The sequence below is a fragment of the Natator depressus genome, chromosome 9 (genome assembly GCF_965152275.1).
Source record: "Natator depressus isolate rNatDep1 chromosome 9, rNatDep2.hap1, whole genome shotgun sequence".
NCBI classification, from domain to species: Eukaryota; Metazoa; Chordata; order Testudines; family Cheloniidae; genus Natator; species Natator depressus.
Window position 1 is genome coordinate 61,538,805 of NC_134242.1, and position 142,771 is coordinate 61,681,575.

Here is a 142,771-nt window from a genome sequence, read left to right on the forward strand (position 1 = left end):
GGGGTATTTCTGGGGCAGACCTGGTCCTTGCGCTGTGTCAGGGTTGGGTGCAGCAGCATTGCTGAGTCCGTGTCCGGGATGGGGGGAGCTACACAGTGATCTCCCACCTCTGTGCAGCCAGTGCCCTCTGCTCCCCAATGCCATGCTGGAGCCTCCACATTTATCTGACAAATTAAATTTGCAGAATTTTAAAATATTGTGTGAAGAATTTTTAATTTTTTGGGGCAGAATGTCCTCAGGAGTAAACTCCTGTTTGAAGAGCAGATCTGGACTTTTACATTTTCAGCGCTGGAGAATCCACCACAGCCCTTTGTAAATTTTCCTATGATCAGTTCCTCTTGCTGTTAAAAGTGTACACCTCATTTCAATCTCAATGTGTCTAGCTTCAAGTTCCAACCATTGGATCTTATTATACCTTTGTCTGTTAGACTGAAGAGCCCATTATCTAATATTGGTTCCCATGGAGAACACAAGCCTCTCGTCAGAGCCCTGTCTCCTCCCAGTCCATCCAGCACGCTGTTTACCAGTTGTCCCGACAACCATGTACATAGTGTTAAGTTTCATCAGGGTAAGAAAGCAAAAGAAGAGGCAAAGAGGCTGGAAATGCTATTAAAGGGTGGGGGCAGGGAAGGGGCTAGTGCGTCTGACAAAGGAAATGCTGCTCTGGAAGCAAAAACCCCTATGACCTTGGGGAGAAAATGGCCCTGGGGGGCCACCACTGCTCAAGCCAGTTCTCTTGCAGGCCAGCAGTCCTCTAGGGGCAGTTCTGGCATGTCCTGAGCTGCTGCCATCTGACCAGCTTCCAGCACACAAAGCCTTACCTTTTTTGACCCAAGCAGTTAGCTGATTTTCAAGGTCCTGTGGTTGAGAGGAGAAGCTGGTGATGGAATCAGGTATTTCTTTGACACCATCTTGTTTATTTACAAAGAACATATAAAGTGCGCTGTTCAAGGAAACAAAAAGAATTACCATACGACTCACAGCTCCAAGCTTATTTCCAGCCAACACTCTGCCCCAAAATTCTCTTTAGTGGTACCCTGAGACAGTGCTACCAGTGTTTCTGTGGCTGTGGCCTTGGCTTTCTTCTGCTTCTTTCACATGATGCCCCAGCCTCCATGTCAGTCCCCAGGGAAACCCCTTGCGCTACTTAGTTCAATTTCTACTCAAGCCTTGCGATCTACCTGTGCTTGGTGATGCTCCTATTGTTTCAGCTCCGTGGTTCTGTAAAGAAGATCACCTGCTTTTTATGCTTACCTTGGATGAATGGGTCTTCTACACAGACCAGCTTCGGGCTCCTCTCCACTATAGGACCCTCCCCGCCACAGGAGTTAACCCTGCCACCACCAATCCCAATTGCTGAACCTTTCTTCAGGCCCTTCCCCGGAAGAGGAAACTCCTCCTAACTCCTCCCCGCAGCTGAGCTCCTTATACTGCCTAGCTCTTCCTCCTCTGGCTAGGTGGCCATTGCAGAAGGTTTTGCTTCACAGAGAGTTGTGACCAGAGCCCTGTGCTTTTTGGTATGACACCTCCACCGGTGGGCGAACTCAGATGCCACGGTGATAACTGAAGTACATAATGGGATGGGAGTTATTTATAAAAGAAATTTTCCCTCTGAACTTTTTTTTTCTTTTTTCTTTTTTTTTTTTTTTTTGACAGCGAATGCTTTTTGGATCAAAGTGAACATTTGCATAAAAGTTTCCTTCATTTTGGTAAAAAAAAAAAAAAAGAAAGAAAGAAAACCTGGACTTTCTAAAGGAAGAATTTTCAGGGAAAAAAATTATTTTGTTTCGGTGGAAGGAAAACAAATGTCACTTTTTCAAAAATTTTAATGAACACGCCTCTTTATCCCAGTGCAGGGGGGAGAAAAGTTAAAAGGCACGAGAAAGTTGGGGAACATTCATTTCAAACTTTTTCCCTCAAAAACAAGAAATAAAATTTCAAACGAAACAGAAAAAATGATTGTAATTTTTTTTCACAAAATATATTTCCCCTTTTCCCAACCAGCTCTAGCTCAGGCAGAGCTGAGAGTGGGTGCGTGTTCTGATTTAATAGCTCTATTACATTGCCACAGGAGTGTGCATTGTGCGTGCTACTGCACAGCCAGAACAGGACGATCCCTAACCCAAAGAGCTTAGTTAATGTAAAGAGCGCCATCTGCTGGTGCAGAGCGTGCAACATTGTTCATAAATTTTCTAGGCCCAATAAAGTTCTCTCAGTTTTGGCGCACTGCAAATGGTGTCCCAATCACACCCACTGAACAGATGGTAAAGCGCTTTGAGGTACATGATGGGAAAGATGGTCCAGGAGACACACCAAGGAGCTAGTCATGATCAGGGATATGTCAGGAGATTCAGCATTTGTTAGGCCTGGGCTGCTAACAGTCAGTGATTCCTGCGGCGGCCCTGTCTGCCTGGGGTGGGAGCAGATCTTGTGTCCCAGCTAGAGCGATTCTGTTCCATAATGTCATCAGGGAGCAATGCTGGACACAAAGAACCTGTTTCCAGAGGAACTGACCCCAAAAAGGAGGTCATGGACTCTACCCACTGGGAGAGAAGTCAACTCAGGCGATCTACTGGATCAACCCAATTGGGTTCCCTGCTGGTATCTCTGAGGAAAGGGTCGCCATTGTCTTCGCCAACTGGAACTGGCGTCTCCAGCAGCTCAGCGACTGCCCCAAACTGCATCCCACTGCCTGACATCACGCTGGAGTGACTGTCCTGCCAGCATGCACAGACACACATGCACGCACGGACACTCCCCCCACACTAGTTCTGGGGCCAGAGCAGCTGAGCTGAAGAAAGAGGCTGGAGGAGTTGCATTATGGCCTTAGAACAAACCAGGGGTCACCAAAGGGAAACAAATTGATGGTTATTCGAGGGAAGGGTGAAGAGTTCAGATTCTTCCTTGGAAATAATAATTGAGATGAGATATCTGTACCTTACCCCAGAGTGCAGTCTGCAGACAGAGCCAGAGCATAGAGAAACCGACCTTGCAGTTAGCAAAGTTACTGTTGGATTCAGCATCGTTCAGAGGGAAAAATGATGCAGGGCATTTTTAGGACTATAGTTATCCCTGTGTTTGGTTTGATCATTTACCCTTTGCAACTACCCATTTTGCACACACTCTTGTGGTAGCTGTGCATTTTGAATGCACTGCTGTTCACCTAAAGTGTTTGAAAACCTGGTGCTTAAAGTGTCACTGCTAAGCTTAAGAATTAGCACCCTAACCAAGCTGAAAGTATATATTTCTCTGAGCTCTTGTTTCAGGCTGTCGGCCCACATCGCTGTATCGGTTACACTTGGCTTCAGTTTGCATGGAAATGTAGCTGGGGGGTTTTAAGCAAAAGTGTGCATTCTGCAGATGCTGGATGTGTCTTGGGGCTAGATCAAGACCTTAAGCTGGCCAGTCCCAGTCAATGGGGAGGGGCCTCAACACCATGCCTCAAGCAAATGTGGTTCCTGGCTAGAGGGCTTGTGGAAACAGCCCGTTTTAAGCAGCTCTTGGTGAATAGTCAGAGAAAGCAAATTTCAAATGTGTAATTGTGAGCATTCACAGTGGAAACCTGATCCTAATGGGTACCTACAGCCAGTCAGGGAGTAGAAACTTACCGAGGGAGCTGTGTGTCCAATCAAAGCAGCTCAGATTTGAAATACTGAATACTCGCTCATGGGCAAGCTACAGGCCAAGAGCTATTTGGCAAGCGCGTTCGGATAGCCAGCACATCAGAGGAAGTGGCTCTCTGCTGAGGAACAAGCCAAGGAGTTGCTCACAGGTGAAATTCATCACCACCATGCTTTGTTGGGCATTCTCCGCTTAGCTTTTCTGGGTTCATCGCCGGCGGGGAATGCTGTGCTCCCAAGCCCAGGCCAATAACCACACCACCCACCCACAACAAATGGCTCTATTTCGCTAGTTTTGTGTAGGAATCCTAAAATATACACATGCACACACATTCCTGCAAATAGATGTGGCCACAGAGAAATAGGAGCCATTGGCCAAAGGGTCCGATATTTAAGACGCCATAGGCAGGTACAATGTAGTTTGGGTGGAGGTGCTAGAGAGCTTACAAAACACAAGGATTCAACAAGTCTGTTGTGCTGTGATTCCCCCTGGTACCTGGCAGTGGGTTGGGAGCGTAAGAGAGCAATTCATAGATGCCAAGTGGGAAACAAATCCCAAGCTCTCCGTAAAAGCTGATTTTTAAAATTCCCTTTGCCTTTAGCTCCAACACACACAGCCGGTGGGGGCTTTGTGCCTGGCTGGTCCTGGGCTGCTGTATCAGCCTTTTGCAACCACTGGCAGCTGGAGCAAGGGTCTGACACAGCCAGCCAGCCAGCTCAACAGCAAGGCCTCTCCTGCCACTTTGCATCCCCTGCCAAGCTTCTGCCTTCAGCCACAGCAATAGCCGTGTGTCTGTGCTGCACTTGGCTGGCTGCTGGAACAACCCTTTTCTCTTATCTGTAAGGGCTTTCAAGGACTTCTTTGGAATCTTGAATATTTAGTTTGTTTCTGGGTCCAGGCCTGACTCCAGCCCCAGCTCCTCGCATCACCGGGCTGAAGCGGTTTCAAGGGAGGCCCATGGCAGTGTCCCCAGTGGGTACTGGACCCCTTGCTATGAAACACACACAAAGGAGCTCCACTGTATAAACAAGTACAGACATTCCTAACCGAGCAGCCCAGCACAAACACCCCCAATCCTCTGGGGCGGAGGAGCTTTTCCTAGAATCACTGAGGATCTGCCAGACACTTCTCGCTGGTCGCATACCCTCTCCCGCTGCTACCGCCATCAGTCACACCTTAAAGCCAGCACGGTTACCTGTGGCCAGAGGTTTGGAAGCAATGCTACAAGCCACCTTGAGCTGGATTTTAAAAGGCATGGAGAAACCCTGGATCCAGTTGTAGTCACTGGGCATGGGGGTTGTATGGTACTTCTGAAAGTCACCCTCCCTTCCCCCTCCGGAATTGATGCACCCACAAATCACTGGCCATGACTGAGACTTTGGGTGTAAACCTCTTGCAGCTGGAGCTAGGCCTGCCCTGCCACCATTAGCCTCATTTCAGTTGGGTCTCAGGCTGGACAGTTTGCCTAGTGGTAAGTGCTCTGCCTTCAGTTCCCCCACCTGGCCCCCTCCCACCCACTTGTGCCAAGGCAGCTGGCTCTGCCCTTGCAGGGATGGGGTCTTTCCAGTCACCCTAGCATCAGCCACCAGCAACTTCAGCCTCATAAGCACTCAGCTGGCAGGTTCCTGGGGAAGGGGCTGGGAGTGGGATGCTGAAGCCAACCCAGCACCTGAGCGGCCAGAGTGCTGCACAGAAATGTTGTCTAGTGGGCTATAAGTAGGCCCCGTGTTCTAATCCCAGCTGTAACACTGATTCCCTCTAGGTCCTGGGGAAAGTGGCTTGAGCTCCCCCTGCCTCGGCTTCCCTCTCCATAAAATAGGGATAACATTGCATCCCCAGTAGCCAGTGCTGCATGTGAGGTTAAAGATCTGCCATAGTCCGCAATAGTGGACTACTGAATGCTGAAGTTATTGTTTAATCTGGGAAGTGTTTTGAGATCCACTGATGAAAAGCCCTTAGAGATGGGCAAAGAATGATCATTAATTATTCCAGTGTTGGGCACAGAGATCAAAAGCGTTTAAAAGAAGCTACCCATTTCATAGGATATTTATGGCAAAAACTTCTGCAACATTCAGACCGTTTGGTCCCTTCTGCGCTGAGACAGAGCCGCAGGAACAGGCCTGGGGTTATATTTCCTCTCCCATTGCCAGAGCACGTGGGACTGAATTGTTTAGAATCTCATAGACTTTGTCAGAAGGGACCATCATGAGCATCTAATCTGACCTCCTGCACATCGCAGGCACAGAATCTCCCACTCCTGAAATAGACCCCTAACATCTGGCTGAGTTACCGAAATCCTCAAATCATGGTTTAAAGACTTCAAGTTACAGAGAATCCACCATTTACTCTAGTTCAAACTTGCAAGTGACCCGTGCCCCCATGCTACAGAGGAAGGCGAACCCCTCCCCCACTCCCTGGTCTCTGCCAAGCTGACCCAAGGGAAAATTCCAAATATGGTGATCAGTTAGACCCCGAGCATGTGGGCAAGACCCACCAGGCAGCTCCCTGGGAACAAATTCTCTATAGTAAGACAAAGTCCTCCCATCTCGTGTCCCAGCACCAGCTGTTGGAGATATTTGCTGCTGGCAGTCGCAGATGGGCTACATGCCATTGTAGGCAGTCTAGTCCTACCATCCCCTCCATAAACTTATCACACACAGTCCTGAAGCCAGTTAGGGTTTTTGCCCTCCTTTGGAAGGCTGTTCCAGTCCTTCACTCCTCTGATGCTTTGTCTAGCCTGTGCTCGACAGGCACAGGCCAAAGCCTGGTTTGATGGGGGTTGGCCTAACCCACGTTTAAATACAGATGGGCTCTTGAATTCAAAGTTTACCACATTCAGATCCAGGCTTTGAGGGTTCGGGTCTATCTCAGCTTTTAAGCTAATTCTGCCAAACTGGGTTTCATCCCCAGGGCATGTGGGATGGGACGTGCCTAGTGAAAACAGATGCCCTGGACTCAGGGCTCGGCTGGAAGGAAGGGAGAGAGATCTGCAGAGAGTGGGACTAGCCTTATTAATCATTTTTAAGGCTGCATATTTCCTCTCCATCTGGCTTGGTTCATGGGAGAGGACAGTGGAAAACAACTGGCTCCATCTCTGTGACAGTCAGTGACGTCCCCTGCCCCCTTTCATAGCACAGAGGGATGGCCTGTCTGAAGTTCAAGGACACTTTGGCCTTGCCTACTCTTAGATTCCCCCCACCCCGCAAGTTTACCGGTGTGGCTCCCGGCAGCTCAGCACCAGCCATAGCTGGAAGGGTGGAAAGTCCCTGTGCCTCCCAGGTACCACCGTACCATCTAAGCCTGCTCTGCATAAGCAGGGCCGGCTCTCGGCACCAGCAAAACAAGCAGGTGCTTGGGGCGGCACATTTCTAGGGACGGCCTTTTGGCGCCGGCCATGCCGCCCCCTAGAAATGTGCCCCCAGCTCGCCTCCGCTCCGCCTCCACCCGCTCCCCTGAGCACGCCACCGCCGCCGCTCGCCTTCTCCCCCGTCCCTCCCTTCCAGGCTTGCCACTGTTCGGCGCGGCAAGCCTGGGAGGGAGGAGAAGCCGAGCGGCGGCGCGCTCGGGGGAGGGGGCGGTGGTGGAGTGGAGGCAAGCTAGGGCGGGTCGGGGGGTTGCGGTGGGGGAGCCGCAGGAAGCAATGGGGGAGGGGGGAAATGCGGCACGCCCAGGGGAGGAGGCGGGGCCGGGGATTTGGGGAAGGGGCGGAGTCAGGGCAGAGCCGGGGGGGCACGAAAAAAAAGCGGGGGCAGCCAAAATTTTTTTTGCTTGGGGCGGCAAAAATCCTAGAGCCGGCCCTGGGCATAAGATCAGACAGCACGGTGAGCAAACAGCCCCTAGCCCCCTACACCACGCCCACTGGCAGGAGCACTGCTGAAACTGCCCCAGCAGTAGCAGCGGGGAGACTGTTTTTCAAAATCTTGGTGGAGGCCCAGCCTGTACACTCCAGCCTTGCTAGAGGACAGGGCAGTGTTGGAATCGGGACAGCAGACAACCGTGCTGCGAGCCGGTCTCCAGCCCTGGCTGTAGCTGTGGTGCTGACAGACCCTCAGAGCAGACACTAGTGGTGTCCCGGAGTCCCCAGCAGCCGAGTGTCTCTCAGCCCTGCAAAGAGCCGGAAGGTGCTGTAAATGCTACTTCGCCTTGACTTCCTGCAGGAATGAAGACGTTGCCAGAGTCGGTCCCCAGCCGTGAAGAGCAGCAAGCCCTGCGTTAGGCTGGATTGCCCTGCCATGGCGCAGCCTGCCTTATGGGGCGGGAGGGGACAGGGAAAGGCAGCTAGAGCGAATGGGGCTCCTGACACTACAGGATGGGGAGGCTCAGTCTCCACCCCAATCACCGCTAGAATACCCCAGCGGGAGCAGAGGAGGGGGAATTATAGGCAGTCATGTGGGGGACGGGGGTTCAGACACCGGGTAGGTCTCTGTAAAGGGATGGAGGTTGGGCTTGGCCTAGATCATCCCCAAAGGGGAAGCAGCCAAATCCCCACGTCTCTGCTCAGGCTGCACTATCATGGACATCCAGGGGAGTTGCAGGTGCTCAGTCCTGGGGGCTCCTCTGAATGAGCTGATATCCTAGCGTCGGCAACAGCAGGCCCAAGCCCGACCCAGCGTGGAGTGCCCTCAGCTTCCACTGACGTTACTGGGAGAAGCAGCATGAGCCGCTTGGTAGAGTCCTGGCCTGGGACTCAGGAGAGCTCTGCCGCTGACCTACTGTGTGACCTTCCCTACTCTGTGCCTTAGTTTCCCTTCCTAGCCTGCACCTGTCTTGCCTAGTTAGCCTGTAAGCCCTTTGGAGCAGGGACTTGCTCGCCATGTGTATGTTCAGCACCTACAGCAAAGTCCTGGAGGGAGCCTCTAGAAAACTACTGTACAATAACGAACAGATGTTCAGTTCATCTCAGGATCAAGGTCTGAAGCCAGAAAGGCATTTGGAAATGAAATTCCTGCCCTCTGTGGAAAATGAAGCCATCAGCAGCCTGGCTGGGGGGTAGGGAGAAGTATTCCAACATCCTTTGAAACTATCAAAGGGGCAGCCAGCTCCCAGGGCCTCTTTCCCAGGGTTTGGGATGTGCCCACGGCATACTAGGACAGGACTTTAGGAGCTTAGTCCATGCTGGGAGGATACTCAGGCAGTGCAGCTGTGATCGATGTGCCCTTAAGTATGAAGTCCCAATATGTCTGTAGAAGTAGATCCCAGTAGCTGGGGATATAAGAGGGCTAAGATCCCATTGGAAGGAAAAATAAAACAACATTCCCAAGTTTAAAATACCATTTTATTAATTAAAAAAAAAAACAAAAAAACAGTACAACAATCAAACTGGATAAGATCACTCAATACACAGGGTCACAACAACCATCCCATCCAAACCACTTCATCTTCTCTGGGCTGTAGGAGAGCAAGGCCCCAAAAGAGGGTTGAGGGCGGGGGAAGGAGTGATTGCTTGGTCATGCAAACCTACTGCAGGCTTTTACTCTTCCAATCAGTCTTTCTGTAGGGCTAGGATCTGGCTCAGAGCCACTACTGAACTTACCGTTTGCAGGGTGGGCTTGTGTTCCATATGACACATCATTAAAATAATGGACCCAGGGAAAGGTAAGGAGCAGCAGCAGAAAGGATGCAGAGATAGAGATCGGCTAAAACAAATCCACAGCGCGCAGGGAAAGAACTAGCCATGAACAGAAAACTCAGCCAGAGTCGCGGACAACACAGAGCCAGCCAAATCTGCGTTCCCAGCATGTTTCAGTGGTGCCAGTAACTCTCTGATCACCAGTTAGTAACAACACACATTAAATGCCACACCAGCAGGGCCAAGAGGATCTCCCAGGCGGGGCTGGGAACACAACCCAATTGGAGGTGGTGGAAGAGCGGTTTTGGTTTGATCCAAAAATAAGAGCAAAACCCAAGAATTTGGGGAGCTGATTTACATACCCGCCCCCTCCCCTGATGCCAACAACTAGGGCATAAAGGGTCCTTGACAGAGAACAGTGAGGGGCCAGATTTACACGAAGCACCCCCCCGCTGAAGGCAAGCTCAGTGAGGTGCTTCTCTCAGGGCGGATGATGCCAGAGGCAGCTAGTGGGGCAGGGCTGGGGAATCAGGTCTGAGCTGCTGGGGGCGGCGGTCCCATTGCAGCTTCTCAGCTGTCTGGGAAGCACCAGACCCAGGAAGCCAGTATGATGCACAGCTGGAAAGGTGAGGGTTTCCAATGGCGTCACATGCCACTTGCACAAAGCGTCCATCATTGCAGCCTTCACATCGCCTGCAGCCCACACAAGCCCACGGCACGCGTGCACTTCGTTATAAGTTATTTAATATTAAAAATAAAATAATAATACTTTTCACTTCATAGCACCTTTCATCCAAGGATCTCAAAGCACTTTGCAAACATCGAAGGAAGCCTCACAACACCCCTGTGAGGTAGGTTAAGTATTATTATCCCCATTTGACAGATGGGGAAAACTGAGGCACAGAGAAAAAAATGACTTGCCCAAGGTCACACCGCATGTCTGCGGCAGAGCTGGGAATAGAACCCAGGAGTCCTGAGCCCTGCGTTTCTGCTCTAAGCACTAGAGAGAACGGTCTTACCAAGTGAAAGTTGGAGAAAGGCCCAGATCCTCACACATGTTTAGGCGCCTAACTTCCATTGATACTAAATGCCTGGGAGAATCTGGGCCCAAGGGGATCTGCCCCTGTTCAAGCCATTGTCCCATCGCATGCAACTCACATTTGGACCACAACATGTGAAGAGTGTGATCCCCAAAAGCTCCAGCCCTCACCCAATTTCTGTGGTGGGACAGGGGTAGGATAGGAGTGGTGGGGGCTTTGCTCAGCCTGCACCCACAACCCCATTGTGGCTGGATGTTCCTGCAGCTCAAGTAACCAGCACTGACATTGTTCACTGATGCTTACACTGAATGTCATCACTTCAGACTTACAGGTTTCAGAGTAACAGCCGTGTTAGTCTGTATTCGCAAAAAGAAAAGGAGTACTTGTGGCACCTTAGAGACTAACCAATTAATTTAGCTGTAGCTCACAAAAGCTTATGCTCAAATAAATTGGTTAGTCTCTAAGGTGCCACAAGTACTCCTTTTCTTTTTACTTCAGAGTTAATGGCCCATGGATGGGCGAGGCAGTTCACACCTCTGCAAGCTCTAATTTCCCGGTCATATATCCACTGAGTCAGGGACGCAATACTGGATCAGAAGATGCAGGAGACCTGCTCAACCCCAGCTCACTCAGCCACTGAGAAAGCGCCAGGTTTGCCTCATCCCCCTCCATTGCATTTTCCCTTCTGAGCCATGTGCAAGCGGAAGCAGAAGTTAAGTACCCCACCTAGCTTCAAATTGGGAGAAAGCACGGTCTGATTGTTCAGGCATGCCAACAGACGATACCCGAAACAGCACACATCTACTCTGCCTTGGAGCAGACGGGGTGCAGCAAGCCCTGTCTACAGACATAACCAAGTTTCAAAACACTGCTGGGAAGTCTGATTTGGGCCCAAGTGTGTTGGAAACAGGGTGATTTGGGGGGGGCTCCAATTCAAGACAGCTTAAAGGGGCTTGGAAATGCTCAAAACCCACCCTCTGGAAATCAGGCCCCTTTAAAAGGACTCTAAAGCTGGTCAATTCTAAAAACTGAGGCACCCAAAGTGACTTTTGAAAATCTTGACTGGTATTTTCATTCCCACGTGGCACAGAAAAACCCCAGAGTTATAATCAGGGCAAGAAACTCAGTTCTAACCCTGATAAATATCTAGACAAGAACCCGGGGCCTTAACCTTCCCTCCATCCCGGTGTAAAGAGGCAAAAAACCAATCCGCACTAAAACAAATCATATTTCATAACAGTTTAAACACACCGAGTCTGTCTACACCGCAGTAAAAGGCCCACGACATGGCCGCAGCAGGCCTGGGTCAGCTGACTTAGCTCATGGAGGTCGGGCTGCAGTACTATAAAATTGCAGTGTAGACATTAGGGCTGGAGCCCAAGCTCTGAGACCCCGCGAGGGGGGTGGGCTCTGAGACTTGGTGATGCAGGTTTTTAATCACAGTGTAGACATTCCCAAGGGGCCAAATCCTCTGCTGGTGTAAGACTGTCAGCGGTCTATTGACTTCCATGGAACTATGACCATTGACACCAGCTGAGGATCTGGGCCCAGACTGTCCAAGGTATTTAGGGGCCTAACACCCATTGATTTCAATGAGAGAAAAGCATCTAAAGACTTTAGAGGATCTGGGCCCTGACCCGTAGGGCCCAATTGTCTGAGATTCTCAGCACCCACAACTCAACTGAAATCCATGGGAGCGTGGGTGGGCTTGGGGACTACTTTGAAAATCAGGCTCCTGATTATTTTATTTTTCATAGTGTAGACGGGGCAGCGAGGCCTCCAGCAGTCTGTCTTTGCATGCTCCTAGCTACTGAATCCAGCAGGCAGCGGGTTAGTAGTTTAAGGAGAGGAGGGTGGAATAGAGCAACTGAGCAAGGCTAAGAACCAACTCATCAATAACGCCATCTTTCAACGTTTGTGTATTACAGCTGGTCACAATTTGTTCTGCATCCCAAAAATTTGTGCATGTCCAAAAACTGTATGTTCTGGAAGCTTTTCATGGATGTTTTATTTGAAATGTATCATTTTTCTACTTTTACTTTTCTCCTTTTCTTTTGTCCCCCTTCTTTTCCTCACCCCCTGCCATCTTCAATGGGAACGGGAAAAAATGAGTTTGTTGAAAAAGACAAATTGAGGGGCCTGGGAGAGGAATAGTGAAAATAAATGGGTTCATTTTGAGCCTTGCAAAAAGAAAACAATTTCAAAACTTTTTCACAAAACCAGCTCTATTAATAATGTAATCTTGGCTACTAACACCGTCTCGGATCATGGTATCCGAAGGCAATTTGAAGCATCCCATTCTTTCCCATATCATCTGAGTCTGTAGGCCATCTACAGTTCTCGCTGTCTCAACATTGCCAACTCAGGAAGTCAGTTTCACTTCTGGGTTCCCAGCCCTGCAATGTTTGGGCTACAAACACTTCAAGGGAGGGATTTATTTGTTTAAAGAAATTTTCAAATGTCTACTTCCAAATTCTACTTCCAAAGTACTTCCAAATTCTAAATGTAAATGCTATTTTCTTTAGACTTATATTGTTAAACTCCATAGAAACAGATCTATTGCTCTTAAGTTTTGTAAAAGCCTTTTTTATTTATTTATTGGGGGGGCGGGGGTTGAAATCTAAATTTTGGAACCCAAAACTGTGCTTGACAACTTCTTCCCTTTATAGAGATCATGCCGAGAACCAAGAAAGGGGGATCTGTTTTTACTGGATTGAAACTACGGCCTTTTCCCTCCCACCAACCAAAAGACAAAAAAGCCTCTTTTTAAAAGCAAGACACACACCAATAAAATGCATCCACTTTCCATATTATTCCCATGTAGAAAAACGTCAAACAGTTTTGTACAAATATCTCACAGCTCAAGATTTTAAAATATTTCATGGTAAAAATCCCAAAGCAAAGCCTGCCCTGCTCAGACAGAGGGGAGCTACCGTTCCCTTTGACGTCTCTTGCCCTCCTCGTTTTCTTGTTGTGCTCTGTTGCATGTGTGCACGTGTGTGTTTTGCACGGACGCTCAGGAAACAGCAAACTGAAGAAATTAAAATCAAAACACATGGCCTGTCGGCTTCCCAGATCTCATCTCAGTATTGCCAACCCCGAGCATTCAAAAATCATGAGGTTTTTATAAAACACAATTTTGGGTGGGGCTTTTTTCGCTTGGAGCCTTTAGAGGTCACATGTTCAAAGTTTGCTCCACAACCAGGAAGGTAGGAAAAACTTTGCTCTTCAATGAAAGCTGAGATTGTCACCTGAGTCCAGGACCTGCAGCTTTAAGAAAAACACCAAATACAGCCAGAGTTGGCAACACTGAGGCCAGCCAGGTAACAGGAATGTGGGGGATGGGAAAAGTCTAGGCAGATCTGTGTTCCTGGTAGGCTGAGGATTGAAGTTCGGATGAAATAAGTTTACTTCCCCATGGAGCTAGCTGCCAGCTGCAAAGTGACCCAGATGGAATTTCAAATGCCAGCCTGTCTGGAACCTCACCCTAAACAACTGTCCTGCAGCTTCAAGCTTTGGAAAGGGCAGCAGGCCCTGTGGGATTTTCCCTCATGCAGAAAGACTTGTTCACGCCCTTGGAGGAAGGGACAATGCCTGGGGAGATCATTTCAGAGGAGGGCTGGCCTGCGTCAGAGGCAGGGCTTGGGATCTCGCTGCATAACCCGCAGTGGATAGTGGCCACACACCTCTTCCTCCCCTGCTATGGACTGGCTCCAGGTTCCACTGAGGCGCGAAGGAGCTGCAGTGGGTGGCAAGTTGATCAAAACACAGGCACTGACTTTTGGTTTTGCGGGTGGGTGCTCCTCTCCACCCCCTCCCTCCCGTGCGAGCGGCAGGCAGGGCTTCGGAGGGGGGTGGAGGGAGAGAGGCCAAGTGAGGGTGGGGCCTCAGGGTGGAGCAGGGGGTGGAGCACAGGTGGGGCCATGGTCCAGGCACCAGGGCCCACAAAAGATTAATCAGGCCCTGCAGCTGCTGGGCAACCCCTATTTTTTTAAGTGGGTGCTTCAGCCCTGGAGCACCCACAGAGTCGGCACCTATGGATCAAGAGCCTTCTTAAATGAAAGGGACGCAAGGAAGAAAGAGAATCTGCCCAGTGAAATGCAGTTGCGGGGCCTACATGAACTCAGCGCTGAGCTGGACTGGGGAGCAAAGGGGAAACAATGTGATAAGCAGAGCCACACGCAGCACCAAACATTTAACGGGACTCCCCAGTCTCTCCCCTTCAGCATATACATCATGTCAATACCAGGATTGCTGGCAGACTCTTGGCTTTAGCTGGAACACCAGATCCCTAGCCCAGGCTGGTGGTAGAACAAGGATCCAGCTTGCCTCATCTTGACGATCTTCTCCTTCCCGTCTCCCTCCCCCCACCAATTCCAGCCACTGCACTCGCCCCCTCTCCCGTGGGCAGCACAGAGGCTGTCTGGCAGGCGCACTCCATCCCTGCATTTGCCAAACTCAAATCCACCAGAGAGAAAGATGCAGACACAAAAAGGCGCATCTGGAAAAGCAGCAGGTTCTTAGCTCCGCCCCTGCAGAAGGGAAGGGGAAAAGCAATTCTTAAAAAAAAATATATATATATCAACTGTGCACGGACGTGTGTATTTCCAGCCCCGCAGCCCCCCCAAAATCAAGTCCAAAACGATCCAGTACAGAGCCCCATGAGTCCACCCACAGCACGGGGCCGGCTCAGCCTCTGTAGGCCAGACGAGCAATAGAAAAATGCAACAGTCCGTGTCCAGGCTGCCAGGTTTAAGTTAGAAACATATCTACTGTCCTATTCCTTGGCCCTGCAGCGTGGGCAGAATTCAGGGTCCCCAACCCACCCCCCCCTAAAATCAGATAAAATCATCACAGTTCCGTGTTCCGCAAAGTTTTCCCTTTTCTTTGTTCCTCGGGCCCTCCCTCCTCAGGTAACACCATGAGCCCCTTGTCCTCAAGTAATGAGGCCTCTTCGCTAACGGCCCGTTGCCCATGTGCTCATGAAAGAGAGAGATCAAGCCAAGGCCAGGTGGGCTCTCCAAGGCCAGCAGTACCTCAGGGAGTGCAAGGGATCAGCTAGGACAAGCCACGTTTGATGTGTCGTGGAACAGGAGAGGTGGCAGTGCCAGCTTCACAGGAATGGAGTCCTATTGCATCAGCCCGTTGGTAGGAGACGGCCAGCCCCTAGCCGTGAGCCAAACCCCCAGTCCAACCCCCAGCAGCAACCTTCTGCCCGCAGCGACGCCGTCCGGCCAGTCTGATTCACTCCCCAAGGCCAGGGTCGTGCTGGGGCTGTGCACACATGTGCCGGACACCCACTGTGTTTCCTGACCCAGGAGGGGAAGGCAATGTGCAAAAAAAAATCAAAGCCAGATGAAGAGCTGGGTGCCATTTCGAGGAATCCTGGGGCTTACCAGCCACTGAAGGAAGGGGAGGAGAACAGAAGAGAAGGAGCAGGGCATCTCTCCAGAGCCTCATTCTAGCTCTCATGTGTGTGGTAGGAGGTCTGCTTTCTCAGGTGTGGGCAGCCACAGGTGCCAAGCTGGCATCCAGCCTGCTGCCAGGCTGAATCAAGCTGGGGACGGTGCCTCCCGTCTCGCAGTCTCTCTGCTGTGGCTGGTGAGGCGGGGGTGGGCAGGTGGGGGGCAGTGGAGGAGCCGGAGGCCCTCCCCTTACATCATGATGTGCCGCCGGCGGTGCAGGGCCAGGTGGTCCGAGCGCGAGAAGCTGCGGTCACAGTCCGAGCAGCGGAAGGGCTTGATGCCCGTGTGCTTGCGGAAATGCCGGGTGAGCTCGTCGGAGCGGGCAAACTTCCAGGTGCAGCCTTCCCAGGTGCATTTGTACGGCTTCTCTCCTGCACAGGGAGCAGAGGGGACAGCTCAGTGCTTGGGCACACATCAAACTTCTACCTATTATGGCAGCACCCACAGGCCTCCGTCCAAATTAGGCAGTATCTATTAGGTGTATTGTGGTATCACCTATGGCTGTCAGCAGAGATCAGGCATTATTACTTACAAGGGGCATCACAGCAGTACCTACAAGCCTTAACCAAGATCAGATATTAAGGCCTGTAGGCTCTTAACAGCACTGCCCTACAGCACTTGGGTGCTGTAAAAGACTGTCAGCTGGTCAGATGCTGCGGTGATGTGGACCAGAGAAATAATAATGCCTGATCTGATAGTAATAATGCCTGATCTCAGTTATTTATTAGGTGCATTACAGTAGCATTTACCCACAGGCATTTACCCAGATCAGGGCTCCATCCTTGCTGCACAGTCACATGGTGAGGACACAGGCCCTGCCTCTTTCCCCCCGCCCCACCCAAGAAGCACTAGGAATGTCTGCTCTCTCCTGGCTCTGTTGGAAGACCTCAGGGAGGTAGAAGCAATCGGAGCATGCTGTGGCTTGGTGGAAGGTGGGAGGCTGTTGAACCTTTAACAAAAACTTCCCTTCTCCAAAATGTTATTTAGTCATTGACGCTACGCAGATGTAACAACATAAAAATCAATCCACAACAAAAACTGCTATAACCCTCTTGGAATGCCTCTGGGCTGGCATTTCCATCACCTCATGCTGTAGGTTTGCCAGCTCGAGTCTAAACCTGAAGAGCTATCTGAGACACTAGGAGGCTTTGTCAAGACCTAGGCAATCCTGGCTTGAAGGAGCCATGTACCCCTGCAGAGGGTTGTTATTATTGCTGGCGTAAGGGAGAGGGGGAGGAGCCTCCATGAGACTGGGGGCTGGAGGAGTTGCTAGGATACTGGAGGGGTGGCTAGGATACTGGCCTGGGTTGCTAGGATACCTGTGTGGGTGGGTAAGAGGATGCTGCTATGAGTGTTGTTAGGCTAGCGGGGCAGAGGTGGGAGCAATAGGACATCGGAGTTAAATGCCCCTTGGCTGCAGGGGTTATGCGCATGCCACGCAAGCATTTCAGAGCATCCGAGTGCTGTTCACAGCCCCTCTCCCATGGTATGAAATGGGGGTAGGCTGGAGAGCAGGGCGACATCCTTTGGTATAGAAATGGATGTTTTCGATTATTCTAGGAGGTTTATAACTGTATTTGTTTTCTCTCTCTCCAGCTGGGCTCACAATACTGAGACAAAGCAGCTTTCAGGCAGGGGGATATGAAAAAGAAACAGTGCCAAGGAACGCTTTCAGAATTCCCCACAAAGTTCAAAATACATTGTTTGCTAAAACACTTGGCATGATCCATAGATGTAATCGCACCCAAGTGGCTATGGCTGTGTGGACAGAGACCTAGAACTGGACTCAGTTCACTAGGAAGATAATGCACGGAGCAGAGCAACTGGGATGGCAGGTTTTGCCATTTTAGCAACTATACTGCAGAGCCATGTGCTCGTTAGGGCCAGAGAAACCCGGGACAGAAGAGGCCTGCTGATTAGCCATCCCTTGGCCAGTGCAGGAAAGTTCTCTACTCCATGTCCCCCATGGCACTGTCTATTCAGGTTAGACTCCATCCCTTCCCTCTATCCCACAGCTCTCCCTGTTGGTTGTAAGAGAGCTACACTCGCATTCTGCCTGCCTTCGCTGAAGTAGGTTCAGTCGGAGAGCAGCTGCAGAGAGTCTCATTAGAAGATGGAGAGGAAGATTGGCACTAGCCTGGGCTGTGGCCCAGCCAGCTTCAATTCCCTGCTCTGCCACTGACTTCCTGTGTGACCGTGGGCAAGTCACTTAGCCACTCTGTGCCTCAATTTCCCCAGCTGTACAATGGGGATAACAGCACTGGCCTACAGCACTTGGGTGCTGTAAAAGACTGTCAGCTGGTCAGATGCTGCGGTGATGTGGACCAGAGAAATACCAAAGACAGAAAGGATCAAGCAGTGCAATCCCTGCCTCAGTCTGACTGGGAGCGGGCCGGCTTTCTAAGTCTTGGCTCAAACGGCCTCATCAGCTTCAGGTGGATTTGTGTGGAGTAATGGCGCCATCTCGTGGTCAGACGGATTATTGGAGGAGAGGAAAATCAGGAACAGTCAACCTGGATTCACCAAGGGCAAGTCATGCCTGACCAACCTGATTGCCTTCTATGATGAGATAACTGGCTCTGTGGATATGGTGAATGCGGTGGACAATGGCTCCATGTCTAGTTGGCAGCCGGTGTCAAGTGGAGTGCCCCAGGGGTCGGTCCTGGGGCCGGTTTTGTTCAATATCTTCATAAATGATCTGGAGGATGGTGTGGATTGCACTCTCAGCAAATTTGCGGATGATACTAAACTGGGAGGAGTGGTAGATACGCTGGAGGGGAGGGATAGGATACAGAAGGACCTAGACAGATTGGAGGATTGGGCCAAAAGAAATCTGATGAGGTTCAATAAGGATAAGTGCAGGGTCCTACACTTAGGACGGAAGAATCCAATGCACCGCTACAGACTAGGGACCGAATGGCTAGGCAGCAGTTCTGCGGAAAAAGACCTAGGGGTGACAGTGGACAAGAAGCTGGATATGAGTCAGCAGTGTGCCCTTGTTGCCAAGAAGGCCAATGGCATTTTGGGATGTATAAGTAGGGGCATAGCGAGCAGATCGAGGGACGTGATCGTTCCCCTCTATTCGACACTGGTGAGGCCTCATCTGGAGTATTGTGTCCAGTTTTGGGCCCCACACTACAAGAAGGATGTGGATAAATTGGAGAGAGTCCAGCGAAGGGCAACAAAAATGATTAGGGGTCTAGAGCACATGACTTATGAGGAGAGGCTGAGGGAGCTGGGATTGTTTAGTCTGCAGAAGAGAAGAATGAGGGGGGATTTGATAGCTGCTTTCAACTACCTGAAAGGGGGTTCCAAAGAGGATGGCTCTAGACTGTTCTCAATGGTAGCAGATGACAGAACGAGGAGTAATGGTCTCAAGTTGCAATGGGGGAGGTTTAGATTGGATATTAGGAAAAACTTTTTCACTAAGAGGGTGGTGAAACACTGGAATGCGTTACCTAGGGAGGTGGTAGAATCTCCTTCCTTAGAGGTTTTTAAGGTCAGGCTTGACAAAGCCCTGGCTGGGATGATTTAACTGGGAATTGGTCCTGCTTCGAGCAGGGGGTTGGACTAGATGACCTTCTGGGGTCCCTTCCAACCCTGATATTCTATGATTCTATGATATATCTTGACTTTAGCAAAGCTTTTGATACGGTCTCCTACAGTATTCTTGCCAGCAAGTTAAAAAAGTATGGATTGGATGAATGGACTATAAGATGGATAGAAAGCTGGCTAGATTGTCGGGCTCAATAGGTAGTGATCAATGGCTCGATGTCTAGTTGGCAGCTGGTATCAAATGGAATGCCCCGGGGTCGGTCCTGGGGCCGGTTTTGTTCATCATTGTTATCAATGATCTGGATGATGGGATTAATTGCACCCTCAGCAAGTTCTCAGATGACACTAAGCTGGGGGGAGAAGTAGATATGCTGAAGGGTAGGGATAGGGTCCAGAGTGACCTCGACAAATTGGAGGATTGGGCCAAAAGAAATCTGATGAGGTTCAACAAGAACAAGTGCAGAGTCCTGCACTTAGGACGGAAGAATCCCATGCACTGCTACAGGCTGGGGACCAGCTGGCTAAGCAGCAGTTCTGCAGAAAAGGACCTAGGGGTTACAGTGGACGAGAAGCTGGATATGAGTCCGCAGTGTGCCCTGGTTGCCAAGAAGGCCAATGGCATATTGGGCTGTATTAGTAGTAGCATTGCCAGCGGATCGAGGGACGTGATCGTTCCCCTCTATTCGGCACTGGTGAGGCCACACCTGGAGTATTGCGGCCAGTTTTGGTCCCCCCACTACAGAAGGGATGTGGACAAATTGGAGAGAGTCCAGCAGAGGGCAATGAAAATGCTTAGGGGACTAGGGCACATGACTTATGACGAGAGGCTGAGCGAACTGGGGTTATTTAGTCTGCAGAAGAGAAGAGTGAGGGGGGGATTTGATAGCAGCCTTCAATTACCTGAAGGAGGGTTCCAAAGAGGATGGAGCTCGGCTGTTCTCAGTGGTGGCAGATGACAGAACAAGCAGCAATGGTCTCAAGTTGCAGTCGGGGAGGTCTAGGTTGGATATTCGGAAACACTATTCCACTAGGAGGGTGGTGAAGCACTGGAATGGGTTACCTAGGGAGGTGGTGGAATCTCCATCCTTAGAGGTTTTTAAGGCCTGGCTTGACAAAGCCCTGGCTGGGATGATTTAGTTGGGGTTGGTCCTGCTTTAAGCAGGGGATTGGACTAGATGACCTCCTGAGGTCTCTTCCAACCCTAATATTCTACGATTCTATTATTATAATGCAGTGTTCCCAATGGCTCTCTAAAGGAATGGATCTTTCATCCGTGCACCTCATGGATTACAGGATAGGGTCCCAATCCTGCCTTCAGTTACACCCATAAAACTCCCTTCAGAGTTTGGGGGACCCCTTGATCCTACTGAACAACTAATTCAGAGGGGGGGAAATCCATCCCCCCCTTCAGAGAGTATGCAGGCTTTCCTGTTTGCAGGGGTCTGCTGCTGGACTGTGGGGGGCGCTGCCCTGAGATGGGGGCAAGGCGAAGAGATGGATGGATGGCTCAACAGCCCCCTGATTTCTGCAGCCCAGGGAGAAGTGTATTTAACAGCCTCCATCCTGAGCTGATCCCCTCAAGGGGAGGGGATGGAGAGGGTGTGACTCCTCGTGCTGCACTGTACGCAGCCCTATACATTATGGCCTCGCCGGGTGGGGCCAGATGCAGCAGCCGGGAGGGACAGCACTGCATTCTCAGTCACACAGGAGGACAAAAGCCCTCCCTCATGAAGCAGAGCAGGGAACAGCCTAGGGGATCATGGTCAGCAAAAATAAATCTCCTTCTGAGTCCCAAAGGGCTAATGGTCCTGATCCTCAAAGGCATTGATTCCGATCGGAGTTAGGTGCCTAAATGCCTTAGAGGATCCAGGACAATATCCCTCCAGTATGACATGCCATATGTCCCAGTTAGCCCACTCCAGCAGCTCATCTGGAAGCCCATGGCACCCAGTCACAAAACTCCTCTTGCCCCCAGGGGATATGAATCTCCTCCCCTGGCTCCCCAGCTCTCAAGGCCACACATTCAAATCCAATTGTAAAGGCTTTCACAGACAACCCAGCACTTGGAAGCTGTGTCCAGAAGGCAGACGTCTGCCCCCTGGTGGTTATCTGAGAACTACACACCCATGCAAGCAGAGCAAGGACAGTACCATACGCAGAGAGAGTCAGGGCCTGTGCAGATTGTGGGCAAGTTGTGAGCCCGGAGCAGCATGGCTCCCTTCGCAATTAACCCTGAGGGCTGGCAGCTGGAATTTCCCTCTAATTAAAAAGCCCCCTTCAACGCAGCCTGGAGTAGGTTGCACATTGCTCACAGCTTTCCAAACTGAGAACCCTGGACTGGAGTCACTGGGCATTTGGGCTCTCCCGGCTGCAGGGCATGGCCCTGCGCCCACTGAGTTGGGCACAGAGAGGCATGAAGCCAAGGTGGAGATAAGCTCACAGGCCCTTCCTGCCGGACCACAGGATGGACAGGGTCTTGGAGATGCAGGGCATGATCACAGAGGAGTCCCAGGAATGCTGAACTAGGGCATCTCTGGTTTTGTGGGAGGACTTGGTGGGGGTCTCAGCTGTGCTGTCTCTGAGGCTGGAGAGCTCACAAAACGGTTCACTAGCCATTGGAGTTAAACCAAAGTGAACAAAAGTAAGCCAAACTGGGTTGCGTGTTCCCTGTTACCCCACAGCACTGCCCGCCCTCTGCCTCCTCTGGGGAGCTCAGCCCAAATGCACTGTGTAGGAAGGGACACACCAGCTCCCAGTGCAGCTACCTTCGTGCTGGTACCCAGAAACCCCTGCCCGGGTGGGGCAGGGAATCTCATCCATCAGGCACTGCCACTCACGGATTGTACTGGAGCCAGTTCAGCGCTTGTGCAAGGTCAGCCCTGGAGCAGCCCCTCCACAGAGCAGGGTCAGCACGGGCCCTGCTAGGGCAAGGTTCTGCCCTGCTGACCTTATCCTGTCCCTAGTGGGAAGGGGACCTCAGTGACCACGGCCCAGCCATGCCTTAGTCTCTGCTATGGTGAGCAGAAAGGCCGTGGGGGGGCGATGGGCCCGTGGGAGAGTCCCCCCCGCAGCACCGAGGTCCCCCGGCTGGGCTGGCAGCAGCATGACACAGGCTGCCCCGCCGAGCCCTACCTGTATGTATCCTCCTGTGTGCTTTGAGGTGGGAGCTTTTCGTGTACACCTTGTTGCAGCCCTCGAAGTCACACTGGTGAATCCGCCTCTTCTTCAAGTCGGGGGACTCGGCCCGCTGCATCCGGGCCACAGGCGACCGTGACCTGGGCAGGGGGAAACAGCAGTGTCACCCAGCGCTGGGTTTCTGGGGGCCCCACCCTCTCCCTCTGGGCTGGCACAGCCCCTCGTAGCAGACTATGCCTGACTCGCGGCAACCAGGGAACCACAGCCCCACCCCATGGATGGCCTTACCTACCATAGCCGGATTCCACCCCCACAATGGGTAGCACCATGCCAGTGCCCTGGGCAGTCATTTATGAAGCAGCTTTGTGCAGCCTCATCAACATGGGGGAGGGGAAGCCAATACTCCCTCCCCTGCTGGACAGACCCAATAGGCAAGCCTTGCTTCCTCCGCCCCCAGCCCCGTACTACGCAAGTGCCAATCCCAGCTCTATCACCAAGAAGTGGGCCCACCCCAGCCATAGTCCAGGGCAGTGTGTGGCTGGCACTCACTCTCTCTGCAGGTCCTGGAAGGGGGCTGAGCTGCTCTCCGTGACGCTGTCCTCGCTGTCGCTGTTCATCTCCAGAGGGTACATGGAGCTGGGGTCAATTTTCACTGAGGAGGAAAGAGACCCACTGAAACCGGAGACAGCCCCAGAGCCACATCCCCTTGCTCTGTCCCCAGCTCTGCCCAGGGATCAAAGCCACTGCACCATGGGATAACGTTCCCTCTGCTGACCTAGAACCCACAGGGTCCTTCCCCTGGGCTGCAGGGATTGGTCACCTCACCCCTGCCCAGAGCTGTCTGTAACATTGGCCGCCCCAGCACTGGAGTCCTGAGTCCCCTCTGAATCCACCTCTCCTGCACCTTGCCCAGTCACAGGGACATGAGCCAGCAGCACAAGGGAGCTGCCTGGCACAGCGGGGGGATGGCACTGGATGTGGTGCGGAGGTCTGGACAGACAGGGCAATTGGAGTGGTGGGGAAGGTTCCCAGCCTGAGCCCACAGCACTTCACCCAGCCCCAGAGCCCAGCTCCGGGGAAAAACCTGCTAATCTGTCTAGCGGGAAGCAGCGCCCCAAGCCAGCAGGGGGTTGGCAGCATCTCAGCCCCCACCAGTCACTCAGAGTGGGCTGAGACAGGCCTACCCGTGCTCTGAGGGGCAGCGGGGCCTTCGACACGCCCAGCACAGGAGTTGGTCACAAAGCTGGACAGGGACCGGCTCGCACCCCAGAGCAGGACACCTGGCACAGCTGATGGGGTTGGGGGAGGGGGTTGGCAGCCTGCGCAGGGATGGGGCCCAACAGTTCCCCGGCCCATCCCTGGGATCCAGACCCAAACCCCAAACCCCAAGACCCAGGCCCAGCCCCACCACCTCGTCCCCTCCCCACCCCCTGGGCGAGGCACTGGAGCATAGGTGCAGCCATCAGAAAGAGCTCCCCCTCCCCCCGCTCCTGGTTCATTTCAGCTACTCCCGCCCCCCAACTTCCACACGTGTCCCCGGCCAGAGGGGAACCAGCCAGGGCCTCCGACAGGAAGTGCCTGGGAGTTCTCTGCTCACCGGATGGGAGGCAGGAAGCACTGGGAGTGGGGGGAGCCAGTCTAACTGGAACCAGAGCAGCCTTGGAGCCGGCCGCAGGGGGGCCTGGGAGGGGAGGTCAAGACCTCACCCTGTGGTGAGGGAGAAGGCAGCCTGCCAAACCCCCCCTTCCCCCACTCCCCAGGATGGAGGGCAGACAGACAGCCTCCTCCCACGGCTGACTGACTCACAGCCACTCGACTGTGGAGCCAGGCAGCTCCCCAGCACTGGGGGGCCCGCCTGCCCCGGGCAGGAATCCCAGCTCTGCCATGCAGCTCCGGGCAGTGTGGGAAAGAAACAGGCGCTGAGCCCAAGGTGATGGGTGCAGCATGATAACTGGAACAGATAGGGTGGAGTGGGGCCTGCCAGGCAGTTGTGAGGGGTGGCTGATCCCCTCCCCACAGCCGGGAACCACCCAGCGCCTACCAGTGCTGATCAGCCAGCTGGGAATCAAACCCACCCCCAAACACACAGAGAGCTGGGACCCCTCCCAAGCCTCTGACAGGAATCACACCCATCCCCCAAACACAGAGCTGGGACCCCGCCCAACCCCACCCCCAGCACACACACAAAGCAGGGAAACTCCCTTCCTCCAGCTCCAGTAGGAATCATGTTCATCTCCCAACTGGGAAAACTCCCCTCCCTCCCCCTCTCCCCCAAACAGGACCACCACCCTGCCCCCAACACACTTAGCCAGGAAATAGCCCATTCAGCACCTCCCCTCCATCCTCCCCAGGTGGTCCTGAATTCTGGGTATCCGGTTTCACAGGGCCCTGTTGGACATGCTAAGGGGCCCCAAGCCAAGCTCCCACGCACTGAGGCAACTAGAGTCAGGGACCACCTGTGAAAGCGTGGCTACAAACCCACCCCTCTCCTGCAACTGGGGAGCCCCCCCTGGAGACCCCCCTTGACCAGTCCCATCAGTCCCGGGCACACTGAAGTGCCAGCGCCAGGTGCTGAGTGCCGCCCCATACCCCCAGAGAGCAGCTCCCAGGCAGCCAGGGCTCCCAAAGAACAGGGAGGAAGCCAGCTGAGCCAGGCCTTTAGGGAGAAACCCCCTCCCACCCCCACATCAGTAGGCAGGGTCTGATGTGGCTGCACCTTCTCAGGGGTGGGCTCCCGGGCACACATGCTGTGGGTGCAGGGGGATGGTGCAGAGGGTGGGGGAGATTCAGTGCAGAACCATTGGCACCCCACATTGTGCAGGGCTAGGGCATATGGAGAGGGAGCTGCGGGGCCAGTGGAGGGAATGAGGCTGGGAAAGGGGAATGGCAGGGGGAGGGGAAGAAGAGGTCCAGAATACACTGGGGGAAATCCCAACTGCCTTGGAGAGAGCAGCTGGGGGACACAGGCTCTGAGCCCGCGGCCTGCTGGCAGGGGGGATCAGCGATGGGACTCTCACAGACACCAGGGGCTCTGGTCAGAGAGGGGCCAGCAGAGCAGATCCCGACTATGCTAGTGCAGCTGGGACACCCAACAGCCTTTCCAATCGCCAGGCGGGGCCTCGCCTTCCCAAGCACATGCTGCATTTCCCGGGAAGTGACTGAGCACGCGGCAGGGCTGACACAAGCCCGGCTGGAACATGGAGTTAGACACCTACCCCTGCTCCCTCTTGCTGGGTTTGAACTCGGAGCCCGTGGAGAAGGGACCGCCCACCTACCACTACCACAACTGGCCACTAGGGGTCAGGGGAGCGTCATGCAGCATCATGCACCTACAGGCGAAGGAAGGAGGCAAGGCATTTGCCCGCTGGGCACCACGTGATGCCTGCCCATTGCAGCAGTGCCGGCACACCAGGCTTCCTCCTACACCCAGACAGATGGGCTTCATCACGCTCTGGGAGTGGAGCCAACAGGACCTTATGAAGCCCTGGCTTGGCTGCTGCCTTATGATGCTAGCCCTGGTGAAAGGTACCAGATGGACAGCTCTGCCACGGAAGTGGGTCAGCGGCAGGGCAATCTTCCCCCACGATGCCCCCAGCTGACGTGCTTCAGCCCTAACCAGGAAGGATCCCATCTCCAGGGATCCAGTCTCCATGGCCCAATCTGTCCATGGCTGGGCCAGTTCTGGGATCCCTCCACAGCTCTGCCAATATCCCTCAAATCCCAAACTGCTGCTTCACTCTGCTAGTCCAGCCCTGGGTTCCCCAAGCCTGACCCACAACCCCGCTCCCCCATCTCCCAGTGGTTCCTGTTCTGGGCTCCCCTACCCACTGATCTCTGCCGATGCTCCTCAAATCCTGCCAACACTCCTCAATCCCAACCCACAGCCCTGGGGAAGGGAAGTTAGCCCTTACCAGATCCGGCGTTCTTGCCATCACCGCCGATGAGGGGCACGGTGATGGCGGCGGTGACCCCGTCTGTGGGCATGGTGGTGTAGACCACGGGCAGGGACTGCACCACCACTGGGATGGTCTGTAGATTGCCCATCTTGCTGGGCAGGTTGACCGAGGGGATTGTGTGGATGACGTGCAGGATCTGCTGGCCCCCGCTGCCCTGCGTGGAGGCCAGGATGGAGCCAGGGGACAGCACAGCGGGGATGGCGGACGAAGAGCCCAGCCCCGTGGGTGACATGGAGACCACAGGGGCCTGGATGGGTGGTGCCACCAGCATGGGCGAGGACCTGATGGAGGAGGGCAGCAGGGTGGAGGACTGAAGAGACACCTTGGGCTTGTTGAGTGACAGGTCCACGGGCTCGGCCTGGGGCTGGTTGCAGTCGCTGGCCAGCAGCTCTTCAGGAGGCTCCGTCTTTATGTCAGTCAGCAGCACCGGGGGCTCTATGGAGCTGTCCTCCAGCAGCGATGAGGAGCTCATCTTGGGCAGCACCTTACTCTGGACTGAGCCTGCAGCCTGGGAGAGACAAGAAATCAACAATGAGGGCACCGGGGCGTGGACTGAGTGAGGCCAGCACATGGCACTTCCCAAGCCCTCCACTGGGAGGCGCTGCAGCAACTGGGAAGGGGGAAACTGCCCCACACCCTGGGAGGGAGGGAAATACCAGTGTCCCCCATTTTACTCATGGGGAAATTGAGGCACAGAAAGGGGGAAGTGACTTTCCCAAGGTCACCCAGCAGATCTAGGAACTGAACCCAAATGTCCAGATTCCCAACCTAGTTCCCCACCCACTGGGCCACACTGCCCAGCATGACATAAGCTCCATGCAGCAGGGTCAAGGGGCTCTCAAGAAACGCATCCCAGCACTATAGCTAGTCACGGATAGACACACACAGGGCACTGGCTCTGTGGTGGGGGAGGGAAGGGTGAGGTAGCTGGAGCCAACCACTTCTTCCAGGTCATTTTGCTGGCAGATTGCTAGCGTCTCCCCCTGGCACAGACTCACTACACAGGGGACAGGAGGGAGCTGGACTGCAGCCATCAGACACACAACAGAGCTCAGCCTCTCAACGCCCATCTGTCCAGGTACTGCCATGGCCATGCTCTCCACAGCATTGGAGCACCTGGGGAGGCAGGGGCCATCACTCCCGTCTTCGAGATAAGGAAATTGAAGCAAAAAGGGGGAGAGCAGGTTTCCCATTGGTCACAGTGAATCACTGGCAAAGCTGGGAGGGAGCGCCGGAGTCCTGGCTCCCAGTCCTGTGCTCAGACCATGCTGTGGGCATGGGCATCACACCACTAAGCACTACACTGGATTAGAAGGGAGAGCAGATGCCGGAGACATTCACCCTGCCGTGTTACACAACACCGCAGCCCCAGACATGCCATGGTGTGGGTGGAAGAACCATTGCATTAACCCTTGCACTTCCAGAAGGCTAGCATTACCTGCACACCCACCAACATCCTCCCTCGGGAATGCGGCATGAGAAACAGCAGCGTTCATGGGGTAAGCTTGAGAAATTCCTATTCTGGCTTTTTCTGCATTTCATTTTTAAAAAGAAAGAACCCCTGCCCCGCCAGTTCCAATGGAATGATCCTTCCAATGCACCCAGCCGGTCTGGCATCCCCTCAGCCAGGGGATGGGAGGCAAGAGTCATTCACTGCATGTGTGCCTGTGTGCATGCAGGGAAGAGAGCCCAGATTCGGTGGGAGGGGAGACAAGGAGTGAATCTGGGTCATGGGATGAGCCATTTGGAACCTAAGCATCGGGACCCGGAGCCAGCCGGGTGGAGCAGCCACACAGAGCTGGCAGAGGGCCACTAGGCTTTAGGCTCCCGATCTGAGTCAACGATTCTCTCTCGCTCCCATAGCTTCAAAGTGGGGCACTTGCTAAAACACCCGACAAACACCCCATGGATGCTGCCCCGGGGTACCACTTTACCGAGCTTCCTGGTGTGGGGAGAAAAGAGAGGGGAAGGGGGAGAGGGATGACTTCAATCCACAGCCAAACCCTCCCTCCCCTGCCACTCTAGAGCAGACGAGGGGGGGTGCGGTGGGGAGGGGAGGAAGCACAGCTCCAGGCAGCTCCGAAGCCTTGGCCTTTGAAATCAATGTGCTGGACACCCTGACCAAAGTCAATTAGAAAATGAGACTCCCCGCCCACCCACCAGTGCAGCCTGGTTCCCCGGCTAGGCCTGCTGCAGGGTGTGGGGATGGCTCCATGACTCTCTCCAGTAGGGAGACTCCCACATGCTGCAACATGCAATCAGCTCATTTTACACAATGCTTCTGTCATAATCCAGGGCAACTGCACCTGTTAGGTTCCTTAGCCGTCCCCAGTCTTGGGTGCAGACCTGCATCTTGCTCCCTCCTGGCTAGGGTTTTCCAGGCTGCACAGCTCCCTGCCTGCACTGGGATATTCTGAGCAAGCCAGACTGCCTGAACAGGCCAGCGTCTGCTCTTTGCTTGCTCTCCGAAGAGCTGGAATTGCCAGCAATCACAAGCTACCATGCAGCTCTAAGCAAGCACATTTATTCTTAAGGTAAAAGCATCACAGAGACCATGTCTTAAAAACAGTAAAAAGACTTACACACCTGCTTACCAGAGCTCACTCCCAGCTCCAAGGAGGGCTCTGGTAGGAATCAGCCCTCCAAACTCCCCACCACAAGGTCTTTCCTGTGGTTACAAGTGTACAACAGTCCTCAATCAGAATCAGAACAGTTCAGGCTGTCCTTTGATCTTGGCCTCACGTAACAGGTGATCAGCAGACAGAGGTCCACCCACTGCAAAAGACTGGGTTTGTGCATAACTGGGAGTAGGGAATTGCATTCATCTCCCTCTACAAATTTCCCAGCAAAACCACTTCACATATATTGTCCCAAAAGACCATTTGTGTCTGCCACATTGTTCAGTATAGTCCTTGGATCATCCAGGCCCATAATAATACTTAACCTTTACAACTACTAGAACAGACTCCAAAGATACTTAAACTTAATTCAATAAGGTTTTTCCAAGGATACTACAGGAAATCGCCATGTCTGTCACAACCTCTCATCCCAAAAGGCCCCACTATACACAGGCAGCAAATGCAGCCACTTCTGGGGTTGAGAGTAGCGGCCAATGAAAACACAGCACAAAGAGATGAGACGAGAGAACAGGAGTATGTTACAAAGGATATAGGGGCAACCACAGAGGGCCAGGGAATTCTGAATATCATGCAAAGCGGAAAGGACCCGAGTGACAAAGGTCTCATCTGAAAAAATTCCACCCAACCCAGCAAAACGTGGTGGAACACCACTGATGCACCTGGGAAGTTTAGTTTGGCTGACTTGACTCTGCCTGGATCTGAACTGACCCTTGAAGGGAAACAAAGCAGTTCAATCAGTAAGTCATCCCTTCAGTGCTGAGTTAGCCACTGGAGTGACTGACACTGACAAGCTAGACTTGGGTTGAGTGCTGCACTGAACACCTCTACATAGCAGCATCTTATGCCGTAAGCATCCAGAAGAGGCTGCCTAGCCTAGTGCTTAGCTATTTGATGAGTAGGACAAGAAAAGGGTGATTTTTCAGTTCCCCACAAGCTGCTCCCTGGAACGCTCTAGGTGTGATTGCCGAGCGCTATTTGGACACCTTCCACTCCCAGTGACCTTCAGCCATCAGCCTGTGGGTTATGTAATGCTGCAGGAGTAAGGCTAGCACGTGTGTGGATTTTGTTTAAAGGGCAGCTCGCGTCAGAGAATCATTCGCTCCTTGAGTCAGATCTGCTTCTGACACCAACAAGTTGCTATTCCTGTTCGCCCGGCAAAGCCAAGACGGCGGCCTGCATTCTAGTCAACCTCGTGTATCATCAACACCATTGCAGCCAATCGCAGCTCCCAGCTCGCCGTACGGCAGAGAAGCTGAGTGGATTTTCTGATCCCAGGCCTGGTGGTTAGAAATGTCATCTCCTGCCATGCCAAGCTGATGGGGAAGGCCCTTGGGAGGACAGGGAGCAACAGAGAGACCCGGGGAGCAGTGACACTGAGTAACATGTCGCTTCTGACTGGAGCATTCGTTGACACCAGCTTGGGGCCAATGTGCAACGCCAACATGCCATGTGTGGGCTAAGGATTGCACTAGGTCATCACAGTGCTGGCTGCCCATGGGTGAGGGTAGCCTGGGAACTGGACTCCAGCTACCCTCTTTAATGAGGGGGATGGAGGATCTTGTGCTATGGGGCTCTCCTGAGCTCCACTGGCATGGCACCCAGGTCTACCTGCTTCTGCCCAAGACAGAAAACGGGATGCAAAATTGTAGACACCTCGCTATTGGTCTCTTAAGGGCTGAGCACTCAACTCCCACTGACTTGAATGGCAGGAAGAAACACTCAGCACCTCCCAGGATCAGGCCGCAGAGCCCTGAGGCTCTGGGGCAGCCTGTAAAGAATGCAGGAACATACTGACAGCATTCAAGGAGTGTAACACCATGGATGAGGGCTCCCAGGCCCAGCCACCACATCCGTGGAGTCACACTGCTCCCAGTTCAAGCCAGCAGGGGAGAGGGAGGTGGTATTACTTGCTGGTTGGTGCAGATGAGCTTGGAGTCAGGACTCCTGGGTTCTATCCCTGCCTCAGTCACTGTGTGACTCACTCTGTGCCTCAGTTTCCCGAACATGGGTCAGGTGATACTCAGCTGCCTGTCAGGAGGTGGAATGAGGTTTAATTAACATTTGGGAAATGCTTTGAGGCCCTCGGCTAGAAATGCAGGTAATGTTTCCACAGAGCAATCTAATCCCATGATTCCCTATGCGGTGACATGGAAATACCCGGCACTTCCATTGGAGGAGAGCTCTCCCCATAAGCGCTCATTGACCCGCCCCTCTCCACACCGACACACCCCATCCACCTTTTACACACATAGTTTACCAAGGCACAGAGGTGTGACTGACCAGCCAAGGTCACACAGTGACTCCAGGGCAGATCTGTGAATACAGCCCGGGCCTTCCCGCTTCCAGCCTGGGCCCTAACCACAGCCCCGCCCCGCCCCGCCCAAAACAGCAGACATCCCAGAAGCACAGTCCTCAGGACACTTCCCCCTTGATTTCTGATGTGCTGTCTGGTCCTGTTCAGCGAGAGTGGGTCAGGGGTGGGGTGAGGGGGGAAGCTTGGCAGAGGAATTACGCTCAGTAAATCCTCTGTATGGATGGACGCACTCCCTCCCCAAAGCATGGACAGATTTGGGATAGCAGCAGTAATGTGGGGCACAGATCAAGGCTCCTCCATCCAGCAACTCACTCCCAGCCCTTTGGCAGAGGAAGAAGCAGAGGGAAGCGGGAAAGGGAAACGCTGGGAGGGGGAGGGAGATGGAGACAACCCCCACTCAGCTGGGAGGTGGCACAGAATGGCTTGACACTAGGAAGGAGGGAGTCACCGGGACTTGGAGGAGGTGACTCAAGAAGGGGGCGCTGAGATTTGATGCCGTAGGGAACATTAAATAATTGGTACTAACCCGCCTCCCCCTGAACATCACAATCTATTGGCAGCCTCAGCAGAGGCATGGTGACACCCTGGAGATGGAGCTCCCCTCTAGATCAGGGTGGGCAGGGAGGAGCCGGCATCCCCTTCTGGGGATACAGAGGCCTCCAGCGCTGGCACCCGGGGGCCTTTCACCAGCACTGCTGCATTCACTTTTGAAAGAGCAGCCCCTCCCCTTCCCTTTGCCCAGCAATGCCCCCCAACCAAGTGCAGTCTGAACCAGCCCTGACAGTAGCCAGGGGAACGTATTCTCTGCCTGACCCAGGAGTCCAGGTGCTGGAAGCTTGCCCAAAGAGCTGGGTGCCCTGGCTGTGAGCCAGAAAGTGGCTACTGAAGACCAGGGCCTGCTAGCAGATTTCCACGGCTAACATGGTATGATGCTAGCAGGGCCCCAGAAGCATCCTGATCAGGGCATTTCTGTGCCATGAGTGCGGCTGGCGTGGTTCATCTCATTGCAGGCTGGTACCTGCATTGCTGGGCCTTAAGAATGTGAAAGGTCTCCTAATGAACCTTAGTCCTAACCTGCATCACACCTTACTAGTCCAGTCCTGTGCTTCTTCGCCTCACACTGCTGTCCGCTGCCCCTCAATCCCAATCCACAGCCCCCACTCCCATCTCACCCCTGGTTGCCCTGGGCTCCCCGCACACAGCTCTCTGCTGCCCATCAACCAACCCACAGCCCCCCACCTAGGAATCCTGGGTTCCCCACACCTCGCTCTTTGCTGCTACTTGATCTAGACTTGCTAGTTGTGAGTGCAGGTCCAGTCCTGACCCCTACGCAGCTTACTCCAGACCAGCACCACTGCCATTCCACACCCAAGCCCCTGGATCAGAACTGGGGAAGGGGGCCAGCCTGCAGAATGGCTTTGCAGGGACTGTGATGAGGCTACCACGGTGGATCTCATGCAGGACCTCAGCGAGGATGTGAGCCTTGATCTCTGAAGGCAGAAAGCCAGGGCACTGACCCACCACCTCAGACTGTAGTGCAGGCCCCGAGCAAGGGGGAGATGGCTGTCTGTGCACCTTCGGGGCAGTGGGGGGCAGGGGGTGTCCTGCGTCATACAAACACCAGCCCCACTCCTATGCAGCCAGACCCCTGCCCCACTGGCTCTGGATGCCAGCCCGCCCAGGGCACTGTGCTCCAGTGCAGGGCCTGGGCTGGGGAGAGGCAGCAGATGGAGCTCACGCATGCTGAGTCTCCACTGGGGGATGCGGGGGGGAGTGGGAGGGAGAGAAGGAACAAAAAGCACCCCCCAGCACACCCCCCAAGGCATGGAACAGGCCTGCGGGTTGCTATGAGAATTAGATCACGGCTTTTCGCCCAGGGAGCAGCTCATATGTCCAAGCTCCATGGTTCTGCAGAACGGCCAGAGGTCATTGGGGCAGATCCAACTCTTCTCTCCCAGTCCCGCCAAGCCACCCACCTTTTTGGCCCTGTGGTTACACCTTAGAGCTGCGGGGGGGATCCTGTCCCCAGCCCAAAGATTAAAAGACACGGCCAATCACAGCCCAGAGCAGCATGGGCGAAGTAGTGGGGTACTCAGCTGCCCCCTGGCAGCAATCAGGGGGTTCCTGGGTGGACCAAGGTGGAGCTGGGCTCAGAACCCTGGGCTCTATTCTGAGGCTCCCATAAACATTTACTTGTCAGCTTCCAAAGGGGCCCCCCCGACAGACCAGGGTTGCCACCCCCTTCTGATCGTTAGCAAGGCAGCCACAGCGTCCCCAGGCTGGGCACACTGGCTTCGAGTACAAGACGAACCAGCTGGGGCCTGCAGCCTGCGCATGGACCAGGAGAGGCGGCTGGGGAGAGCGCTGGGTCGGTTTATTGTCCCTGCAGGCCCAAGAGATGGGCCAGGTGGGGTCGGCCCGCAGCCCCCGAGGAGACGACCCTCATGGAGCTTGCAGAACATTTGCCCATCCCTGGCTGCGAGGGGGTGCTGTGATGAGAGAGGACGAGGGCTCCCGCCCAGGCCAATTGGACTCCTGTGAGGGGGGCACCAGCTGCCCCTCCCACAGGAGATACAAGAGCAGGGGGTGAGCAGCAATATCCCCTCCCTGCTCACTAGGGGGTGCCCATACCTCTCCCCCACAAGATTCAGTGGGAAAGTCAGCACTGTGCTCCTCTGGGGCTGCGAGGGGGCACCACAGCCTGGCTACGTGGCACAGAGATGTCCTCCATAGTGGGTGGGTCCAGTTGGCAAGAGGGGAATGGGGAGAGGTAGGAGTTCACTATCTAGGCAAAGCTGTGCTGAGCATCTCCTTGGGGGCGCATCCCCTATTGCTTTCCAGGCTGCTGAGGAACACAAGAGAATCCCACCCAGCCCTTGGCCAGCAGGATGGGGACTGGGAGAGGATGCCAGGGATCTGGGAGAGGGTTAACCTCAGGCACATTAATCCTTCAGGCACAGGGGTGAGTTGCACCAGAAGGTGGCTGGGTTGTGCGGGGAGGTCATTGTCCCAGGGAAGAAGAGGTCTGCAGCCAGGAGGCTGGACTGGGAGCCCAGGATGGAGCCAGTTTTACGCCCAGCTTGGCTGAGCACTAGGAAGCAGCAGGGACTCAGTGGCAGCAGAAGTTGGCACCACCTGGCATGGAGCCCAGGAGTGCTGGCGGCTGATGCCCAAGTGGGAGGAGGAGCAGGAGGTGCGCCAGCCGCCCAAATGCTTGCAAAAGGCTGCCGGCGTGGCTGGGAGAGGCATGGCCGAGGAAGCCAGGGGCTCAGATGCAGCCCTCTCCTCAGATCCCAAACAGGGGGTGGGGGCATGCTGGGAGGAGATGGTCAGACTCACACCCTAACCCAGCCCTGACCTCATGTGCATGAACTGCCCTCCCCCAGTCATCTCCGCGCGCCCAGGACCCTTGCCATATAGGTTGCTCTGGATAGGTGCACTGTCCTGGGTGGCTCTGATGTGCTGCCTGGCTGCGGCCCAAGCTCTTGCAGCCAGCCTGGTGACAAAACAAATCCTTCCCTTGGCAGGCAAGCCGAGGCGGGCCCAACCCACGGCTGTCACTCCCTGAGCGGAGTCACCCACACAGAGATCCTGTTGAGAGCCTGCCTGGCTGCCTTCCTTCCCCCTCCCCGCTCCCTCTGGCAGCCACCTTAGCCCCTCCGGCTATGTGCAGCCCCAGGCTCTGCTCAGGGCGTCAGCCAGGCCAGGGATTAGCTGCGCTCTGCAGGCCTTGCCTGCCCCCCAACAGTTATAGACAGAGCTGGGCTTGAATCCCAGGGGGGTTAGAAGCCTCCCGGTTCAAGCCACCCACCCCACAGTCTACAGCCTGGCTGATCCACCCCCAGAGCCCTTCTCCACCACAGCCCATCCGACACCCCTTGAGATTTATGGCCTCCTTCAGCCATCCCTCTGCTTCCCTTCCCATCTGCTTTCCACATCCAGGCCCCTCCAGCCAGGCCAGAGCACAGATTTCTCTTTGATCCAGGCCCCCCACCTATCCCCAAGCCTTTTATCTCCTGGCCAGCCCTGCCTCTCCTGTCAGTCCCAGTCTGTGCAGCGCAGGTGTCTCTGACAAAACCATCCACGACAGTTGCTGTCAGGCCTTTCGCTTCACACCCTTCTCCAAAACCAGACACCAGGGCGGGATTCCACAGAGCACCCCCTGTCCCCTCCCGGTTAACTCCTTCCTGCCCACGCTGCTCTGCTCATCACTGAGCAACCTGCCCCATGCTGCTCTCTGCCCCCTCTACCGTCAGGGGGCTCAGTGCATCACCCCCACCAGCCTCCAAGCTAAAGAGAACAGGGGCTGGGTCCAAGAGTGGAAGCCAACTGTTATGGTCAATCAGGCATTACTGCTCTGGGCCACCAGGGACACCACATGGCCAATGCAGGCCAACTCTCAGTGGGAACAGCAAGGGGCCACCATTGAAAGGATCCAGAGACGCCCCCAATGATATACCAGTCTGAACTCGCAGAGACATTTGGGCCTGCAGAGCCAGGCTGGAAGTCTCACAAGCCCAGCCTGTCTTGTGGTATTTCTGCATGTTCAGGGGCTGGGAGGAAGCAGCATGAAATATACAAAGAGTAGTGGGGACAAGGGGTGTGTGTGTGAGGAGTTACGGATTGAGTCTTGGGCAAACGGGCAGAGGCAGGCTGGTTCTGTTCGACCCAGGCAGAATCCAAGCACAGAGCAAACCTACCTACGCCAAAGGAAGTTGGCAGGAGCAGAGCCTTTCAAGGCCCAGTACGCACGAGCTGTTAACGCTTAGGAAGCTTACTTAACACAAACATATGTGGATAGGATTTTGTGAGTTTCAGTTCTAAGGGTATTTCTTTCCCCTTGAGCAGTGAGTGAATTTAAAAATTCCCTGGCTGGGATTCCAAATATCGAAGTTTTGGGCTACGGTCAGAGGGAAACAGACAGGAGACGAAACGTGAAACTGACCAGCCCTGTTCCAAAGTGCCTGATGGGTTGAAATTGAAGCCAGCTGCCTCAGCCATTAAAAGGAAATCCATGGTTAAAGCTATTTTGTTACAAATCATCTAATCTGTTAGCAGGAATACCAGGAGCATAGGAAGCACCAGACTGGATCAGACCAGAGAGTCCACCCAGCCCCGTATCCTGTCTCTGACAGGTTTCAGAGTAGCAGCCGTGTTAGTCTGTATTCGCAAAAAGAACAGGAGTACTTGTGGCAGCTTAGAGACTAACAAATTTATTTGAGCATAAGCTTTTGTGAGCTGCAGCTCACTTCATCGGACGCATTCCAATGGATGCTTCAGAGAGATGTGCAAGATATCCCCCCTCCCCCACAAGAGACAGTTATGGGAGAACGTGCCCCTACATGATATTTCCTCCCAGCCCCCATGGTTATGCTTTGAAGCAGGAGGGTTCAGACCCCACTTTGGCGTTTATTGAAGGAAGATTTTTTTATTTTTTTAAACCACATATCTTAAGAAGGGGGAAAAAAAAAGGAGTGAGGGCCCCAACTGGCTACCACTTGAGTCAACAGGAGATTGGGCACGGATGTCAAAGGAAGCTGAATTGAGCCCCCAAAAGAGCATGGGCTCTCCAGTTAAGGCAGAGCTATTCACTGCTTTGTGGTGCACAGATCCCTGTGAGGATTAGGGGATGTTCAAGAACCAAGATATGCTGGTTTGGCATTTCCTTGCCATCACCTGGAAATCCAGCCAGAATGGCTGTGCATGCATAGCCGGGGAACAGCAGCCTCTGTCAGCTAGCTCTGAAATCATCAGCCACGAGCACCATCCCCTCCTGCGGCTCAGCGCAGCAGGAGAGGGGTTAGACAGGAAGTTGCCATGGGCTACAAGGAGCTGTAGCTTTCAACCAGCAAGTGGGATGCATGTGCCAGAGATCATCAGTCTTTAACCACTAGAGGACTCCAAAGCAGCATAGGAATCCTGCAGCCCTCCCCTGGGGGCCTCTGATTTAGGGATACCATTCCCTGGTTATTGACCCAAATTGCCAGGCTGTGTTTGGTGCAATCAGAACTGCCTGAGTGTGTGCCATAGTCCCTATATATTATCAGCAAAAGGTGATTCTCCGTGAGCTCAACGGGTAGTGGTCTGTGCTGTTGGAGCATCACAGTTGCTACCAATTAGTCACAGCATGTGGCCCTGGGAGGCTGTGGAACAGAACTATGAATTCCTAGACAACACAGGCTTATTATAACAGTCCTCTGCCCGCCACTGAGCAAGCTGTGTCCCCACAGCCCCAGAAATGGAGGATTGGGAACCTGTCCTCGAGCCCCAGGTTAGGAACCCAGCAGGCTCCTTCGAAGGAGGTGACCTCCAGGAGTACCTACAAACCTGCCTCAACCTCCCCGGGACAGTGTGAATGGGGAGCCCAATGCCCCTCAAACGAGCGAGAGGGGGAGCTGCTTTTAATGTTCGATCAGAGTCGCAAATGAACAGCAACAGACCCCAGACCTGCTCCCTCATGCAGAGGCCGGGAGGCACAGAGGGGGGCGATGCAAAGGGCTGCCAGCCAGGCTTGTGTCCTGCGAGCAGGAGTTCGCCCGGCAAGAAGAGGGTCTGGAAATCCTTGTGTGGTCAACACCATGTCATCCTGCTGTAGTGCTGCCTCAGTGCATTGCCATGTGGCCCTGTGATTCCGGGGGGCCGGGCTCCAGCTGTCCCTTTCAGCAGTGCTTCACAGTGCTCTATATCATGCAGCAGCCAGCAAACATTCAGAGCACAGACGCTTAATGTGAACAAAGCCAACAGAGCACATTGATCCCATGGGCGAGATACAGAGACCCCATAGAAAACCCGTCTAGAAGGGTCCCCACAAGATGTGCTACAACAGTTGGTAGCAAACTAGCAGCCCAGTCCAGCCTTCCAACCAGCTTCAGCGACCTTACCATGGGGCTAACTGTCACCCCAGGTTCCAAGATGGGCAATGGGGCCTCACAGCAAGGAGATCCCAGACTCCCAGCACCAAGGGTCAAAGGTCATGGGGACCAAGTGAAGGGTTGCATTCAGAAGTGGCTCCAAAGGAGGAAACATTGCGAGTGCTCTCAGATCCCAGGGATCAGCAGAGATGGAGATGCCAGGAAACTACAAGCCAAGATACAGCAAAGCTCTTTATATTGAAGGCTAACAGCACTGGGAGGACCAGCATTTCGCACCAAAGTATTCCACAGGCTCGGCATAAACACACCACTGCTCCTGAGCATCAACGCGGGGCTTGAAATCCAGTCTGCAGAACCCTAGCAGCGTATTTATAACACGCTCATTGCTGGGGTATCCGAGCTCAGCCCAGATGAGAGTTTCCTAGCCCATTCTCGCTATTTCCTCGGGGACACAGGAGGCGGATCCATGCACAGCAGAGAAGACTACACCAGACCTGACACAGAGCCAAACCTACAGTCCCACACCCATGCACTTCAAAGCCCTGGCTCCTTCCTAAAGCAAGAGATGAGGCCCATGGAATGGAATTGTCTCTCCAGTCTGCTTCAGCATCACCCTTCTCCTCCCTCACAAACCCCCACACACAGACAGCACCAAGGGGGAAAAAACAAACATAGGAGCTCCATTGACATACTGCACCCCATAAGACCCTATCAAACATAGGATTCGCACCACCTGCAACAGCCTCATTCCCCACGTTCCCTCTCGCTGGCATCCAGCAGAGATTCAGCAATCACACTCAAAGCCACAGAAGCTTACATTTCTATAGTGCTCATCCCCAAGGGCCCTTCCACATAGAGATGCAGCCACCACTGGAGTGAAACGTGGCCACTGTTCAACATCAACATTCCACAAGAGTTCAGGACAGGAAGTGCCAGAACAGAGCACGTCAGATCATCCAGTCTGACCCGCTGTATATCACGTCAAGCCCAACACCCAGAATTCAGCCGAAGTACTGCAGCCCATGGGCAGAAAACAGGAGGGACCAATGTGCACCAATGCCAAGGCCCCTGCAATGGCAGGGAGTTAAGTAAAATCTACCCAGATGATCCTAGCAATTACCCTACAATCCCATATCCAATTGAAACTGCAGGGGAAATGTAGGGAGACACTATGTAGCTATGGTTAGCAAAACTGGAATAAATCCCCATATTAGGGTTAGTATGATGGGATTTGTAACTCTGGGGTTGGACTGACCATCCCAGTATCTCTGCCAAGTTTTCATCTGATGCTCCAGAATTTCAGTTTGCACGAAAGTAAGTCAGGTCTTGTCTAGACAGCAAAGGCTGCACTGATTAATCAAGTTTCAGAGTAGCAGCCGTGTTAGTCTGTATTCGCAAAAAGAAAAGGAGTACTTGTGGCACCTTAGAGACTAACCAATTTATTTGAGCATAAGCTTTCGTGAGCTACAGCTCACTTCATCGGATGCATAAAGTGGAAAATGCAGTGCGGATGTTTTATACACACAGACCATGAAAAAATGGCTTTTACCAGCAGGAGAGTGGGGTGGGGGGAGAGAAAATCTTTTGAAGTGATAAACACCCATTTTTTCATAGTCTGTGTGTATAAGACATCCTCACTGCATTTTCCACTTTATGCATCCGATGAAGTGAGCTGTAGCTCACGAAAGCTTATGCTCAAATAAATTGGTTAGTCTCTAAGGTGCCACAAGTACTCCTTTTGATTAATCAAGTGTAGCCTAACCACGGCATCCGCCTAATGTGGGCACAGTTCAATCAGTTTACACCTGGTTTGAGTCGAGTTAGCACAGGCCTGGTCTACACTAGAAAATTGGGTGGGCACAACTACATCACTCAGGAGTGTGTAAAATCCACACCACAGTTACCCCAGTGTAGACAGCACTAGGCTACCGCCATCTTTCCTGCTGGGAGTGTCTACAGCAGCGCAGTGGTTTAAGTGTGGACATGCCCTATGTCTGCGGAGAGCCTGAGACAATAGCTCTGAGAGCTGTGAACTGCCCCATTCCCCTCAATGGCCTTGGAATTCGGACGGCCCAGGAATGATCATTTAAAGGGCAGCACTGTTAGCTACAGAGGAAGCTTCTCCATCCTCAAGCCCTGAAGCTTCCTGCTAGTTCTTAGTAGCCCAGCCAAAGACACTTGGGGGGTCCCGGATCAGCTGAACTCAGAGCCTCAAGATCCCTATGGATTTCTTTGTCTGGTTTTCCTTGACTCAGCCATAACCAGATTTGCAGAGGACACCACAAGTGGAGGGGGAAGTGCATATGGGAACCTGGAGAGATTGGAACAGCAGGGGTTGCAGGCAACATGGGGAGATTTGGTTACTAATGAATGGAAAGCTCCAGGCCCCCAGAGAAGAGATGAACTCAAAGGGGGGCGGAGGGGGGAGAGAAATGTATCCAAACAGCTGCACCCACTGCTTTAAGGCAAATTTATTTTCATCTTGTCCTCTTAGCACTGTCCTGACATTGTGTTTCCATGTAATCAGGTGCTGGCCGAGTTCTGGTGGAGAAGCTGTGGCGGCCACATTGGGATGACATTCAGCATTAGGAGTAGTTCCGAGAATGCAAAGGGCTCAGGATTCTGCCTTGGGGAACAACTTTGCACTGACCAACCATTCGGCTCCACAGCAGGCTCAGCTTTCCTGGCGATCGCCAGGTGATAAACTGGGATGAGGGCATGGGAAAGGCCTGGCAGGCTTTCAGTGACAACGCTGGAGCCTTGAGCCCTCCATGTCTCCCCAGCACACAGACAGTTCAGCCTTCCCATATACCAGCCCTGGCTGAAGTTCTGACCTAGAGAGACAGCACTGCCCCAGGGGCAGGCAGAGTTCCACCTGCACCCACCTGGGCTCCACCACTGCTGCCAGCTGGGAACACCTGGCCCCATTTCCCACCAGCTGGTGATGGATCTCCGTCCCTCCTAACCAGAACAGGACAAACTCTAGTGACCATGGGGAGAGAGACCCCAGTCCCATCCCTGACCAAACCATAGCCAAGGACACACTTTCTTTGGGACTCAAAGCAGCTGGGGATGGCTTCTGGGGGAGCTGGGGACTCAGCACGGAGCCCAGAAGGGCTCTGGTGCGGAGGAGAGATCTGAAGTCGGAAGACTTCACACATGGCCAGTCCCAGAGGGGCACCCCAGATCATTCCACTCGCCTTGTCCTCATCCTCAATGATCTCACAAGTGACAACAGACGGGACATAACAGCCCAGCATTGATTGTGTATCCTCCCAGTGGGGCCCTTCCCAGGGCTCCCCAGACTGGCCTGTCTGGCTGGGGGGCAGCACGGAGAAGGGCTTCTTGGGAGCAGTTAGAGGCATCACTCAGGAGAAAGAAACACTCTTTTATCCCCTCCTTCCCAAGGGCTTTAGCAGCAGGGAGGTCCCTGACTCTTTCTACACCAGGGGCAACCAACATGCAGCCCCGTAGGCTAGATCCAGCCCTCATGAAGTATTGGTGTGGCCCGCATGACGCATATTCAGGCTGTGCAGAATTGTGGCATTCATTTAAAGTATGTTTCTAGCCCTCCTGGCTGCAGAAATAAAATGGGGCCCAAATGTAAAGTAAAGGCACAAGGTCTGCCTGAGTCTGCAGACAGCCTTAAACAATAACTCCAAGGGGTGAACAGCCCTGCCCCCTACTAATCTCACTCGGTTGTCATCTTTAAGGCCTAATGACAACACTTCTACGTTAATATTCACTATTCCACTGCCAGATGGAACAGAAAATGGGGGTGGGGGGAATGGTGCCCTCCAGAGGTGGGAGCTGGGAGCTGCTGCAGGGAAGGAAATGCAGAGGGGAAAACAGGAGAGGGCAAGGGAAAGGAAAAGAGACAAAGGGGCAGTGGCAGCACCCTGATGGGGAGCAGATCCCCCACTGCGTGATGTTGAATGCAACAATAACCACGTGAGGCAAACCTCCCATCCACACTGGGGGACCCCTGCAGAGGGAGGTGTGTACATATCCTGGACCATAATGAATCCTGGAATACAGCCCAAACACCCCTTCTCCCCACCAGTCCTCCCTCCTGCTGCTGCCACCCCGTGTCGGCTGAGGGCATCAGGCTCTTAAAGAGCAGGGGAGGCGAGTGGGTACGGCACACCTTCCTCCTCCTCCCCTCCTTAAAGGAGCAGTGCACACGCCACAAATTGTTCTCCCATCTGCTCCCTAAAGGTCCCCCATGTCCCAGCCCCCTCTTAAAGGGGCAGTGCACCCTGCTGCCTCTGGCCTTGCAGCCCACTGGAGCTCTTTCTGCTTTGGCCTCCCATGCACCAGCTTTGGGGGAGGAGACAGGCACACACCCATCCCCCTCTCTGCACACACCCGCCCGCCCTCGGAGTCCAAAGGGGACCGGGGACTCAGAGCCCTCCAGGGCTGAGCAACCATCCCATGGCTTTAAGGCCCAGTGAGTGCCCCCTCCTCTCCAGGGCTGCTATGGCAGAGTGGGGGAGGGGGAACTGGGGCCATGCCCAGGACTGGTGCATGTGTGAACTGGGGGGTGAGAACGGCTGTTAAAAAGGAGAAGGGCGGGATCGGGGATGTACCCTGTGAGGGCTTGGGGAGATATCCTGACCCCTCCAGAAAGTAGCTCGCCTACACCATGCAGCCCTGGAGTACAAGAGTGGAAAATGCCACCCCAGCATTGCAGCCTGCCCCAAGGGGAGCATCCCAGCTCCCCACCAGAAAAGCAGCCAGCCACTTACCGCCCAGCTGGCGCGCGGTGGGCTCCTCCGGTACTGCACGGCGCTCATGCTGTCTGCGGGGAGGATCATGCTCCTGAGCCGGGCTCCGAACAGCTGCCCCTCACCACGCGCGAGGTCTGCACGACGCTCCTGTTCCTGGCAGCCGGGAGCAGGCAAAGGAGGTGGGATACCAGCCCGTGTGGGTGCAGTCGGGGTCCCCCTGCAAAACCCAGGGCTCTGCCGGCTGGCGGTCAGGGTGGGTCCCCCGTTCTCCCTCACCTCCTCCGGCCTGTATACCTGGCAACTTAGCACGCTGTCGAGGTCCCTAGATCCTCAGCCAAGTCTCTTCCCCACACGCCTCTCGGGTGAACAGAAGAACGCGGAAGGGGAATTAAAAAAGAACAAAACAAAAAAGGGAGAGATGTGGCCAATGGCAGCACCTTATTACTGATACACGTTCACGTCGGGGTCTGCACAGGCCCAAGCCTTCAGCCTTCCACGGAGATGCACAACCGCAAAGCAGTCAGAGAGCTCTGCTCCTCCACAGAGGAGTCTCTCTCTGAATAAAGAGCTGCCTGCTGCTGGTGTGTCTAGCCTGCCAGCCCTGGGCTGTGAGGTGTGAATAGTCTGACAGCTCCACCCTGGCCTGACCCTGGGTGGAGCTCCTTAAAAGGGACGGGCTGCACAGAGGGGAGGGAAGGGACGGGCCAAGTGCCAAGCCAAGCCTGCGGCTGCCGGCTCCTCCCCTGCCGCCAAAGCGTGCCAGTTCGCCTGTCCCCAGGTGGGGACGCCTCGCCGGGCAGCGTTCGGCTCCTTCCCCCAGCTTCCATCCCTTGGCACCCACGCAGAAGCCGCAGCAAAGCGGGTCGTTCCGCCAGCGAGCGCCCGGCGCTTTGGAAGCCAGGAAGGGGCAGGCAGGGAAAGGCAGCCTGACAACTGGTTGCAATATTTAGACACAATGCTCGCCATGGCAACGGCGAGTGCACGAGATCCAGCAAGGACGGGGAGGTCATGGTGTGCTCCCCGCAAGGGGACAGACGGGGGAGGGGACTGACGGGGGGGGGGGCTAATCAAAGGCTCCCCTTAAAAGAGATAGATCTGCTGCACGCTCTCCCGCAGGGAAGGGAAGGAACCTGTAGGTCTGCAGGCTCCCCTCCCAGCAGAAAGGCAGCCCAATGCACGTCTGGCTAGGAGATTCCCGACAGGGCTTGTGCTAAGGGGGGGGGTGGCCTGTGACACCCCCCCAACCCTCCCTTCCAGCCACGTGCAGGCCATACACACCAGGCCTGAACAGGGCAAGAGAGAGATTCACACATGCGCACCCTCCCCTTTAACTGCGCCCTGGGTAAGACCCCAAAAGGCAGGACCCTTCAGGGCTCCCTGTGGGATGGGGTGATGAGGGAACTCCCCCCAGTCCACCCTTCCCTGAAGCCTGGGGCAGGGGAGAGGGCCCAATAGTGACATCACTGAGCCAGCACCATTTCTAATTGACTTACACCAAGGAAGCTTCTTAAGAGGCAGGACTGCAGAGTGTCTTAAAATCAAACAGCTGGGGCTGCCTGCCTCAGCGGAGCAGACAGCTTATGCCAACCCGTTGGGCACGCAGCCTGCCTCCCAGCCGAGAGTCAGCTGCCCCAGGCTACTGCCCAGACCACCCAAATCAGCCAGATTTTCGGGCCTGCCTGTGCTACAAGCACAAGAGTGTTTCAGCAGCCAGCTGGCGACGCTCCTTCGACCCAACTGCGACACGCACCACTTGAGAGAGCTGCTTCTGCCTGGCACCCATGGCTGAGCTGTGCGGACAACAGGGCATGCTGGGAAAGTCTGGGCCGCTCTTTCCCCATGCCCGCAGAGCACCCCTGGGGTGCCTAGTGCACACAGCAGGGAGGGAGGAAGAGCCGAGCTGCTGGCATAGGTACCCGTTAGAGGGTTCTGTCTCCAGCACAAATGGACAGTGGGCCAAGCTGGAAGCCAAGGATACGCCAAGCTGAGGCAGCTGACAAGGGGGTTAAGGGGTTGGTTGGAAACTGGGACAGCAAGTACGTGTGTGGACACAAGCTACATCTGGAGGTGATCACACCCCAAAACAGATACAAGCTCGGAAGCTGTAGAAAAGACAATGCCCCCCCCGCCCCACACACCTCCCTAGGCCGAACGCTCCTGAGACACCCCACTGCACCTAACTACAACCCCCTCAATGCACTGACGCACCCCCTACACCACCACTCTGAACTCTCGACTCCCCATTCCACCTACTTGCAACGCCCTCTTTGCACTGACACCCCCACTACAACAGCACCATTCTGAACCCCCAACACCAACACCCCCCACTGCACTGACACACCCCCTATAACAGCACCACACTGAACCCGCCGAGACACCCCATTGCATCTCCCTACAAACCCCCCACTGTACCGACTCCCCGCCTACCACAGCACCATGCTAAAGCCCCGACACCCCATTGCACCTCCCTTCAACATCCCGCATTGCACTGACCCACCCCCTACACCTATCCCCATGCTGATATTCCCCTGGCACCTCACTGCACTTCTATTCCACATCCTCTTACTGCACCTGTGTAAGGGGACTGTTGCCCCCTTACTAACATTCAGTGGGGGTGTTTTAGTTGCTAGCTCCCAGTACTAAAAAGGGGGCAGGGTCGATGGGGAATCAAGACCCTGAGACTGACAGCCCCCAGGAACAACGGGGAGAGGCCAATGCTCCAGGTCAGCCTGAATGACAGGGTGGGCAGGCTAATCAGGGAGTCAGGAGGCCAGGGAGGTCCCGTCCTCCATGTGAGCTGGATTTGCCTGGGTCAGACAGAGTGGGGCTGAGCTAAGGAGAAAGCAGGGGCCCAAGCTAAGCTGGGGAGCAGAGCTGTGCCAGATCCAGAGGGACCAGAAAAGCAGCCCAGAGAGAGCAGACCCTGTCCTGGGAGCAGAGCTGCAGCCCCAAAGCCAGAGGCACAGCCCAGAGAGAGCAGACTTGCCCTGGCAGCAGAGCTGCAGCAACCAGAGCCAGAGGGGCCAGAAAAGCAGCCCAGGAAGCAGGTCAGTGCTGGGAGCAGAGTCCCAGAAGCAGCCTGCAGATCAGACCTGTCCTGGGAGCAGAGCTGCAGCAACCAGAGCCAGAGGGGCCAAAGAAGCAGCCCCGGGAGCTGGAGGCAGAGTAGCAGCAGTGCAGAGACAGAGTGGGGCAGCTGTGGCTGGAACAGTCTGGAGCTGGGTGCGGTGAGCAGCTGGGAAGACCGAGGGGGACCCTGGGCAGCGGGCCCAGCCTCAGCCAAGAGGCTCTGCAGGCCAGGCTTGGATCGTAACCCCGACAGGGTGGGGGCGACACTGGGAAGAAGGGTCCTACCACTTAGAGCCTGAGAGCGTGTGACCACCACCAGAGCAAGTGTCCAACCCACAGCATCCCTACAGCACAGCCAGGGCCTGAGAAGAAGGCCTGGGACTTACAAGGAACAGACACTGAACTGCCCTGACATTGCAGGGACACTGTTTGTGATGTTCCCTGCCACAGAGCGGGTTGATGTGTTTCCTTTAACCTGTCTCATTATTCCTTATTCTTTTTAAAATTAATTGTTGATTAAATAACTTGCATTTGCTTTAACTTGTATGTAATGGTCAGTGGGTCAGAGAAGTGCCCAGTGCAGAGAGAGTTCCCCAGAGTGGGGACACCCTAGGTGTCTTAGGTGACCACAGCAGGGTTGGGGGTCAAGCCCCCCAGGAATCCTGGGCCCAGCCTTGTCGGGGTTACGAGGACTCTTCCAGGCAGGAGAGTGGAAGGGGAGTCCTCAAGGGCACGGAGGCCACTGGGTAAAGGAAGTGGGAGCAAGGACTCAGATCCTTTCGCTAGCCCACTTCACCAGGGTAGTGCAGAAGCCAGGAAAGTTCCCCACAATAGCGGGACTATTCCCCCGCTTACCACCTGCATACACGGACCTCTCCCCAAAGCACATACCCTCATAATGCCCCCACCCTGCTCCACCCCCACTCTCCCAGGCTCCAGCGCCCCTGCTGCTACCTAGTTTTAACCCCTGCCATGCCACCCTGGCCAGAGGCCGGCTCAGCTACTTGGTTCCAAAGGCAGCATCTGCCCCTCCCGCAGGGCTGACAGAGGCAGTTGGGGGTGGTAGGCAAGGGTTAAACCAAGCGTGGCCTAACGCAGAGCAGCTGAGAGGTGTGGAGCCAGACACTGCACTGGGGGGCCCTGGCTGCTGCTGCTGACAGGGCTATTTCTCCAGCCCAGGCTGGCTCCAGCCGAGCCCTGCCCTGGCTGTGGGGTGGGCGAGGCAGGGGAACGAAAGGCCTCCCTGACTCCACCCTCCCAGCTCCCAAGCTGAACAAACAAAACCCTCTGGAGCTCCAGCTGGGCAGGAGGCTTGGGGTGGGGGAAGGCAGAATAGAGAGGAGCCTGTGTTCCCCCGGCACCGCTATTCACCCACGTCACCAGGGCTGGCGCAGCGGCTCCAGCCTGGAACGCCACCACAGCCCCGGCAGCCGCCTCCTGCGGAACCAGGCACCACTGGGCTGGGCCAGGGCCGCGCTGGGCCCACAAAGGGCACAGCACGGGGCTGGAGCTATGCGATTGGCAACGGCTGCAGCAACATCCAAACCAGCCCTATGGTCCTGGCCTCCCCGATCCAGGGCCAGGCTGCAGGAGGGCGAAGGGCCAGCTGAGAAGCCTGGGGCCTTTGGAAGCAGCGGGTTTGGTTGGGGGCCCATCTCTAGTGACAAAGAGAAATAAATCCCATAGCTGCTGACATGAGAGGTTGGGGTGGGTGGGGAAGGGGGGGCTGAAGCTCCATTCCTTGCTTATTCTGCCAGCTGGGCAACTAGGGCTCCAATAGAGAGGCCACACAACACACCTCTGTCTGCTTCTCTTGGCAGACAGCCAGGGCCAGCCATATGGGGAGTAGAAGCGGGCAGTCTCAGGAGGCATTGAGCTGCGAGGGATAAAATCAGATCCAAGGATGCAGTGGGCACCACCTCCCACTGACAGGTCACTCTGTTCCCTTGTGATCCCTTTAACTACAAAATGCTGGCCCATGTGGCAATGCCCATTCCCAAACCAACGACCGCTCCACGTCACCAGCCCACTGCCATGCGCTCCCGGGGACGACGCTTAGCGATGGCTCCGCCCTGGAGGTGAAACCTTCTAGAGCAGGCGACTTGAACGGGCAAAGACAGCACCGCCATGCAGACAGTGCCACCCCAGGTTACCAGGCAACCAATGACATCATTCCACCAATGCCAAGAGCACCAATTGCCACCGAGGCCAGCACAATGACTGCATTCTGTCCTCAGAAGTATTTCGGATCTATTTCAATGTCTTGCCAGCCGAGCTGGCAGGGAGAAACTGGTTCGGGCAGCAACCCCACCTCCTGTACCATGGTGAGGCTGGGCTAAGGGGGAATTCCAAAGCTTCTGATGGGTGTGTGAAAATCCCCACTCCAAATTCTATTCCTGGCACCCTGCACTCGAGACTCACTGGGTGCCCCCATCCACCAGCCCTGATGGCCAAGGCAGCCGAGTAGGTCAGTGGTCCTCATGGACCAGGGCTCTCATCAGACTGCCCCAAAGTCCTACTGTCCACAGGCTGCCACAGGGGAGCTCTGAAAAGGGCTGGGAGACCTTGGCCACTTCAGGCTTTAGACACATGATCATCTCCATGATTTTGGGGGGCACTAGGAACCCAACCCAAAGGCTGGGAGCTGCCTCGATATGCAGGGAAAGCAGATTTGCTCTGGTTTATGTAGGATCAAGCTATTTAGATCACGGATGCCTCCTTCCCTCAGCCACAGGTAAGCGGACTGATCCTAGATTGAAAGTTATCCAGTTTCTTAAAGACAAAAGGCCTTGACGTGGCTCAGCTGAGTTTAGGTCAGGCACAGCTACCATGAGCCATCTATGCCCCAGCAATTTCCCATGATTGGGCCCACTTCATTCCTGTGAGAGCCCATCAGAGTCCCTGGAGAGACACGGGGGAGGGAATTCACCTGCACACAAACAGAGCCCTTCTGAGGGTCTCCAGACTAATCATGAGGGAACTCCTAGCATGCCCGTAGCCCCACCCTCTTCCCCAGCAAATGGGTGCGGTCAGCTTCTCTGCTCTGCAGAGCTCCCATCCCCCCTTGAATGGGCACTCTCTGACCCCGTCCCGCCCCGTAAATGGGTGTGTGCACATTGAAAGCTCTAGGCATGTCCTCATCCACACCTGCGACTGGGCGTATTCCCCTCCCTGCCCTGCCACACCCTCCTGGGAATGGACACAGGCACATCTCACACGCAACCACAAGTGGAGCTCATTTCATACACACCATTCCCTCCCCCACAACCGCAAGCAAGGGGCGCAAGACCAGACTATGCTGAGATGAAGAGTCACTGACACCAGCTGCTGTGGCCCTTAAACAGCCCACACCCAAGGAAGGGCTTGGGGCCAAATCCCTGTCCTGCATTATAGTCTTGGCCCATGAAGGCTGAGATGTCTGCGGCTGGGGTTCTCTGCCAAGTCGAGGCTGCTTCATCTACATCTCCTGCAGGAGCCCCAAACACATCCAAGGGGGGCTTAAGGCTACAGAGGGGGATCCCCAGCAAACCCTCCTGCCATCTTAGCCCTAAGCCATTGCTGAAGTGGGGCCAACAGCCAAGTAACTGGCATCCTGCAGCCCCTGCTATCCCAGCACTGTGCCCTTACACAGCTCTGCTCCTGGCCCTCACTCCCGACCTGCACCCTCCCTGCTATCTCAGCTCTGGGGAGCCACAGCTCGAACCACAAGCTGCAGTGCATCCCACTCAGGCTGGGAAATATGCCTGGACATGCACTGAGAGCCACGGAGCGGCATGTTTTAAATAAATCGGAGTAAGTAAATACTCCTGTGCAGAGACTAAAATCACATCAATCAATAGGAAACACCCCAAGGGAGTCTGATCCTATAACAGCTGGCCCATTAAGACATCTTCTTGACGGGCTCCATATCACTCTTAATAAAGAAGCAGAATCACTGGGGTTCTAACCCCAGGCCCTCCCCATGTCTCAGCTTCCCTCATCTGTAAAATGGGACAGTGACACTTGTGACCCTTCCTTGGCAACGTGCTTTGAGACCCTCATGTGGCTGGGACCCTCGGAGCACATCATCAGAGTAACTTCCCCTCCGACATGTGTTCTCAGGCTGTAGTGAAGCCTCCCAGGACTGCAGCTCACCCAACAGGAAGCTCTAGCAGAGATAGGGCATCGGTGCTCTTACCACCATGCCACCTCTGTTGCTAGCAGTGGATCTAAGGGTAAAGATGCCTGGGCCTCGTCTGTGCTGGGCCGAGTGCTCCCCAAGGACTCTGGCATGGAGTAGGCTTGTTTGAACTTTCCAATATCTGCTCTGCCCAAGCAGAGATCCTCCCACCCCTCTGCAACAGCATCTCCCACTGTACAGAGCAGGGCACATTCCAGTTGCTCTTGCCCCTCCACACAGCGGGGAAGGGGGACGGGCCCTGGCAGCAGGAGCTCCCCACCCTCACCTTTGCTTGAGGTCAGTGGCCAATTTCCATCCTGCTCCCGCTGAGCCACAGGCACACCCACTTCCTGCACCCCCCCCAGCCCCAGCCAATCCGCTCCTTGCCAAGCCCCATCCCTCCTGGTCTCCTGTCCCCTAGGCGGGGGTAGGGGTGGGGAGAGCGCTGAAAGGGATGAAAGCACATTCCTCTTTTGGGGGAGGTTCATTAGCTTCATGCTGGGCTTACTTTGTGTGCCCATCTAAGGAGACTAAAGGGAGGAGGCCTGGCCACTTAATGAGGGGAGCCTATAACATCCATACATCCCACCAGCCAGGCAAAGGGCCTTTGTGGGGAATCGTCCCCGAGGCTGTGTTCATTAGTGTTACAAACAGCTTTCCAAGGCAGCCATGCCTGCATGCACTCCCCATCTACAGCGGCATCAGGGATCCCCTGCTCACCTGCTGCTAGCCCAGGAGCCCAAATGGCATCAAACCCATACAAAGGGCCTAAATTAGAGTAGTGGTTTTAGATCGGGGGTAGTCAATTATTTTTTGTCAAGGTCCAGATTCCAGAGAAAACAATAACAATACAAACGTAATGATAGTAAGTAGTAAATAGATTTCAGGGTACGTTCAAAAGCATCTGGCAGTCTGGATTTAGCCAGCGGTCTGCCTATTGATGACCCCACTTTTAGATCCAGTTTAGCCCCCTACTTCATGATGCGTACGGCATCCTTAGCTGGTGGTGCCATATTTAGAACAGCTCCCCAACTCTCTTTCTAGGCCAGCGCACACAGTCCTAATCCAGCCCATCACCCCCTACCCCATGCAGGGCTGCACTGGTGAAAACGTCCCCTTTAACATGCCCTTTTGCTCTGGGCTATTAGAGCTTTCCAGCCAACTGGGCCTGATAAGGCTAGCTAGAGAGGAGCCCGCTGCTGATAGACAGCATAAGACTGCCAGTGCCACGGGGAGCATCCCCGGCAGTGTGCAAAACAGCCGGACACACTCAACCACATCCCGCCCCCCCAGAGACACTGGCCTGCACCTCCAGCACCCATGTGCCTCCTTTGGGTGGCCTGCCTTTGTTTCCTTTTGTTGCATCTGTTTTCCACCACCACCACCCCCAGCACTGCTCAGCCCCCTGAGCAATTTTCAGCCAACAAGCCAGGGACATCACTGCCCACCCTTCTGCCAGCCACTCCCCACCGCCTCAGAGCGGCATCCTGTACCCAACGGAAAAAACAGCCCACAGGAAAAACACTGCCAACCACACCCTCTGGGATAACCTTACAACCTCTGTGGGCCTGTGCCCTTGTGTATCTGTCCTCGGGTCCACACTGGCTGTAGCATTACAGGGGTAACCCCTGCTTTAACTCAGCATGGGCCAGCCCTACATGCTGCCTGACATGGACCCCGACCCCCTGCACCCCAGCAGAGTGGATTTCTTTGCCAAAGGTGCTGCATCATGGGATGCAAAATGGGTATTACCCCATAGGGAGGCACCTCCATTGTCCTCCTCGATTGCCACCTAGTCAATAGCTCAAAGGATTGTGATCAATTAAAGTAAGGGAACAAGGCAAAACAACTTGCAGTCATGTGATCCTGCAAATCAGACAGCTGAGAATGCTAAGGGTGTGACACGTAACCTACCTATCTAGATGTTAATCCAAGGGCTTTTCTGTCTGCCCAGGTGGCTGATGTCCAACAGGAAAGGCCCTTCTGAATGGGATGGGGTAATCATCCCTCAGTGCTCAAGACCAGAACCATGTGGGTGCTATTGCTGAGCAGTGAGTCACGGCTCTGGTCATTACAGTGACCTTACACCTCACTCATTACTCCAGAGCACTGGGAGATGCCTGCCCTATATTTCAGGATATGTCTACGCTACGGAGACTATACCAGCAGAGTTACGTAGGCATAGCTACACCAGCATAACCCCATAGCATGTATAGAATAATAGAATATCAGGGTTGGAAGGGACCTCAGGAGGTCATCTAGTCCAAGCCCCTGCTCAAAGCAGGACGAATCCCCAACTAAATCATTCCAGCCAGGGCTTTGTCAAGCCTGACCTTAAAAACTTCAAAGGAAGGAGATTTCACCACCTCCCTAGGTAACCCATTCCAGTGTTTCACCACCCTCCTAGTGAAAAAGATTTTCCTAATATCCAACCTAAACCTCCCCAACTGCAACTTGAGACCATTACTCCTTGTTCTGTCATCTGCTACCACTGAGAACAGTCTAGAGCCATCCTCTTTGGAACCCCCTTTCAGGTAGTTGAAAGCAGCTATCAAATCCCCCCTCATTCTTCTCTTCCGCAGACTAAACAATCCCAGTTCCCTCAGCCTCTCCTCATAAGTCATGTGTTCCAGTCCCCTAATCATTTTTGTTGCCCTCCGCTGGACGCTTTCCAATTTTTCCACATCCTTCTTGTAGTGTGGGGCCCAAAACTGGACACAGTACTCCAGATGAGGCCTCACCAATGTTGAATAGAGGGGAACGATCACATCCCTCGATCTGCTGGCAATGCCCCTACTTATACATCCCAAAATGCCATTGGCCTTCTTGGCAACAAGGGCACACTGTTGACTCATATCCAGCTTCTCGTCCACTGTAACCCCTAGGTCCTTTTCTGCAGAACTGCTGCCGAGCCATTTGGTCCCTAGTCTGTAGCAGTGTATGGGATTCTTTCGTCCTAAGTGCAGGACTCTGCACTTGTCCTTGTTGAACCTCATCAGATTTCTTTTGGTCCAATCCTCTAATTTGTCTAGGGCCCTCTGTATCCTATCCCTACCCTCCAGCGTTTCTACGTCTCCTCCCAGTTTAGTGTCATCTGCAAACTTGCTGAGGGTGCAATCCACACCATCCTCCAGATCATTAATGAACATATTGAACAAAACCGGCCCCAGGACCAACCCTTGGGGCACTCCACTTGATACCAGCTGCCAACTAGACATGGAACCATTGATCATTACCCGTTGAGCCTGACAATCTAGCCAACTTTCTATCCACCTTATAGTCCATTCATCCAGCTCATACTTCTTTAATTTGCTGGCAAGAATACTGTGGGAGACAGTGTCAAAAGCTTTGCTAAAGTCAAGGAACAACACGTCCACCGCTTTCCCCTCATCCACAGAGCCAGTTATCTCGTCACAGAAGGCAATTAGATTAGTCAGGCATGACTTGCCCTTGGTGAATCCATGCTGACTGTTCCTGATCACTTTCCTCTTCTCTAAGTGCTTCAGAATTGATTCCTTGAGGACCTGCTCCATGATTTTTCCAGGGACTCAGGTGAGGCTGACTGGCCTGTAGTTCCCAGGATCCTCCTTCTTCCCTTTTTTAAAGATGGGCACTACATTAACCTTTTTCCAGTCATCCAGGACTTCCCCCGATCGCCATGAGTTTTCAAAGATAACGGCCAATGGCTCTGCAATCACATCTGCCAACTCCTTTAGCACTCTCGGATGCAGCGCATCCGGCCCCATGGACTTGTGCTCGTCCAGCTTTTCTAAATAGTCCCGAACCACTTCTTTCTCCACAGAGGGCTGGTCACCTCCTCCCCATGCTGTGCTGCCCAGTGCAGTAGTCTGGGAGCTGACCTTGTTCGTGAAGACAGAGGCAAAAAAAGCATTGAGCATATTAGTTTTTTCCACATCCTCTGTCACTAGGTTGCCTCCCTCATTCAGTGTAGACGCTTCCAACACCAGATAGGGTGTTTGCACTGCTGTAGGAACACCACCTCCCTGAACAATGGTAGCATTCTTCCATGGGGGAGGGGGGGTTAAGTGTAGGCCAGGCCTTAAGGTTGTGTGTAGGACTACTCAACATCTATTGCCCCACCCCAAGAGGCCAGGCCAAGTGGGCTCTAAGCTCCTAGAGTGCACTATACCCCAGGATAGTTAAAGCTACACAACTTGCTAGTGTATAGGTTTGTCTGCAGGAGTTATACCAGTCTAAGTAGACCGTACTAGTTATACATCAGCATGACACCCCCCATCCCCTTGTGGATACCAGGTGGTATCAGAGGGGCCTTTTTCCAGGTTAGCCTCTGTTGCTTTGGAAGGGTTTAAGTGAAACCAGAAAAAGGTGACCCTGATAATGAGAGTGTCCACATGGGGGTTAGACTGGTGTGACTACAGGAGTTGAAATTCACACCTTACTTCACACCACTATAACATCCCATGTGGACAAGCCCTAAGGGACAGCCTACATTCCGCTCCTGTTTCCAGGGCAAACTTCAGAGGGGAGAGTGAAACACTCCTGGCCTTAAACCCGCCTTGCAGGAAGAGGCTGCAGAGACCGGCTCCAAGACACCATGGGGTGCCTTAATAGCACATGAATATAAAACCAACCGGGGGTGGGGGAAGCACACTGCCATGGGAGCAGCAGTGCCCTGCCAAGGCATCACTTCTTATGTGGCAGCCCCTCTCATCCCCCCTTTGCTTATTGCCAGGAGGCCAGGCCATTCTTCATCTCCTCCACAGCCCAGTCTTTTCCCGCGATCTCAGACTCCCTGCCCCTCCGCTCCCAGCACCTGTGGGCTCTTCCTCCAGAAGGGGAGAGTCTCAGCACATCCCCCTTCCCCCCCCCCTCGCCACCAGCCTTGTCCTCATTGACAGCCACCCGTTGAGGTGCTTTATCTCTCATCTAGGATCCCTCCCCCTGCTGCTGGATTTCCAGCTGGGCCCCACCTGGCAGCATTTTTGTCAGGCCTGTGGGGAGGGGCTGCTCAGGCTTTTACCCAGGGGGCTGTAAGGAGGGCCTGGCAGCTAGGGAACTGAATGGCTGCGGGGGATGGTCTGGCGAGGGACAGTGGGAGAGAACCTACAATTGTGAGGAGGGGCGGGGCTGGGCTGGGCTGGTCCGGTCCAAGGGGCTGGGGCTATTGTCCAGAGAGAAGAGAAAGGGTTAAACAGCAGGAGGCAGGATGGGTGTAGGGGGAGGGGACTAGCAGTTTGGAGCAGGGAGTGAGGGCGGCACTAGGGTTAATGTGCAGCACAGCCTCTGCTTGGGCTTTTGTGCAGAGGCCTGATATTGATCTCCTGGGGAGTTTACACCTGTACTAAAACTGCACTGGTAAACAGTGGAGTCACTCCTGATTTACACCGGGGCCCAGGGAGGAGAGCCAGGCCCTCCCACTGGATGGAAAGAGGGCTGCTCTGTTCCTTTTGCCCAGCTCAGTGCAGAGCCGGAGAGATGGAGGCTGAGCCATGGCAGCGCGTGAGGGTCGGGGAACAGCTGCCTTCATGGCTGCCCTCTCCCTGACCGCAGGGAGAATGGATAGCGAGCCGGACAGAGGCTCCAAGCGGGTTTCCCCCATGGAGGCAGAGGGCAGGCATTAGACCCCGTTTATTTGTTCAGCCTACGTCAGAGATGCTGCTCTGTAACTTCTTACACTGAGGAGCCAAGCTGAGCTCCCTGCACCTCCCAGGGCAGCATTACCCTGGAGGGCCTCCAGCCGCTGGGGGGGTGCCAGCCCCTGCTGCCGCACATAGAATCATAGAATATCAGAGTTGGAAGGGACCTCAGGAGGTCATCTAGTCCAACCCCCTGCTCAAAGCAGGGTCAATCCCCAATTTTTGCCCCAGATCCCTAAATGGCCCCCTCAAGGATTGAACTCACAACCCCTAGGTTTAGCAGGCCAATGCTCAAACCACTGAGCTACCCCTCCCCTACAATCCCTGACCCCTGAAGCGCAGACCTTACAAACACCGTGGCACTAGGGCCATCACGCAGGGCTCTGGGCGCCTCACTGGCTGCATTTCCGCTCAGGGATGAAATCCGGTTGAACTTCCTCTGACTCCTGCTCTAAGACTGCGGAGTTGCTCTTGTGACTCCAGCAGAGAGTGGGGATCGGGTGAGCACTCAGCAGTTACAGCAACAGCAAACAAAAGACTCATTTTCTCCGGGGTTCAGTGGCAGTCAAAACCAACCCCTTCCTCCCTCTCTTTGCTGGGCATCTGTGCTGCCTCTCAAAAGGCTAAGTTTCCATCAGCAACCCCCCCCCCCCCCACCACCACTACCCACCCCTTCAGTGGGGAACCTCTCCTGCAGCCAAACGCCCGCCCCCACCCCATCGCACCTGGCTGAGCCAGTTCAGGCCCAGCCTGACTCGCTGCTAACGGAAAAGTCTGTCGAGCCTGGATCCTAGGCAGTTTCCACTGGCAGGTCCAGGAGGAGAGCGGACTGGAAGGAGAGAATATGGCTAAGCAGTCACTGGCTAAGCTAGTCGGCATCCAGATCCTTTATCCCGTGGCTGGTGTAGCCAGCTCCCCCATGCTCAGCTCAGCCAGGGCTGCTCAGATGTTAGCTACACCAGGTGGCAGTGGGGCAAAGATGGTTCTTTCCATCAAGCTTCTCAAAAAGGGCATGGACTTTTTTTTTTTTTTTAAATGGCTCACGGTGGTACTGCAAACCCCGCAATGGCCTCCAAAAGACACAGGACAACACTGGAGACCAACCCCCTGCGTCTTTTGCTGTTTGATGATGGAGGAGGCCTGGAAGGGTCTTCGCAATGAAAAACTCCTACTTTCCAAAGTCCTCATTTTCACCGGAGGATCAATAATCTTCCCCACCCCCACCTCTTATCCCTCTGCACTGCTGGTGACTGCGTTCCTAGTTGGAAGGGGTAATCCAGACACAGAGGTGCGGGCAGGAAATAACCCCACTTCACGGCAGCTAGACCAAGCGCTAAGCTCTGCCCGCCTTACTGACGCCAATCTGCCACAGTCTCCCACGGCTTTTGTATGCCCCATTAGCACAAAGGGTCTGTTCAAGGAAGCCAAAAGGCCACTTTTCACCATCAAGCACAACTTCAGCACAGGTAGATTTCAGGTAAGCCGTCATCTGCCAGGACTCCCCAGGCCATGACCATCCTACAGCCAAAACCAAGCTCGTTAGAGCCAGGCACCGGGATCCAGGACACCTGGGTCCTACTTCCTGCTCTGCAAACAACTCTCAGTGTGACCTCAGGCAAGTCACTTCCCCCCTCAGTCCCAGCGTCTCCCCCACCCCCACCCCGCAAATCTAGAACATCATGACAAAAAAAAAAACAACACCACTACCACTAACCTGCCTCACTAAAGCATGGTGAAAGCCTAGGAGGAAAGGACCGAGATCGGCACAGGAAGGAGCCTCCTTGGCACCAGAAGGCTTCGAACGTGATCTCCTCCAGCATGGGCTGGGAGAGCCGTGTCTGAGCTGCCAGACTCTATTCTACAGTGGCCTCCGAGCACAGACTGGACTTGCCCATGCTGGCACTCCTAGAGCCCCAGCAGGAACTGATGTTTTCACGGCTGTAGCCAGCAGCCACCTCCCTTGTAGCACAGCCTGGTGGGTCTATATCAGAGAAGACAAATGCAGCTTCTCCTTAGAAAGAGTAATGGCCCCAGACAGGTGGTGAGACCTAGGGCCCAGGTCTAGTCACATGCTGCCTTACCTCCGTTGCCAGCGGGGTTCCTGCCCCTTGCTGCGGGGCTGGAGGGGATCAGGATCGAGTCTGGAGCATTGGGGCACTGTATTTATTAGAGGTAAAAGGGAGCCACACAATGGGAAGGCGCCCGCCTGCCCTCCATTACTGGCTGTCTTTAGTACAGTAAATGAATGCTTTTCCCTTCATCCTGGCTGTACTTTCAGCTCTGCATCCCCAAACCGAATTCTTCTTTGGAGAGGCCCCTGGGTCGTCCCCCACAACACCATCCGCACAGCCCAGGGCGTGGGTGGGTCGCGCTGCTCGCAAGCTGGATCCGGCCTATTGCCCTGTGCCTCCCACCCCAACGCACACCCTGCTGCGGGGCCCCTGCAGCCAAGGAAAGCAGCAGAACATGGCTGTTCTGCCCTGGCTCCCTGCCTGGGGTGGGCCCCCCTCATCCTGTGGAGGCCAGAAACTGCCGTGACTCAAATGAAATGAGATTGAGCTGCGAGGGTAGGAAATTCACTCCCTGGAGAACCAGCAGCCCCCGGCCTTCAGAAACAGAGCGGAGCCATCACAGGGGAATGGAGTGGGGTCAGGCCTCACGGGCACAGGGGGAGCAGGCATGAGTCACAGAAACATGGAGCAAGGGCTAGAGATGCAGGGGAAAATGGAGCAGGAACCAGAGATGCCAGCGGCAACCAGGACTCAGTGCAGTTGGGTCACAGGGCAGGGCTAGTCAAGGGGGCACCTGGGATATGAACAACTGTAACAAGACCCCCATCTAACTACAGCCCTTGGGAGCCAGGCCCAGATCCTCAGGTATTTAGGCACCTAACTTCAAAGTCAGATGCCCAGACTGAGGATCTGGGCCCCTGAGGTTCGCCCCAGCACCCCTCCATTAGCTTTCACATTAGAGGGAGGCTCTTGATTTGCTCCAGGCCAAACACCTCCAGTAATTGGCAAAATCTAATTGGATTAGAGGGGGGCACTGGGTAAAAATGTCTGTAAATGGCTGAGAATTAATTGGATACAGTCTAGTAATCAGATTGTTGGGCTGTAACCGCCCTGCCTGCTCTGCAGAGCCGCTCCCTGGCTTCCTCCCTGCCCACCCCCGCCCATCCCCTCCCTGGGAGGAGGTGGGGAAATCGGGCAACGAAGCTGCTCCAATGCCTGCGGCGACGGCCCCTCCCTCTCCCCCAAAAGAGTCAAAGGCTCCCTGTGTGGAGGGGCGGGCGCCAGCCTCAAGCCATTCCAGCACAGGGGACCGAGCCGTGGGAAAGCAGCCATCTGACTCCCCTCCTGGCTCCATTGGGGCCTCGCCTCTATTCCCGGGCACAGCTGGGAGCTGCAGATATCTGGGCAGCCCTCACAGATTTCATGAGAGCCGGGCTGGGCTGTGCTCTGCAGAAAGGAGACACACCCTGCCTCTTACACGTCCACACCTTCTGCAGGAATTTCCTCCCAGCTCAGCCTCCCCCTCCCTCCTCCCCAAGCAAAACCCCCCTCACACACCACCAAGGGATGTCCTTTATATCTTCGATTTTAGTTAGTGCCAGGGAGGGAAGAAGATAGGTGTAAGAGGCAACCTTGGCACAACTAACACCCCCCAGCACACCCCAACAGAGCCTTCATTAGGCCAGATCCTCCCCTGAGGTAAAGGAGCATTGCGCCCTTGAAGTCAGCTAGCACCAATTTACAGTAGCTGAGCATCTGGGCCACAGTTACAAAAATAAGATCATCATCCAACAAAACAAAGAGACTCCGTCCTCGATCCTGCCAGAACCAGGCCGCTAAGAAGTAACAGAAGGCAGAATTTGGTGACTTATTTTATTAAAACATCTCCTTATATGTGGAATTAATGCCACTTTAGATTATAGCAAACTAAGGAGTCTACTTTGTAGCATTGGTGTAGCCATGTTCGTCCCAGGATATTAGAGAGACAAGGTGGGAGAGGTAATATCTTTGACTGGACCAACGTCTGTCTCTCTCACCAACAGAAATTGGTCCATCTGAAGATATTGCCTCCCCCACCTTGTGGCTCCAATATTTAGACAGTTGGTTTAAGTCTTGCAGTTCAAGCAGCCCCGGCAATGAAAATAAGCTAGTCAGTTTCACCTTGCTACACACTAGACTGCTGCAAGACCTCAATTTTTATTGTTTTCAATAAGTGGCCATCTGAATGTTTAGAAACTAAGTCACAGAGACATTTCTAGTGATGGTCAGTACTGAAACAACTTGTTTTTACAAGACCTAACTTTGGGGTTGCATTTGGGCTGTTAACATGTGCTGGCTAATCCCCCTTCCAAATCCTGCCCTAAACACCTGAGGGCTTGTCTACATGGGGGAATTGACCTGAAGAGTTATTGTGGAATAGTTCTCAAGGGAGTCACTTTATTCCAGAATATAGTTCGTACACTTCCAAAGCAGAGTAATTATTCTGGATACAGTCATTTATACATGGGGAACAGACTGTCCCCATGGGGAGCTATTCCAGAAGAGGTATTCTGGTCAGTTTCCTCCTATAGATAAACCCTTAGAAATCACTGATGTTTGGGGGAGGTTTGCTCAAAGATCAAGAGTAGAATACACCTCCATGTAGTAACCAAATCTTTAGCTCTTAGTGTTATTATTTGTTCAATAATTTATTCTCAGTCAGTACACTCAGTAAGAATCAGCCCCCCACTTTAAGAGAACTGCTGTTTCTGCCCTGAGTTCCTTTTCTTCCCCCTGTCCCCATGCTCCTTTCTCTGTTTCTCTCCCTCTTCCCCATCTTTTGATCACCTTGGTTCTTCCCTCTTCATTTCCCTCCCTGCAGCAACTCCCAATTCCATCTCCTCCCCTACTCCATTCCAGGCTTCACGCCCACTCCTGTCCATTGCTAAAATGATCAGCAATGAATGTGTGCACTAAATTTACATAATTAGGTTCCAGAGTTAACATCCCAACTACAATTACTGGAGGCAGGGGAATTCTCCCCTCTGGGTTACTGCTTCAGGCTGTCTGCAGACTCAGGAAGACACCACTGCCATCAGTTTACACTTGGTTTCACATTTAGAAGATTCTACAGTAACTCCTCACTTAAAGACATCCCGGTTAACACTGTTTTGTTATTAGGTTGCTGATCTATTAGAGAACATACTCGTTTAAAGTCATGCAATGTTCCATTATAAGGTTTTTTTGGCTGGCCCTGCTCCGCCCGCCCACCCGGCACTCCTGCTGGGGAGCGGGGTTGGGGCGTGGGGGCTTGCCCCACTCCACCCACCTGGCATTCCAGCCGGAGAGCGGGCAAGCTCCCAAGCCTGCTCCCCGGCAGAAGCGCCGGGCGGGCGGAAGGGGCAAGCCCCCACGCCTCGACCCCGCTCCCTGGCTGAAACGCACCCCAAGCCCCTGCACCCCGACACCGCTAAGGCCCTGCCTCAACCAAGCTTCACAATCATCATTGGTGAGTACAGTATTAAACTGTTTGTTTAAAATTATTTAAAACTTGTACTGTATATAGAAAAGGAGGACTTGTGGCACCTTAGAGACTAACAAATTTATTTGAGCATAAGCTTTCGTGAGCTACAGTTCACTTCATCGAGGTGCCACAAGTACTCCTTTTCTTTTTGCGAATACAGATTAACACGGCTGCTACTCTGTACTGTATATGTAGATCATGTCTTTTGTCTGGCAAAAAAAAAAAAATTCCCAGGAACTTAACCCCCTCTATTTACATTAATTCTTATGGGGAAATTGGATTCGCTTAACAGCGTTTCGCTTAAATCTCAGAGAATGGCAGGCACCCACTGGCAACCCCTCCCCCAGTGCCTCCCCTCGGCTGTGATCAGCTGTTCTGCGGCATGCAGGAAGCACTGGGTGGGGGAGGAGGAACAAGGGTGGGGAGAGACAAGGTGGGGAGGTTGGGGACAGGGGTGGAGCGGGGGGGTCAAGCACCCCCTTGCAACTTAGAAAGATGGCACCTCTGATGGCAGGCGCCCAGACTGCTCAGGGGGCAGATGGCTTCTTCCCTGGTTCTAGTGACTGCGCCTCCACCCTTGGTTGGAGGCTGTCTGCAGGTTCAGGCAGAGGTCAGTGCGTCCGTTACTTTCTCCCCCGCAACGGCAAGAGTAATTGTGCCAGACTCTCTGCAGATTCAGGCAGACATCACTGTGCCAATTACACTAGGGCAGGGGTGGGCAAACTACGGCCCACGGGCTGTGTCTGGCCCTCAGGGCTTTGGATCGGCCCATGGGATTGCCACCCCTGTGGTGCTGCGGGCCCCGCGCTGCTCCCAGAAGCGGTGGGCACCATGGCCCTGCAGCCCCTGGGGGGAGGGGGCCAGAGGGCTCCGCAAAGCTCCCATTGGCCAGGAATGGGGAACCGCGGCCAATGAGAGCTGTGGAGGGAGGTGCCCACAGGCAAGGGCAGCATGTGGAGCTCTCTGCCCCCCCTTCCCCCAGGGGCCACAGGGACGTGATGCCGGCTGCTTCCTGGAGCGGCACGGGGTTCTGGGCCAGCAGGCAGGGAGTCTGCCCTGGCCCCGGTGTGCGCCGCTGCCACCCCGGAGCCGCTCCAGGTAAGCGGCGCTGGGCCGGAGCCCGAACCCCTCCTGCACCCCACACCCCAACTTCCTGCCTTGATCCCCCTGCCTGCACCCCAACCCCCTGCCCCGAGCCCCCTGCCGCACCCCACACCCTCCTGCACCCCAACCCCCTGACACACCCCGCACCCCTCCTGCACCCTGCACCCCCTGCCCTGAGCCCCCTGCCGTACTCTGCACCCCAACCCCCTGCCCTGAGCTCCATCACACCCCTTCCCAGTGCCCTTTGCCCCCTGCTGCACCTTGCACCCCTCCCTGCACCACTACCCTGAGCCCCCTCCCATACTGTGCACCTCCTCCTGTACCCCAACCCCCTTCCCTGAGCCCCATCATACACCTGCACCCCTCCTCTGCCCCAACCCCTTTCCCTGAGCCCCTTCCTGCATACCGCACCCCTTCCCACACCCCAGCCCCCTGCCCGAGCCCTACATTCATGGCCCTGCGTGCTATTTCCCCACCCAGATGCGGCCCTTGAGCCAAAAAGTTTGCCCACCTCTGCACTAGGGTCAGGTTTTAAAGATTCACTTTGCAAATAGGAGAGCTAGAAAACAATTTAAAAAAAAGAAAGCTAGGGTTCTGACCGGACTGTCTGATAGACCTGGGAACGGGCCTACAGAGTCGCAATCTGGCCCCAAGGTTTCCCTTCCCAAGGCTCAGATCAGAGCAGCATTAAGTCAGTCAGTTCCAGCCGAACTTTGGCCCTAGCTATTCTGGATCCAGCTGGCTGCAGCCCTCCTTCCCAATCTGAACAGGCAGGCTTTGTCCTTTTGGACTGCCGATCAAGTGAACCTGGTGCTCAGACAAAATCCTGCAGGGCGCTGGGAAAGCCTGATCCTCAGTACAAAGGGTTAACGGAGGCTGTGGGGAGCCAGGAAACGGAGACAAAGAATGTGCCCAAATAAAAGGGGGAGCTCAATACCTGGATGGCAAACCAGGGTGAGAAAGAGTTTGCCGCCTGCCCAGCTATGCCAGTGCAGTGCGGTACCACTCGATGGGTTGTTGGCAGCCGGGACCAGACCTGACACCTCTGCATCTTACAGCACGAGCCTCAACTGCCTGAGTTAAAAGGCCCAGCTCTGCTACCCACACTGCAGTTGGCTCATCATCCTCTGTATGTGGCCCAGCCACCAGCTGGAGAGGGACAGAGTGCCACACTGAGCGGGCAGGGGCTGTGCCTCATCATACCCTTCCCAGCCTCTCCTCTCTCCACCTGCCCCGGCCCCACACCATGCTGCAATGCACCTCCCAGCATCCCGCTATAAGGGGCCACACTAACCAGCCACCTGGCTGACCCCGCTATTAGGAACCCCCATCTTCAGGGGGCCCAGGCCCACCCCATCCATGCCTCACTCCCTCACGGGGGGTTGTTCATAACCGCCTCTGCTGAGATGGCACCTCCGGAACGGGCTAGAATCCCTCAGGAGCGAGCACCTTCTGCGCCTGGGCTGGGAGCTGGAGCCGGGCCAGGCCTCAAGGGCAGGCAGGGAAAGAGGGAGGCGTTTTATCCCCACTGTGGTTGGAGGCTGCCATGGCTCGTGTTGACCTGCCCCTCTCCAACCCCAGGGACAGCAGCATGGGGTGTTCCAGAGAGATAGACTGGGGGCCAAGCGCAGCCTAGCCCCGAGAGGACGGAAGGCCCAAAGAGGGCAGGGGGACCTGTATGCAGTAGGACAATGCTCCCACTAGTCCCACATTGACTATCCCCAAACTGGCTGGCGTTCTGGGACACCGAGACATCCTCGCAGCCATGAGAATTAAAGCATGGGGGGGGGCAAGATATACGTCCTTTGGGAGGAGGGGGGAGAAACCCCTACAATGCTGGCAATCTGCATACAACCAAATCACCTACAGACCAGGGAGCAGAGCGTGAACTGACCAGCCTGGCTTCTGACTCCCACCCCAGCATAGAGCAAGCTGGGGATCCGCACACAAGCCGGCCAGCCTGCCCTGTGCTCCTGCAGATGGAGGGAACGGCATGGTGGAGGTTTTAAAATCCCTCTCTCCAATTTTTATCATGATGGTATCACTTTAAATACATTCTTTTTATAGCTTTTTCCGCAGGCAGGGGGGAGGGGGGACTGGTGTTGGTGTCATGGCAGCACATCTTAACTCATCTACATACAGGCCACTCCACCCAGCCACCGCCCACCCCCACCAGCCGCGCCTGCCCTTCCCATTAGATTAGAAGAGGGATGGGTAATTTGGCTTGAAACTCCTGTCATTTTCCCCTACAGTTTAGGGCTTGATAAATGCCGACATCTCACCCACACCCACACTCCTTTCTGGATGAGCCCGGGGCCTACACAGCACCATGTAGACACAGCTCAAGGGTCCATCCCCAAGCCCTGAGAGGTGCTATCTCCACTCCTAGGGCAGCTGCCCAAGGAGATAAAGGAGCCATGGCCCTGAAGATCCCCCAGCCAGGCAATGCGTGTTAGGTGGGCTGACAGGGCCCGAGGGCGGGGAATAAAGGGTGGGGATTAGTGTGAATTAAAGTGGGGAGGGTTCTTGAGGCAGGGCTGAGAACCCATCGCCCCCCCCCCACCCCACGCTGTGGGAGGCAAACAGCAACCACAATCCTAGCCCAGCTGGGCAGCTCAGCTACTGTCACAAGAGCCCCGCCCCCTCCCCAGTCCCTGGGGCACAAGAGACTTCAAGGGCAAGGTAATGATTCACACAGCAAGGTCCCCAAAAGCATGCTGGGAAAGGAGAGTCAGAGAATGGGACACAGCCACCAGAGACAGTCTATGCCCCATTCCCTCCCAGCCTGCTCTCAAACACAGCCCACGCCATGCGTGGAGTCCACACTGCCCCCTGCTGGGCTTGGCTTTGTCAAAGCAACAGTAAGATACCAGCATGCGGCTCTAGCCTGCTCCCCAGACACAGCTGCAAGGCTTCCTCTCTCAGGGCTGCTCAGCCCACCCCTAGATCTTCTCTCCCATGGTAACCCAGAGCGGGAGGGGGTTCATGAGGTACCTCCCTCAGAATTCGCACCTGCTAACAAAGTGAGGGGCTGGCAGCCTGCTACAACCAGCTTGACAGCAAAGGAAGTCTTGGGATTTCAGGTTACCATGCCCTGGAAGGTACAAGACTGGCCAGCCCCCACCCCAGCCCCAAACTAGCATGAGTGCCTGTTTGAACGTTGCCCTCCAGGGCCTAGTCAGCATCACGATGCTGCGTCAGCACACATGGAAACCCAAACATCAGGATGCTCACCAGCTCTGGAGCACCTCGCCAGGACAGTTTCCCGCTCACCCAGGTCTGGCTGAAACAACACCCCACCTCTCCTCCAGCCAGTCCCATCCCAGCACCTCAAGGTTCTGCACAAGTGTTAATTCAGCCTTACAAACCCCTGCACTGTGGGCAAGCACCACTGTCCCAGTTCCACCGAGGGGGAAACTGAGGCACAGAGCAGAGACGGTTACACACCAGAGCCAGGAATTGAACCCAGACACACAGACTCCTCACCCTGCCCTCGAACATCCAGACCACCCTTCTCCCCCCAAAGTCCCACCCATCCAGTAGCTGCCCCGTCACTGGCCCAGTGGGGTGCACTCGCTCCAGGGGAGGGGTTCGGGAATGCAAGCAGAGGCAGATTAGGCTAAATCGGGCAAGAGGTAAATGTGGGGTGTGGAGCTACCCCGCCTTACGGACACACCCGCCTCACAACCTCTCCATAACCCTGGACACAACCTGCCAGCAGTGGAAAAACACACCAAGTTGCTGCTTCCCAACCCAGCCCGGCCGCTCCAGGCTGCGAGCACTATCCAGGGCTGCCTCTGCATGCCAGGCCTTGCAAAGGAGTCGTGCCTGCACGCGGTTGCCTGCGGGGGCAGAGCCTTCCAGCTGGTGCTTGCAATCAATAGGGGAAAGAGGCAGGGGAAACAGGAACAGAGATGGGGGGCACGAGGGAGTGGGAAGGAAAGAGATCTCTGAACTATCAGAGGGATTCCCGTCTCTGGATCAGACATCTTAAAGAGGACCTGCCCTTTTCTGCTCCTTTTGGGTGGTGGGGGAAGGACATTAAAAATGTTTCCATTTGAAATTCGGGTCCTGCCTACCCTCAGAGACTCTGTGGAGTCTGGAGATCTAGTGAAGCGATGACATCACAAAAGCCATGACCAATTGAGAAGATGGGATTGTTGGCCAGACTGTTTAAAACTCTGTGTTGGCTTCTATTTAACTCCAATGCCTAATGAACATTGTGGAGAAAAGCAGTCCTTGTTAAATATCTAACCCCTCTGTCTTTTCAAAGGGGAAGGGGGAGAAAGCGATCGAACAATAAATATCCCTGAGGCCACTCCAACACATCACCCGAGACCATAACTGATATTCTGGATTGTTCTGAAGGGGAAAAAAAAAGCAAGCAAGCAAAAAAAAAAAACAACAGACACCCTCAATGTTGTCGCCTTTCAACACTGCAAGGAAAAGGAAAACCTGGGCTTGTGCTCCCTGCCCTGCAAAATGCTTTGCATTTAAATTTCCCTCTCCCTTCCCCCACTTCCAGTGAGCCACTATTATGTGGCCTGCACATGGCTACACAGGACCACTGAGGGAGATCAGAGCCCCTGCCACAATAGGTCTGTTCAAGATAAAGCCGCTCAGGCACAAAACAAGTGATATTAAGAAGCACAACAAGTGGACACTTTGCTCCCCCCAAAACGATGGGCTCATCAAAGCAAGCCCACGTCTTACCTTGCTCCTCCATGGGTGTGGGGGGGGAAGACCCTGGGAGGGTCAAGTGATCCTCTCCAGCCAAGTAAGGAGCGGCGCCAGAGCTGGCTTAGTGTATATAGCATTACAGTGTACCTGGTGCCCACAGCCCAGGGAGAGGGGCTATAGCCACACAGCCCATCCCCTGGGGTAGCCCCCGCTACATGACATGCCGCTTCTCATATTTCTGGTGCCGCGCCCTTTGCGAACGGACCCTTGTGCGCTCTCTAGATCTCCCCCAGCAGGGCTGCTTCTCCATCTCCCCCAAACCCTCAACAGTAGCTATGTCAGCGGGAGAGCATCAGGGGGGTGTTTTTTCACACCCCTGACCGACAAAAGTGCTAGAGTAGACATAGCCACAAACACTTTCTGTTCCAGCGTCCCCAATATGAGACAGCAATTCCCCCAAACTACCAGGGATCAGCCACAGACAGCTTAGCAGAGCGCAGCGAGCAAAAAGCCATGCTGACAGACATGGCATCGGGCTAGAGCCACTTGCCCGAGGGGCACGGGCTCAAGTCCAAACTGAGCATAACCCCCTCTCGGGAAGGGTGTGAGGGGCGGTTGTACCTGCCGAAGACAGACCCACTGTCTTTTTCCTGCACTACTGTTCATTCTTCCTCAGAGGTCCTAGCTGTGCTGCATCTCGACCCATTACCTGCCCCATGGCCTGATCCAGACGTGCTGGGCACCCATGTCCCTGGGTTTAAGAAGCTGAGGGGACTCGGACAGAGCAGCACCCTACACGGGTTCTCATTTGTGGGTAACCTCTAATGACCAGCTGGTGCATTATCCACGGGTGGCATCACGGGGCGGTGACACGGTGTCACCAGGGAGCAGGATGAGGGGCACCTCTCCGGGGCTTCACCACAACAGAGTGGCATTTGTCACCATGGCACGGGGCGGTGGTCGCACAATAGGCAGCTGTAAGTGCCTGAACAGGGGTAGGGATCGAGGGATCAGCCAGCGGGCGTGCCCGTTTCAGGCTGCCAGCTGCACCCTGGCTCCCTCACAGCCCAGGCGTGGCTGAGCCGAGCTGCAGTGCAAGCTCCCAGCCACGCAGAGCAGCTGGCATGGGGCTCCTTTTATCCCACCCTCTTGGTGCTTTACAAACAAACAGCTGGTAACCCAGATCAAATGGTATCCCTGGGATACAGATGGGGCAACTGAGGCACGGAACGGGGCGGTGTTTTGCCTAAGGTCACCTAGCAGGCCAGTAGCAGAGATGGGAATAGAACACAGGGGTCCCAACTCCTTGCCCTCTCCTCCAGCTAGCAGACATGCTCCCTCCCAGAAAATTGAACCGATGCCAGGTCTCCTGGCTCTAACCACTAGCCGATATTCCCTCCCAGAGCTAGTAACAGAACCCAGGGGCTCTGAATCCTAGCTCTACCCTGCTAGCTAACATTCTCCCCCCCAGAACTAACGCACAGGATCTCCCCACGAGACCCCACTCCTTCCGCTGGGCTCTCACTCTGAAATCTCCCGGGGAAAGGGGGGAGGCCTTACCTGCCATTCATTTTACAGCTTCCCCCCCCCCCCTTTTTTTTTTAAATTTGGAGGACAACGACTGGACTCAACATAACAGCAGCCAGGGAGAAGAGGGTGGACGGTGTGGGGGGAGCATGTCTGTCTGTCTGTCCGGAAGGGAAGAGATTGGGGCCCCCTGTATGCGCGACTATGGGCGCAGATGGGGGGGGGGGGATGTCACCAGGACAACAGGAGTCGAAGGAGAGCCAGAGTCACATGGCTCAGGCGTTATCACTTTGGGGTCAGCAAGAGGTGTAGGCTGGAGACAAAGTGCCCGAGGTGCCTTGGCGGGGCGGGGGAGGAGAGGAAGGGGCTGTGGCTGAGGCAGGGGTTTCCTGATGGCCACACTGGCGGTCCATGTTCCAGCTGCCCCTGGAGACAGACCAGCACCAGGGCTGAGATCCTCAGGACCCACCCTGTCCCTGCACCCCTTGAATCAGCAGCCACCCAGGCTGGCCTCCCTCCAGCTCTCCATGGGGGAGGCTGCTCTGGTGCCTCACTCATCTCCCCCAGGACTGCCTTGCTGGAGGCAGCCTCCCCCCTCCCACCAAACAGGCTCCTGGGTAAAAGCTCAGCTCCCAGAGGCCAGAGGGCAGGACCCCTGGGACCCACCCCCACAGTGGGATCTGGGCAGGCGCCAGGACGGCTCAGGTGACTGCAGATGCCTCTTTGATTTTAAAACTGGGGGAGCAGAGAGACTAAGCAGAGGCCAGCAGACAGGGCTAGCTTCCCCCCTGCACTGCTCTGCCGGTGCCTTTCACCCCCGACCCGCAGCCCCCCTGTATCCCAGCCTGAGGTGCCCCAGGGTTATTTTATGATGCAGACAATCTGCCAAAAGAGACAAAAATGCAGCCAACAAAACTTGTGCCACCTGCAACCTGATCTGAATTTAATCCCAGGGTCTCCAAAGGCCCCCGCCTTGTACCACCCAGCCCCCTAGGGTCCCCGGAGACCGGGGCACAGGCAGTGCAGTCAGCAGGAGACCGAGCGGATACCTCCCATGGTGGATTTCAACCATGCATTTCTACAGCGCTGCACAGGCCTCCGAGGCCACCCCTCTCTCCTCCTCCCCTCCCTGTAGCCAGGGCCAGCTCCAAGCCCTGGGGCTCTGGCTTCCAGGAGCACTCATGGCAGATGGAGCTCTGGCCCCTTCCCCCCAGCTTTATTTCTGGGAGGCCCTGATTACTCCAGCATCCCTTCCTTCCCTGCAGCCTGACATCTGTGCTGGGCTGCTGCCTTAACCCCCAGATGCCCAGGCTGCCAGAGGCTAGAACCATGCACAAGGTGGCAGGAGAATCTGCCTGGGGACGGCTCCCTGGGCCAGCTGGGGACAGGTTCTCTGGAATGCTCAGCAAGGGGGCAAGGGGAGTGGGGGGCAAGCTCAGCCTGGTTTGATTGTAACCACATGGCAGCCTGTTTCTGGAGCCGCGCTCAATGGACTGGTCCTGGGCTCCAAGAGGCTGGCTGAGGGAAGGGGGCGGGGGGATGTGGAGGTAGGGCGTAGGGACCTCTGCATCCCTGGGGCTGCACTCAGGGCAGGGGGAGCAACTCAGACTACTCAACAGCAGGCCCTTGAATCCTGGCCCCAAAGGGAAATCCCAGCTGCCCTTGACCAAGGAGCCAGCCGAGCGTAACAGCAATGGATGGGGAGGCCCCAGGGATGCACGTGACCCCAGAACTCGAAGGGGGAGGAGCCAAAAGATCATTTGCTCCCCACAGGCCAATCCCCCAGCTGCCCCTGGTGGCTCCTATGCCTGATGCCGAGTGTCCTTCCAGTTTGATCTCAGCCACTAATGCATCAGCCCAGAAAGGGTTAAGGGAAGACACAGCGGGGACTGTGGGAAGCAGAAGCATGGGCACCTTGCCCAGCACTGCTCTCTCCATGCCAACACCACCTGGAGCAAAATTCAAGGATCCCCCATCCATCCCTCCAGCCACATGCCGGGTGGCTCCAGGGCCAGGGCTGAGCAGGGCAGGTGGTGCCCAATCTAGTGCAGGGGACATGGCCCCCAAAGCTAGCAACTTGGCATGGTGAAGACTCCTGGCTCCAAGGCATCTGCCAACCCCTCCGGATGGCACAGCCATATCCACTGGAAAGCCTGGTTTGGGCCCTGGACAGTAGAAGCCAGCTCAGTCCTGCACCAGTGACCTGTCTACATCCCCTCAGCATCCTTCGCCTCGGAGCTCCTCCCCACAGAGTGCAAGTGGGAGGATGCCTCCAACATGGAGCAACTCCAGGTGCCATACCAGCCTGCCAGGGCTCAGGGACAGGGAGAAGACAAGGATCACTTTGGCGGAAGGACAGAGATCCCTCACAGGGCATGACAGCCTCCCACAGGATGGGGCTCCCTTGAGTTGCTGACATTGGCCAGGAGAACAGGCTGCAGGGCACAACCCTTCCCAGCTCTGCTTTCCATGGTGTCTACACCAGGGTTCAGGGCCACCTCACAACGCCACGTTCTCCCACTGCAGCCTGCAGGGCAGGGGTGCTGCTGCAACCCCCCAGCATAGACAGGCAAAGGCCCGATTGACTCTTCCAGTGCAGGTCTTAGCCCACTTTCAAGCAGGAGTACAGAGAACAGGTACACAACAACGGGATGTTCAGGATTGCAGGCTCCAGAAATGATCGCATGACACGTCCGTTCATGGAGAGGTTGGGCGTCTGTCAGAGGGATCCACAAACACAGACCTCTGGCTCAAAGCAGGGTCTATGCCGTCGGCCCAGCCCCTGCACGGAGGGGTTAAGGACACAGCAATCCACACAACGGCATCATCTCCAAGTTCACCCATGGGACGTCTCAACCAGGAAGGCTCCACTGAATGGAACAGGGAACATGGAGGATGGGAGGAGCAACCCTGAGAATTAGCCCATACGCCAGCTGTGGTATTTCAGATCCAAGTGTTGGGGGCCAAGAACCCCTGATTTAGGGGGTGAGGGAGATGCATGCACCCTGACAGCCCATCTCATTGAGGGGATGGGAAGTGGTTCAAAAAGCCATACCTCTTCCTGGGGCCTGGCACCACCACCAAGTCTCAGTGAGTCGGGGGATGCTCCACATCTGGGGGGTGGGAAGAGGCAAGTGCCCTCCAGATGGCATTTTCCAGCTGGGCTCTAGACAGAAAGGGAAAAGCCACCCTTTCCCTCCATCCTCCTGCCACTGGCAGCTCCCACCCCAGCAGCTCAACCTGTCAGGGCCCGAGGCTCCAGGCAGCACCAGCTTCTCTTCATTATAAGCAGAGGAAAGTCCCCTGGGAGCAGCAGGCCTGCCCAGACCTGGGGCTTTCAGATATCAGGCTGGGTGGGGCAGATTAACGACTCCACTGACCCGAACCCGGGGAGGGGATATCTGCTCCTCCCTCGGCATCTCTGGGACTCCCGTATCCGTCTGTCTGTGCAGCCATCCTAGGAGAACTTCCCCCACATACGGGAATATTCCCTCCCCTGCCTCTGCGGCAAAGCAACGTTGTCATCTCCTTCCGTGCACATGCGGGGGCTGATTCCCAGCGACATTCAGGCCCCTCTATGTCAGAAGAAGGGGGTGGAAACAGCCTGCTGAGACACCCCCCGCCCCCCGGCCCGGTTTGTGCGGCCTCCCCAAATGGTGTGGTGGTGGCAACAGGCCCCAGCTCCCAGGCCCTGGTGTGGCTAGAGTACACTGCACTGCAGCTGTCCTCTTCTTCCCACGGACCACAGGGAGAAGAGCAGAAGTTAGAGCAGCTTTGAGGCTGCTCTGACTTTATGGCCCACAATGTAGGTTAGCAATTCAGCCCTGAATACAGGGAGCAGCAAGGTGGCTTACAGCCACTTAGGGTGACCAGACAGCAAATGTGAAAAATCAGGACGGGGGTGGGGGGATAATAGGAGCCTATATAAGAAAAAGACCCAAAAATCGGGACTGTCCCTATAAAATCGGGACATCTGGTCACCCTACAGCCACTGTAACTCCTCACTGTTACCACCCCATGCACAGAATGGGGAAGCAGAGAATCAAGCCTAGCAGTGTCTCTCTTCCTCTCCCCTCCCCTCATTCATTTCACCCCTGTAACTGAGGAGCACTGGGGTCGCCCTCTGACCCTCAAAGGTGAGCTCTCTCGTTTGATCAGAGGGCCAGAGCAACAAAGGCAGGTGCTCTCCCACCTTGGGGTTCATGCAGCCCATCTGGCATTGGGGGTGGATGTGTGGCTAGATGGCAGCATGACCAGAACTACCCCTGGATTCAAGTCCTGACTCACTGGCTCGGGCCCCATCACTGATCAGAGAGGGGAGTAAGGCCTGACTGGACAGATTTCCTTCCCCAGTGCCACAAGAACTGCTGGATTGAGCCACCTCCGCGCTGGCCGATGTGCCGGGCAAACAGTGCCATATAGGCCACGTGACCGTCCCTGGAAGACCGCGCCAGGACACTGCACAGGGAAAGGACTGAGCCAAGCACCTGGAGTTCAGGCAGGAAGGTTCCTCCTGGGGGCAAACCCGCTGCTACAGCAGGATGGCCCTTGACACTGGGCCCCACAGCTGCAGGATCTCCAAAAGGACCCTACGGGTCCTGGAAGACGGGTGCTGGAAACACCCAGTTCAGGGCAGTTATACAGAACAGCAGGTGCTTGGCCCTGCCAGCATGCCCAGATCCAGGGCTAATGGACACGGGGGCTAAAGCAGGGGGGAGCCGGTCAGTCAGATGCAGCGACTGACAGGCCAAGGGGACTGACTGGTAATGCAGGGAGGTTTTGGGGAAATCGGTGTTTCGGCATGTGCTTATAGGAAGTCCCTTCTGAGGTGCCATGTGTGCTTCCCCACCGAGCTCTGCTGATGTCTCTTAATCCCAACCTGAAGCCCCCCCCCACCGATCCACTCCCCCCCCCAGGCTCTCCCAACACCCGCAGCTCTGCTGATGCCCCTCACTACTGACCTACAGCCCCCCCAATCCTTCACTATTCCAGCTCCCCCCAAGCCTGCGGACACTTTATTTTCTATTCTGGTTGGCTCAGCCCTTGCATATTTGATACCAGATGTCACTGCAGAACGCAAGTCGGGAAACATTAGACCTCATTAAAACTCAACCTGCTCTGCTGCTGGGTGTGGTGCGAGTTCTGTAGGGAATTCGGTCCATGCGCCTCCATCCTGACCTGCAGCCTCCTCTGCTACACCAGTCATGGGCTCCCCCGCAGGGCTACCAATGCCCCGCAATCCTGAGCCACAGCTCCTCTGCTGTTCTGCTCCTGGGCTCCTTTCCTCCCCAGCCACACAGCTCTGCCAATGACCCACTGCAGCCTGGCCTGCTAGCCCAGCCTTGGGCTCCCCCTCCCCCCAGCCCTGCCGATGCTCCTCCGTCCTGGCCTGCAGCCACTCCTGCTATTCCAGCCCTGGCGCTTCTCAAGCCTGCCAACTATGCCCAACTCTCCGCCTGCCCAAACATGCCCCTCCAGCACTACGCTGAGCCCAGTAGACGCCCTGCACGCGACACTCCCAGCAGCCCTGACTCCCGAGACTCCAGAGCACAAGCTGGAGAGGAGCACAACTCAGGAGATGCCAGCTTTGCCAACATCTTGCCCCAGACAGAGCACTGCCCTGCCTCTCCCACCAGACCCTCCCTCCTCTAACCCAGAGCGTGGAGGGCAAGGCCCAGCTGGAGCACTTGGCCCCAAATCATCCCTACTGCCACAGTGCCAGGAAGGAAACTGAGGTACTGAGAGGGTACGGGACTCTACTAAGGTCACCGTGCAAGTCAATGGCAGGAACAAACCCAGATCTCCCAACTCGTAATCCACTGACCCAACAGGGACAGACTAGGTCCCCCGAGCCTTGGTCCCCTGCTCGGATCACTAGCCTATGCTCACTGGGAGTGCCACCTCACAGAGGTACCTTGCACTTCACCCCATAGTCAGTCCCTCCCCACTCCCAGCTCCATCAGCACATGGCCCTTCCCAGCTATGCCACGAACGACCAATTGGGTAATTACAGGGCTCAGAGACACACAGCTATTTAATGGGGTTTCCATCTGCCAGCAGCGGTGCACGTAGAAATGGCCACAGAACACCTGGAGTGCATGCCGGCTGCATGCAGCAGGAGGCCAGCAGGTATCCGAGATCCCTGCAGAGACAAGTCCAGGAACAGACCAGCGTTAGAAACATGGGGCTTCATGCACATGGCTAGAACAGCCACTCATCCCACTGCAACACACGTCCCTACCCCCTGCGAACACCCCGCCCTCCTGAAATATTCATGGCTGAAAGGGATCTGTTGGCTATTATATACCAGCTGCATGTGGGACAGAGATCCTGCAGGCCACAGTGGTGGAGTAGAATAGCAGGGCTCTCGAAGGACTGTGCTGTGCAGGGTGTCAGGCCTAGGATAGCAGGGGGGCTACAGATCAGAGGCGCCCTGCCTAAAGGTGACGGCACCCAGTAGCGTGTGTTCAAGACCTGATACTGCTGCAGGCTGCCCTGGCGTTCTGCAATAACACCAGGTATCAAACACGCAGGAGCTGAGCCAAGTGTCCCGCAGGTCTGAGGGGAGCTGGCTCTGCCCGTCCTGCCAAAACCCACCACAGGTTTCTCCACCCCTAATCCATGTGCCCAAAGAGCCCAAAGGTCAAAGCAAATGGCTCCAGGGAGGATTGGGGGGAGCTCTGCCCTCGCCAAGCACAGAACCTGCATCCCTCCCTAAAAGACAAGCCCTCCAACTGCAAGATGGCAACAGAACTTCATGGACTTCAGCTCAGATCCAGATGGCCTGCTAGTCATAAAACTTGTGCGAGATCCTCAGCTGGTGTAAGCCAGTGTAGCTCCATCGACTGCCAATGGAGCGCAGCCAATTGGCACTGGCCCATAGGTCAAGATGCACCACGGGCGACCCTGGAAGTCTTACCCGTTTTAAGGCAGAGGAAGGGAATTTACCAAAAACCAAACCCTCCTGGGTGATCTGTCCTTCAAATTAACCTAACGCTTTGCCCCATTCTCTTGGCCCCCCCCCCAAAAGCGCTTTAAGCACATGAATTAAGTCCTTACCACACCTTCCCCGCCCTGTGCATCGTGTTAGCAATTTTTGTTATTGAGATGGGGGAAACTGAGGCAAGGAGGTCAAGGTCCCCATTTTTGTGCCTACTCATTCAGTGTCCCCGTTCTTTGGGGGAAGGCACCAGGGATCAATTTGCAGGGGTACTTAGCCCCTGAATGTCCATGAGACGTCAGGTGCTCAACACTGCAGAAGAATCAGGCTGCTGGGAGCTTAGGGCGGGACGCCCCAAGCCAACCTCTGCACAGAATTAGCAGCCACTTTTGAAAGTTTTGGCCTAAGTGATCCAGTGGCAGAGCTAGGAACAGAATCCAGGTGCTCTGCCTCAGATGCCTGCTCCAAGCAAGAAACAGAACCCAGGCGTCCTATTAACCGGCCCCCGCCCCATACTGTAGGACTGGCCCAGGATTCCAGCTGCCCCTGCTGCAGCCCTACACACAAGAGGGGAAGGCCCCCCTTTTCCTACATGTCTCACGTAAACAAACCCCAGGCAGTAAGGTACGGTGTCCGGCTGTTCACATGGACACACGGTCCACTGGAAGGGGAAGAGAGGGGCACTTCCAATTTAAATCTGAAAAGGGATGGTTGGCATAGAGAACAGAATAATGGTCCCCAGGAAAACAAAAACAAGCATTTGCCAAAGCCTCCATGCTCAGATATCCCCCTGAGCCTCGGGGTAGAGGGTGACACTGTGGTGTGAGCAAAGGGTGTCTCTTCAAGGCCAGACATTAAAAAGGTATGGGGGGGGGGGATGGGGGAGGAAATCTGGTGGTTGGAACTGGGGCTGGGGTCAGGATTCCTGGCTTTGATTCCCAGCTCTGGCACTGACTCTCTGGGCGCCCTTGGGTAAGTCACAGCACATCTCTGTGCCTCAGTTTCCCCTGTACAGTGGGGACAATGAACTGGCCAGCCAATAGGTAGGAATCCATTTTTAACGAGGCATTTGGGAGGGGATGCTGGGCTGGATGCTGCCTGGGAAGTGCCCATGATCTCCTGCCCATTTTCAGGCAAAGGAACTTGACCGCATCTCTTCGGTAAGAAGCATCACTAGGACGTGCAGCTCCCCCTTGCTGTACTCTCCTGCACCAGGTCCTGGATGGGCCTGGCTATGGAGAGTGCCTCTCTCCCTGTCCACCCCACCCCTGCTTAAACAGCGGCACTATAGAAACTCCAGGCATGAGCCTCCCAGTGACAGAGCTGTCCACCAACAGGCGGAGGGTTTTAAAGGGCCAGCAGCAACTGCCGCCTCCACAGGCCTGGCCCCTGTGAGACTGCCTCCCACGGCCACACCTGGTGCTTTAAGAGCTGGATTGGTGCCCACCCTGCGAATGCGTTGGGGAGGAGAGATCCCAGCCCTGCACTCGGCAGGACAGGCTGGCAGGTCTCAGGCAGAAGCACAGCAACACTGCAGTCAGGATCCCCCCTAGCTCCCCCCCATCCACCCAGCTCACAGCTGTGACCTTCCAAGCCTGTCACAAGAGCCCGCCTCCTGCTCCATGGGAAACTAACCCTATTATTAAAGGCCTAGGGCCCCCATTTCCTTAACCCAGGTTAGCCGGCCGGGTGGGGAGGGGTCTGGGGGGGCCACAGGAGGTGGTCACAGAGCAAAAGGTGGCTGCAATGTGGCTGCATGCTGTGATGTGCTACAATGAATCAGGAATGTGCTATCTGTGCCGATGATATGTCTGTACAGCGCCTAGCACAATGGGGTCCCGGTCCATGCACTGGGGCTCCTAGGCAGGATGGCAATACAAATAAGTATGGGCGAGTTGCCCGTGCCCAACTCACTAGCAGCAGGAAAATGGGGTTTGGGATGGGGGGGTTGGTTAAACGCCAAAACAGATGAGGGGGAGGGATCAGAAGGCTCAGAGCTCTTCACCAGCAGGTCATGGTTTCGAAGACAGCCCAGGCCAAGAACTGTCGCCGTCTGTGGCTTACTGAGTGGCCTGAAACCCAGAGAGAGGTGTGGGAGGGATCTCAGTCCAGTTCTTAGTGGGCAGGTATCTATAACCCACTGTTCCCTCCAATGGCGGCCTGCGTCTGAACCCCCCAGAGAAGGGCTGAGGCACGTCAGCAAGGGCCTTTGGGTGTCTGGAACCTCATGCCAGATCACCACCATGGAAAGAAGCCGAGCGATGGGCTAAGGAGCTCAACCTTCGTGCCCACCAGCCCCATGTGGGCTGGGATGAGAGTGCCAGGCCTGGCTGTTCCTTGCTGATGCATGGCCCATCCCAGACTCCAGAGCCAGCAGGAATTTCTGCAGAGCCAGGGTACAAGGTAGCCCCTGGCAGAAGTGGCTGACATGGCCACGTTCCCCAGAGCAGCAGTCACAGGGCTAGCCCTGGGCTGGGTCTGTAAATGGTTGCAAACAAACAGATCTTTCAAGCAGGAAAAGACCAGGGCGCTCAGCCTCAATCGCAGAGGGGAAACGGCCAAACGGCCTGCAGGGAGGGGGAAGGAGAAGAATGGGATTTCTCACCAGTGGCACAGAATGGCCCTTTGCTCCCAGCAGCTGGCGGGTGCTGGGGTTCACCAGAAGAGGCCTGCCCATGACCCACATTAACATCCCACGGCCCCAGGGTGAGGACGGTGCAGCTCAGCAACCCAATGAGCACCCAGTGGCTGTGCTGCCATGGGCAGGAATCCTGCAGAGGACAGTGCCCAGTGAGGCACATGATCCTTCCGCAGCACGAGCCCAGAGGGCCAGAGGGAGATGCATATGGGGAGAGTCGCTCCCTTGTCACCACTGGGGAAAACGCTCCATGCCAGGGGGCTGATCCCCTTCAGGGCAGGGGGAAGGGCAAAGCAAAGGCAAACCAGGTGGGCCAGCGGGGACCATTTGGCACTTAGCCACTCCAGAGCGGAATGAAGGAGCAGCTCCTATGGAAGAAAGCAGCCCAGCTCATGTTTGGGACTCCAGAGAGGAGGCAGGGAAGGGGACAGAGAGCTGCTGAGATGCCCAGAGCAGCCAGGCGGCGGGGGACAGACCCAGCTCAAGAGGAATTTCAGGGAGAGAAGAGAGAGGAGTTTGCCTGGTTCAGTGGTGGCTGAAATACCACCCCACCCTGGCGTTACGCTCCCTCCCGGCGTTGACAGCAGGTGCTTTATGCATGGGCGGGGCAAAGAGAATTCCCAGGCAGTTTCTTGGAACTACCAGGGCTGTAGGCAGGTTCCCCCTCCATCCCAATGGGGTAGGAACGCCCCTGGCCAACACACCCACCTGCAGAGGAGCAGGCAGCCTCTAGAGCGAGAGAGACAGGGCAACTTTCCATTCCCAGCACACGCAGCCACGCTCTGGAGGCTGAGTGGCAGCTCCCCTCAGCCGCCAACTCAAGGCCGGAATTCACATGCAAGAGGGAAATGACCCCTTAGAAGAACTGGGCAGATCTCTGCCCCGTGAGCCCTCCTGGCCATGCTTCTCTCTCCAACCCCAAGCCAGGGCACGTGGGAGGGAACAGTCCAAAGGACCAAGCACAGCCATGCAAGCCAGCAACTCCTGGGTACTAATTTCAGCCCTGCTACTGACTCCTGCAGCCTTGGGCAAGTCACTTAATCCCAGTCACTTGCCCCATCTGTAAAGTGGGCACAACAATCTTTGCCTACCTGACAACGGGGAGCTAGCAGCCTGAATGTGTTCCCAATTTTGGCTGGGAACACCATGGCCACGGCCAGTGCGAGCTGCAGAGCAGGTGATCGGGGCAGCGCCTGGGGGCGGTGCATGAAGCCACCCTGGCCGCCCTTCTGCCTAGGAACAGAAGGACATGCCGCCACTTCCCAGGAGTTGCATGGACTTCAGTCCCTGGGAAATGCTGGGGCCGCTCTGAGGTCAGCACCGCCCGAAGCCAACACCTGTTTCCGTGCCCCAACCCCCCTCCTGGAGCCTGCACCCCACACCTCAACCCCCCGAATCATAGAATATCAGAGTAGGAAGGGACCTCAGGAGGTCATCTAGTTCAACCCCCTGCTCAAACCAGGAACAATCCCCAAATAAATCATCCCAGCCAGGGCTTTGTCAAGCCTGACCTTAAAAATATCTAAGGAAGGAGATTCCACCACCTCCCAGTGCTTCACCACCCTCCTAGTGAAAAAGTTTTTACTAATATCCAACCTAAATCTCCCCAACTACAACTTGAAACCATTACTCCTTGTTCTGTCATCTGCTACCACTGAGAACAGTCTAGAGCCATCCTCTTTGGAACCCCCTTTCAGGTAGTTGAAAGCAGCTATCAAATCCCCCCTCATTCTTCTCTTCTGAAGACTAAACATCCCCAGTTCCCTCAGCCTCTCCTCAAAAGTCATGCGTTCCAGTCCCTTAATCATTTTTGTTGCCCTCCGCTGGACGCTTTCCAATTTTTCCACATCCTTCTTGTAGTGTGGGGCCCAAAACTGGACACAGTACTCCAGATGAGGCCTCACCAATGTTGAATAGAGGGGAACGATCACATCCCTCGATCTGCTGGCAATGCCCCTACTTATACATCCCAAAATGCCATTGGCCTTCTTGGCAACAAGGGCACACTGTTGACTCATATCCAGCTTCTCGTCCACTGTAACCCCTAGGTCCTTTTCTGCAGAACTGCTGCCGAGCCATTCGGTCCCTAGTCTGTAGCGGTGCGTGGGATTCTTCCGTCCTAAGTGCAGGACTCTGCACTAGTCCTTGTTGAACCTCATCAGATTTCTTTTGGCCCAATCCTCCAATTTGTCTAGGTCCCTCTGTATCCTATCCCTACACTCCAACGTATCTACCACTCCTCCCAGTTTAGTGTCATCTGCAAACTTGCTGAGGGTGCAATCCACACCATCCTCCAGATCATTTATGAAGATATTGAACAAAACCAGCCCCAGGACCGACCCCTGGGACACTCCACTTGATACCGGCTGCCAACTAGACATGGAGCCATTGATCACTACCCGCTGAGCCCGACAATCTAGCCAGCTTTCTATCCACCTTATAGTCCGTTCATCCAGCTCATACTTCTTTAACTTGCTGGCAAGAATACTGTGGGAGACAGTGTCAAAAGCTTTGCTAAAGTCAAGGAACAACACGTCCACTGCTTTCCCTTCATCCACAGAGCCAGCTATCTCGTCATAGAAGGCAATTAGATTAGTCAGGCATGACTTGCCCTTGGTGAATCCATGCTGACTGTTCCTGATCACTTTCCTCTCCTCTAAGTGCTTCAGAATTGATTCCTTGAGGACCTGCTCCATGATTTTTCCAGGGACTGAGGTGAGGCTGACTGGCCTGTAGTTCCCAGGATCCTCCTTCTTCCCTTTTTTAAAGATGGGCACTACATTAGCCTTTTTCCAGTCTTCCGGGACTTCCCCCGATCGCCATGAGTTTTCAAAGATAATGGCCAATGGCTCTGCAATCACATCCGCCAACTTCTTTAGCACTCTCGGAGGCAGCGCATCCGGCCCCATGGACTTGTGCTCGTCCAGCTTTTCTAAATAGTCCCGAACCACTTCTTTCTCCACAGAGGGCTGGTCACCTCCTCCCCATGCTGTGCTGCCCAGTTCAGTAGTCTGGGAGCTGACCTTGTTTGTGAAGACAGGCAAAAAAAGCACCTGCCCCAGCTCTGAGCCCCCTCCTGCACCCCAAACCCCTCATCCCTGGCCGCACCCCAGAGTCCACACCCCCAGCGGGAGCCTCACCCCCTCCCACACCCCAACCCCCCTGCCTCAGCCCAGAGCCCCCTCCCATACGCCAAACCCCTTGGCCCCACCCCCAGCCCAGAGCCCTCTCCTACACCTCAAACCCCTAATTTCTGGCCCCATCCTGGAGCCTGCACTCCCAGCCAGAGCCCTCACCCCTTCCTGCACCCCAACCCCCTGTCCCAACCCAGTGAAAATGAGCAAGTGAGTGAGGGTGGGGGAAGAGTGAGCAACAGAGGGAGGGGGGGATGGAGTAAGCAGGAGGGGCCTTGGGGAAAGGGGCGGGGCAGGGGGTGGAGCAAGGGGCTGAGTTTTCTTCAATAGAAAGTTGGCAGCCCTAGCACAGCAAGAGCACGCTACACTGCCGTTATACGAGTGAGATGGGCGAGATGGAGGGAGCCCTTATGTGCCCCCAAAATAATACTTGGGGGACAAACATCTGGCTGAGGGTTCCCAAAAGTGACCCGTAGTTTTGGGGGTCTCAGTCTTAGGAGCCCAACTCGAGACACCTCAAAGAGGCCAGATTTCCAGAGGGTGGGTGCTCAGCACGGTCTGAAAATCAGCCCCCCTGCCCAGGTGTCTCAAGCTGGGCCCCCCCAAAATCATCAGCCACCCACACCAATCTCGACCTTTCAGTGTCCAGGCTGACGTGGAGAGACCCAGTGTGGAATCCTCTCTGCGAGAAGCAGTGTGTGGTCACAACAGCAAAAGCATCAGCACAGCTTCCCAGCTCAGGTCCCTCTTCGGGCAGCTGTTCACCGGGAGGAGGGGGAGGTATCGAGACTCTTTTTCCTGGGACCAGAGGGGGTGGAGAGGAAGAGGCCGAAACAAGAGTCAGAGATGACAAGGAACCAGAGGAAAGAGACCAAAGATTATGATGAGGGGAGCGGCAAAAGCTTAGAGAGCAGAGATCCCTTCTAGGGCTCCCTAAACAGGGTCATTAATAGCTTCAGGATGGGCGCCTCCCAAGGACCCCTCAGGATGAATGGCTAGAATAGGAGCATCGGTAGATAGATGCCGAGTTTTCCCTCGAGTCTCGGGGTAGGGCCATTGACTGACACTGGTCAATTGGTTACTTGTTATTTTGTTAGCGAACCGCCATTGATTAATCTTGATCTATGGATCCAAGGTGCGCACTTTAGAAATTGAAAGCAGCTCTGTTCATTTACTGCCCCCCCCACCCCGCCCTTAATTCACCTAATATAAACACAATCCAGACACCAGCAGATGTCCCACAGCACAAAACCACAGGGCTCCTGCCCAGTGAGCTCCCTTGGCAACCCCCAACAGCTAGATCAGCCCGTGTCCCACCAGCCACCTCTGCAGGAGAGCCCATGAACGTCCTTGGGGCTGACAGCATAGCAGCATGTATGGGGACAGCCGCCTGCACAAAGGGCGGCTCCAGTGCCATGGAGCATTGTGTCAGTAACACCACTACAGGACCCGCTGTCCCACAGGCTCTAGGGAGCAGTGATGAACCTGCTAGACGCAAGCCGTTGCAGGGAGACTTCACTGGACACATTAGAAAGCTTAAAGGCTCAAAAGAAACTGGACTGATCTGGACTGAGCTCCAGCAGATGTGCCATACCCTTCGCCCAACCTTCTTAGGCCTAGTTGAATCACAGCACCAAACCAGTTTAACTAACAGGTCTGATTCCAAACTGGCACAAGCCCTTGTATGGACACCTATATTGCTTTAAATCTGGCTTCTAAACTAAATTGATCTCAAAGCTAAATTGCATAAGAGAGACAAGGAGGGGGAGGTAATATCTTTTATTGGCCCAACTTTGGTTGGTGAGAGAGACAAGCTTTTGAGCTTACACAGAGCTCTTCTTTAGGACGGGGTTTATTGACATAAGCAAAGAGCGTCCACAGAAAGGTTTGCAGCATGGGAATTAAAGAGGTCTTTGAACGGACGTGGCCCTCGGAAGTGTGTCCTGGGAGCTTAAATATCCACCCAGGGACTTTTGTTTATCAGGAACCACTAAAGACTCAGAGTCAGCCACATGTGGTCCAGTTTATCGGCCTGAGAAGGAAGAGACAGCCCTGCTGGGCTCGGACCCTGCGACACCAGCAAATTCCAAACCTGCAGCTTAGACCACTACGCCCTCCCCCAGGGCCAGGAATGGGTCTGTGAGGGTTGAGTCGCTGTGTTTGCGGCGCACACAGCCTGGAACCTCCCTATCTTCACACACCCTACAGATGTGTGCATGGTGTTGCACATGCCCCACACACCATCATCCATCCAACGTGGGGCAGGAATGCCCAACATAACCCTCCCAGCAGGGCTGGCCAGACCTTGGCTGACACCCATAGGAAGTTTGTGGAGACAGGCCACATAGGGTATGCATACACTGAAAAGAACACCCACAGGAATGACTCTCCGAGAACAGGTCAATGGACTCAGGCTCGTGCTACGGGGCTAAAATAGCAGCGTAGCTGTTCCGGCTCAGGCTGGAGCCCTGGCCCTGAGACCCTCCCATCACCAGGTTTCAGAGCCTGGGCTCCAGCTGGAATGTTTACACCTACGCTGGCCCTATGAGCCAAAGTGAGTCGACCCAGACTCCGACTCGCTGCCATAGGGTTTTGTTTTGTGGGGGTTTTTTTTGTTTTTTTGGTAGTGTAGACATACCTACAGAGTCATCTCAGGGACTTCCATGCCAGCAACAGGAGCACGGTCTAGTAATGACTCTGCGCCCTGCTATAGCCCCTCCCATGACAGCGGATACAGGTGTGACGCTGGCAGACCAGGTCACGCTGGAGAGTATTCAGGTCAGTTCACTTGTGTATTAGCATAGATCCAAATGAGTCCAAATCTCAAAGTGTATTCAGATGTTTAACCTTCATGAAAACTAGTGGAATGTTACTTACATTGTTTTCACTCATCTGTTTCTGTTATAATGTAATACATAATGTAAATGTTTGCTATACCCCTGTAACTAAATAACCCATCAAAGAAATCTTGAGAAATGCTAAGAAAGGACTTAAGGACTTTAATAGAAAATGCTAATTTCCAAGCAAGGGACCATTATGTATGATGGTTGGAGGTGAAGAGACTAAATGCATTCCTCACTCACCGTCATCAAAGGAAAAGTCCAGGTGCGTAGAGATACTGTCAGCTTGCTTTGTGGGTGAAGAAACTCTAAATATGGATTCAGAGAAAGACCCTTTATCTCTGAGCTGCTTGGACTCTTACAGGGAAGGGTACCAGATGCAAAGTGGAGATCTCCAGAGACAATCTGGGAACCCTGAAAGATGTTTGGGAAACTGGCAGTTTATTACATCACTGCCACCATTTGGAATTACAAACTGTGACTTACCTGTACATATATTTGACCTGCTTTAATCTCTCAATATCTCACCTCCTTTTCTTAGCTAATAAATCTTTAGTTAGTTTACTATAGAACTGGCTGTCAGCACTGTCTTTGGTGTAAGATCCAGAGTACCAACTGATCTGGGGTAAGTAACCAGTCTCTTGGGACTGGGAGCAACCTGATGTGATGTGATTTTTGGTTTAAATGACCATTATCACAAAGTTCAGTTTGTCTGGATGGCAAGACAGACTGGAGAGTATGAGGGGACTGTTTGTGACTCCATAGTATAACTGATATAGTGATCCAGGAGTTCCCATTTGTTATTGGCTTAGTGAAATCTAATTATAGAACATACCATCAGTTTGGGGTGTCTGCCCCATTTCTGATTGCCTACCTCCCAGCAGACTCTCACGGTCGTGAGCTGTTCCAGACAATGTGATAACAACAGGCACCCACAAATCCTCACAACCCCCCTGTGGCGTGGGTATCACCTCTTTGTAAATGGGGAAACCGAGGCACAGAGCTTAAATGACTTGCCCAAGGTCACACTGAGCCCATGACAAGACCTAGGAACAGGTCTCGTGACCCTCCTCTCCGATTTATGCACAGTCCCCACCCCAAACTCAAGTCGGAATTTCCCTAGAGGAAATGTATCCTGTTTGCACTAAAGCATTAGCCCATCTAAGAGCTGTCCCCCTGCTGTGACTCATCCTTTCTCCACACAAAGCTCCAGCTGGGATTCAATGCGATTTCTCCATAACAGATTTCTTCACTGGACCAGCCCCGCGCCACCCCCCCTCAACACACACACAGGTACCAAAAAACCAAGAGGAGCTATTGTAAAATCACCTGTGCTGGCAGAGAGGGCTCAGGGCTGGGGAAGAGGGGAGGAAGAGAGTTTAGGCTCAGAAGGAGGTTGTTTGCTTCACAGTCATACCCAGGATCCACTCTTCATATTTACAGCTCTTCCCACAACTGCAGAAAAAAAGTTTCCTAGTTAAGTGGCTATGGCCAGCGATGCAGAGGCACCAACAGGGCCTGCGGCTGCACTGTAAAGGAGGGATGCAATTCACGGCAAAAATTGGGGCAGACTCCACTGGAATAAAACCAGATGCCCTTGGACTTGAATCTGAAGGCCTCCAAATGTCTCAGCACCTCTGTTCTCTACTATATGGCCATGTGATCTAAGGGCTCATCCCATGAAGGGGGCAAAGCGATCAGTAATGAGCCAAGGCTCGCAGCTGTTCCATGCAGCGAGTCTCTTCCTACATTCCAGTAACCAGGCTGTGTGGTGTTTTCATGCCTTCAATTCCACCTCTTTGGACCCCAGGAGAATCATTATTCCTCACTCCCGTGTACTGGTGGTGAGAAAGACGGGATGAGGAGGCAGCAGAGAACACTACTCCATCCACAGGATCTGCTACCATTGATGACTGTGCTAAGGAAAGGTGGGCCCAGGTGAGTTGTGTGAAATAACTCACTGCCGGCCCAATCAGAAACCCACATGACCTCTCCTCTCACTCATGGCAACAAGTCATCAATGGGAAAACAGGGAAAACCAAAGCCTCTATGAACAGACCATGAGCTTGCAACTGGTGTCTGACAGGTCCAGACATAGACCATAAGGATTTCTGATGGGCCACCCGGTGGGCTGGAGATTTATGAGAGGGATATATCACCCAGTGATTGAGACAGAATTTGCACAAGACGTGCTATAAAATATAAAACTTATATTGTAACAGTCCTGTGAATTCACACAGAGCTTTTCACCCGAGGATCTCAAAGCACTTTGTAACACAGGGATGACCTTTCATAGATGGGGAAAACTGAGGCACAGAGAAGGGAAATGACTTGCCCAAGGTCACATGCATTGAGCCATCAGCAAGGGTGGTTTAGATTAGAACCCAGTTCGCCTGATGCCTGCTCTAACCACTATACATCACTGTCTTTTCTATAGCAGGGAAGTTCAAATTCCAGTGTCTCTTTAATCTCCCTTCCTATTAGTTACCTTGAAAGATCACCTTTGTCTAGACCCGGGCTGTGAAAAAGCACCAGGGATGTTTGGTTACTTCTCTGCAGACCTACAGCCTGACTGGATGCACTCAACAGATGCTGGTTTTTCCCCCCAGTGCTGAGCAAGGCCCGAAGATACATAATCCCCAAGTGCATCAGGTTCCAAATATCTCAGCTCCTGGGACCCACAGGTTCAGATTTGAATGGGGAGACTCCGTCCTTGCTCCTCCCCAGATAGAAGTCCCCCAAGATCCAGGCTATTTGCATGGAGTTGGGTGGGTGAGACTGGGGAGGTGAGAGCTTTTAAACCAAGGTCCTCACCATGGCAAGGGCATTAGCGACCCGAAGGCCTTTTCTCAGCAGGGTAGATTTGCCCTGGTTTCCTTGACCCAAATGTGGGCATGGTTGAAGAGCCACCCCAGCAGCAGCAGGTGCCTGGGAGGCGGGGGTGTCTTTGGAGAGGAGAGGCATGATATACACCAGAACAGCTGATTATCCAAAACAGAAAGCAAGACGGCCCTCCCACACGAGCACATATGTGTTACACAGCCGTACACACCTGCAAACCGCAGGACGCTGTCTCTCACCCCGTGCTCCCACCCCCACCTCACACACTCAAGGCAGGATGCATTTGCGGGGACTTCCTCACCCTGTGCAGGATGTGAAACCTGAACACCAGGGAGCAGCGTCAAAAACCACCTCCGGACCCGGAGGGAGGCAGACTTAGAGGAGCTGGGATCTCTACGGCCTTAGGACAACTGCTCCACATGACCTCAGCAGCGAGGACAAGGGACCCAGCCACCGTGTGGAATGGCTCAGCCCAGTGCATGCTGGGTCTGGAGAACCAAATCCCCTTCAGCATCAACGTAGTGGGAGACCTGGGAGGCAAGGAACACCCAAGTCCCACCAGGAATCGGAGGTGAAGCTGGAGAATACTTGCTCCACTGGCGATGGAGGAACGAGTGTCCCTGCTCCTCTGGCAATGGGAGAGGCCAGTGGGGAAGCTGCCCAGCTCATCTGGCAGTAGTTTGCTATCAGGGATGGCTCTTCCCCAATCCGGAGTCAGGCCAGGCACTGAATAAGAGGTCTGAGCCCTGGATCCTGGAGGAGAAGATCAAATCCCAGGCTCAGCAGTGTCTGTGGGTGGGGAAGTTACAGACTGAGAGGAACTAGAGGTGAAATACAGGGAGTGTCCAGCAGGGTTGGCACTATCATGGTTAGTACAAGGCGGGATCTGCTGCAGCTGATGTGTCTGGTCACATCATAAGAACAGCCATAAAGGACAGACCAAAGGTCCATCAATCCCAGTATCCTGTCTTCCGACAGTGGCCAATGCCAGGTGCCCCAGAGGGAATGAGCAGAACAGGTAATCATCCAGTGATCCATTCCCTGTTCCCCACTCCCAGCCCTTGGCAAACAGAGGCTAGGGACACCATCCCTGCCCATCCTGGCTAATAGCCATTGATGGACCTATCCCCCGTGAATTTATCTAGTTCTTTTTTGAGCCCTGTTACAGTCTTGGCCTTCACAACATCCTCTGGCAAGGAGTTCCACAAGTTGATAGTGTGTTGTGTGTAAAAATACTTCCTTTTGCTCGTTTTAAACCTGCTGCCTATTAATTTCATGTGGTGACCCCTAATTCTTGTGTTATGAGAAGTAAATAATACTTCCTTATTTACTTTCTCCACACCTGTCATGATTTTATAGACCTCTATCATATCCCCCCTTAGTCGTCTCTTTTCCAAGGTGAAAGAGTCCCAGCCTCATTCATCTCTCCTCATACGGCAGCTGTTCCATATCCCTAATCATTTTGGTTGCCCTTTTCCAATTCCAATATACCTTTTTAAGAGATGGGGCGACCACATCTGCACACAGTATTCAAGATGTGGGTGTACCATGGATTTATATAGAAGCAATAGGATATTTCCTATTTTATTATCTCTCTTTCTTAAGGATTCCCAACATTCTGTTCGCTTTTTTGACTGCTGCTGCACATTGTGGATAGTTCTCTGAAAACATCCATTCAATGACTCCAAGATCTCTTTCTTGAGTGGTAACAGCTAATTGAGACCCCATCATTTTGTATGTATAGTTGGGATTATGTTTTCCAATGTGCATTACTTTGCATTTAACAACATTGAATTTTGTCTGCCATCTTTGATGCCCAGTCATCCAGTTTCGTGAGATCCCTTTGTAGCTCTTCACAGTCTGCTTTGGATGTAACTATCTTGAATAGTTTTGTTATCATCTGCAAATTTTGCCACTTCACTGTTTACCCCTTTTTCCAGATCATTTATGACTATGTTGAACAGCACTGGTCCAGACCCCTGAGGGACACCACTATTTACCTCCCTCCATTCTGAAAACTGACCATTTATTCCTACCCTTTTATTTCCTATCTTTAAACCAGTTACTGATCCAGGAGAGGACCTTCCCTCTTATCCCATGACATCTTATTTTGCTTAAGAGCCTTTGGTGAGGGACCTTGTCAATGGCTTTTTGAAAGTCTAAGTACATTCTATCCACTGGATCACCCTTGTCCACATGCTTGTTGACTCCCTCAAAGAATTCTAGTAGATTGGTGAGGCATGATTTCCCCTTTACAAAAGCCACGTTGACTCTTCCAAGAAATAGTGTTCATCTATGTATCTGATGAAGTTCTTTACTGTAGTTTCAACCAATTTGCCTGGTACTGAAGTTAGGCTTACCAGCCTGTAATTGCTGGGAATCTCTCTGGAGCCTTTTTTTTTGAAAAAAAATTGGCATCCCATTAGCTATCCTCTGGTCATTTTCACTGAAGAGGGGAGCCTGGGGTTCAGACTCCCAGTTAACACCCCCTGGACACTGGAAGGGGGGGGTGGCAGACGTCAGACAGACAGGAGCAGAGAGGAGGCAGGAAAGGTTTGGGATGTGGTTTGAGGAGGAGGCTGCTGCCCAACAGGGGCATTAGAGATGGTGCCCGGTGCAGAGCAGCAAGGGAGGACCCTGGGGAAGAGGGACACAAGAACCAGGTTTCCCCACAGGCAGAGCTATGAAGGCCAAAGCACAGGCTGTACTGGGGATAGCGAGCAGCAGGAGGGGCTCAGGGATGGCAGAGCAGGTGGCTGAGGGGGCCAGCTGGAAGGAGCAGCAGGTGGGGATGGGGAGACGGCACACAGATGGTTTGGGCCAGTGATGGGGACAGACACATACAATATGGCCAGAGCAGAAAAGAGCGTGGGGGCATTGGAGTAAGGAGGAGTGGACATGATGGGGGTGGCTAAGGGAACTGAAGGAGGACGGGGATCAGCAGGGACTACCATGGGCTCAGCACTTGTGATTTGGTGCCAGGATTCCTTTCCAAGGGAAGCTGCAGCAGCATTAAAGGGAGGGAGGGGACAGGCAGGTTCCAAGGAGACAAAGAGGTCACAGAATACTGGCGCACGGCGGCAAAGCAGACGGGAAGGTTACAGGCTCTGCAGAGGGAGGAGACCTCAGTCATTCAGCTCCCAGGATAGGACCCAATATTCACATGCTCAGAGTGTACGGTCCATACAGGCCAAAGGTGAGGGATAGCTGCTGCAACTGGAGGGCTATGCACTCAGGAGAGGTTACACCCTAGGAGCAGCAATTAAAAGCATGATCAACTGAGCAGAGAGGGCATTACAGACAAGGGAGTGCTTAAGAGGCTGGATTCATATAGGGATGAGGGCTGATCTGGGGCAGAGATAAGGGGAGATGGAGGCCTGCGAAAAGGAATGGGGCCTAGTAAGACCACATGCAGTACAAAAGGAACAAAGGCAGGGCAGGGAGGTGATCCCAGGGAATGCGCTCCTGGAGGGAGTTAAGATTATGGGCTACTGAGGTATGGACGATTTTACTGTAATCGATTGTGTGATTATACTAATCACTAATACGTGACATGGCTAATACAGGGCTCTGAAGAACTGCCTACAGAAAACAAATTAGCAACATACTGAACCTTTCTTTCCCTAAAATCTGACTAGACTAATTTAAACACATGTTAATGTCACATCTGCAAATCCTAGTCTAGACACTGCCTAGATTACCCTGGTAAAAAGGCCTAGGTTACAAATTAAATCATTCATTGCATCACAGAAGTCCCCAGTTCAGATCAGGGCCCCATTGTATGAGAGAGTCCCCACCCCAGAGAGTTTACAATCTAAACAGACAAGCCAAAGGAAGTATTATCCCCATTTTACAGATGGGTAGACTGAGATACAGATACTAAGTGACTTGTCCTGGGTCACTCAGGGAATCTGAAATTAGAACTTGCATGTGCCAGTGCAGTCGTTAAACCATCACACAATGCTTCCTTCTTCCACTGTTGGTTTTCTACTAGTGCTCTACTTGGGACCAGACCAGTCGGTTTTATTCTCAGGTAGTCATGCACTCTATGATATCTCTAGTCCAGCACTGTACAATTCCAGGCCAGCATTACCATCCCCATTTTACTGGTAGGTAAACTGAGGTGCGGGGAAGGGAAGTGACTCACACAGCAAGCTTTCAGCAGAACCCAGCTGGCAAGCACTTTGGCAAAGTATGAGGCACAGAGAGGCCAGCAGCAGTTACGTGTGATCGGAGCAGATCTGATCAGGATTTGTACAGCGCCAGTAAACAGAGTCTCACCACTTCCAGGTGACCTTGCAGAAGGAAACCACACACTAAGAACGCTCCGGGTCAGTGACTGGGGGCGGGCATTGGCCCAGCAATGGTGGTACCAGGAAGGGACAATTTTAGCTAGGAAACAGCACTAGGTACCTTGACGCAGGGCCACACACAGAAGCAAAGCACAGCCGCCCCACAGCCCTGCATGACTTCTGTCTGAGACCAGGGGTGGAGGGGGAAGAGAACAAGGCCATGAGTTGCTCCCCTGTTCCCAGAATTCAGGTGGGGCAGGGAGGAGGGGGAGGGGAGGAAGCCAGGCTGCCTTTTGCGGAAGCTGAGCGGTTGTTGTGCGCAGAGCCTGGCCCACAGGCAGGCGAGGGGAAGGCAAACATGCTGCAGGGCTGTGCAACAAGCAGCTGTTGCTGGGGTGGGGGTGGGGGGCGGATTTTATGTTTGTTTGGCCTAATCCTCTGACCCATCGGCTGCTACACCTCCTGAACCTGGGACCGTTGTGCAATGCTGGCTGGGGGCCTGCACTGGGCTGCGGCACAGAGACGCAGCTGGGTGTGGTTAGCAGGTTACCACACCCCGCGGCAGCCCAGCCCTGCTAATCCCAGGCTGGGAGGGGAGGGCGGGAGCATGGGGCCCAGGCAGGTGCTCTCCTGGGGACGGTTTCTTTTGGCTCCAGAGCCACAGAAAATCTGCCCTTTTTTGGGGTCCCAAAAAGACAGCTGGGGAGGAGCTGGAGGGGAGAAAGCAGCCCAGGCTCAGTGCTGACAGCTGGAGAGGGGGTGGGGAGGATGGTACAGTGGACACAGACCCAGGGCTGGCAGGATAAGCAGCAGCTCACACGGTGTCTGCCTGACAGACCCCAAAGCCTAACCTAGAGTGGCTGCAGAAGCAGAGAGGGGCGCTCACCCCCGGCACAGGGCCTGGGGTTGAGTGGGAAGCAGCAGAGGGGAAGCCCCCAGTTTATACCTGTAAGGAGCAGGAGACTAAGCCCACTTGGGCCAATCAGATCAGAGCAGCTGCCCTCCCTCCCCCAGCCCCACTGACTCTGACCAGAGGAAGGGGCAGCCTCCAGCCCACCAGGTGTCAAATCCCTCCCTGAGCCAGCAGCATGTGCCCTGAAGCACAAGAGTTGGGAAGAGGCCAGGTTGAAGTGAGCGGAGCCCTAGCAAGAGGTCCTCAGTGAAGAGCCTAGGAGACCCTATATCATCATACAGCACGGCTGGCAGGGTACACATCCCCATGCAAGACCCAGCTCCTTGGCCCCATTGCCGAGACAGCCAGAAAGGGGTTAACCACGAAGCAGACACCTCTCCACAGCAGACTGGGAGGAGGCCACCAAATCCTTCCTCACGCCCCCAGCCACGGCAACTTGGTGGGCTCAGGCTGGCACGGCCTAGACTTGAATGACCCCTCTGTCCCTTTTCTAATCCCCTGGGTCTTTCGCTCCTGGATCAAATGACTCCAGAAACCCAGCTGAGGCCACTATGTTGGGCTGAGATCTCACACCAACATGGGTGGATTTTGGAGATGACCCGAACTGCAACGCTGGGATCTAGGTCACGGTTACACACACACACACACAACTCTGTTCAAAGAGTCAGATCCTCTGAGATCCTGGCCCCAATATTCCACAGAGGCAACGAAACCAGCTGGACTGGTACACCCAGCCCCGCCCAAGAGTGGCACTGGGAGCTCTAGTGCCCCCTGCTGCCCAGCAGGAAGCACCTCTTCACCCCATGCCAAAGCTCCTGCAGCATAAAGTGCTTTGTTTCAAAGGGGCAGGCACGGTGGCAAGAGCCAGAGCGCAGCCTCCCTGCTGGGGCTCCCCTTCGCCAAGGACATCTGCGAGCCCCACGGGGGCCTGCTGCAAGTTCTCAATGTCACACAGGCTGCATACACCTATAAACAGCTCCGAAAGAGGCTGGCAAAGGCCCTGGAGTAGACCGCTGCTGACAGGCCCAGAGACAGTCACGGGTGTGCAGCATAGGAATCATGTACACTTGGTACCGGGGACAGAGTTTGGCCTCCTTTCAGAAAGGCGTCACAGGGTTGGGACATTAATCATTGTTATTTACTCTTGTTGCAGACGCACCTAGAAGCTCCCAGCTAAGATCAGGGCCCCACTGTGCAGAACACTGTACCTGCTCGCAGTGTATGAGATGTCCCCACCCCACAGAGCTTACAGTCCATACAGACAGGGCATTGGAGGAGAAACTGAGGCACAGAGGTGACGTTACTTGCCTAAAGTCACCCAGCAGGCGGAGCTGGGATAAGAACCCATGTCTTCTGAATCTCCACCATATCCCCTAGCCACTGGGCCACACCAGCTCTTGGTTCAGAGGAAAATTTGCTTAGGAAAGTGAATCTTTTATACTGCTTCCTGCTTCTGACCAGGCTCCAAGAGCTGCTATCTTGGGAGCAGAAGCATTTCCAAGCCCAGCCAGACACCAAGCAGCAGAAACTAACACTATGGGACCGGACCCTCTCGCCTACTGGGTTTGGAAATTAGCAGGCCTGGTTCTGCCAAGTACTCGCTCTGCAGCCTGGGACAAGTTTCTTCCCCTCATTGTGCCTCAGTTTCCTCATCTGTAATGTGGGAATAGTCATGTTTTGGAACGTGCTTTGCGATCCCAAAATGAAGGCAGGCAAAGTTCATGAACAGAGAAGTTCATGGAGTTTATTTATCCCCCTCAGGTTTGAATTGGGTTCAGTCTGGGCGTGAAGCGATGGGGCAGGAACATTTGGACTCCAACCAATCCACCTTCCCCCGTTCTGGAGCCAGGTGGCCTTTGCCCAGTGCCTCAGTACACAGGGCACGGGCACAGTCACGCCATCCAGTGCTGGACAGTTACCAAGTCCTGTGGGTTTCATTTGATGGCAGGAGGAAAAATACACCAGGCCAAGCCTGGGGTTAATGCTCACCTCTCTGCAAAGCACCATCCCACAAGCATTCCCCTGTTTCCAGCTTCTCCCGGGGAAGGGACCATTCTGCCAGGGAACATCCGCCTACGCCTCAGGTACAGACAAAGCAGAGGTTACCCAGTCATCTTTGAAATGTGACAGCTTGTCCATGGCAACTGTCCTTCTGCTCAGCCAGGCCTTGCCAAGACTATGGTTTGGGAGGCGTTATATGTGTTTACCTGACCAACATGTGTGTTAAAAGGCACATCGCCTTGTCTACACATGCTGGCTAACACCTTTCCAATCCTAGCCTAGACAAGGCCTAAGGGCAAGTCTTCACCGCACACATAACCCAGCTGATCCACAGCCAAGTTAGCCCAGCAATGGTGCGAGCCCCTCCAGAGCAAAGGCCCACCCACGTACCATGGCCTCCCTGTTCCTGCACTCGCCCACATGAGTCTTGGGGCATGGACCATGGTGCTCTGTGCTGAGACACTCCAGGATTCTTTCCCAGCAATTGTGGGAGACTTTGTCCATCCTCCAGGGAGGACTGTACCAGCACCCAAGTGATTTTTGCCTGTGTCCTCACTGCAAAGAGGGCAGGGTCCGGCCCAAGTTAAACTGGACCCAGGTTCTATCCCCCAGCTAGGTCAGCAAACCGGGACTTAAAGCACTGCCACACCCAGGTCAAAGGTTTTCTACGTGGACTGTAGTGGAGGGAGAGGGTTTGATCTAAAATCCAGGTTAACTAGGATAATGAAGTATCAGAGGGGTAGCCGTGTTTGCCGCTTTTACAGATCCAAACTAAGAGTCCTGCATGCACGCATCTGAAGAAGTGGGTATTCACCCACGAAAGCTTATGCTCCAGTACGTCTGTTAGTCTACAAGGTGACACAGGACTCTTTGCTGCTTTTATGGTAATGAAGACATCCCTAAGAAACCAACCAGCACCTGTGCTGAAGCTTAAGCTCAACCTAATTTCTTTCTGGAGTGCCAGTCTATTGGAGAGTGGGAATGGTGGGCAGAGACCAACTGTCCTGCAGAGCCATGTCCTACAGCCACAGCTCAGAGACAGAGCCTCGACTAGAGCTGGGTCAGGATTTGCCACAGAACACGGACAAAGAAATGGGAAAGTTTTCATTTCGGTCAGGGGATTTTCCAACGAATCAAAACGTTTACAACACGTCTAAGTTTCCCTTTCCATTTGGGGCCTGTCCTCCCCTCCCCCCCCAGAGGAAACCCCCCCATGCTGCTAAGAATGAATGAGAGGGCAATTCAGCAGTAACAGCCCCAAAAGCCACTCTGCTCTCCAGGACCCCAAGAACTTCTTCTCATATCTAAGGAGACAGAATATCTCCAGCAGGACCTGCCAGCTCCTCATCCGATTTACCTTCAAATGGTTACACCTCTCTAACCTGAGCATTCTGCATTACAGTGTTGGTAAAACTTAGACTGAGTTCTTCGGGAGAAAGGGACTGTCTTTTGTTCCATGCCCATGACTGGGGCTCCTAGGCATTACAGAAAACCAAAAATAATAATATTAGTCTAGTAAACCCAACCAACATCAGTGCCTCATTGTGCTAGGTGCTGCACAAACCTAGCAACAGGCAGTCCCTGCCTCAAAGAGCAGACAATACCAATACTCAGACACTACAGTGATGAATGCAGTACAAAAACCTATACAGAACAGAATCTAAAAGACGACAAGACAGAACGGGAGAAAGGGATACGACCACAAGCAGAAGACGGGGACCGGAGGCACGATGAGATTAAGTGATTTACCCAAGGTCACACCAGAGCTGTGTATTTATACATCAGTCTCCAAAACAGAAGATTTTTAAAAAGGAGGCACCATTTTAGGGTGACATAGCAAAAAAGCACATGCAACCACTGCTGGGTTGAACTGAACTAATGGCCAGGACCCTGGTCCTGCAGACAAGATTGATGCACAGGGACTGGGGAGTTCAGATATAATTTGCCTCAGTTTAAAATAAAATGGGAGCATGCGCCAGCTAGGAATGGCTGGAAGGGGCAGGGAATCCCCGAGGATGAGATAGGGCAGCACAGAGAGAAAACCCAGTCGCAGAGCACCATTCTCCTTCGGTGATCTCTGGCAAAGCCAAGGTGCTCCCTTCGCTCCAGCCCCAGTCAGCACGCACTGGGCCCTACGGACGCACACTGGTACGTCTCAACAAGAGCCCTTTTGTTGAGGGGCTGAGGCTAATTCCATTCAGCTCCCTTTAAAAAAAAAAAAAAAAGACCCGGAGCAAGCAGGGCAGCAGGCTTAGAGCAGAGATCGGATTTCCCAGGACGGCATGTTCTATGTCACCCTGCATGCCAGCAAGGGATCCCGAGGTTGTGAACTCCAGCCCACACTGACAACGACACACTGTGGGGAGCCGGAGGGCAGGGTCCGAGGTGGGCTGCTCCAGCCGGTGAAGAGCAATGCTGCAAAGAGAATCGGCGCTCATGTGGGGAGCCTAGGGTGACCAGACAGCAAATGTGAAGAATCAGGACACGGGGTGGGGGGTAATAGGAGCCTATATAAGAAAAAGACCCAAAAATCGGGACATCTGGTCACCCTAGGGGAGCCCGATGGGAGGAGGGGAGGGAAGGGCCAACAAGCTTAGAAGAAACAGCTGGAAATCCCTAGGTCTCCCATGGAGGCTGCACTGGCCAAGACCAGCCATCATTGGTCAAGGACTATCAGGTAGAACATAGCATCACATGGGTCAGACACAAGCTTCCTGTTTGTTCACTTTGGCCATGGCCTGGGACCCATGCCAGATTACCTCCTCCTGGAGGAGGTAGTTTGGATTTGGCCTGCACCAGGGAGTTTTGCACCTCTTTTAAACCTGCATAAGCCACACCAGAGCAAGACCTATATATCACCAATGCAGTGTTTTCACTAGGGGTTTGACCTGCAGCAGTTACATTGGACAAAAATCCATAGCACAGGCAAGCTCTAAGTGACCCAATCTTAAGGCATGGTATGTAGAGACTCCCAGGAGCCACAGGTTCTAGTCCAGGGGTGGGCAAAGTAAGGCCCGCGGGCTGGATCCAGCCCGTCAGGGCTTTGGTCTGGCCCGCAAGATTGCCCCCCATGGTGCCGCAGGCCCCGCGCCGCTCTCAGAAGCGGCCGGCACCACATCCCTGCAGCTCCCGGGGGGAGGGGAGGGCAGAGGGCTCCGTGCATTGCCCTTGCCTCCAGGCACCACCTCCCGCAGCTCCCATTGGCCGGGAACGGGGAACCGCGGCCAATGGGAACTTCGGGGAGGTACCTGGAGGCGTGGCAAGGGCAGTGTGTGGAGCCTTGTGCCGCCTCCTCGGGGCCACGCAGGGTCGTGGTTCTGGGCGCTTCCCGGAGCGGCACAGCGTGGGGTCAGTGCAGGCATGCAGGGAGCCTGCCCTGGCCCCGGTGCGTGCCGCTGCCACCCTGGAGCCGCTTTAGGTAAGAGGCGCCAGGCCGGAGCCCGAACCCCTCCTGCACCCCACCCCTCAACTCCCTGCCCTAAGCCCCCTGCCACACCTGTCCTGCACCCCAACCTCCTGCCCTGAACTCCCTCCTGCAGTCTGCACCCCTCCCTTGAGTCCCCTCATACACCCCGCACCCCTCCTCTGCCCCAATCCCCTGCCCTGAGCCCATTCCTGCACACCACACCCCCTCCCACACCCCACACCCCCTGCCCCGCATACAATTTCCCCACCCAGATGTGGCCCTCGGCCCAAATAGTTTGCCCACCCCATTCTAGTCCCAACCAGTGGCTGCACTACAGCGAGGTACAAAGCAATTCTCGGACATAATGAGCGTGACATGCTTTAGGAGGACGTGGCAACATTTCTGGTGCCATGGTATGTAGCAGGTATAGCTCGACATCCACAGATTGCAAAGGAGCCATGCAGAGAAGGAGTTAAAAAAAATGCAAGCTCAGGATCTCAGTTCCTAAAGCCTACAGAGGCTGGGCGTGTCCCAGAAGGCATACCTCAGAGGAAGAATTATAGCCCAGATGTTGTAGCAAATATCAGCTCCAGTTCATGCAGCCACAGATCCAGATGGCTAGGAGGTACCTGCCTTGGGAGGAGTAGCCAGCAGCTCAGCAAAGGTTCTCATACCAGCTTCCCTCTCCTGCCTACATGAGGCTAGGCAAGACTGCGTCTAGCCATCTAATTCTTAAACAAGTAGTTCAGCCTTGAGAGTGGTCCCATTTGGGATGATCTCCTTAATTTAAATCCATTCACGCCAATGACAACTTCCACGTGCATTTACACGCGCCAGGAATGAATCATGGGCATGGGGCACGGGCACAGGATTTTTCAAAAGGTTTATCTGCTGCAAGCATGTGCCAGATAAAGCACGTCCCCAGCCCCTGGCAGCACAAATTGAGAGGGAGTATTGCTTGTTGGAACGTGTAGTCTCCAGGGTTTGCAATGCTATTGATGAGACCCGGGAAAATTGGGCTTATGCCCTTGTTTTGCGTCTTTAGAACGGAGAAGGGTAGATATTAGACATTCAGGTCTTGTCTATCCCAGGAAGCCTCTGTGATGGAGAAGCACAAAAACAGTCCCATCACAAGAGTCCACAACGTGAAAGTTGAGCAACAGAGAGGAAGAGACTGAGCAATGTTGAAATCTCAGGATTTTTGGTTGTTGGTTTCTTTTTACTACCTGTTTAACTCCAATGCCTAACACACGTGTGGAAGAAAAGATTCAGCTCCTCTGAACTCAAAGTAGTCATCGCCAAGCCAACTATTCCCCTCCCCCGCCATGAGTCCTCCAGAAAAGCTAAGAGAATCTAGATTTGACAGCCTCAGTATTCCAAACATTTTTAAATATTAGAATATACATACCTGTCACAATTCAAAGCAACTACATCTGTGTCCCCCCTTCATGATCCCTTGAGGGCACCCACTCTAGGTTCCTGGCCCCCCAGGCATCACCTCTCTTAGGCAGAGAAGTATGTCTCTCCCCTCCGGACTGGAGTTTTTCCAGGTTGCACAGTTCCCTGCCTACACTGTGTTATTCCCAGCAAGCCAAACTGCCTAATCAGGCCAGCGTCCGCACTTTGCTTTCTCTGCAGAGGCTATGAACAGTGTAATTGCCCTCGGTTATGTGTTACTATACAGCTCTTTCTAACTGAGCACGTTTATTCTTAAGGTGAAAGCATTACAGAGATAATGTATTAAAAACAGTAAAAGAATCTACATTCATGTTAATCATCCCCAACTCTAACATGGGTCCTTCAAACCCCACCAAGGAGTTTGCCCTGTGGTTACAAGTTCAGAATGGTTTTAGCTCAGAACTAGCACTCCCATGAATCTTTCCTTCATACAGCTTTGGCCTTCGATCTTCAGATTCCAGGGCCAGGTAATCAGCAGGCAGTGGATCCCTCCTCAGGAATTAGCTTCAAAAGGTTGGGCATTTGCCTAACCAGATGTGAAAATTCACATTCGCTTCTCCTCCCACTAGAGATTCCCAGGCAAACCACTTGACACTGTCCAAAAGTCCATTCTTGTCTGGCCCATAGCTCAGTATAGTCCTTTGATGTTCGTAATGCTTCCCAGGGCTCACATCCCATCTGCCCCCTCAAGAGGTTACATACAATTCCAGCCCACATTCATACATCAACTCTGTATTTAATATACTGGACTTCACAGATACTTTAATTTAATTCAGTACCGTTTTTCAAGGACATTTCGCTCTCTGTCACAGTACCTTTTAGGACTTCTTCAGAGAGAGATTAAAAAAAGGGCACCCAATCTATCTTTGAAGAAAACCTCTGAAAAACCCAGGGAGCTGGAATTGGCTCTATTTCTATTAACTGAGAGGCTTTCCTTGGATTTCTGTCACTGGAGGAAATGACTGGGGAGCCCTGCTAAATGAGGCCCCATTACTTGTATCTGAGCAGCACCAAACTGCCCCCCGATCCACTGTACAGACACAGTGAGAGACAGTTTTGCCCCAAAAGCACAGAGAGGGAAGGTGACTTGCCCAAGGTCACACTGCAGGTCAGTGGCAGATTTGGTAATAGAACCCAGGTCGAGTTCTAGTCCACTACCCCAACCACTAGACCATACTATCTCCCGAATGAGCCCTTTCACAGATAGAAACATTGTCAAGGTAAATAAAACCGGGCACTCATTTTAAGGCTAACCTAGCTCCACAAAACACCAAATTAAAAGCCTCAGTTCCGCCCTGTTTGCCAATGGCATTCCGGGAATTAGAATCAAATTCCTATGGAGGGTATTTCATTAAGCAAGCCACATCCTCTTGCAACCACGCTTCATAACGCTTAGAAGTCAGAGAGCAAGACTCTGAGTCCCTGCAGCTGACAGTGAAAACTAATAAATGCATCTTTAGAGAGAGTGGGATTCGGAATGCAGGAGGCCAGTACCCACCAACCAGACTGGGAGACACATGTCCACTCCAGCATAGCAGCTGGAAGGATGCTTGACAGTCATATTGGGGGAAACAGACAGTGTAAAACATGGAAGGATTAGAGTAGAAAAAGAATGGATAAGATACCTGACCAGATTGGTATGACCAAGGAAAGGAGGAGCGTTAAACCAACGGAGGTTACAGGAGACTGTGCCACTGGGAAATGTCCAGGCAGATAACACGACTAGAGAGCAGTTCATCTGTGACCATCCTAGCACAGCTCCACTGACAGTAGCAACTGTGGGAACACTAGTATAGACCAGCCACCTCCTTGCTACCAGCACAGCACCTATCACTGTCTAGAGCAGATTCGTCAAGGATTGGAGAGAACCAGGGCAGTGACAATCTCACATGAGTGTGAAAGGCAAGTAACTGAAGGGAGGGGATCAGCAGAGGTTTTACAACCTTGGCTTTTGTTGACTCCCGTTAAAATTCTATGCCCAATTAACATTCTAGAGAAAGAAAGTATTTGTGAACATTAAACATCCCCAGTCTGTTCAATGAAGGTAGAATAAAGCCCATCTCTGAGATCTCCCAACAAGTCCTCCAGAAAACCCAGGGAAGCCAGCCTTAACTTTCCTGATATCTGTACAGGTAAAAATAAAATAAAACGGGATTTAAAATGCATACAGCTTGCTGACCTTCTTCCATCAAAAAAGCTGCCAAAAAAAAAAAAACCCAACAAAAAAAGGCATGAGCCCAATATTTTATTTTTGTCATAATCATTTACAAGTCATCTTTTAATTAACCAAACAAATACAGAGCTATACACCAAGAACCAACTATGCACAGAAATGTACCTGTTCCAGTCAAACCAGGGAATCTGGGTCACTGAAACTGGGCCTCTGGTAACACCCATCTAAACCCTAGTAGCAAGTCCCTCATTCAGATCCCAGGATGCTACAGTGGATTGTCTTCAGAGATGTATATGTGAATTACAAAGGGTGGGATTACAGGTGTGACTGGGCTTGGGCGACTGGTGCAAACAGGACACACATCCATAGTGATCACAAAAGACGCCATCAAGTATCCGATATACTAGCAAGCAGGTCAGCACTCCGGATTCCAGTTTTGTGCTCTCCGGTGATTAAGACTACTCTGTATATATTTTTCTTTGGTTCCTGTTTACACTAGTTCCACCTGTCCCTAACTGGAAGCTGAAGCACTGTGGACCAAAAGGACAGCAGAAGTCTGAGACTCTGTGCAACCTAAAGCAAATCACAATCTCTCTGTGCCTGCACTTACTTATACAGTTGTGGTGAAGCACCCAGACAAAAACAGTACCAAAAGGTGATCCTAAGCACCCCCTGCAGTGTTACCATCCACAGGGACCTGAGGCACATGGAGACTGACTTGCCCAAGGTCACACAGAGAGTCAGTGGCAGAGCTGGGAATGGACCCGAGATCTCCTAAATCCCAGCGCAGGGCTCTACTCCTCTGTGAAATGGAGATAGTGATATTTGCTCTCCTTTCTACAATGCTTTGTGATACAGATCGCTTTGTAAATGCCTCCAGCTTCTCTGCTGAAATGGTGCTTTAGGAACTCCTCAATGCGAGATTCATCAGGGAATCACTACAGGAGATCCTTACACTTCTAAAATCACAGGCTGAGGAAATATCCCTACTGTCCAGGAGCAGAAGCTCGTGAGATCGTAAAGGCTGCATCAGGAGTTTAGACTTCTCTTTCAACACACTGTCAGAACTGGGAACGAACATCAATGATCATCTTCAGATGCAAGGGTCGAGAACAGGCACCATGCTCTTCTTCTGAGGTGGAAAGCTTCCCACCTCTGATCCCATTCAAATCTTCTGTGTACAAACTCCCTCTCCCCACCCAGGTGATGGAAGAATTCCAAGAAGTTAACCCTAAAACTAAAGTTTCAGCACTGTCTATAATGTGCTTACACAACAACACTTTAATTAAATTAAGTTGCCCAATCAGCCCCCTGGCAAGAAGGTAATGATTATCCCTATTTTATGGATAGAGAAACTGTGGTACAAGAGAGGATATGTGACTTGCTCCCAGCTCTCAGTCCAGCCACTGGACCGCACTTCTAGTTAAGAAGATCTGAATTCACGTGGACCCCAACTGTAGAACTATACAACATTGCAAGTACTGGCACACACATGGCTGTATGAGTCTCCAGTTTTCTGAATTTCAGGATTTGGAACAAAGACTGTAAACCAAGGCTTCCAAAAGTGACGAGTGATTTTGGGTGCCCAGCTGGAAGGGGACTGATTTTCAGAGGGCAGGTGGCTCAGCATTTTCCAAGAGTCTCAAGTTGGTGACCCAAAAACCACTGGTCACTTTTGAAAATCTGGACCTAAGCTATTCAGAACATGGACCAGGCACTGACTGGCAGCATGAAAACATAAAATGTTCTCTACTAATATGTCTCAGTAGTTTTCCCACCAGTGTTTAGCCAAGAGAGACATGCCTAGAGTCCACATTTATTCACACATGCATGTCAGTTTTTTTCTTCATTTTTCAACTGAGGTCCTTTAAACAGCTATCCCTAGGCCTCAATTCAGATGATGCAGACAGCCAGCTCTCTGAAAGATATACCATTGAGATGCACCTGTTCCATATGCACCACTCTCCCTCACCTGAGCTTGGCTCCAGCTCCAAAACCAGGGCACCTGGCTTTGCCAGCATCGCTGCCACACTCTGCAAGGACCCAGCCTGAAAGCTAACTCATGCAATAGCCATCTACACCAAGAGGGCAAGTGGCAACTACCCTGTGCCCCTGAAATTCTGTGCCCAGACATCCTAGCCAGATTGACTCACGCCAGGCCACTTGCCCAGATCAATAAGAGACACACGCACACGCTTTACTGCATTGCACTCCAAAAGCAAAGAATTGTCAGACACATAGGTGCCTAGCAGTCACTGCTACACGCTCAGGAAGCTGTTAAACCACGCGACGCACGGTTAATCTGTCTCCTAAATCTGCAGCTCAAACGATGGGAGGGCAGGGAACGTGGCAGGGGGCACCCCCCCACACACTGAACCCCAGATCACCCTGGGGGCAGAGGGAGACTCTACCGTGCAGGGCCGGGCCAGCAATGTCACTGACTGCAAGGAAAGATCTCACTCGGCACCAACGGAGCTTCCACTCCCTCTGCCCTGTTTCTGGGATGACTTTCCAACCAGCGCAACCTACTTCTCCCTCCTTCCCTCCCAAGCGGTGCACTGCCCCTTTAAGAGGCCAGGCAAGATGGAGCCCTTGCCTTGTCCACTGCGTTAAAAAAAAAAAAAATCCCCAAACCTGACCCCCTTCACAGCGCCTCGATCCGCAGCGCGGGGCAGCAGAGGCTCCCGTGCCCTGGCTGGGTGTGCACAGCCCTCCCCCGCCCCCCAGGGGACATTGAGGCTTGCAAGCAGGCCCCACTCCCGCTGATCTGCAAGAAAGAGGCTGTTTCTTAAGGTGGATCCTCCCCCTCCACCCTGTGACCACATGGGGGCAGCGGGGGCGGGGGGGAACACAGACAAAATGAAAGGGACTTACTTTCTCTTTCTGCTCCTCGGAGTGCATCTCCTCCTGCTCCCCCTAGGCTCGCTCCGGGGGGGGAGGTCCTCCCTCTGCCTCCCCCTGGGCTTGGGCAGGCACGGGGCGAGCTCTGGGTGCTTAGCTGTGCTGGAGGGAGGGGAGGGTGGAGTCGGTGGGTGGAGGAGGCTCTGGGCTTCTTGGAAAGGCTCTGCTCCCACCCAGCCTTCCTCCTCTTCCCCCTCTCCTTTTCCTCGCCTTGTGTTTGCTGATGGCAGGGGCGGGGGTGGGGGGTAATGTTGTGTTTTCCCCCCTCTCTCTCTTTTCGTTTTCACCAGCTGCCTGTCCCTGACCCCACCCAGCGGCTCCACCCCATCCACTGCTACATGCCCTGTCAATCACCAGCCCCTTTAAAGCTGCAATGCACAACTTGGGCTCCCTCCTGGGCTCATTTGGCCGCCCCCACGGCCAATGCCCAGCGCTGTCCGCATAGGCTGCAGGACCCTTCCGAGGCGGGTGGAAGGAGCCCCCCACCCCTTCCCCTGATCGCCTCTGTAGGGGGTGATTCCTTGGGGTGGGGGAGCTGCATGGATGGAGCTGCTACTCCCTCCCTGACTCCACCTACCTCCTGTGCACAAGCCGGACTGAGCGGCTCGGCAACACCCTAGCAGCTAGTTCTCCTTGCTCGGCCCCTTTCAGTTTCATCGGGCTGGAGAACGCGGATCCCACTGAATTTGGGGGGCGGGTGTGTCCCCAAGGCTACACCCTCCTCCTGCCCCCACACCCATTTCTGAGCCCAGAGACTTTCCACCGCTGAGCCTAGATCAGGACAATGAACTCTGCTCCCACGCCCTTTGGGGAACAGGGTGTCCAAGGAGGGGCGTCTCCCCCACTCCCCCCGAGATCTGGGTCGTTAGAGCTCACTTTTCGAGGGGGGAGGGGGCATGTGCAATGGAGCAAAGCCAGGGCTGGGTGTGGGAGGAGCAGGAAGCTGGTCGGTGCCCAGCTCAGGGGTGGTGTCTGCAAACTCCAGGGAGGGGCCGTTGTTTTCCAGCCCTTTAGCTCCATCTGCTTCTCCTGCGCTCGAACAGCCCGGCTGCTCGCTCACACCTTGCTAGCTTGGGAGCTGCTCTCTGCAGAGAGGCTGGATGGCAGCGGTTTCCCAGGGCTCCCCCCAGCCCAGTGGGTTGGTGCGGCATGGCCCATGCAACCTCCTGCCCTCAGGCTAGCTAAATAAACTGCCTAGATCAGATGGGTTTTTTATGTCCGTCCCGCCCCCCCACCCCCATGTAAACATTGCTTTGCCTCCCCTGAGTGCACTTGTGCCCTTATAGATGCTACTGTTCTTGACCAAGCTAGGCATATATGGTCTTTTATGAGTCTTTCTGCTAGAGCAGCCAGTTCAACTGAGACATCCCTGGCAGACAATTCACCTGCCATCAGATCCGCAGAGGAATAATAAGGACAGTTGCTCTAAGCACCTCGATCTATCTCCCATATGAAGGACAGAGGGAATTAATGCCCTGTGGGCTAAAAGCTGGGTTTCTAGCTAAAGATGCACGAAGACTAAGGCTTCTCCTGCAGCTCTTTGATTTCCATGGTAGCCCCTTTCAGCAGAGGGCACTTTGCAGGTGTTCCAGAAGGGGTGTCTCTTTCACCTGCCTCTGGGGTGCAAGGTAGTGGCTCTTTGAAAGCAAGCTCAGTGCAAAACCGTGCTCTCGGGCAGGAGACAACCGAGCCCCTGAAACAGCAGGTGGCACTTGACTCAAGAGGCATGTAACTGCCTAAACTGGAATCCATCCAGCACACAATGGAGGATCTGGGTGCTAATTGCCCAGGGATCATTAATAGCTACTGAGGACACCTCAATTCTACATCTCAAAAAGGTGGAAGCAGCACCACCCCCCTGACACCACTAGCCAGACATTGGCATCATCCTCATAGTATCTGAGCCATGCATAGTCAATGGATTTTATCCTCCCAATCCCCCTGGAGGTGGATTAGCCTCCTTTCACAGATGGGAGGTGAACCACAGAAAGGGGAAGGCCAACATCCTTGAGGCTCCTAACTTCTAGGATCTGGGCTGGAGTGACTTAGTCCTGAGGTCAAATAGTGAGATGATGGCAGGGTCAGGACTAGAACCCAGGGTTCCTGGATCCCAGTCTAGGGCTCTGGCCAGGAGACTAGCGCACACCGTCTCTGCCTCAGGGGCAGTGGTTTAGGGAACTGCCTGGTAAGGGGTAATAGACTAGGGGAGTTTCCCTCAGAAGTCTCCCATCTAGCTGAGAGGAGGGCTTACCCCAGCCCTGGTGGTATGGCTTCATGCCTTTGAGGTAGAACATACAGGGAATGTCCACCCAGATCAGATGAGATAGGTCCTCTTGGGGCATGGCATTACCTTTCAACAAAGGGTAAGTGGGGGGCACTTATTTCCATCTTGGGTGGGATAGTCCTTCCTCCGCATGGCCACACCTGCAAGTCATCCGGTGACCTCTCCACACCTCCCTCTGGATCTAGCCCCTCCACCCTCCATCGCTCCTGATGTCACAGGTTCCCAGGGCTCTGAAGGATGCTCTCCTTCCCCAGCCAGCTGGCTTGCCTGCATGGACAGACAGCTGTCAACGGCTCTGAGGAGGAGGCTGCCCACAGGAAGTGGCAGGAGAGGGGACCTATCTGCCCCTTCTGCTCTGTGACCACCTCTGTCCTTTTGGGGAGGTGTCCAGGGATGAAACTGCAGGGCCAGGAATGTCTGACTGGTCCACAGCCCCAGCTTCCTGCCCCCCTCCCCTGACCCACTGGTGCCTGGGTACTGGGTGGAAGGGTGGAGTGTTCTCTCTCTGTCTCATTGGTGTCTGGATCCTGGGTAAACAGGTGCGGGCTCAGCTGGGTTGCTTCCCCTGTCCTCCCGGCATCTGGCTCCTGAGTGGAGGAGGCGGGGGAGGTATTCTCACCCTGTCCCACTGGTGCAACAGATGTGGCTGCTGACAGTGCAGTTTCTGGCTCCTGGGGCTGGGAGGGGAAGCTGGCCTCACCCCTGGGAACAGTTCTTTCTCATGGCTGGGAGGGGAGGCAGCTGGGGACCTTGAGCCCCTGGGTGGGGTGAGGGGGGGCTCATTGTTGCCATGGATACGTCTCTCAAGTCACATTTCATTACAAAGGGTGTTTCCAGCATCTGAAACTTGCACTAAGAGAAGCAGGGAGAGCTCGGGGAACCGGCCTGGCGAGCAAACACCCTGGGCCTTCGGAGATGTGCTTGTTCAGTTGCTTTTCTAAGGAAGTTTGCAAGAGTGGTGAGGGCTTAAAGGGGCACTGTCAGTCTGAACAGCATATAGATCTGTCTGTGCTCTGCACTGCTGTCAATCATGGTGCTGTGTGCAAAGCACTCGGAAGTAGGAGCAGGCTATGTCAGGACCAGTCGCTGCTAGTAATTAAGCCTAACACCCTTTAAACTCCTCTAGCTCACTCTCCTCACTCCTGCCATGAGTTTACTCTTTGTAGCTGCTCGGCTGGGATGCGGAAGCCAGACGGGGCTGTACGGTCAGTTTCACTTCCAGTTTCACCCTCTGGTGAACTCAGAACCTTACAGACCTGTGGGAACTCAGCTCCCCCTTTCTCTTGGTGTGGTCAGTGGGGAAACTGAGGCTCAGAGGAGCAGGCAAGCGATTCTCCCCAGGTCACGCCGGGAACTCATCTCATTTTATTGTGCCCAAGCTCTAACAGGCTGTGTTGTCTGGGTTCATGACACTGCAGGAGAAAATGTTTTTAACCCCGCAAACTGTTGTAATTTTCCTTGTAATTTCATAGATTCATAGAATTTCAGATGGGAAGGAATCATGCTGATCATCTAGTCCGACCTCCTGCATAACAAGGGCCAGAGAACTTGATGCAGTCATTCCTCTTTCAAGCCTTTCATATAAAGATTTGCATTCAGTGGCCCTGTACTATGGAGTCAGTCATTGGCCATAGGACACGGAACTTTTCACCTCCAGATCGCTGGTTCAGCTGCTGCCCTGGGCAATACAGAGCGGAGAGCTAAAGACATGACCATCTAGCAGTGGCTCAGAGTTTACGTGAAATGATCTGGGACAGGTGACTCCATAACAAAACTATTGGCACTAAGGAGTTCTCTTGGTACTCCAGTAGAGAGGCCAAGGAGTGAATGGGCCACGGAGACAGGGTGGAAGCATTGGCACCAACACTGCACTATTGTTAAGGGGACTGGATGCTTAATGCAGCATATTGCCCTTGGACTCTGTTGAAACTTTGGTTTCATTTAACATGGCAAAATTCCCCTGCCTGGGGTAATTTACAGGCCATTCACCCAGATCTCCGCTGATGTGGACTTTGTTTGTCAGGACAATAAGACTGAGCAATAACTGGCCAGAAGATCTCCCCTTCAGTGTGCAAAAGGGAGTCACCTGGGGCATGAACCACTGAACTGCAGCCACTTCTGGGGGTGGAGCATAGCAGCACAGCAATGACACGCCATGACTTTCAGGAAGGGAAGTAAATAAAAAGTCCTCCAGGTAAAACTGAAGGGGGAATCTCCGCTCAACAGAAGTAATAATCATACAGAGAGTCCAGGCAGGACAATGGGATTAGCTACACCACAGGCTTATGAAAAGTGCCCTGGGGTCTATTGAGATGACAGTCACAGGGGGCATGGCTGAAGGCTTTAGTTGGGAGGTTCCATCTAGTGCACTCCCTGCTTGCCTCCCATGCCTCCTGACTCCCTGATTGTGGGGTCCTGTGTTCATCTGTTGCCTGCTAATCTGATGGCTCCCCTCTTTGGGCATGTGTGTTTGACAAAGGCAGGCCAGCTCAGGATGGGCCTACAGAGGCCTGCAGCAGGCAGAGTAACAAGTGGACTGAAATGGCTCTGAAGGAGAAAAGTTCCTCTGATGCTCTTGGGTGGGCCTCTGTAATCTGTGCTACCTTCCAAATCCCCCCAGGCAGCCATAACAGTAAGGAGAGTGCATGATATTTGCAGGTTGATCAGACATGGGTCTGGAGTGAGAGACTCCCCTTTCCTTCCAGCCTGTCCCTCCAGACCTCATCTATCATGTGTTCTTCGCCTGCTGATCCAGCCGTGTTTGTGAGGGAAGCATCCTAGCAGCAGGAGATGTCACATCCAGATTCCTGACTGGGAACAACCGAAGAAGATCTTGGCCCTTAGTGAAGCCATCCCAGGTTTTACACTGAGCCTCGTGTAGGCTGATATGGGATTTGAGGGGTCCATGCTGTGGGGATAGCCATGATTAATAAAGCTCATGACTCAAGTCACAGATTTGTGGAGTTCCCACAAAGCCTAGGACACTGTATCTGCAACATCATGGCCTGTGAAAGTCCCCAGGAACTGTGTAACTGTGTGCTCAGCACCACTTTGCAGGAGACCAGCGCTTCACTCCAGGTCTCTCCATGTCCCAAAAACAGGGGCTGCAGACATTGGGGAGGGGTTGTTCAGTGAGGATGTGAAGAGACCCACACCCCTCCACATGTTCAGGAGCACGGCATTCACCTGGGGCACTCCCTGCTGCAGGGAGTCATTGATACCAATAGCTTGGGCTTATTCCGGAAAGAACCTGTCACTCACAAGAGCAGCATCTGCATTCATGGTCAGCTGGGCTCACAGACCCACTCCTCGTGCTCCAGGGCAGGAGCCAATGGTATCGATCTCAGCCATGGCTCAGGAGGGAGGCGCCCCTGGGGACAGCTTTGCACTCAGGTACAGTGGGAAGAGGGCTTCGTGCACTCAGCACTTACCTTCGATGGGCCCAAGATGGCAGCCTCCATTGCCTGCTTGTTAAATTTCCAAACAGGTCCCTTTGTGTGTGGGAGGAGCACCTCATACGCTTCTGCAAAGCTGCCTCATCATCCCTTCAAGCCCCTCCTTAGAACTTGCCTTTGCCGTGACACCTAGAGAAAGCTTGACAACAGCGAGGCTGCAGACGTGCTGAGCTCACTGATGACCAAGAGTGTCTCAGGGTTCCCTTGTACTCTCCAGTCGGTCTGTCTGGATCCATCTGTTGCCGCTTATCTTATACACAGCTTGCAAGCTCTTTGGGGGCAGGGACTGTCTTTTTGTTCTATGTCTGTACAGCGCCTAACGCAAGGGAATCTTGCTCCATGACTAGGGCTGCTCAGCGCTATGGAAATACAAATAATACACCTGGCCCTGAAGCCTCCAGTGCTGCTCAATGGCAGAGCCAGGAAATCGGGTGAATTGGACCATTGATCTGCTGAGGAATGTTGTAAGATTGGTCCCTTACCCCACCCTATTGGAATGTACCACCTAGCATAGGCACCGACTCCGTGAGTGCCCTGGGGCTCATGCATGCACTGAAAAAAATTAGGGGGTGCTCAGCACCTGGAAGGCCGCATTAATCTTTTGTGGGCCCCAGCACATGGACCATGGCCCTGACCCCACCCCCCGCTCTGCCCAAGCTCTGACCTGAGGCCCCGGCCCTGCTCAGCCTCTTCCTCCCCGAGACCCTGCCCGCGTTCTCTCCTGAGCCTACACCTCCACTCAGCCTCTTCCCCCCAAGGCCCTGTCCATACTCTGTCCCTGTTCAGCATCTTTCCCCTCCCCCCCCCCCCCCCGTGGCCCTGCTCGCCTGTGCCCCACCCCCACTTAACCTCTTCCCCCCGAGGCCCCACCCAGGCTCTTCCCTGCCCCCACTCAGCCTCTTCCCCCAGGTAGGGTTGTCAACTTTCTATTTGCAGAAAACTGAACACCCTTGTCCCGCCCCCTGCACCGCCCCTTCTCACAGGCCACGCCCCCCGCTCACTCCATCCCCCCTCCGTCTGTCGCTCACTCTGCCCAACCGTCATTCACTCACTCATTTTCACCAGGCTGGGGCAGGGGTTCGGGGTGCGGGAGGGGGTGAGGGCTCTGGCCTGGGGGTGCGGGCTCTTGGGTGGGGCTGGAGATGAGAGGTTCAGATGTGGGAGGGGGTTCCGGGCTGGGGCAGGGCTGAGGCAGGGAGTTGAGGTGCGGGAGGGAGTACGGGCTCTGGGCTGGGAGTGTGGGCTCCAGGGTGGGGTCAGAAATGAGGGGTTCAGGGTGCAGGAGGGGGATCTGGGCTGGTGCAGCGAGTTGGGGTGCAGGAGGGGGTGAAGGGTGCAGGCTCCAGGCAGCACTTACGTCATGTGGCTCCTGGGAAGCAGTGACATCTCCCACCAGCTACTAGGCGGAGGTGCGACCATGTGGCTATGTGCGCTGCCCATGCCTGCAGGCACCGCCCCTCAGCTCCCATTGGCCGTGGTTCCTGGCCAATGGGAGCTGTTGAGCTGGCGCTGTGGGCTGGGGCAGCACACAGAGCTCCCGTGGCCGTCTCTCCGCCTAGGAGCCAAAGGGTGATGCTGGCAGTTTCCCAGGAGTCACGCGGAGTTGGGAAGGGAGCCTGCCTGCGCCACCAACTGGATTTTTAATGACCCAATCAGTAGTGTTGACTGGAGCTGCCAGGGTCCCTTTTCAACCGGGTGTTCGGGTCGAAACATCCTCTTCCCCCGAGGCCCTGCCCCGCCTCCCACTCAGCCTCTTCCCCCCAAAGGCCCCCCCCCACTCAGCCTCTTTCCCTGAGGCCCCACCCATGCTCTGCTCCGCTCCCCACCAACTTGGCCTCTCCCCCCTGACTCCCATTGGTGGGGGAGACAGCAGAGAGGAGCACCCACCAGCAAAAACAGAAGTCCGCGCCTGTGCCACCTAGGGTGGGACAAAAGTGTTCTGACTGCTGACTCCTCCCCTTACCACCTGGTTTGCCATTTGTCCTTGAAGGGCAGGCTTCTGACGCTAGCCCCATGCCCCTGGCGGCTGTGACAGTGTCACGCCCAGCCTGTTGTAGCCACTTAGCCTTGGGTCCGGTGCAGCAGCTCCGGGGGCTGGTGCTATCTAGCAAGCTCTCCATGCCCTGGGTGAGGGGGAGATTAGTCTGTGCTGTGGGGTTGGAGAAAGGGCAAGGGTGGGGCAGGGAGGGGCAGAGAGAGCACCTGGCTTTGCTCAGTTGCTATAAATTCTTTTTGCTAATGATCTGATAGCGCAAAAGAAACACAGGAGTGTGCAAATGCCCTGGGGCCGGGTGGGGGAGGAGAGTTTAAAAGGTAAAGGGCACAAATCTACTGGCGATCTGAATACATGGGGAATGGGGAAGAGAGGTGGGACTGCAAGACAGTCTTCCCCTGCTGTGGGGCTCTCACTCTACCATTTACACCAGCGGGAGTCACTCCTGATTTACACCAGGGCCAGGGAGAGCAGGGGTTGTTGAGCTCTGGGTTGAAGGCAAAGAGTGGGACAGCAAGGAGGCAAAGGAGGAGGAGTGGCGGGGGCGGGATCCAAAACGGAGGGGAGAGGCAAACAAGGAGAATGGACTCCAGTGTCCAGGCTGGGTGAAGATGCTTCATCTCTTCTCTTAAGAAGCCTGACCAGTAGGGGAAACACTGGTGGCTCCCCGGGGTTCTTTCCATTTCTGATGGGCTACAGCAGAGCTGGATGGGCATCGTCTCCACCCAGGACCCTGATGGAGATGACTCAGGGATCCCATAAAGTTGCCCTAGCTGACAGGGTTGATGGGATCTGGAGGCCTGAGTGAGTAAGCTTTAGCACAAGTGACCGAACCTCCATGCCCTCAGGGAACCCCCATGGAGAGTCCTAGCCTCTGCCTTCTGCAGGGAGGGCACCGGGTGGGAAATCCAACCAGCTCAGCAGATGAGGAAAACAGATCTAGAGAGAAATGCTGCTGAATTCCACCCATGGAGGGCCCATGGAGCTACCCTGACTTACACCAGCCGAGGAGCTAGCCCCTGATCTCCCTCAGGAACCCGAAAGCACCCATCTCCATGCCATCAGATCAGCGTGCAATTCATTACTGCTAAAGAGGGCTGATCAGAAAATGGGGGGTTTCACCAGGGGAAACTGTCAGCTTTTTGTTGGAAAGGTTTCCTCAGGCCGAAGGTTTCCAGGCAAGCAGACCCCTTCTGCCAAAATCCACCCTTTGCCAGAAACCCAGTTTTCCATCCCCCAGCAGTTTGGACGCACAGCTGAATGCAAAGTGTTTGTACGTTGTTTCTGTGGCAGACTGGCCCAAGCAGCTCAGAATACCTCCAGGGCTCGTCAGAGCTGGGTCACATGACTTCAGCTCTGGGAGGGGTTCAAGGTGATGGTCCTGTGACTTCAGCTCCTGAGTCAATTTTAAAGTCAATAGTCTTGCCAAGAATATTCAGTTTCAGCAATTGTGCCTTCCCCACTCTAAGGGCATCACAGATATATAGGATGAGCCGGTCCCTGTGCCCTCTTAATATCCCCAGGGGAAGGGCTGAGGGAAGAGAGGCGGAAGCGCCCTAAAAGTGTGTGTGTGGGGGGCCCACAGGTGCCTGAACCAGGGCCCCACCCCTGCTTCCACACCACCCCTTCTCCCTGAGCCCCCACACCACCGCTTCCCCCAAGACTCTATCCCCACACCACCCCTTCCCCCAAGGACCCGCTCCCTCACTGCCTCTTCCCCCAAGACCCCACCTCCGCTTGCTCCTTTCCACCCCTTTCTGCTCGTCACTCGCTCTTCCACCCATAAAAAGTGTGGGAGGCATGGCCCCCTGGCTCCCTGTTCCAGCACCCCTGGGCTGAGGTCCCATTTCCCCACTTTATACTTGGGAAACAGACTGTATATTTCCTGCAGGAATTTCAGAGGCTCTCCGCCTTTCTGCACCCTGCAGCTGTGGGTTCTGCATGGGTATAGCAGCATGCTGGTCTCGCCTGGCCAGGGAGGTAGAGAGGAAGGATGGCCTAGTGGTTTGGGTGCTGACCTGGGTTCAATTCCCTACTCTGCCCTTGGTGAGTCCCTTAGTCTCTCTGTTGCCCATCTGTAAGATGGGGATAATAGCGCGGCATGGGGCGGGAGTGTTGCAAGGATAAATTCATTGGTGACTGTGAAGTCATGGGGACCAGATTGGCACCTCAGCTCCTTCGATGCTCCGCCCTGTAGGTAACTAGTCCTGAATGTGAGAATGCATCTATGATTATTAGCCAGGAGAGAATAAAGGTAACCACGGCTCAGGGTTAACAAACCCCCAGAAACTCCCTGTGTAATTCTTAGGCCACATGTCCCCCTCCCTGTGTTTGCAGGCTCTGGCATCTAGAAGGGGCCCCTTTGGGGCATGCACTATTTTCGCTGATCCATTTCACCCATCCCTACCCATCACAGTACATGAGTTGGGTCAGCCCATGGAGTTTTTCTCAAGACCTCAGGTACCTACTTCAGCAGCCCCAGAAATCAGAGCTGCCCAGTTCGCATGCAGATCTGAATTTCCCTGAGGTTCCAGTGGGTTTGGATCCAGGTGCTGGTTCATGCCCATCTCTGTACAGGGGTCTGTGGCCTCCTCCTGCCACACTGTCTCTATTCCCACCTCCTAATGCCCTCCTCTGCTCTGTGCATCCCAGACACAGAGACCCACACTGGGCTGCAGACACCCTGGCAGATCAGCGCGTGCCACCCAGAAGCCGGGTGTGTTGCGCCAACTTGCGAAAACCTCCCTCTAAACGTGGAGATGCATGCACTGCACATAGGTGACGTCACTGACAGCCAATCAGAGAGCTCCAATTGTATCTGGTGTTGCCATGGAAATGGTTGTGCCGTTGCCACCTCACTGCAGGATCCCGGGGGTGGAGGGCCATGGACTAGGAAGCAGCAAAGGCTGAGGTTCACACGCAGCTCACAAGCACATGAAAGGCTCCATCTTGCAGATTGATGGCCTGAGGAGCAGACTGAGGCCCTGCTCCTCAAAGGTTGAAATCAAGGGGAATTAAGCACCTCAATACCTTTGAGGATTTGGGCCCGAGTACTTACCCATCCTCAGCGGAGCCAAGACCCTGACCTAGAGTCCAAACTCACGCCCCTTCCTAGGGTAATTCCAGCTTCCTCCCTTGGGCTCCCCTTTAAGACCTTCTGTCCTACTATGCTCCCCCTAGAAGGCCACACCATCCCCATATATCCCAGCTGCAGTTCAGAAGCTGCATGTGCCACGGTGAGCCGCCCCTGCACTCCCCTTCCCCTTCTCAGCTTCCTGCCTGCCTCAGCTCTGCGGCTGAATGGCTGAGGGAGCCTCCACCCTGCTCTTCCAGGCTTTGCCTTCTGCCCGGCTGTCCCAGCAAACCTGTCCAGAGCACAGAGCAGCAGCCGTGATAAACTAGGGGGTGGTTCTGGGAGGATAAAGGAAGTGACTGAGAGCCACATGTGACCAGTGGCACACCTGAGCCCAAGCATCTAGCCATGAAAGTTTATAACCTGTCGCCCGGGCCCCTTTGCATTCTACAGCACAATGAGTGGGGGTGGGGGGGTGTTTATTCCTCAAAAACAGCACAACCATTCAGCACTGGGTGTCAGGGGTTCTACCCTTCATCACCCAGAGCTCACCCCAGGTTCCACTGGGCTACCTGCCAGCTCCAGGGGAGGGCAGGAATATTCTACCTAGAAAAGGCCCTGCACACACCTCTGTGCAATAGCTCCTGAAGACATGCCTGCTTGGATCAATGGTTCCTTAGTCAAGGAGTGCAGATCTGGACCCGGTGGAGCTCAAATGGCCAGAAATGCAAAGGTCAGATCTAGTTCTGGATCCAGGTCTGGATTTCCCCAACATTCAGGGGAGGGGGATTGCAATCTGGTGTTTGGACCCTTCCCTACGCCAGGAATGGTGATGGGTCACGATGTGCAAGCTCTGCTGCTAGACATGGCAACGCCCTGTGCCTCCTGGGAATGGCTGACCAAGGCACATCGCGTCCTTAGCTTCTTTCCTTCTCCTTAACCAAACCATCTCCACACAGGGGAGGTCTCCTGCTGCTGTTAATGCTCACAGCCACTAGAGAGCAGCACAACTTCAAGAACAGAGCCAGCCTGGTGTAGCTTTTCAGCAACCTCCTACACTAGTAGAGCTGGAGTCTGGCCCAGGCAGGGTAAGACCATGTGTTTGGGTTTCAGTTTACCTTTAGAAGTACATGAAACTATATCCCAGACACCGTATCCCAGGAGAGTAACCTCAGGCCTAGCAGAGACCACGTGCAATGCAATGACATAGGGTATCCCAGTCCTCAGCTACTGACTTACCTCCTTGGCTTTAGCATCTGAACCACATAGATTTACCTAGGATGGGCGTAGGCACACAGCTGTTCTGGAGCAGGGCAGTGGTTCTTCTAGTCTGGTCTCCTGTCTCCAACAGTGGATGTTTCTGAGGCGATGCCAATGCCCATGATACACCTGGAACTGTGCTTGGAGATCCCAGCAGTCCACCCTTGCTGGGGGATATGTGCCATATGCTGGCCTGGAATCAATGGTAACAGGGCATTCCACAAGGGCATCCCCCACCACCCCGACAATGCCCTCCCATTCTCAGGGGGGCACCAGAGTCGTTCAGAACATCAGGGAGTCCAGGATGCCACTGGGCTAGTGAGGAGATCCCACTGTCCATAAGGCTGAAAAGCTACTGTGGATGTTTAAATTCCCTCTGCAGTGTTAGCATTACTGTATTGAGTGTGTCCAATTGCTACTCAGCCCCATCATCTTTAACCTTGCCATGGAGTCGTTGCTGCGAGCGATCTCCAATGGCACAGATGGCTTCAACCTCCCCGGTGAGAGGGTGAGCGTCCTGGCTCATGCGGATGACCTGGTCCTGACCGTGGATGACCCGGAGAGCCTCCAAGGTATGCTAGATGCCACCAGTCGAGCTGCTGACTGGATGGGGCTCCACTTCAATGCAAAGAAGTGCGCAACTCTCCACATCGACAGCAGCAAAAGGGACTCGGTGCAGACGACGGGGTTCCAGATCCAGGGCTAGCCCATCATCCCCCGGCAGAGGGGCAGGCGTACCAGCACCTTGGCACGCCAACGGGTTTCCGTGTCTGGCAGACACCTGAGGACACCATCCAGGAGATCTTGCAGTACGCCGCCAAGATCGACCCCTCCCTGCTAGCACCATGGCAGAAGATAAACGCCCTGTACACCTTCCTGATCCCCCGCATCTCGTTCATCCGAAGGGGATCCGCCGTGGCGAAGGTACCCCTCAACAAGGCAGACAAGATCGTCCGGCAGCTGGTGAAGAAGTGGCTGTTCCTTCCCCAGAGAGCCAGCAACGAGCTGGTCTACATCGCCCACAGGCATGGCAGTGCCAATGTCCCCCACATGGGCGACTTGTGTGACATCGTGGTGATCACCCACACCTTCCGCCTGCTGACATGTCCCGACGCCGTGGTAAGGAACATCGCAGCAAACGCCCTCCATGACGCGACAAAGAAGCAGATTGGCAGAGCCCCCTCCAACCAAGACATCGCCACCTTCCTGAGCGGTTCCCTGGATGGCGAATTCGGACGGGACAGGCGCGATATCGCTTCACTGTGGTCCTGCGCTCGCAATGCCATGCGTTGCCTGGGGAAGCACATCGGCTGCTGCTGGGAGTGGTGTGAGGAGCAGCAGGAGCTGGGAGTCCTGGTGCCACAGATCAGGTCTGACGACAACACCATCGTCACCCCAAGCGCCAGTGGCATGCTGGAGAGGACCCTGAAGGCAGCCATCCACTGACTGTACATGGAAACCCTGAAGCGTAAACCGGACCAGGGTAAAGCCTTCAAACTGACCAGCAAGTGGAATGCCAGCAACCACTTCCTTGCCAGGGGCGGCTTCACCCGTTTTGCTGACTGGCGGTTCATCCACCGTGCCCGGCTCAACTGCGTTCCGCTCAACGGAGCCGTCCGCCACGGGAACTGAGACAAGCGTTGCAGGAAGTGCGGCTACTCCAACGAGACCCTGCCCCACATCCTGTGCAGCTGCAAGCCCCCTCCAGAGGCTGGCAGCTGCGCCAAAATGCCATCCAGAACCGCCTGGTGAAAGCCATCGCACCGCGCCTGGGGGAGGTCACCGTGAACTGCACCATCCCCGGTACCGACAGCCAGTTGTGCCCTGACGTGGTAGTCACCGACGACGCCCAGAAAAAGATCATCCTCGTCGATGTCACGGTCTCCTTTGGGAACAGGACCCTGGCCTTCCGCGAAGCCCGAGCTCGTAAGCTGGAAAAATACGGCCCCCTGGCCGATGCCCTAAGAGCGAAGGGCTACGAGGTGCAGATGGATGCCCTGATCGTCGGAGCCCTGGGCGCTTGGGACCCCTGCAACGAGCGTATGCTGCGGACCTGTGGGATCGGTCGACACTACGCACGGCGTATGCGGTGCCTCATGGTCTCGGCCACCATCCGATGGTCCAGGGACATCTACATCGAACACCTCACCAGCCACCGACAGTACCAGGAGGTGTGAGCCGGAACAACATCGTGCATCAACTATGGGAAAAGGACTGAGAGACTTTTTCCGTTGGACCATGTGAACTGGAACCATAAACTCACTGAACATTAAATCTCACCAAATGAGGGTAAATCCATCCTCATCATCATATCCACTCCTTATACTCCACACCTGAACATAGCCATTATATGAACAACATACCCCCATATCTCAATGTCTGTACTTTGACCTGTTAACCTTTTACCCCCAATCGGGGAGATTGCAGATTATGTATTCCTTACACCACCTGTTCCTAAACCGAATTTCGCACCCCTTGATAATCTGTACCTTATTCCCTGATAACCAGAAACTTTTATGCTTAAACTCTGTACCATTTTCTTTTTACTTCAAAATCATCTTAATAAAATTATTAATTCTGCCAATGAGCTCACTGAGGTACAGAGAGGTGGAGTGATTTGCCCAAAATCACCTGGTGAATCAGTGGGAATGGAGCCCAGGAGTCCTGACAGCTGGCCACCTGGCTGCCACCACTAGACAACATGGCCTCCCAAACAGGGCAGGTACCAGAGGAATTCAGAATTGCACCCCTTCTCTAAGGGTCTGCATCTGAGCTGGAGCTGGGCAGATGCTATTTCTTTTCCTGAGGCCAATAATTAACCAGAGAGCTTGGCGGGGATATATTTCCTGAGAAAGGAGCACCCAGAGCAAGTCGTTTCCTTGGTAACGGATGTTTCAGCTGGAGCAGAAATAGTTTTCCCACAGACCCGCGATATGGATTGGCAGTAAGGGTGGCAACCGATACCTTGGGGAGAGAAGACAGTGCTAGAGCAAACGGGTAGGGAGGATGCAGCAACCACATCTGTACAGGCTTCATTGGCCAAAAGCAAAGGTGGAAGGGTGAGGAAAGCAGAGACTGAAGAAGAGCCCCAGGTCAGAACCTTGTTTCAACAACACAGGCAGAGCCAAATGTCACAGTCCCAGTGCCCAGAATATCCTGAATGTACCCACATGGATGCATACACCCTGTGACACTCTGTATTTCGGGGGAACACCCTTCACCCCCATGTTCATCCTTATAATATGATTGTGTGGTATCCAATGCAAAGTTTGTCATGTCGGTTGTCTTCGGAAGGCTCATGATGCACTGAGCATTGTTGTTATAGTAATGTTATAGGTTGTAATTTCATGTATATCGTCATGAGGCTGAAAATGTGTCCTCATGGCTTAAAACAAGCCCAGGCAAAACTCTCCAGGAACAGAGGGACAGTTTACACCTCATCAGGGCATGTATGGGACAAACCTAGCCCAGCCTCACAGGAACAAAGGACACTGGCCTAGGCAGCAACAAAGGATCTGTTGGACTCTCGAGTGAGTCACCCCCCTTCCCTTGGTCAGACAGGGACTACGATGCGGTAATGCTCACCTGACCCTGAACGGGGGGGCAAAGCCAAGAGGGAAGAAAGAACATGATAAAAGGGAGACGTTTGCCATGCTGGCTCTCTCTCTCTCTCTTCCACTTCCATCTACAGACATCACCACCAAGCGATTGAAGCGCTGATTGAAGGAGAGAGCCTGGCTGAAGGGCAACCAGCCAGCCTGTGGTGAGAAGCATCTAAGTTTGTAAGGGCACTAAATGGGTTAAGATTAGCTTAGAATGCATTTTGCTTTTATTTAATTTGACGAAATCCGACTTGTTGTGCTTTGACTTATGATCACTTAAAATCTATCTTTTGTAGTTAATAAATTTGTTTGTTTATTCTACCTGAAGCAGTGCGTTTGGTTTGAAGTGTTTCAGAGACTCCCCTTGGATAACAGGCCTGGTGAATATCAATTTCTTTGTTAAATTGACGAACTCATATAAGCTTGCAGCGTCCAGCGGTCATAACTGGACACTGCAGGATGGAGGTTCCTAGGGTTGTGTCTGGGACCGGAGATATTGGCTAGTGTCATTCGGTTGCACAATCCAAGCAGCTTACATTCCAGAGGCTGTGCATGAACAGCCCAGGAGTGGGGGTTCTCACAGCAGAGCAGGGTAAGGCTGGCTCCCAGAGTCAAGGATTGGAGTGACCTAGCAGATCACTGCTCCAGATAACAGTCAGGGGAATGTCACACACCACCAGCTATGACAGGCATTTCCTCTGTTCTGTGAATTGTGATTTTAATTAGGATATTGGAGGAAGGAGTGACATCATCCAACATGTGGTGTGAGCTGGACCTCCAATGGCAAGCCCAGAGACTGAGCGTAACTGGGAACATTCTGCTGAGCTCGGACAACACAGATTTGCAGTCATCACCAGCAACCACTCAGAATTAGAGATTTCAAAAAGAAAAAGCTGGTGTTTGAGATGGGGGTGGGGCTAGCCAGGAAGGGCTACTTGGGTGGATGGATGGATCTGACACAGCTCATCTACACCCTGTTGGAGCATGCTGGACAAACAAGGGTACCTCTGATCATCTCAACAGGGTGTAAGTTACACCCAAAGCGCTGCTACTACATTGTCTCAGGGGAACAAAGAGGGAGACATTTGCTGGCTCACCTTTCAGGGGCACAATTCAAGAAGTGGGAGTGGGTTCCCAGGAAGGAGAAATGGTCAGAGCTAAACAACTTACTTGGTAGATCACTTCCAAGAGCTGTGTGAAAAGGGAATCAGCTAAAGCCGCTCATGGGAGTTTGAGAGGCACACTTGCTCCTCCATGCATAGACGACAGCAGGTATAGGTGTTGGGGTGGGGTCCTTGGGAGACTCTGCATTCCAGCATCTGACCCCTGTTCACCAATGTGGGTCTTTGTCCCACTTTAGTGGCTGGACTTCATAAAGAGGTTTATAAACACTTGTCTACACAGAGACACTCAGGAAAATTAATCCAAATTAACTAAAGGTGTAAATTTAAGTAGATTCGTTAAATCACATTACACCTGTGTGGACACTCTTTTTCAGAATTAAAGTGGCCTTTTTTCATAGATTCATAGATATTAAGGTCAGAAGGGACCATTATGATCATCTAATCTGACCTCCTGCACACTGCAGGCCACAGAATCTCACCCACCCACTCCTGCGATAAACCTCTCATCTATGTCTGAGCTATTGAAGTCCTCAAATCATGGTTTAAAGACTTCAAGGAGCAGAGAATCCTCCAGCAAGTGACCCGTGCTCCATGCTACAGAGGAAGGCGAAAAACCTCCAGGGCCTCTTCCAATCTGCCCTGGAGGAAAATTCCTTCCTGACCCCAAATATGGCAATCAGCTGAACCCTGAGCATATGGGCAAGATTCACCAGCCAGATACCCAGGAAAGAATTCTCTGTAGTAACTCAGATCCCACCCCATCTAACATCCCATCACAGGCCATTGGGCTTATTTACCATGAATATTTAAAGATCAATTAATTGCCAAAATCATATTATCCCATTGTACCATCTCCTCCATAAACTTATCAAGTTAAGTTTATTTCAGTGAATACAGCTAAACTGAATCATGGCCATTTAAATTCTGAATAAAAGTGTCCACACAGTGGTTTAATAAAATTTAACTAATCCACTTTAAAATTTAATTCAGATTAATTTTCCTGTCCCATTTAGACAATCCCCAAGTCTGCCTCCAAGCTAATGGGTCTGGGTTTTCAGCACAAGAAATAGAGTCATGCTTTTAGATCCAGAGGTCCCTACTTCTATCCCTATAAGCAAACCCACTCATCGTTGTCTTCTTTAAAGTGATTAATGCAAGACAAGACTTGTTTGCCATCTAGATGACATGCTGATCTAGTGCCAATAGACATGCAGCTGGGCCCATCTGTACTGGGCTGTGCAGACTTCACTTGTACATCACCAAGGGTGGGGGGTACTGTCTCCGTAACAGACTCCTCAGTGAGTGTTATGGGCATTACTGTTTACTCAGTTTGACATCAGAACCATATACTGCCTCAGTTTACCTTCTGCCCCAGTCAAACATATGCCCCACAACTGGGGTTTTTGCTTTAACCCTCCCCTTGTGGAGTCTGGTTTTTTAACATCATGTAACCATTTAATTCAGAACTAATTTTCCAGCCTTTCCTTTGGCTTAATAATCTGTTCAGTCCTTACCAAGAACAAGCCATCCTCAGGACCCTCTCTCTGCTGCATCCTTGGCCAAGCTGCCTGGCGGGGAGGGAGAGGGTTTCCCATAATAAAATCCACCACCAGTAAGAAGAAATCCAAGGACATGCCCCTACAGGCAGCATGTACTCAGCAGGTGCCTTGTCTACACTGGGAACTTGCTCTGAGTCCAGCAATCAGTGACCGGCAACTGACATAGCTGCATCAGTGCATCCTCCTTTTATTAACTGACATTAGGGCTGCATTGCATGAGACTCTCTACAGACTCATAGTGAGAGACTGTTTCTGCTCCAAGCAGAAGGGAACTCCGCCAGTTCAAATCACAGGTTTTTTTTGTCTGTGCTTGGAGAGACACAGGTGTAGCTATATTAGTGCTGGCCATTGATTGCTGGTAATTCCCAATACAGACAAGGCCAGAGGCAGTAAGAGCATCTGGCTCATTCGGAGGAAGTGATAGAGCCATATACTGTGTCTGGATTTTTTTTTAAAAAAAGAACATTGTAGATATTCATGTTAAGAATGGGATGAATGAGCCTGATGCTTCAGGGCATTATCAGCTGATCACCTCGAGGGTGGGGGTCAGGAAGGAATGTCCAACCCCCTTGCCAGTCCCCCCAGCAGAGCAGTGCACAGCACCCCAGAGGCCTGGTTGGGAACTTGAGCGGTTTTGTGCCAAAGGTATCAGCACCACTGTGAGACGTGGAATTCCAGATTGGATGGCCCCCTGGTCTGACTAGATACCAGACCACATTGGTCTGATGAGGTTCCATCCCTATGATTTCTGTCTAATCTACTTCAGTATTTTTCATGCATCTGGAAGAGGCTTTAAAAATGACGCCATTGCTAGAGCCAATGCCGCTGGGATGGAAAATCCCCTAGCTCGGGGGAATCCCCAGCAGAGATTGACTTGATCTCCCAGAAAGTTACTTCTGTCTCCCAGTCCAGTTTAATCACAGCCGCACAGTTGAAGCCTGTTGTATAATTAGGAGTATTCTTAAATCTAATTATATTGATTCCATGTTCCACGACCAACTGCATTTGTCGTCTCCTCCTGCAGAAGATCCAGCGTGGTTTTACCTGCTGCATTGCTCCAGGGTCCTGTTGTCAGAGGGACTGGGAGTGCTGTTAGGTAGGGCTTGGAGTTAGTATAGCCTCTGTAACCAGCCCTACCCATTTGGGATGTGGTCACAGCTGGTCAGCATGGCAATATGGTCACAGGTGGTCAGCATGGCAATGGCTATCTCCCTAGGTACCTACTGTGACGTTGCACTCCGTATGTTTTATGGAAATATGCTTATAAGTATGAATATGATGTAACTGGAATATACTTATGCAAAAGGTCTCTTTTAAGGTATCATTCCAAAGCTTATAATCTACTGAATCTATTCCTCCTATTTGTATGTATGTATCATTCTTGTACCTAAGCTAGAAATATGAAGTATAACTCTGAGGTCCTATTGTAATTATGCGAAGTGTGGGCCATTAATGGTGGTTTGGAAGCTTGATGGCGCCCATTGACTAGGACAACTGGTTGTAAATGGTCTGTTTACTTGCAAACCTTCCTGGGTGCGAGCCGGTCAGCCCTGGAAGAATGGAGGCTGCGGTCTCACAGGACATGTGATCATGTCATCTGATACTGGAATCCATCTTAAACCTGGTACTTTTCCATTTAGAAGGAGGGGTGGAGATCCAGAGAGACAAAAAATTCCTGCCTTCGTTCCAAAGCTGTAAAAGGGGGTGGAACAGAACAAAGGGGTTCCCAGTCATGAGAAAACCCCTAGTTTCCACCTAAGATATCTGCTAACAAGGACGTACAAGGGGAAAGGATTGGGCCCAGACTAGGAAGGAGTCTAGTCTGTGAAAGAAGCTTATTGGAAAATCTCTGAGGGTGAGATTTTACCTGTAAACAGTTTCTTCACGTATTAGGCTTAGACTTGCTTGTTTTTGTTTTATTTTGCTTGGTAACTTACTTTGTTCTGTCTGTTAGTACTTGAAACCACTTAAATCCTACTTTTTATATTTAATAAAATCACTTTTGTTTATTAACGAAACCAGAGTCAGTGATTAATACCTGGGGGAGCAAACAGTTGTGCATATATCTCTATCAGTGTTACAGAGGGCAGCCAATTTATGAGTTTACCCTGTATAAGCTTTATACAGAGTAAAACGGATTTATTTGGGGTTTGGATCCCACTGGGAGCTGGGTGTCTGGGTGCTGGAGATAGGTGACCTGTAGAACAATTTTTGGTTAAAATCTGCAGCTTTGGGGGCATGGACCAGACCTGGGTCTGTGTTGCAGCAGGCAACGTGTCTGGCTTAACAAGACAGGGTTCTGGAGTCCCAAGCTGGCAGGGAAAATGGGCTCAGAGGTAATCTCAGCATGTAAGGTGACAGTCCCAAGGGGGTCTCTGTGACCAAACCCATCACACATAGTCAGCCCCCATCACCAGCTGAGCACCGTATGGCTATCAGGGGAGTATAGCCTTTCAATAGCCCCATGAGGTAGGAAAGTATTATCCCCATATTACAGATGAGGAAACTAAGGCCACCATGTGGTTTAATTGACTTGTCCAAGGTCACACAGAGAACATGTGGCTGAGCTGGGAATAAAACCCAGGTCTCCCAAGTCTTGGCTAAGTGCCCTACCTACTAGACCATGCTTCCTACCCAATAGGTGGTGAGTGTCCTTTCCAGAATCTTGATTGGGAGTTTACCAGCCCTCAAAGAATCTACCTCTAGGTTTACACTGAGCCTGCTGCTCACTGAGCCAGGATTTGGGGAGAGCAATCCATCCTGCATGGCTACCCCAGGCAGTGCATGTGATCAGTAAAGCTCCTAACAAATCAGCAGCTGATCAAAGGATGGATGTTTAAACACAGTGCATAATTAGCCAGGGGAGCTCATTGCCACAAGATCTCCTGGAGGCCAAAAGCTTAGCAGAATCCTCCCTAAAAATGAATGGGTTTTTATATGGCTAATAGGAACATCCAGAGTTATAACAGGAAGGATTAACAAAGCAATTGTTTTGGAAGGGATATAAACTCTCCTGCTTCAAGGCATAAGCCCCAGCTTCTGACTAAGAGGGGTTGGCAAGAAACTTTCCCTGGGACAGGTTATCCCATAACTCCCTTCTCACCTTCTGGGGTCTTTCTTGCACCTTCCTCTGATACAGCTGGGCCTGTCTGCTGTCAGAGCCAGGCCCCTGGTCAAGATGAACTATTGGTCTAATCCAGGATGCTAATTCCAGGCAGGTCTCAGCGCCTTCACTTAAGGTTCTCCCTGTACGCAGCCAGGCCTTGGATGGGGATGGGAGACCTCCAGGGGAAATCCTGTGCCAGATGATGGCTGGCAGGTCATCCAGAAAATGGGGCTCTCTCTTCTGAGTTAGCACTGACTATACTCCAAAGTAATAAGCCACTGAGGAATGCCCTCCCCCCCGCAGAGCCAGGCTAAAGTGAATAGGAACAAAGAACCATTATTCTGGAATAAGAGTGTCCACACAGGGAGTTAATCAGGAGTGGCTATTCTGGAATAATTCCATGCAGAGACAAGACTTAATGGCGGGGGGAAGAGGAGGAATGCTGAGTCCTTGGCACAGGGAGGAAGGGGAAATGGGGGGCACACAGAATCCCTCACAGGGGAGGAGAATGGGGGAGGAGTACATGGGGAAAACAGAGTCCCTGGCATGTGGTGGAGGTGCACATAGAAGGGGAGATGGGGGAACGGGGGGGATGGGACACAAAGTTCCTGGCATGGGGGATACGGTAGGGAAGTTGCAGGAAGTCCCTGAAATAGAGGGGGACTGCAGGATGGCACACGGGGAGATTTTGCATGTGGAACGGAGGGATGCAAAGAGTGTGCCATGATCTTGGCCTATACAGGCTATGAAGTGTGGGTCCCCCCGTTAATTATTCGTTAACATCTCGACACCAGCTAACAATCACCCTTCTGTGTCACTGCCTTTGGAAATACCTGCCTGGTTTCTGTTCAGACTGAGGCTGGATCACATGCCGTGGGGGAAACTTGGCACCGGTTTGCTTTGGCAAAGCATGGCTTCTGTGAGCTCTGGCATGCAACAGACATTTCATGTCAGCTCCAAGGTGAGCTACCCACTTCCCTGTTTGGATCTGTGTGTGAGGAACTGTGGTTGGGTCTTCAGCACAGAGCTAGATCTTCCTGGGAAATTCCCGATTCCAAGAGGTCTTCACCCCTTTTTGCTGCAGTCCGGGATCCCATCAGCTGGTGGTGTCACCTGTGATATCACAATGCTCTAGGACTCTGGCATGGCATAGACTCATGCCATATTGTAGCCTAAAGCCCAGACCGTGATCCCAGCGACGACTGAACTTGGTGATATTCAGAACAAAAAGAGCTCTCAGCCATGCTGCTAGCTGTTTCCATCACTTCACACTGACTCAACAGACATTCTAGGCTTCAGAGTGACACACACAGCAACACTCTTGGAATCTTATGATACAGACTATGCCTGGTCACCTATGGGCATGCCACCCTCATATGATCACTGTCACAACACAGCCTTGCAACACCCACTTGGGATTCTGGGAAGCTTGGATCCCAGCAGATGGGACAGATCCATGGAAATTTGAACTGTGCTCTGAATAGCAGCTGAGATGGTCCTAGGGCATCGTGCTAAGGAGCACAGCTCAGATACTCAGAGATATTTAGGTGCCTACCTCCCATTGAAATCAAAGGGTGTTAGGTGCCTAAATACCTTTGCAGATCTGGGCCCACAAGCCTAGGGACTGATTCTCAGTTATACAAAGCACCTTTACGCCACTCCAGCAGTGTAAAGGGAATGTAAGGTAGGCAGAGATAGCTCCCTAAGGATCTCCTGGTGCAGGTCCCCAGCCAGCACAGAGCTGGCATGAAGGCTCTGCACCAGCCCCTGGTATGGTGGGGTGGGGGGATTGGGGACATGGCAGGATGCACTGCACTATGGCTTTTCCCAGCTCTCCAGGGCTTAGAGGGACCATGAAAAGGGAGTGTAAGTTAGTGCGGCCTTGAGGCTGCTCTAATTTGCACCAGGGCTGAGCAGGCTCCTGCATGGCCCGGAATACAGGGTGGCTTCCCTGTCCCAAGCAGGACTGGAGTAATTGAGAATCAGCCCTAGAGAATGCAGTGCCCTGAATGTCCATCCGGTCCCAAGAAGAAATAATGGCATTCCCCTTTAAGAGGCGGGGTCCAAATACAGCTGGAGGAACAGGACAGAAAGGGTTAAATGTGAATACAAAGTGTCTGTGTTTATATAGATCTATACATACTTAAAAAACAAGGCCAAGACTCTTCCAGCCCCTCCCTCCCTCCCCTTGCGGCATTGCTAGAAGACAGGAGAGGGGGGTGATTCCCCAGCTCAGCGGAAGAAGCCACACTGATCTGTTTATAAGCTGCACATGTGTGGGTGGATGGTGGGAATTGCCTCATTCACCTTGATACTCCCCCAAAGCCTGGAGGGTTTGTGGGTTGTGAAGACCTTGTTTCCCCTCCCTCCCCCATTGATTCCACAGCCGCTCCAGCGTGAAGAGTTATTTACCAATAAGGGCGGTCACAGAGCGCAGGGCTCCAGGAAATGGTGCGGGTGCTTCTGCATTTCGGCTGCGCGCTCTCACCTCGGAGGCTGCTGAGTTGGAAATTCCCAGCCGCGGCCACTCATCAGATGCAAAACCCCTGGGTTGCTCCTGTGTGACTTGGACACGGGAGGAAAGCAGAACGCAAAAGCAGAAATTGGTAGCTGTCTGTCTGTCTGCATGGATATCATGTGCCAGGAGTGGAACAAAAGACAGCAAAGCCAACAATCACTGACCCACATCATGGATGGCCTGGCTAGTGGCTGCCTAGACAGTGCTGCTAGTATTCACGTTCCAGTAGCACCTCGAGGCCTGACCCGGATCAGGGTCCCACTGTGCCAGGCACTATACAGTGACACAGTGAGTGATTGGTAGCTCCTGTCCTGAAGTAGGATGATCCAGTGGTTAGGGTAGTCGGGTGGGAATTAGAGGACCTGGGTTCAGTTCTCTGCTCTACCACCAGCAAGTCCCTTCGCCACCCTGTGCCTTAGTTTCCCACCTGTACAATAGGGACCATGGAGCCTCAGGGAGCCCTACCTCACACAGCTGTTGGGGGCGGGGGCAGAGCTGTAAAGATGCAGGGGTGGGGGAAATCAGGTACTATGGTGAGGGGGCCAGCTGAGTCCTTGCGAAGAAGAATCTTACAATCTAATTCAGGAAAGAGTGAGAGGCAAGGATTATTAATTACCATCAGACCTGTTTTTCTGAAGACCAGACTCAGCCCTCCAGTGCTGTGAGGAGGTAACCTGCCTCTCTCCTATTAAAAGACTGCTAGGAGCCCCTATCAGCCACAGAATCACTGGAGATGGAAGCAGTGTCCCTGGGCAGGATAAAGCCACCAGTCCCCTGAGCCATTCAGCCCCTGCAAGTGCCCCTTCTATAGGAAGATAGAGACAGGCCCCTCACTGTAACTCTTCTCTCTCTCAGTATGTCCACACTGCACTGAAAACCCGGGTCTGTGAGACCTGCACTTGCGGACTCAGTGTTTCCAAGTCCGGGCTTGAGTGTCCACACTGCATTATAAACCTGGGTTTCCAATTGCTGGACCCACGTCTCACAACCGTGCTAACATGTCCATATTGTACCACGCAGACCTTCTTGAGTCTGCGGCTTGAGCTGTGTCCACACCAGGGGCGCCGGAACGGTGGGGCCAGTGGGCCATGGCCCCCATCACTTTTAAAAGTGGAGGGCACTGCCCCCCCTTTTTACCTGCTGTAAGGGTTAGCAATGGGGGGAAAGGAGGCAGAGAGGAGCAAGCAGGGGGTGGGATCATGGATGGAAAAGGCAGCGTGAGAGCAGGGTCTTGGGGAAGAGGTGGTGTGGGGGCAGGGCCTCAGGGGAAGAGACAGCGTGGGGGCGGGGTCTCAAGGGAAGGGGCAGCAATGGGGGTGGGGCCACAGTTCGGGCCCTGGTGGATCCCACTTTTAGGGGGTTTCCACTGTTCCTGGTTCAGGCTGTAAATGACAGGGCTTGGACCCAAGTCACAGCAAGATTTATGCTCTGACCCCCCCACATCCCCTCCAGCGGGATTGTAGGGGTTTTGAGTGCTTGCTGAGCAGAGTCAGACTGATCTGTATGTGGACCAAAAAGGGGCTTGAGCTGAAGCCTGGGTCATAGCCTGGGCTTAGTGTACAGTGTGGACGTACCCTCAGTGTTTAAGCAGTTCCAGGTTTCTGTTAAAGGAAGCTTTATTGGTACCAGGCGCCCACGACATGGAAGACCCCTCACAGGTGAGCAATGTCTCTGCAAAAGCTATAAGCAGCAGCAGTTAAATTGTGTGGGAGGGAGGGGGCAGAGGGGGCACAGTTTCCCTCTCAGGCTGCCCCACCTGGTGGGGCGAGCACAAGGATACCCCTCCACAGTGAGTGCAGGGAGAGCTCCCTCCCTCTAAACACCCACTCCTCCCCTTAATCCCTTCTAGGCAGTGCTGGAAAATGCCCACACTGGAGGTGGGGGTGGGAAGCCCCTAGGGAGGGCCTGAGCCACAACCTCAGATGGTCCTGCCTGGCCCTTGAGCTCCAGGCCAGGGAGGCTAGTCCCTGGCCCCTCCCCTGCTGTCCCCCCTCCCCCGCAGCCTCAGCTTGCCACAGTACCAGCACTCTGGCCCACCGCTCCTGCCAGGCAGCACCGGGCGGCGAGCTCCTGCTGCTCTGATCGGCATGGTAAGGGGGCTGGGAGTGGGGGGGGGGGTGTTGGATAAGGGGCAGGGGATTCTGGGGGGCAGTCAGGGGACAGGGAGCAGGGGGCAGTTAGATGGAGTGGAGGTTCTGGGGAGGATGGTCAGGGGATGGGGAACGGGGGTGTTGGATAGGCATGGGAGTCCTGGGGGACCTGTCAGGGGGTGGGGGTGTGGATAGGGGTCAGGGCAGTCAGGGGACAGGGAGCAGGGGGGGTTGGATGGGGGGTGGGATCCTGGGGGGTGGGATCCTGGGGGGCGGTTAGGGGTGGGGGTCCCGGGAGGGGACGGTCAGGGGACAAGAAGCAGGGGGTGGGGGGATTGGATGGGTCGGGGGTTCTGAGGGGGGCAGTCAGGGGGCGGGAAGTAGGAGGGGGTGGATGGGGGCAGGGGCCAGCCTTCCCTACCCAGCCCTCCATACAGTTTCACAACCCTGATGTGGCCCTCGGGCCAAAAAATTTGCCCACCCCTGAGGCAGAGAGACTTTGGACCCAGGATCAGCTGCTAGAACCCATCTCTAGATTTTACCAGCATACTTGACAGCTTCCAGCTGCCCTTGGACTGGACCATCCTGGTCTCAGCCTGTGCTCCTTCCGCTCAGTGGTCCCTGCTGTGGAGCAGGGAGAGTGCTATACAGATGGTACTGGGGATGGCCTGGATCACACGGATTGCCGAGGGTGCGGAGCAGCCAAACCTACTGAAAATGCGTCATTTACTGGAGTTTCTTCTCATACCAAAATCCCGAGCAGTCGTATCGCTTGGGGTTGGTACGATTGTCCTTTGTGGCCGCTGAACTTTTATGTCTTGTCAATATACACTCTTCGGCCACCCACTGACATCCTTTGTTCTTTGTGGTTGATTTCACTCTTACCCACACCGAGATTATCATCACTGGGTAACTGGGCTGCTTTCTCCACTCAGAACTCTTTCAATCATCATTGGTTTCAGTTGTTTGCTTGTTTGTTACAGTATGCGGCGGATGAACTATGTGAGAAAAGCAGAGGGTCTAGCATACCTCAGCTGAAATCAATTTTCATGCGGTTGGTACGACAGGGCTTACGGTGCATCCTTCAGTGGCCCGGCTTGATTGGTGTTTTTTTCAGGCCTTGGACTCCTTACAACTCTCTCCTCTTTAAGCACCGATTGTGACCACATGTATGACAGGAATTGCATGTGCTCTTCTGTGTCTGTGTCTGGAGCTGGGCAACTAACTGATTTTTCAAAATGTCAAAAAAATTGTTTCAGGTTGGATTGAAAACAAATGGGTGTTTTTTTTTAAAAAAGGTCATTGAATCAAAAAGGAAACAAAATAGTTTCAAGTTGAATGAAGCATTTCACCTCAATTGTGACCAATTTTCAACATTTTTTACTTTAAAAAAAATAAAGTTAAAGGAGAATTTGAAACTAAAATCAGTTCCAAACAAAAAATTGAAAAATGAAAGCTTCATTTTGAAGACGCCCGCATGAAACACTTCAATCATTTCAGATTTTGGGAAGCATTTATTTTCAGAAATCAACTATTTGGTGGAATCAACAAAAATTCACAACCTGTGTCACCAAATCTGCATTTTTTTGCAGATTGGCAAGTGTCAGCTAAAAACTGTTGCCCAGCTGTCATATGAAATGAGGATGAGTTGTGTGTCTGCATCTGGTGTATGAATTGTGTGGGCTCTACAGTGTGCAAGTATTATTTGTGTAATCAACTGTGTGTGCACTTGTGCCATTGCACCTCTGCATGAATTGTGTCTGTGTGTGTGTTTGTGGGCATTGTGCGTCACTCTTTGGATGTTGTAGGTACTACTGTATGTGTGTATGAATTGTGTCACTCTGTGTGTGGGTATGTGTTGTATGAACACGTGTGTGCGCGACTTGTGTTTATGAACATGTGTGTTACCGCACATGTGTACGTCTGCATTGGGCGAATGTGGCTGCATCCTGTGTGAACTGTTGTGTCTGGAAATTCTCAATGAAAATATTCAGGGTACAAATATAGCCCAGAAGTGACGTCCCTGGAAACTGTAACAAGGGTCCCCCTCGCAGACCCCTGGAAAGGCCAAAGGTGGGATGTGCGTGCCTCTCGGAGACCTTAAGTTTTTTTGCAAACTTCCCACTGTTGCGACACTGAGTGCGTGGGCAGGCACCCTCTGCCCTTTGTGTGTGCACGGGGGTGTGTGTGGGGGGAGGGGAATGGATCAGGCCATTGAGAAATTCAGCGGCGCTGCGGGCGTGAGTAACTTTCTCTGCTCACCCAACAGCTGACTATGACGAGCAGCGCCGCTTCCTGGTTGCGATCCACAGCGGGACCCATGTGTGACACCACCGACACGGAGAGAGCGGGGCGCTAGGGGCGTGACATCAGGGGCGTGCCCCGCGGCGGCGGCTCCTTACCCGGCACTCGGCTTCGCCCCTCCAGCGTGCCGGACAGCCCAGCCCCAGCCCCAGCCCCGAGCATGGAGACGGGCCCCCTCCTCGCCCTGCCGCACGATAAAGCAGAGCTCCTGCCTGAGCTGCAGAGAGGGGCCCCCACGCTGGATTTCTGCCTAGAGCAGGGCCCCCGGCTGGGCAGACCCCAGGATGATCTGGCTCTCAACAGGTAGGTAAAGCTCCGGCGGGGCCGGGGGCTATTGGGAGGGGGCGTGTGGCGAGCGGGGCGGGGGGTCTTAGGTCCCATCAGAGCTTTAGCTGGCAGGGAGCGAGAGGCATCAGCTGTGACCCCTCCACTCCAGGTGCTGGAGCTGGGAGCGGGCAAGGGAGCTGGGAAGTGAAACAAGCCCCAGGAGCTGCCTTTACCACCTCTTAACGCCCTGCCCTGTTCTTCTGCGCGGGGGGCCAGAGAGCCCTCCAGGGGGCTGTTTAAAGGAGTGCTTCGTGGTGCCTTGAGAGCAGCAGGAAGTTTGAGAGAAGGGCTGAAGCTGGTGGCTGTGTGTGAAGGGGAGACATAGGAGTTAGGCTGCCAGGTCGTATATAAAGAGCAGAAGGGTGTGTGTGTGTGTGTACATAGATACACACTGGCATGTAACCAGGCCAACAGGCACCGGTTGGTGGTTGTGGCCGAAGCTGTGACATCAGTGCTGCTATGAAACAGGTGTGGACTGGGAGTTCTGTTCTGTGGGAGCCCGAATCCAATTCTGGATGGCTTGGCAGCTTCCCGGCTCACTGCTGAACCCCAGTGGTTCCTGTGCCCCCAACACACACACCTCTCCAAGAATCACAATGTAAACCCACGTTGCTGGGGTAGGCTGGAGACCAGCAGTGTGAAGGAAAACCAGTCCTATGAATCTATCAGGAAGACTGTGCTAGGTCCCTGTTTCCAGCAACCATTTTTAAAGGGCAGCCCAACTCTGAACCAGTGACTGAACCAGTGGATCTGCATGCTTCCCTGTTTGTCTCAATAGGCTTGGTCTCCCAGTCAAGAGATGACTTTCTGTTTGACAGTCTTACAAACCTGGGAATCACCCTGGGCTCTTTCTAAATTGTGCATCATCATAACCCGTAATAAGGATTTTTGGAGTGAAACTTAGTTATTAATAACAATAGCGACAGATGAGCCAGACTAGAACCTACCTCAGCTTCCCATCACTGTGGTGGCTTGGCTGAGCTGACAGGAGCAGAGGCTGTCAGTTGCAGGAAAGGCATCTATCTAGGTATTTATTACTGTACTCATCTGATTCTCAGTACACACAAGGGACAGTGCTGTGGGATCAGAGGGAAACTTTTCTATATAGTCATTTTCCTGCTCATAACTACGCATCAAACACTCTTCTACCTAGCATAGCTTCAAATGCAGCATGGACAGGAGCTTGCTGGAAATTGGGATACAATTTCAGGGAAGTAAATTCTTTTTGATGAACAGCTTCACTCTGAGCACAATGACCCAGATCCCCAAAGGAATTTAGGTGCCCAGTGATTTACATGGGAATGAGGCACCTAAATACCTTTGAGAATCTAGGTCAAAACCACTATAGCTGGAATTTTAGGGCCACAGTTAGGGCCAGATTTTTCAAGAGCTCAGCATGTTGGGTGGACATTGAGTGCTGAAAATCTCAGTCTGAAAATCTGGCCTTAGAGTCACACTGGGAGTTGCTGGCTCTGAACTGATCCTTATTTAGGAGCCAGAATGGGAACTGACAGCTTGAGAATCTGGCCCCATAACAAGCAGCGCATCACAATGCATTGGAATAACCTGGGATGGCCATTATACTGCACTAGATATACCAAGATTCACCTTTTAGTTTACTTTACAACAGGCACCACTAGATAGATTGATAGAGCCAGTTCCTAATTTGCTATATATCGGTGTCATTTCAATTACTCCAATGGAACTGTGTCAATTTACAGCAGCTAAGGATTTGGCCCATAAAATTTTACTCTTTCTCTCTCTCTCACACACACATGCTTTTGTTCAGATATTTGAAGGTAGTAAATAGCAGCTTTCTGCCACGTGCAATGTTTGTTACTGACCTGAAACTCAAACAAAATTGACCAGCTACACGCCTCTGGGCAGATGGAGCCTGTACATTCTGCATATCAATGAGCAAGTAATTTGCATAAGCCCTCTGTGAAGTATACAGAGCCAATGATTGGTGAGTGTGGTCACCTCCAAGCATTGTTTAGGTGGCCCATTGTTCTCATAGACTCTGGCAGGCCCCGTATTCACACATTGCCCTGTTTTCTTTAATACACAAGATACCACACAATCACCAGAGATTTACATTATCATTATTTCGATTGCAATAGCACTTAAGGCTCCCAGGCAGGGATCAGGACCCCAGTGGGCAGGGACCATCTTGTCTATGCAGGAGACTGGCTTTTCTCAGAGGCTGGTCTAACTAAGGGCCATCACAAGCTACCTTCCACTCCAAGTGCCAGGCGGAGTCAGGACTTGGACTACTCCTGCCTGCCCTCTCTGACACCCACAGAGCAGCATCAGCATTTAAAAAAATAAAACCCAAATCAAACCCTCCCAAAACCAACCATTCCACTGCGCCCACAGTTCTCCCCCTGGGGAGAGGATGAGAGAGAGAATGAACCACATGCTTAATGCATGACTGGAAGGCAAGGCCGGCTCTAGGATTTTTGCCACCCCAAGCAAAAAAATTTTTGGTCGCCCCGCTTTTTTTCGTGCCTCCCATGGCTCCGCCCCTTCCCAACCCCTTCCCTAAATCCCCGGCCCCGCCTCCTCCCCCGGGCGTGCCACATTTCCCACCCCCATTGCTTCCTGCGGCTCCCCCCCACACCCTCCTGCTCTAGCTCACCTCCGCTCCGCCTGCTCCCCTGAACACGCCTCTCCGCTTCTCCCCCCTCCCTCTCAGGTGAGGGAGCAGCAGCGCGTTCAGGGGAGCAGGCGGAGCGGAGGTGAGCATGGGGGGGAGAGCGCAGGAAGTAATGGGGGGTAGAGAAACCACTCCCCACCCCAGCTCACCTCCGCTCCACCACCGCCGCCTCCCCCAAGCGCACTGCCACTTGGCTTCTCCCCCCTCCTTCCCAGGCTTGCCGCGCAAAACAGCTGTTTCGCACGTGGCAAGCCTGGGAGGGAGGAGGGAGAAGCCGAGCGGCGGCAGCGCGCTCAGGGGAGCAGGCGGAGGCGAGCTGGGGGCACATTTCTAGGGGCAGCACGGCAGGTGCCGGAATGCCACCCCTAGAAATGTGCCGCCCCAAGCACCTGCTTGTTTTGTTGGTGCCTAGAGCCAGCCCTGCTGGAAGGTCAGATACTGCGGTGATGAAAGCAGGACAAGGGCCTCAATAGAACTGTGTGTGTGTACAGCACCTGACACGATGGGGTCCTGGGCCATGTTTGGGATTCCTTGGCGCTATCACAATACAATTGCACCGGACAGACAAATAACACAAAAGCAGCCTCTGCCCCAGGCAGCTCACAATCTGGGATTTAGACAGAAGGTAACAGGTAAATGGGCAGTCATGGAGGGCAGGTTGGGAGAATAAGATTCCACTAGAGACAGGTGAGTATGTATAAGCTAATAGTCAGGGAGGTCTCAGTAATCACAAGTGACCACTAGCCTAAGCAGTGCCAGCTGGGCATGATTTGTAGGGATCAGCAAAGGCAGACATTAAGAAGAAATTTAGAAGAGGCTGAGGTCATGGGAGAATGAAAAAGAAAATATGGGGTGAAATCCTGGCTCCATTGACTTCAATGGGAAGTTTCCCATTGATTCCACTGCCAGGATTTCTCCCACAACCTCTCCAGTCTGGGATGCCAGTGGGAGCTGTTACTGAAGGTGAGAGGAAATGGAGTGGCTGGCTCCTCACCACTCTACAGTTTCAAGGAGGCCCTGGGAATTGGAAAGCAGCTTGGGTTGGGAAGGAAGGCTGGTTCTTGTCTCAGACCAGCATGGTGACACATTCCCAGTTCCAAGGTGCTCAGTCTCCAGCCAGCCTGCCTGCCAAGTGTTGTTCTGCTCCACCTATGACATTTCATGCAAATGGTTTAACAAGATCGTGCCACGTGTGTAGTTGAAAAGAATTTGAATATGCGTAAGCTTTTATGGTCAACACACCCTGCCCTGAGCAGTGGCTGGGGTAGGGGCTTGAGGTTGTAGGGGAGTGGGAATCCGAGTGAGGAGCTGGATGGGTTGCTACTGGGGTTGTGGGGGCTAGAGAGGTCTGGGGGGCAGCAAAGCTACCAGTGAAGGAGGAGGGATGGGCGGACTGCTCGGTGGGTGCTACAGCAGCCTATAATGGCCAAAAGATGCAACTGCAGAAAAATACTCCCAGAAGAATGTGAGAGGTGTCAGCTGAGATGCAGGAATGTGTGACAGGGCTGCCTAACGCATGCCCTATTTGTATTTATTGTTACTGCTTGTGCCGCAGCCATGGCTGAAGGCCCCTGCCCCATTGTACTGGGTGCTGTACAAACACATAACAAAAAATGGCCCCTTGCCTGGAAGAGATGACTGCAATGCTTGTAAAAGGTGCTGCACGATTGGACAGACCTGGAGACTGATGTCCTATTGATCCCAAGAACAGAGGCAACAAAGGCAGACCGTGTCTAAGATTCCCCACTAGTGTGCATCATTCCTGCCCTAACGGCACCATTAGGCCTCTCCACGCTAGGTGTGTTTGTCAAACCTGACAGCTAACACATCATAAAATCCTAGTGGGTAGTTGGTGCCCAGGCGAGGCAAAGGGATTTAGGGGACACCCAGATTGTGACCCTGCTAAACTGCTACGTCCCCAGTCTACACTGGGATTTGAACACAAGAGCTAGTATTAGTGTAAACCACTCCCACTCAAGGTGGCACTGTGTGTGTCACCCCTAGTGGTGGCTGTGTCACATAGAGGGTGATCTCCTGCTGCACCCTGACTTGCCCAGCAAGGCCTTTTAGCTCAGGCAAGTAGAGGCTCATGCCTGTACATCCAGAGGTGCTAGGTTCTTTCCCTATTGCCAACAGCCTACTCATTTTAAAAACACCTTTTATCCTGATGTGGACAGACCCTTTGAGAATGACAGGGGAATTCTGTCTTCATAGACAGTTCGATCTTTGTTCTCCTTGCTGGGACTATTTATAAGGCATGTATGTGGTGTGTGTGTGAGAGGGTCAGTGCTAATTGTGGTGAGACCCCACCTTCTCCCCCCCCAAAACAACCTACATCTAGGCCTCTCCTGTGACAGTGCATAATCCTAGGGCTCACTGGACATGCACTCACCGATCTGTTTAATACGCATTGACATTTCTTACCTTCTAGCTTTTTGCTGAACCCTGTGGACATGGGAGTCATTGTCTAAGCCTCCTGCCCATAGCAGGGACTGAACCTCACAGCCCAATCCAAAAATCAAAGGCCCTCACGTGGGTCCTAGTTCTCAGATTGGACTGGTTTATGCCTGGGCAAATAACCCACAGTGATGCTAATCCAGTTAGAGATGTAGTTCATGCTACTCCTATGCAGGGTATTCTGGGAGGAGCTAGCTAGCTGGAGCACCTCTGAGAATATGAAGAGTTACAAATAGACACCGTGACATCATTGCAATTAAAGCGCTGGCACCTGTCAAGGGGGATTTCCCAGCTCTGGTCTCCAAGGCTATTTGTTCATGAACAACAACAGAGATTCATTTGCACAGGTGAAATCTTACCTGCAACCAGCAATTATTTAGTTCTTTCCGATCACAGGTTCCAGGGCTGATACTTGAAGGACTTGACTGTTCCTGAAATCATGGGTAGTATTAACACTGCTCAGCACTGACACCGTGCTTTACTGCACATTTTCAAAGCACCAAGGTGACTCTGATCCTAGTAGATCACAAGATGCCAGATGATAAAATCACATCATTCTGATTAGCATCCTGTTTCACTTACACAGAGAGAGAGAGAGAGAGACAGACCGACAGACAGACAGACATATCCTGCAAACTCTCATACATATGAGTTGGCATTATTTTAGTGGGTCTATTTGTGTGAGTGAGAATTACTCACAAGAATCAGGGTGTGCAGGACTGGTCCCATTACATCATGCTAGTAGTAGCTGATATTTAAGGAACTGATGGGGCAAATGCTGTGTGCTATTTCCAAGCAGAGACCCAGGCTGCTTTTACAGGGCAGACAGAATTAAGTCCAAATTTTAAAAAATGGAGCCCATGATTTTGGGTGCTCAACATGGGACAGTGTGGCCTGATCCAAAGAAGTGCTGAGCACACATAACTCTACCTAATGTCAGTGGGGGCTGAAGATGCTCTGCACTGTTGAACATTAAGCCCAAGGTGTCTCAAACTACAAGCCTGAGTTGAAGTCCAATTTAAATACAGTTGTGGCTCAATGGGACTTGATCACAGGTTCGCGGTCTAGTGTGTGAAGGGCTAACCCTATGTGAGTATCATTCAAGAATCCTAAACCCTCCCTCAGGTTGAAGCCTTGTGTGTCTCATACATATAAGAACCCCACCACTATGACAGGTTTCAGAGTAGCATCCGTGTTAGTCTGTATTCGCAAAAAGAAATGGAGGACTTGTGGCATCTTAGAGACTAACATTTATTTGAGCATAAGCTTTCGTGAGCTACAGCTCACTTCATCGGCTGCAACTATGCTCCACCACTATGGATCATCCGCAGGGATCTTCATTGCCAAAAGCACAAGCTTCTAACACTTGCGCTAAAGGAATAACTCCACTGTTAGTAACAGGAGTAGGCCACTATCCTCTATTAAGCCAGTCACTAGAAGGGGACATACAATCGGGTCAGACAGCATGGATACTGCTAAACTGTACCTACCCCTCATTTCCTCTGGTTATCTCATCCCAAGCCTACAGATGGTGCCTCTCTGTCTGTAATACACTAGCCAAATTGTCATTAGAGTGGGAGATGGGCCAAAGCTGCACCCAGATTCCATTATACCCCTATGTTTGGGCATATTTGGGTGTGGGTTTTGGTTCAGGCCCATCTCCATTTACAACCCCACTTGACCACATTGGAGTTTAAATCCTTTTAAAGTGTGGTTGCTTACAGTAGTGTTGATGGGGCCTAAGAGACAGATTTCCAAAGCGATTTAGGGGCCTCAAGGTGCAGATAACAGGTGTGGCACCTAACTCCCATTGAAAGTCACTAACTGCCTAGGCCTCTATCTGCCCCTCAGTTCAGAGCCAGCACCTAGCTCGCCCTAGCCCTAGATTCATAGATATTAAGGTCAGAAGGGACCATTATGATCAACTAGTCTGACCTCCTGCACAATGCAGGCCACAGAATCTCACCTACCCTCTCCTGCGATAAACCTCTCACCTATGTCTGAGCTACTGAAGTCCTCAAATCATGGTTTAAAGACTTCAAGGAGCAGAGAATCCTCCAGCAAGTGACCTGTGCTCCATGCTACAGAGGAAGGCGAAAAACCTCCAGGGCCTCTTCCAATCTGCCCTGGAGGAAAATTCCTTCCCGACCCCATATGTGGCGATCAGCTGAACCCTGAGCATATGGGCAAGATTCACCAGCCAGATACCCAGGAAAGAATTTTCTGTAGTAACTCAGTTCCCACCCCATCTAACATCCCATCACAGGCCATTGGGCCTATTTACCATGAATATTTAAAGATCAATTAATTGCCAAAATCATATTATCCCATCATACCCACCTTAAATGCTCATGTGCAACTCCTAGGGAAGGGAGATAGCTACACATGGTTACATATCCTTATACACAGCAGTCTCATGACAGCTCCCGGCTAGAGATGGGCTAAATCTGCCAGCCCTCTAAACATGTGAACTAACAGGCCCAGAACACACATGCCAGGAGTGACAACAGTCAGCCTTGAGTGGAAACAAACTGGGTGGCCTTGTCTGTACTAGGACAGTGAGATATGTAGGATTTAAAATTCGATCTAGACAAACTAGGGCAGCCCCCTAATGTAGGTGCATAAATCAGTTTCACTCCTGCACCAGTAAATTACCTATTTAAGTTAAAATCGATATAAGCAAGGGTTAAACCAGTTTGTGTGTCTGTATTGGGGGTTTGCACACATTTAACTGGCTCAAATTTTAAATAGATTTTTTTAGGCAAGCACTCAACCTCATTGTATCTGGAGTGAGACAGCCAGGAACAATGCAGAGCTAGTGAGAGAGTGAAATTCCCCTGGTCAATCAGGTTTGATAGTAGGATCACCAAGCTACATATATATATAGCCAGTTCCCTGTTAGTAACACACCTCCTCCCACCAGGTATGCCACTGATTATTCCACTGACAGGGAACTGGCAGCAGGCTGCGTGAGAACAAGTCATACAATGAAGATCGAGCTCTAACTTATGTACATACTGGCTTCACGATGCCCTGGGTGCTGGAGATCAATATAGATGCACTTTGGAGCTCCCTTGCACAACAGGTTGTTGTAGCACAACACAGTCAGATACCCAGTCAAAGTATTGTCACTTACACTGTTACCGTGATACTCCCCCCATGGACTCAAGTAGAGAGGCTATTAGTAGGGGTGGGAGAGCTGGTTTGGACGACATGAGAACCAGCGCCGAGCCTTTGAGTTTTGGTAAAAAGGTGGAAATGGGGCCTGGATTTCACATTCCATGTTTCCGAAAACAAAGTGTCTTTTCTTGTATTACTGGCCCCCTTCCCCTGTCTCTGGAGTACCCCTGCTGGCCTTTCTTGCTGTATTCCCCTCGCACCCCCCCCCCCCCATTTTCTGCTTCTTCCCTTGAGCTGCCTCCCTCCAGCCAGCCATGCTGGCACGGCAGCTCACGCTGCGTAAGTGACAAAGGAAGGACGGGGTTCAGCCACTGGGAATAAGGACTTGGAAAACCAGCACAGGATATCAGTGCCCAACTGCCTGGACTCTGCCTGCTATACCTGCTGGGAACCCAGACTCCCATGCTCTCCTATTGCCATGGTTTGAAAGCCTGAGTATGAGAACGTACCAGCTGATGACAGGCTCCTCACATCAGTGAGTGGAGTGAGAAAACAGACAGCGCCCACCAGCTCCAAAATAAACCAAAACACAGCTCTGTTCTTCTGCCTCCTGGAATGTCTCCATCCCTGCAGGAGAACCGACTCTGCTGATGCTACTGTGGGCAGGGCAGAGGGCTGGGCATCACGGCTTCTATCCGCAGCTCCCTGCATGAGGTCAGGCCCTGCCACTCTCTGTGCCTTTCTGTTTCCCACTGAAGTCACGATACCACGCCTCCTCTGTAAAATGCTTTGAGATCCCCTGCTGGAAGATCTCCTCCGATCATTAATGCCAAGGACTCTCCCCATGCAGGACTCCACGCAGGCCACGGACTGGCCAAAGTTGGTGACACCAAGGGATAATCTGGCAAGTGATCCAAGCCCAGGGGCTGCCCTGTGTTTGCAGTCCCATGCTGTTAACAGCAAACAGGCTGCTTTTTCTTAACAGCACTGTTATTTCAGTATTGTCACACCAGGTGACAGCATCCCAGGGCGCAGGCGTCATGGCAGGGCAGCATGGGAGAAGGTTGCTGTGCAGATAAGGAGAGGTCTGCAGTCCCCATGGAGATAAAAGGATCTCTTCCTCCAGCACTAAGTTACCTTAGAAGCCAGAGGGTAAAGGCTGCATTGGCTAAGGTTGGCCCCTTACACAGGAACCTTTCCACCCCAGTGGACTTTTCCAGCCCATTTACTGGGCTCGTTGGCAAGATTTGTCGTGAGTGCGCCTTACTGGAAGTGTGATGGGTAGGGGGGCTTTCCACCCAGCAGGGGGAACCCCATCGTTGCTCAAGTAACTGGGAGCAGGGTGGGTTTTTCAAGTCCTGTCTCGTGTCAGAGTTTCCTGTCACCGTGGCCCGTGCATCCTGTATCAGCATCACCACTTCCTTCCGCCATCAGACTGGCCTGGTGAAGCTGCTGCCTCAGAAACAGATTCTTAGGCAGAGGAAGCTGTGCCGCCCCAATGGAATCTCTGAGTTTTAGGGGGTGGCTGGAGGCACAGGGCATGTGGGGGAGTCCGAGAGGTATCCGAGTACCTGCTTGCAGAGGGCCTGCTGATTTTGAGAACAGGGTGTGTGTGTGGGGGGGAACCTGCTTCAGTGCTACCCCTCAGCACACCTGCAGGATCACAGTTATGATCAGCTCCAGTTCCAAAACCCAGCTTCCCAGTCTTCTGGTAGATCTGGCCCAGGCTCTAATGACTG

The 142,771-nt window shown here is 53.5% G+C and overlaps 2 protein-coding genes across 5 annotated transcripts in view; one reads left to right on the forward strand and one right to left on the reverse strand.

Moving 5' to 3' along the window:
- Positions 1–8,913: 8,913 nt before the first annotated feature.
- Positions 8,914–104,696, reverse strand: KLF8 (KLF transcription factor 8). Of its 3 annotated transcripts, XM_074964367.1 has the most exons (6): positions 104,682–104,696; positions 104,078–104,206; positions 26,297–26,849; positions 22,935–23,037; positions 22,383–22,525; positions 8,914–16,066 (listed from the first exon to the last, which is right to left on the reverse strand). In XM_074964367.1, the coding sequence occupies exons 2-6, from the start codon at positions 104,102–104,104 to the stop codon at positions 15,885–15,887; spliced, it is 1,008 nt and encodes a 335-aa protein (XP_074820468.1). In that variant the 5' UTR covers positions 104,105–104,206; positions 104,682–104,696; the 3' UTR covers positions 8,914–15,884. The 3 variants fall into 3 exon arrangements, with proteins under 3 accessions (XP_074820468.1, XP_074820467.1, XP_074820466.1); XM_074964366.1 differs by lacking the exon at positions 104,682–104,696 and having other exon boundaries at positions 104,078–104,258; XM_074964365.1 differs by lacking the exons at positions 104,078–104,206; positions 104,682–104,696 and adding an exon at positions 42,915–43,516.
- Positions 104,697–132,615: 27,919 nt separating this feature from the next.
- The window catches only part of LOC141993532 (uncharacterized), a 24,347-nt gene continuing 14,191 nt past the window's right edge, over positions 132,616–142,771 (forward strand). Inside the window, exon 1 of one of the 2 annotated variants that reach the window (XM_074963077.1) lies at positions 132,616–132,775. In XM_074963077.1, the coding sequence (XP_074819178.1) occupies positions 132,633–132,775 (143 nt within the window). In that variant the 5' untranslated portion in view covers positions 132,616–132,632. Of the gene's footprint in view, positions 132,780–142,771 lie in introns of both variants that reach the window. The other variant, XM_074963079.1, reaches the window with a different exon arrangement.

Excerpts from the sequence above, each read along its gene's own strand:
- KLF8 (XM_074964365.1), bottom strand. The coding sequence starts at position 42,983 with ATGATCCTCCCCGCAGACAGCATGAGCGCCGTGCAGTACCGGAGGAGC. Across the intron at positions 26,850-42,914 it reads CACCGCGCGCCAGCTGGGCG|GCTGCAGGCTCAGTCCAGAG; the intron begins GTAAGTGGCTGG and ends TGTCTCTCCCAG. Across the intron at positions 16,067-22,382 it reads ACACAGGAGGATACATACAG|GAGAGAAGCCGTACAAATGC; the intron begins GTAGGGCTCGGC and ends CTCCCTGTGCAG.